The sequence below is a fragment of the Leuresthes tenuis genome, unplaced genomic scaffold, assembly GCF_036924035.1.
Source record: "Leuresthes tenuis unplaced genomic scaffold, fLeuTen1.0.hap1 SCAF_21, whole genome shotgun sequence".
Taxonomy (NCBI): domain Eukaryota; kingdom Metazoa; phylum Chordata; class Actinopteri; order Atheriniformes; family Atherinopsidae; genus Leuresthes; species Leuresthes tenuis.
The window spans coordinates 31,454,258-31,569,029 of NW_027325375.1; the positions used below are offsets into that span (position 1 = coordinate 31,454,258).

General features: G+C 44.6%; 11 protein-coding genes across 12 annotated transcripts; 3 read left to right on the forward strand and 8 right to left on the reverse strand.

The window, feature by feature from the left end:
- Positions 1-1,941: 1,941 nt before the first annotated feature.
- Positions 1,942-8,547, forward strand: or6at1 (odorant receptor, family 6, subfamily AT, member 1). Its single transcript, XM_072374451.1, has 9 exons — positions 1,942-1,948; positions 2,110-2,229; positions 2,436-2,617; positions 2,711-3,373; positions 4,356-4,484; positions 4,572-4,626; positions 4,719-4,774; positions 8,351-8,437; positions 8,482-8,547. Exons 1-9 carry the CDS (start codon positions 1,942-1,944, stop codon positions 8,545-8,547), a joined length of 1,365 nt encoding a protein of 454 aa, XP_072230552.1.
- A 2,242-nt stretch (positions 8,548-10,789) lies between these two features.
- LOC140279337 (olfactory receptor 4E1-like) lies at positions 10,790-11,731 on the reverse strand. The gene has a single exon (XM_072374453.1). The coding sequence runs from the start codon at positions 11,729-11,731 to the stop codon at positions 10,790-10,792; it is 942 nt and encodes a 313-aa protein (XP_072230554.1).
- Positions 11,732-19,082: 7,351 nt separating this feature from the next.
- LOC140279621 (olfactory receptor 52N5-like) lies at positions 19,083-20,520 on the reverse strand. The gene is made up of 2 exons (XM_072374776.1): positions 19,618-20,520; positions 19,083-19,109 (listed from the first exon to the last, which is right to left on the reverse strand). Exons 1-2 carry the CDS (start codon positions 20,518-20,520, stop codon positions 19,083-19,085), a joined length of 930 nt encoding a protein of 309 aa, XP_072230877.1.
- Positions 20,521-23,414: 2,894 nt separating this feature from the next.
- Positions 23,415-24,371, reverse strand: LOC140279339 (olfactory receptor 2F1-like). The gene has a single exon (XM_072374454.1). It carries the CDS (start codon positions 24,369-24,371, stop codon positions 23,415-23,417), a length of 957 nt encoding a protein of 318 aa, XP_072230555.1.
- Positions 24,372-27,247: 2,876 nt separating this feature from the next.
- Positions 27,248-28,195, reverse strand: LOC140279624 (olfactory receptor 52N2-like). Its single transcript, XM_072374779.1, has one exon. It carries the CDS (start codon positions 28,190-28,192, stop codon positions 27,248-27,250), a length of 945 nt encoding a protein of 314 aa, XP_072230880.1. The 5' UTR covers positions 28,193-28,195.
- Positions 28,196-34,578: 6,383 nt separating this feature from the next.
- Positions 34,579-35,526, reverse strand: LOC140279635 (olfactory receptor 8G17-like). The gene has a single exon (XM_072374791.1). The coding sequence runs from the start codon at positions 35,521-35,523 to the stop codon at positions 34,579-34,581; it is 945 nt and encodes a 314-aa protein (XP_072230892.1). The 5' UTR covers positions 35,524-35,526.
- A 3,211-nt stretch (positions 35,527-38,737) lies between these two features.
- On the forward strand, positions 38,738-39,682 carry LOC140279340 (olfactory receptor 8G17-like). The gene has a single exon (XM_072374455.1). The coding sequence runs from the start codon at positions 38,738-38,740 to the stop codon at positions 39,680-39,682; it is 945 nt and encodes a 314-aa protein (XP_072230556.1).
- A 4,647-nt stretch (positions 39,683-44,329) lies between these two features.
- Positions 44,330-45,274, reverse strand: LOC140279623 (olfactory receptor 8G17-like). Its single transcript, XM_072374778.1, has one exon. The coding sequence runs from the start codon at positions 45,269-45,271 to the stop codon at positions 44,330-44,332; it is 942 nt and encodes a 313-aa protein (XP_072230879.1). The 5' UTR covers positions 45,272-45,274.
- Positions 45,275-48,576: 3,302 nt separating this feature from the next.
- On the reverse strand, positions 48,577-52,547 carry LOC140279341 (V-set and immunoglobulin domain-containing protein 1-like). The gene is made up of 3 exons (XM_072374456.1): positions 52,496-52,547; positions 51,316-51,756; positions 48,577-49,279 (listed from the first exon to the last, which is right to left on the reverse strand). Exons 1-3 carry the CDS (start codon positions 52,545-52,547, stop codon positions 49,137-49,139), a joined length of 636 nt encoding a protein of 211 aa, XP_072230557.1. The 3' UTR covers positions 48,577-49,136.
- A 5,929-nt stretch (positions 52,548-58,476) lies between these two features.
- Positions 58,477-92,777, forward strand: slco2b1 (solute carrier organic anion transporter family, member 2B1). Its single transcript, XM_072374751.1, has 15 exons — positions 58,477-58,525; positions 64,402-64,526; positions 65,749-65,886; positions 66,965-67,127; positions 67,222-67,446; positions 71,822-71,920; positions 75,280-75,410; positions 79,732-79,822; positions 79,964-80,128; positions 80,214-80,403; positions 83,011-83,155; positions 84,668-84,837; positions 86,078-86,142; positions 87,265-87,385; positions 88,902-92,777. The coding sequence occupies exons 2-15, from the start codon at positions 64,437-64,439 to the stop codon at positions 89,095-89,097; spliced, it is 1,989 nt and encodes a 662-aa protein (XP_072230852.1). The 5' UTR covers positions 58,477-58,525; positions 64,402-64,436; the 3' UTR covers positions 89,098-92,777.
- Positions 92,778-98,307: 5,530 nt separating this feature from the next.
- On the reverse strand, positions 98,308-111,479 carry serpinf1 (serpin peptidase inhibitor, clade F (alpha-2 antiplasmin, pigment epithelium derived factor), member 1). Of its 2 annotated transcripts, none has more exons than XM_072374681.1 (8): positions 111,399-111,479; positions 107,276-107,336; positions 103,476-103,671; positions 103,039-103,194; positions 101,863-102,066; positions 100,917-101,056; positions 100,626-100,836; positions 98,308-98,789 (listed from the first exon to the last, which is right to left on the reverse strand). In XM_072374681.1, exons 2-8 carry the CDS (start codon positions 107,333-107,335, stop codon positions 98,539-98,541), a joined length of 1,218 nt encoding a protein of 405 aa, XP_072230782.1. In that variant the 5' UTR covers position 107,336; positions 111,399-111,479; the 3' UTR covers positions 98,308-98,538. The 2 variants fall into 2 exon arrangements, with proteins under 2 accessions (XP_072230782.1, XP_072230781.1); XM_072374680.1 differs by lacking the exon at positions 111,399-111,479 and adding an exon at positions 107,413-107,428.
- Between the last annotated feature and the right edge of the window lie 3,293 nt (positions 111,480-114,772).

Genomic DNA, 114,772 nt, shown 5'->3' on the forward strand with positions numbered 1-114,772 from the left:
TTAAAAGTTTGTCATGAAAACTAATGTTTCTGAGAGAAATCAGTCGGTTGTTCGTCTCCGGGCTTCTTCCATCGATGTTTGAACATATGACAGAGAAACGAAGCTGCCTGTACTCTGAGTGGAAAAGTGTTTTATACATATATAAATATGTATAAATGCAGTCCATGTGACGGCTGTTCGGTGAACTTTAATATTCATCCATCCTAAATAAAATAAAAGCTCCTGTTGTCGGCAGAGTTCTGGTGTAAAACTTCTCCGATTCACTCGGTGTGATTAATGAACAAAGCTGCAGTTTCCATAATTTTCAATTTAGTTAAAGATTTTAACTTTGACTGAATTTAATTAAATTTTAACTGAATTACACAAACATTGTTTTGAATTGTGAATAGACAGATGTATAGACAGATGTATAGATGTATAGACAGATGTATAGACAGATGTATAGACAGATGTATAGACAGATGTATAGACAGATGTATACACAGATGTATAGACAGATGTATAGACAGATGTATACACAGATGTATAGATAGATGTATAGATAGATGTATAGACAGATGTATAGATAGATGTATAGATAGATGTATAGACAGATGTATAGATAGATGTATAGATAGATGTATAGACAGATGTATAGACAGATGTATAGACAGATGTATAGACAGATGTATAGACAGATGTATAGACAGATGTATAGATAGATGTATAGATGTATACACAGATGTATACACAGATGTATACACAGATGTATACACAGATGTATAGATAGATGTATAGATAGATGTATAGACAGATGTATAGATAGATGTATAGATAGATGTATAGACAGATGTATAGACAGATGTATAGACAGATGTATAGACAGATGTATAGACAGATGTATAGACAGATGTATAGACAGATGTATAGACAGATGTATACACAGATGTATAGACAGATGTATAGACAGATGTATACACAGATGTATACACAGATGTATAGATAGATGTATAGACAGATGTATAGACAGATGTATAGACAGATGTATAGACAGATGTATAGACAGATGGATAGACAGATGTATAGATGTATAGACAGATGTATAGATAGATGTATAGATGTATACACAGATGTATAGACAGATGTATAGACAGATGTATAGATAGATGTATACACAGATGTATAGATAGATGTATAGATGTATACACAGATGTATAGACAGATGTATAGACAGATGTATAGATAGATGGATAGACAGATGGATAGACAGATGTATAGATAGATGTATACACAGATGTATAGACAGATGTATAGATGTATACACAGATGTATAGACAGATGTATAGATGTATACACAGATGTATAGACAGATGTATAGACAGATGTATAGATAGATGGATAGACAGATGGATAGACAGATGTATAGATAGATGTATACACAGATGTATACACAGATGTATAGACAGATGTATACACAGATGTATAGACAGATGTATAGACAGATGTATAGACAGATGTATAGACAGATGTATAGACAGATGTATAGATGTATACACAGATGTATACACAGATGTATAGACAGATGTATAGACAGATGGATAGACAGATGTATAGATGTATAGACAGATGTATAGACAGATGTATAGACAGATGTATAGACAGATGTATAGACAGATGTATAGACAGATGTATAGATAGATGTATAGATAGATGTATACACAGATGTATAGATGTATACACAGATGTATAGATAGATGTATAGATGTATACACAGATGTATAGACAGATGTATAGACAGATGTATAGACAGATGTATAGACAGATGTATAGACAGATGTATAGATAGATGTATAGATAGATGTATAGATAGATGTATAGACAGATGGATAGACAGATGTATAGATAGATAGATAGATAGATATATGTATAGATGTATAGACAGATGTATAGATAGATAGATAGATGCTCTGTGAGTGAAACTCTTTCATTGGAAGTGCGTTTTGTTTTGGTTCTGTTAATCATTTAGGCTCCTGAACCGGTTCCGTTAGGATTGTGGTTTTCTTCTTTGAAACTGTTCCTTTCTAAATAAATAACTCTTTAGCATCAGTTCTCCTTGTTGCATTTCCTCAGCCCGGGACACTTTATTCTTACCCCGTAACAGTGGAAATAAAGGGAAAAATCTGCAGTTCTGTGAGGGGAGGACGTTCTGCACCAGGAACAAAGGAAGGACCAAAGTTGAGCATCCTGTAGGTCGAACGCCGTTAATCAGAGTCTGATAACAAACAGGAACAGAGCCACAAGCTCCAGGGCCTCATTTATGCTGATTTGGAGAATAACAAACACTTCAAAATAAAACCGGAAGTGACAAACAACAGGCCAGCACCATTAGAAATCCTTGAACTGTCCAAGGTGATGCTCGTTGGATGATAATCGGCTTCTTTGCTTCTCTTCTCCAGAGTCGGACCTGCCCTTTTGGACCAATCACAGATCGAACAGCAGCTCCTTGGAGCCTGATGGCGTTACGTTCTTCATCATCCAGGGCCTGGCCAGCCTCGGTGAGAAGAGGATGATCCTGTTTGTCCTCCTGTTACTGATTTACATCGCCATCCTGGGAGGAAACAGCATGATCATTTTTGTGGTACAAAGCAGAGCCGACAGTTTTGTCTTCCTTTGGTCTCGGTGTGGGAAACATGTCATGACTGGTGTCTCTGTCTCTGTCTTCTTGGTGCAGACGCGCTCCGATCCAAAGCTCACGTCTCCCATGTACTTCTTCCTCCACAACCTGGCCTTCGTGGACATGGTCTACACCACCACCACCATCCCCAACATGCTGGCCGGCTTCCTCACAGACAGATTAACCATCTCCGTCCCAGGCTGCTTCCTCCAGATGCACTTCTTCATTCAGCTCTCTGTTACCGGCCGTGGGATCTTGACGGTGATGGCGTATGACCGCTACATGGCGATCTGCAACCCTCTGCGGTACACCGCCATCATGACCCGGCCCACCCGGATGCTCCTTGTTGCGGGAGCCTGGGCGTTCGGGGCGCTGTGCACCACGCCTGCCACCGTCATCGCCCTGCAGCGACCCTACTGTGGCCTGAACGTGGTCCGACACGGCTGGTGCGACCCATCGTCTGTAAGGCGGCTGGCGTGCGCCGACACCTCTGTGGATAACATCGTATCACTTTCCTTAGCTCTGGTGTCACTGCTGACCACAGGAGTCCTCATCCTCACCTCCTACGTCCTAATCGCTGTGTCCATTTCCAGGAAAAGTGTTGCTCAGAGGCTGAAGGCCTTCGGGACGTGTGCTGCTCATCTGACCGTGGTGTCCATCTCTTACAGCGCCGCTTCCTTCGTGTACATCTCCTACCGGGTGGGAAACTTTTCCCCAGAGGTATGTGAACCCAGTTTAGCATTAGTTAGCCTGAGGTTTATTGAACAGGTCCGAAGGTCCGCCTCGGTCAGAGTTTAGGTACTGAAATTAAAGTCTTGTGTGAAAGAAAGTGAAAAAGAAATCAATTAAAGATAATTACACCAGGTTTTATAATGAGCAAAGTATAACCGCAGTGTGTGAAAAATTAAGATTTTATCCAGAAAGATTCACTGCAGCAACGAAAAATCCCAAAAGTACCGAAAGATGCATAAAACTGTGAATATATGGTGTATTTTACATGAAAAATGACGTAACTGAGAGGCCAACAGAACAGTTAATTCTCTTAAACTGCTTAATCCAGTCCAAACACTTTTTCCACCATTTTAATAAATAAAGTTAGTGTGAAAAACTAAGTGAACCGAACTTTCAGACTGGATCTTTGGGTTTACTCAAAAATGATTGGATGGCAGAAGAATAAACCAACGACACGCATTAAGAAACGGAAAGTTTTTAAGTCTCTCTCTGTGGTGGTCCACAGGGATCAATCCTCGGCCCACTTCTGTTTCTGTCTGTGAAAAACTAAGTGAACCCTCACTGCTTCCACAGGAACTAAGAGGGTAAGTAGCAGCCAGGAGCTGCTGATCAATGCTCTGATTAACTGATCAATGCTCTGATTAACTGCTCATCAGTCAGTGTGAGCAGCTCTATAAAAGCAGGAGTTCTATCAGTTTAACAAGATGCCAAGGAGGAAAGACACCAGCAATGATCTCAGAGAAGCAGCTGCTGCTGCCCATCAGTCTGGGAAGGGTTATAAGGCCATTTCCAGACTATCTGGAGTCCATCATTCTACAGAGAGAAAGATTATTCACAAGAACTGCGAAGTGAGCTCAAACAGATCAAACAAAGGGGAAACTCATCCCTTCGCTTTGAGTCTCTTTCAGTCTTCTGTGGAGGAGAATATGAAGCTTCTTTATGAGTCTCTTTGACTCATTTCTGTTCCCAGGTGCGCATCATCGTGTCCGTGCTGTACTCCGCTCTGACTCCCTTTCTGAACCCGATGATCTACAGTCTGAGGAACAGGGAGCTGCAGGAGGCCATCAGCAGGACTTTGAGCAGGTTCAGACCTGCTGCCGTGAACTGACCGACTGTCCGACGCTCGAAATGACCTTTTTAAATCTGTGAATCTGCCTTTCATCTGTTTGTCCTGCTTTTCATAAAGGTGTATGAATTTTCCACAGCTGCACCCGAGTCCTCCCCCAAAGATGACCCCACGGGTTCATAATTACATCCAAGGAACACGGGTCATGGGTGAAGGTTTAAAATGGCGTCCGTTAAAGTTACCCCCGGAGAATTCTTTGCTCTGTAGCTCCCCCTGCAGCTGAGGGATGTAACAACACTGAGCTGCACCATGAGCAAAGTGATGTGACGCAGGAATGAAACTAAAGCTTCAGGCCCTGGAATGTGCTTTTTGGTTTGTTTAATGTGTTTCAGCCCAATCTAATCTAATAAAAGTCATTTTGTTGCCTCAACCCTGATGTGACAGAAGTGTTCCAAAAAGACGCCGTCAGATTATTGACTCTGCTTTTTGGTTTGTTTAATGCAATGTTTCTCAATAATGATCAGCTGGTCATTAAGCTCAGCAGTGGCCTGATAAGGAGCCATTCATTTGAATCAGGTGTGGTGGAGGAGGGAAACATCGGAAACATGCAGGGCGGTGGGTCATGAGGACTGGAATTGAGAAACACTGGTTTAATGTGTTTCAGCCCAATCATCATCATCATTTTCTGATCCAAGTCATTTTGTTGCCTCAACCCTGATGTGATGTTCCAAAAAGACGCCGTCAGATTATTGACTGAATGTACCCAGAAGTGAATAAACGGTTCTCATAGTGTGTGTTGAACTCAGGTGGCGTGACTGAAACTGTTGCACATAATCGAGTCATTCAGGAGTCACAGGCCTGGAGCTGGCAGCAGAAAACATTCAAAGTGGAGCTTCTAAAGCGCATGTTTCCCATAAAGGCTTCACTCCTGCTGAATGTAGCACCTCTGCAGCTTCAGTGGTTCTGAAAGTCGCTTCACTGTGTCACAGTTTATGTTTTAATAGTCTTGTTTTCAGGTTCTGTTCTGGTCATGTTTTGCCACCTAGTTTCACTCACTTCACCTGCTTCATTGTTCACAGCTGCACCGCATTCACTGATCACTCCTCCTCAGTATTTAGTCTCCTGGTTTCCTTTCATTCACTGCAGAATCCTCACCAACCTCAGTCACTGAAGATAAGGCTGTGTTCCTGCCTCATAGCCTTATTAATTTAATCATAGTCATAGTATTTATTCCATAGCCTTGTTTTTTTTCATGGTCTTGTTTTGTTTCACAATCTTGTTAATTCACCGTTTAAATATTTTTGAATCCGGCTCTGCCGCGCTTTTTGTTCTTGCTCCCTGTTTTGTGAATAAACCTTTTTATGAATCCGAAGAGCTGCATCTGGGTCCTCCCATGTTTCCCATAAAGGCTTCACACCTGCTGAATGTAGCACCTCTGCAGCTTCAGTGGTTCTGCAAGTCGCTTCACCAGCGGCTGTAATTCAGTCTTTAAGATTAACGTCATGTATACTTCATCTTTCTCCTCAAACACAGCTTTAAAGAAGAACCAGTTAGCTTCTGCAGCTAATTCTGCTAAAAAATCATCTCAAACACAAGTTTAAAAAAGAGCCAGTTAGCTTCTGCAGCTAATTCTGCTAAAAAATCATCTCAAACACAAGTTTAAAAAAGAGCCAGTTAGCTTCTGCAGCTAATTCTGCTAAAAAATCATCTCAAACACAAGTTTATAAAAGAGCCAGTTAGCTTCTGCAGCTAATTCTGCTGAAAAATCATCTCAAACACGGCTTTAAAGAAGAACCAGTTAGCTTCTGCAGCAAATTCTGCTGAAAAATCATCTCAAACACGGCTTTAAAAAAGAACCAGTTAGCTTCTGCAGCTAATTCTGCTAAAAAATCATCTCAAACACAAGTTTAAAAAAGAGCCAGTTAGCTTCTGCAGCTAATTCTGCTAAAAAATCATTTCAAATACAGCTTTAAAGAAGAACCAGTTAGCTTCTGCAGCTAATTCTGCTAAAAAATATTATCTCAAATACAGCTTTAAAGAAGAACCAGTTAGCTTCTGCAGCTAATTCTGCTAAAAAAACCATCTCTAGCACACTTTTTAAAAAGAACCAGTTAGCTTCTGCAGCTAATTCTGCTAAAAAATCATCTCAAACACAGCTTTAAAGAAGAGCCAGTTAGCTTCTGCAGCTAATTCTGCTGAAAAATCATCTCAAACACGGCTTTAAAAAAGAACCAGTTAGCTTCTGCAGCTAATTCTGCTAAAAAATCATCTCAAACACAGCTTTAAAGAAGAACCAGTTAGCTTCTGCAGCTAATTCTGCTAAAAAATCATCTCAAACACAAGTTTAAAAAAGAGCCAGTTAGCTTCTGCAGCTAATTCTGCTAAAAAATCATCTCAAACACAAGTTTAAAAAAGAGCCAGTTAGCTTCTGCAGCTAATTCTGCTAAAAAATCATCTCAAACACAAGTTTAAAAAAGAGCCAGTTAGCTTCTGCAGCTAATTCTGCTAAAAAATCATCTCAAACACAAGTTTATAAAAGAGCCAGTTAGCTTCTGCAGCTAATTCTGCTGAAAAATCATCTCAAACACGGCTTTAAAGAAGAACCAGTTAGCTTCTGCAGCAAATTCTGCTGAAAAATCATCTCAAACACGGCTTTAAAAAAGAACCAGTTAGCTTCTGCAGCTAATTCTGCTAAAAAATCATCTCAAACACAAGTTTAAAAAAGAGCCAGTTAGCTTCTGCAGCTAATTCTGCTAAAAAATCATTTCAAATACAGCTTTAAAGAAGAACCAGTTAGCTTCTGCAGCTAATTCTGCTAAAAAATATTATCTCAAATACAGCTTTAAAGAAGAACCAGTTAGCTTCTGCAGCTAATTCTGCTAAAAAAACCATCTCTAGCACACTTTTTAAAAAGAACCAGTTAGCTTCTGCAGCTAATTCTGCTAAAAAATCATCTCAAACACAGCTTTAAAGAAGAGCCAGTTAGCTTCTGCAGCTAATTCTGCTGAAAAATCATCTCAAACACGGCTTTAAAAAAGAACCAGTTAGCTTCTGCAGCTAATTCTGCTAAAAAATCATCTCAAACACAGCTTTAAAGAAGAACCAGTTAGCTTCTGCAGCTAATTCTGCTAAAAAATCATCTCAAACACAGCTTTAAAGAAGAACCAGTTAGCTTCTGCAGCTAATTCTGCTGAAAAATCATCTCAAACACGGCTTTAAAGAAGAACCAGTTAGCTTCTGCAGCTAATTCTGCTAAAAAATCATCTCAAACACAGCTGTAAAAAAGAATCAGTTAGCTTCTACAGCTTCATAATGAGTGATAATGACAATAATAAAATGAGTTGATGCATAAATATCTTTATTAAGAAGCACAGAGTTGACCTACGTTCAAGGGAGCAATCGGTCGACCGTGCATGTTTTTGGGTGGTGGGAGGAAGCCGAAGACTGTGATACTTTGGAATAAAAAGGCTTATTAATTAATTATCATCAGAACAAGTGAGTTTTTCAAATAGTAGTTTATAAAATACAGACAAAAGAAAATGAGTGATATCTGAGTAAAAAGCAGATACATTCATGATTAGAAGACTCTCAGATAACATGAGAAAGGTGCACGTATGAGACCTCACGTGCACATAAAGACCCTGTGCAAGATTAATGTGATGCCAAACCTTCAGCTGGGAGGACGATGTGCAGAGAAAAAGGATAAAACTGGATGTTATGTTTATTTTTTACAATAAAAAAGGGAAAAAAGAGATTAATAAAGTTGCATCATTTCATCATAAATAATGATAATAAGAAATATATTGGATTTTGAAGGAAATCGTTTATTTACGACCTACAAAACGTGGGTGTCAGAGAGAACCTGAGTGGCTTCTTGGTCATTTTCTCCTTGAAAACAGGGTGAGGACTTTTTCTCGGACCGCTTTGCAGTCCGCAGACAGCAGAGTTCAGAGAAGGAGGAACAAGATGGCCGCCATCTTGTTGTGGTCTGATCAGTGAGGGAACCTCTGCTGCTGGGCTCCTGCTGCAGTCCAACACCTTCGATGAGCTGCAGCAGCACACCCCTGAGAGCCTTCATCTCCTCGCCACCCACTGAAATGAGGCTTTATTCACCATGACTGAAAGCTAAACTCAGCTCACAGGACAGCTAATGAAGAAGTTTATTTCTCGGCTGCTTCTTTTCACAGCGAAACAAATCTTTTTACAAATCCCAGAACGGTTTCGGCCCAAAATACGTCTGTGATATGTTCAGAGAATATAAACCCAGCAGAGCTCTGAGATCCAAGGACTCGGGTCAGCTGGTCCGGTCCAGAGTCCAGATTAAACCTGGAGAAGCAGCATTTAGCTGAGATGCTAAATTAAGGAGATTAAACTGCCACCAAATGTTTTTAAATCCAGGTTAAAAACATTTCTTTTCTCATGTGTCTCTGCATGAAATCTGCAGGATATCTTTGAACTTATCCAGACTGTTGCTTGTTTTTATTCATTTTAATTGTTTTATTTGTTTCTCTTCATATATTTTTACATATTTTTAATGCTTTTTCTGCTCCCTTCTGCAACGCTTTTATTTTATATAAAGCACTTTGAATAGTTCTGTACATGAAATATACCACAAATAAACTTGACTTTCATAAGGATTGAATTCCATCTTTGAGATATGAACATGATATATATGAAATGTCACATTTAAGTGTATGAAAACAACAAATAGCCTTTTATTTGCTCGTATGAAACAAAGGACAAAAAAATCTTAGCTGCTCCTCAGCAGGTGTTAAAACTCCTCAGATAACACTACACACACTGAGTCATCATTTATGGAACAAAAACTGAGACAAAACACAGAAGCAGTGAGTGAGAAACTAAGTGAACCCCTGATCCTGCAGCCAGATCATCAGCCCTCCACCACCGTGCTTGACAGCTGGTATGAGGTGTTTGTGCTGATCTGCTGTGTTTGGTTTCCTCCAAACGTGCTGCTGTGCATTAGGACCAAACATCTCCACTTTGCTCTGGTCTGTCCAAAGGACATTGTTCCAGAAGTCTTGAGCTTTGTTCAGATGCAGCTTTGCAAACCTAAGCTGTGCTGCCATGTTCTTTTTAGAGAGAAGAGGCTTTCTCCTGCAGCCCTTCCAAACAAGCCATCCTTGTTCAGTCTTTTTCTAACTGTGCTGTCATGACCTTTAACCTTTAATATGCTAACTGAGGCCTGTAGAGTCTGAGATGTAGCTCTGGGCTTTTTCACCTTGGGGTGACCTTTAACCTTTAGCATGCTAACTGAGGCCTGGAGAGTCTGAGATGTAGCTCCGGGCTTTTTCACCTTGGGGTGACCTTTAATCTTTAACCTGCTAACTGAGGCCTGTAGAGTCTGAGATGTAGCTCTGGGCTTTTTCACCTTGGGGTGACCTTTAACCTTTAACATGCTAACTGAGGCCTGTAGAGTCTGAGATGTAGCTCTGGGCTTTTTCACCTTGGGGTGACCTTTAACCTTTAGCATGCTAACTGAGGCCTGGAGAGTCTGAGATGTAGCTCCGGGCTTTTTCACCTTGGGGTGACCTTTAATCTTTAACCTGCTAACTGAGGCCTGTAGAGTCTGAGATGTAGCTCTGGGCTTTTTCACCTTGGGGTGACCTTTAACCTTTAACATGCTAACTGAGGCCTGTAGAGTCTGAGATGTAGCTCTGGGCTTTTTCACCTTGGGGTGACCTTTAACCTTTAGCATGCTAACTGAGGCCTGTAGAGTCTGAGATGTAGCTCTGGGCTTTTTCACCTTGGGGTGACCTTTAACCTTTAACATGCTAACTGAGGCCTGTAGAGTCTGAGATGTAGCTCTGGGCTTTTTCACCTTGGGGTGACCTTTAACCTTTAACATGCTAACTGAGGCCTGTAGAGTCTGAGATGTAGCTCTGGGCCTTTTCACCTTGGGGTGACCTTTAACCTTTAGCATGCTAACTGAGGCCTGTAGAGTCTGAGATGTAGCTCTGGGCTTCTTCACCTTGGGGTGAACTTGCTGGGACGTCCACTCCTGGGAAGATTGACAGCTGTCCTGAATGTTTTCCACTTGTGAATAATCTTTCTCTCTGTAGAATGATGGACTCCAGATAGTTTGGAAATGGCCTTATAACCCTTCCCAGACTGATGGGCAGCAGCAACAGTTCAGTAAATAATGTCACAGTGTTGTGTGTCGTTGTTAATCTGAGGTTGGATTTACTGAATTTCTAAAACCTGATGAGGACCAGATGATTTTCTTAGAATTATTGTAATTTTCAGGTCATGATATATAAAATCTTGGACTTTAAAGAAGTTGTAGATGGTTTTTCACTTGCCTGTACATTTATATTTCATCACTTCACAACAGTCACAATATTCCTGGTAAAGATGATGAAAATTCTTTGTCTGACAGCTTTGATTTGCAGCCCGTAGATGATGGCGTTCAAAGCGGGAGGAACCACGTGGAACATGATGGAGGCTAACTTCCTGTGGTCTGATAAGGAAGGGAAGCGATGGAGGATGATGATGATGGCGCCTGACACAAACATGATGACGTACAGACTCAGGTGGGTGGCACAGGTCTGCAGAGCCCGGCTGTTCATCTTGCTCCGGCCGCTCAGACACACAATGGCGATCCTCAGATATGTGAGCGTTATGCTGCCGAGGGAGGAGCCCAGCAGCACCACCGTGTAGGCGAGGCCGTAGATGTTGTTGATGAGGACGCTCTCGCAGGACAGTTTGAATAACGAGGCGTTGTCGCAGAACGGGTTGAAGATGACCCCCCTGCAGCGCGACAGGCGGACGCTGAGGCCCACGAGGATCAGCACCAGCAGCAGAGAGACCGTCCAGGCCGACACCGACAGCTTCACCACCATCCTGTTGGTCATGATGGCGGAGTACTGGAGCGGTTTGCAGATGGCCACGTAGCGGTCAAAGGCCATGATCATCAGCACTGTGTGACAGGTACTCGCATGCATGTGGGCACAGAAAGCCTGGATGGCACAGCTGGTGTAGCGAATATAACGCTCTGAACTCGGAATGAAGACGTCGCTCAGCAAGCGGGGAATGATGGTCGTGGCTCCAAACGCATCGTTGACCGTCATGTTGCAGAACAGCAGATACATGGGCTGGTGGAGGCTCCTCTCCAAGGTGATCAGGATCACCAGACTGATGTTGGACAGCAGGGTGAAGGCGTAGATGACGAGGAGGAGCACGAAGGCAGGAATGGAGGACTGAGGGGTGACCTTTAACCCCTCCAGGAGCAGCATGCTTGTACCTGAAGTTGTGTTCATCATGCAGGAGGTTTGATGAAGCTTAGAGTGGAAAGAGAGAACACAAACGGGAGTTAATATCAGGTCCAAGTCCCTGATGTTAGCTACAAAGAGCTTAATGGAACGGCTCCATCTACTTGAATGCTCTTGCAAAGGCTTCTGTCCCAACTGGGTCCCTCCGTTGGTCCCAGGATTGTCGTCTAGCAGCTCCTACACCACGCCTAAGACAATCCAAACTCTGTTCATGTGTCGTCCCACGATGGTGGAATGACCTACCGAGCGCTACCAGAACAGGGGCGTCCCTGTCTATCTTCAAGAAGCTCCTGAAAACCCAGCTCTTCAGAGAGCATCTCCTATCCCAGCACTTACCTTGTACTTCCCTCCCCCCTCTATCTCTGCACTTTATCTTTCTGCACTTCCTTCTATGCCTGCACCCTATCTCTACTCTGTCCCCTCTGACAGAGTCGGACTCCTGGGTTCCTTCTATGTAGCTTATTGTTAGCTTTTTATATAGCTGTTATATCTTCATTTGTAAGTCGCTTTGGATAAAAGCGTCTGATAAATACAGAAACAGAAACATAACTCGGGTCTAAATTCTTTCATGCAGCTGTTTGCACTTGATCCTCCCCTCCGACTGTAGATTTGACCCTTAAATTATCATTCAATATCAATCTAATATCATTCAAACATCACAAGCTTTGAAGAATAACAGACAGATAGAGAGGGGGAGAAGCTTTAATTACGCTTTTAAAGACTGTATCACATCTGTAAAAGCTTCTGCTAAATACAGAAACAGAAACATATCAAACACAAAACCCTGTTTGAGAAGTTGACTGTTTCAAGATGGAAGTTGAACCTCAGCTGAAGTTTAAAGGAGCGCACGTTTCGTGGTGATGTCAGAACTTAATGGCAGACGGAGGGCCGTTTACAATCTGAAATATCTATTTTTATGTTCAGAAAAGTCAAACTTACACCTGAAATCAAAACCACACGCCTGATAGTTTTCTATTTCTTCTCAGTTAGAAAAACATCGTTCATCCTACTGAGTTTTCCTTTTTTAAAGTCACACCTGTTTTAGTTTCCACTGCTATTAATGTCACATTAGATCTGATTTAGATTCAAACTCGTTAAGTTTGAGAGTTCAGATCAGTGTATCAGTTGTGTTCTCTCCAGAACTCTTTTATTAATTTATTCACATCATTTTTTGTTGCTCTCTCATTTGTAGTTTACACGCTTTTCAATGAAAAGTTCTGCATTTCTATTTTCAAAAAGAATAAGAACAATAAAAGCATAAAACCATCCTTCCACCATCACTGTGGAAGAAGCACGTGAAAAAGGTTAAAGTGTTTCATGCAGAGCAGCGATCTCAACACCTAAAAGCAAGAGGGAGGACAGACTCAGGTCAAATCAGCACAAAAAGTTCCATCCATCCATTTTCTAACCAGCTTAATGTAATTCAGGATAGCAGTGGAGCCGGAGCCTATCCCAGCCGGAGCCTATCCCAGCCGGAGCCTATCCCAGCCGGAGCCTATCCCAGCCGGAGCCTATCCCAGCCGGAGCCTATCCCAGCCGGAGCCTATCCCAGCCGGAGCCTATCCCAGCCAGAGCCTATCCTATCCCAGCCAGAGCCTATCCTATCCCAGCCAGAGCCTATCCTATCCCAGCCAGAGCCTATCCTATCCCAGCCAGAGCCTATCCTATCCCAGCCGGAGCCTATCCTATCCCAGCCGGAGTCTATCCTATCCCAGCCGGAGTCTATCCTATCCCAGCCGGAGTCTATCCTATCCCAGCCGGAGTCTATCCTATCCCAGCCGGAGTCTATCCTATCCCAGCCGGAGTCTATCCTATCCCAGCCGGAGTCTATCCTATCCCAGCCGGAGTCTATCCTATCCCAGCCGGAGTCTATCCTATCCCAGCCGGAGTCTATCCTATCCCAGCCGGAGTCTATCCTATCCCAGCCGGAGTCTATCCTATCCCAGCCGGAGTCTATCCTATCCCAGCCGGAGTCTATCCTATCCCAGCCAGAGCCTATCCCATCCCAGCCAGAGCCTATCCTATCCCAGCCAGAGCCTATCCTATCCCAGCCAGAGTCTATCCTATCCCAGCCAGAGCCTATCCTATCCCAGCCAGAGTCTATCCTATCCCAGCCGGAGCCTATCCCAGCCGGAGACCACCCCAGCTGTCACTAGACGAGAGGCGATGCACACCAGACAACCATGCACATTCCAGAGTTCTTCCAGATTATCTGCTTTTTGACAGTGGAGAACATGCAAACTCCACACAGAAAGGCCCCAGCAAACCAGGAACCCTCTGCTGTGAGGAGCACCTGTTAATATCAAAACTGCTCAGCTGAGTCAATCCTGTAAGTCGAGTAAAATCATTCAACTTTCAAAGAAGTGTGTGTTAAACAGACATTTAAAGGATCATATTGATTCAGCCTTTCCCACAACTGAGAACATCAAGGAGACAGTCAACAGCTCATAAAAGTAAACTGGAACAGAAGCTAAACCTGTGAGCAGAAAAAGACAGAAAACAGACAATATTTCCAGCGCAATGACAGCAGAAACTGACAGGGTGCAGCCTGTGAGTGTCTCATACTCACTTCTGGTGACACAAGCCTCCTCCTCACCCTGCAGAGGTTGGCTGACATGTTTTATAATGTAGCTGATGAGCTTCTGCTGCTCTGGGGACGTTACGTCAGCGAACACAGACCAAGAACCTCTCAACACGCAAGTTTCCTTCTGATTTCCAATGAGATGACGTTCTTGTTCCTGACTTATTACATTCTGAGACTTTAGTGTCAGTTTCCAACACACTTCCCTTCACTTTGACAGACAGGGAGCTGCTGTAGAGCCAGTTATTCAGTTATTCTTCTGCAGCGGTAATCGATGCTGCGCTAATAAACAGGTATAGAAAAATGTCCCTTTATAGTTGTCCCATAAACACAAAGTATATAATATCTCTGATGTCGAGGAAAAGTTTCAATGCAATCTGTTGGTTTCCTCAGCTCGGCACGTTTTCTTATATGGCTTCTATAAATTGGACTAATTTGGAAGTTATGGATTTGACTGATTTATTTTTTATTTTTCCCTTGTCCTGTCCAGCTTTACTGCAGCAGAATTGTAATCTGAATATCTTTGATGCCAAACAGATTTGCTTTGCCAAGGAAAGCTTTATGAATGTAAAGTACCCGTTGATGCCCATCAACTGCCCATTTATTTATTTTTGTTACATGTAATAGAGCCGAACCGGACCGAGGGACAAGGAAAGAGGAAAAGCAAAGAAGAAGAAACAGACAAAAATAGAAAGAAAAACCAGCTTCTACACCTGTAAAAACAAAACACGACAATCCACTGCCTCTGTGGGGAATCCAGCCTTAGAGCCACCAGGAGCACCTGAAAGCAGACAAGCAGAGAAAAAACAAACAAAAACAAGCACAAGTAGTGGCAATCGCATACAACACAACTGTGGATAACAACCCCCCCCCCCAGCAATCAGACGCAGGCAGAGAGGGCCAGAAGACCCAGGTCACCAGCAGCCCCCACAGAGCACAGAACCCAGGAAGCCCACCGCAGGGACAACCAGGCATCCACCCAGAAGACTGCAGAGGAATTCCCCGAAAAGAGCCCCCATAAGCATAGGGCAGAGGCCCCCCGGGAGCCAGGGGCAACAGCCCACCGACCCCGCCAGGCCCCAGCTGCCCAGACATGGGCCGTGTACCAGACCCGGGCCCCAGGAGCCCGAGTGCCCCCAAACCCCCCGGCAGAGGCCCCACCCATTTGATTGACTTATAATTGTATTACAATGCATTGGACTGTATCTTTGGAGGTCCTTGAGATGACGTTTGTTTTGATTTGGCACTTTATGAATAACAAAAAAGCTGAATTGTTGGCTTCAAACTAATTTTTACACATGTTCCAGATCTAAAATGAATCTGCAGTTCAATCACTGACCAACAATCCCTATGTGTGAACCCTCGACTTGGTTTGAGTTGCTCATGGGGGCGACAGGGAGCTGGTTGGAGAAGTCCTGGGGAACTCCTGGAAAAGGACAAACATGATGGAGCACATGGTGAAGAAGATGCTGTCTGCTCAGGGGAGACTGAAGAGAGTTTGGTTAAACGTTGGTGAGAATCTTAAAGCCAAGTCTGTCAGACAGGGCTGTAGCAGAAGCTAGAATCTGTTTCATAAGAAGGCCAAAACACAAGAGAGAAGCACTGGAAGGAATCCCTGGACTGCTGGAGATGTACAGTGAGAGCAACTGGTCACTGGTGAGGGAATAAAGTACAGGTGAAGGTGGTCAGCACCTGGCTGAAAGCCTCAGGAGTCGGTCACATGAAATCCTTCCATGGTGATTCCTTCCTCTTGCCTGGTTTCAGCAGCCTGAGACACTTAACAGTTCTTCCTGATGAATTCCTCAATCTTTGTTGTTTCATCCTGGATTGTAGCTCTGAAGCTCACAAGCCCGGCCTCCCTCCTTCCTCTTAGAGTCTGTTGTTGCTGGACTTGGTGACTCTGTGAGGTGTTTCCTTGCCTTGAAACCAGTGGCTTCTATCTCTTCCTTTGCAGATTATCATACCAGCAGGATTTCTGATGACTGGCGTGTGTTGATGGCTCAGACTTTGTCCTCCCCTGTCGGCTGACCCTTCAGGACCTCCTTTACTTCTTGTAGGTTCTTGGTTGAGGCTGACTTCCTCGCAGCCTCATCATGGTTGCTTTCTGCCTGTGGGATCCCAGGGTGTTTGTAGCTTCCCTGAACATCAGCTCTGGTTCCCTCTGGTAGTTCAAACAGTTCATCTCTGATCACCCTGCCTGTCTGATATCATTTGGCCACATCTTTCTAGTCCATATGACATCCCGGTGTCCTTACTGTATATCCTGATGCGGTGTATCAGTGAGTCATTGTCTTGCTCATGTGGAGGTGGATGATGGTCGCTCCACTTGGGAACCGGTATCCATAGCCGCTCTTTGTGATGTTGCAGCTGAGGGGGTTCAGGCCTATGCAGAACAGGAGTGGGGACAGAGCATCTCCTCGGTACCTACCGCACACGATGGTAGCTTCTACAACTGGCTTGGAATTGGCCTCCAGGGTTGTCTTCCACAGTCCCATCGAGTTCTTGATGAAGGCTCTTAGTTTCCTGTTGATGTTGTAGAGTTAAAAGCTTTCCAATATGCATGAGAGTGGTATCCAGTTATAGGTTCCTGCACATTTACTTCCATTTTCCTTTGGTTCCCACTCATGTATTGAGCCATGTGATCCCGTTCTGCTATGGGATCTGCTGGGATCCCAACCAGTCTGTGTTGTAACCAAAGCTCATGACCTCGCATAGATATATACACATACATGCCGCCTCTGACGCTGCTGTCCATTGGAACAATACGTCAACGCAGCCGCCATCTTGGGGCAGGGGAAGCTGTGTCTACTTCCTGCATTAGTCAACCGAGCCAGAGGTCTATCAACCATTAAAGTCACCACAACTCAGACTTTTTAACCGATTTTCAAGCCGTTTGGTTTAATATAAACTTCAGTCAAATATTTGTGATACAACATAGATTAGTTTTCATAAATACATTAGAAATGTGATTATTTAGACAAAGATTTCAGGTATTTATGGATAACTCAATCATGCGTCGTTGTTTTAAAATAACAGAATGTCTTCTATGTTCATAGAATTGTGTATTTTAACATCAGGGAGGTGACACTGATGCTTTTAAAGGTTTTTATCAGGGTTAATTCAATAGGAACAACTTCTAATAGTGTATTTTATTATCATTTAGTGGGCACTGCGTTGTGTTAGTTCAGGAAAATTAAAAAGTGATGGTTTCCCTCCTTCCTTTAAACAGTTGAGTCCAGTCTTGTCAAAGTCTGGTTTAAACGGTGCTTTGGGATAAAACCTCTCCTCCTGAGTGCTGCTGACCATGCCAACTCTTCCAGTTATCTTTTATAAACCTACACAAAACAGCTCCGTCTGAGCTTATGGAGCTACAGTTCAGGTTCATAACTTCCGTTAGCAGTTCATGTTAGTGCTGTGAAACTGATTTAAATAGATAATTTAGGAATAACACGGCCTGCTGAGCACAGTTATATACTGTGGCTGATTGCCAAATGTCACTTTCATCATCTTACTGATGTCTTACTAATAAAAACATCTTCTGTTTTCTTGTCCTGACTTAAGTTAGTAATAAGCTAGTTTAATTTATCTTATCTTAAGAGATACATCAAATTAAACTCGTTCATAACAGTTAAATAATACAAAACAACTTCTTACTTGTGAAATGTTATTCCAAGTTTATTAGTTTCGGCTTTTCTTCCACGGGAACATCTGTAAGCGGCACAAAAGTCTGGCATTTTGCCAGATGCACAGCTGTCAGAAACCCTGTCCCAAGATGGCGGCCGTGTTGCCTGAAAAGTCCGAATGTGGCATCTACGTGTCTATATCTACGATCAGCCCATGACCTCAGCCCATGACCTCAGCCCATGACCTCAGCTCCTAATCTCAGCCTATGACCTCAGCTCCTGACCTCAGCTCCTGACCTCAGCCTATGACCTCAGCCTATGACCTCAGCCCATGACCTCAGCCCATGACCTCAGCTCCTGACCTCAGCCCATGACCTCAGCCCATGACCTCAGCCCATGACCTCAGCCCATGACCTCAGCTCCTAACCTCAGCTCCTAACCTCAGCCCATGACCTCAGCCCATGACCTCAGCCCATGACCTCAGCTCATGACCTCAGCCCATGACCTCAGCTCCTAATCTCAGCCTATGACCTCAGCTCATGACCTCAGCCTATGACCTCAGCCTATGACCTCAGCCTATGACCTCAGCCCATGACCTCAGCCCATGACCTCAGCCCCTGACCTCAGCTCCTAATCTCAGCCTATGACCTCAGCTCATGACCTCAGCCTATGACCTCAGCCCATGACCTCAGCTCATGACCTCAGCCCCTAATCTCAGCCTATGACCTCAGCTCATGACCTCAGCCTATGACCTCAGCCTATGACCTCAGCCTATGACCTCAGCCCATGACCTCAGCTCATGACCTCAGCTCATGACCTCAGCTCATGACCTCAGCTCACGACCTCAGGTGAAGACTGGAACTTTGATCAACTCGTTTATTGAGTTAATTACTCGCCTTTCATGGTGACTGAGACTGATGACAGCCGTTCATCACTTCCAAAAGTTATTAACTTCACATGAAAGATGAGTTTTCACGTTTTTACACACTACAAAGTTTAAGATCTGTCAGTAAGGTCTGATGGTTCCTGGACATTATTTCCATATGTTTATTATCTTTATGAAAACACCAAATTCATATTTAAAGTGTAAACGTTTTATAACAATTTTGTCCTTTTTTGTTTCATATTTAATTTCCTTTCAGAGCTTTTGAACACATTTTTTAACCTATTCACATTGATTTAATAAGACAGAACTAACAGACTGTGTTGATTATAGTAATAACACATTATACCGAAGCACAGAGAACCATCTTTCTTCAATAACTTTATTTATATTCATTCTTTATTCTGCAGTGATGAGGGTTCCTTCAGGTTGGGCTTCAGACTCAAAGCTTCAACCAAATATTCAGGCTCAAATGACAAAATAATATCTGGTTGCATGATGGGAAATGAAGTAAACTCTTGGATATTTGAGAGGAAAATCAGTCTATCTCAGACTGTTTTTACTTTGGAGTTTCTAAACACAACAAATGAGCCAGATTTGAATTCTCCTCGTCAAGTGATTGCAATCAAACCTTTTTCTCATATTAAAGCTAATTCACTTGCCACAGAGTTGGAGACAATCTGTATTCTACCCTTCTGGCACAATCTGAATAATCTAAACTGAACATCCATATCATCACGTGTCATTTTACATTCATTGAGGCAACTTTATTGCCGAGGAACGCGGCTGCAACTTTCTGCCTGACCTCTTTCATCTGCAGCCCGTAGATGACTGCATTGAGGGCAGGCAGCGCGACGTGGCCTAAGACTGCGGCCACCTTCCTGTGGCTGGACAGCTGAGGGAAACGGTGCAGGATAACGATGATGAAGCCAGACACCAGCAGGATGAGGTACACCGTCATGTGGGTGGTGCAGGTCTGCAGCGCTTTGCTGTTCAGGGCCTTGTTTTTGCTGCTCAGACACACCACAGCGATCTTCAGGTAGGTGAGGGCGACGCTGCAGATGGAGGAGCCCAGCAGCACCACCGTGTAGGTGAGGCCGTAGATGTTGTTGATGAGGAGGCTCTCGCAGGAGAGGCTGAACAGCGACGCATTGTCACAGAACAAGTTGAATACAACCTGCCTGCAGCGCGACAGCCGGACGCTGAGGCCCACGAGGATCAGCACCAGCAGGCAGGCCGATCCCCAGGCTGCCCACGACAGACTCACCACGGTCCTGTGGGTCATGATGGTGGCGTATCGCAGCGGGTTGCAGATGGCCATGTAGCGATCGAAAGCCATGATCATGAGCACTGTGTGGGAGACGCTCGCATGGAGGTGAACACAAAAGGCCTGAGCTGCACAGGCGATGTAATGAATGTAGCGCTCGGAGTTTGATTTGAGCAGATCTCTGAGGACATGAGGCACAATTATCGTGGCCCCGAAAACATCATTAATACTCATGTTGCAGAAGAGTAGATACATGGGCTGGTGAAGACTCCTGCTGTTTAAAATCACCACCACCAGGCCGAGGTTGGACACCACGATGAAGACGTAGATGAGGAGGAGGAGGATGAAGGCAGGGAGGGAGGACTGAGGGGTCACCTTCAGAGCCTCCAGGACCAAGCTGTCCATACTGAATGTCCAGTTGCCCATATTTTACCTGTCATATAACGAAGAAGAAGCCGGATGTGCGGCTGAGAACTGCTCTGACCAGACTCTCTCTGTTTTAGCAGCTTGTTTAAATGTATGATTCAGTTCTGGGCTGTTCAGAGGACCCTTTTCAGGGTTTATTTACTCAAATTACAAAAAGATATATTCAGATCACACAGCTTTCAGTGGCATTAATGTCCTCAGCACACAGCACCCTCTGCTTTTAAAATTCAATGAAAAGGGAGAAAAACCTCTTTGAAGCCTTAACGATCCCTCCTCAGAAGCATCCCGGTGCTGCTGTAAGTGACACAAGCACAAATACAGTCATTACCGTGTTATTAAAGTGAAGGTAGACACGAAAGCATCCACAAATACAACTGAATCTGTCAGGTTTGGGAGCGTGACCCTTTCAGAGAAACAACATTTCTCCAGCCTAACACATTCTGTGAAGAGGGAGGCAGCTGCTGGGTGTCTGAGGATCACACTCTGACACACAAACCTCCACCCCAAACCACAAGTTAAACCACGGAGACTTTTATTTGGACCATCGATTGCTGTCAGCAGCAGCCTCCCGTGCTACCGTGGTAACCGTTGCATGGTAACCACTGATAACTGCGCCCAACAACACCTCATCTCTTGAGGGTTTATTCGAGAAAGGGTGGACAAAGACAATGGACAGAACAACTTTACAACTTTAGGTTGATTTGAGAAGCATTTCCAAATGTACTGAAACTGTCTCTAAAGCACTGGGAGGCTTTGCTTTTACTCTGAAGGATAAAACGACCGATAGTAACACCAGAGGAACATGCATCTGCATGTGAAGTGTGTGAAAGAACGTCTTTAACCCGAACCGGGATGAGTTTCCTGAACCTAACAAAGTGGTTTTACTGCTAAGTTAAACCGAGGGACATTGCATTGAGGTGTTTTTGGTGAACTTACATCACTAAACATGGCTTAGAAGCGTCTTTTGTTGGTACTGAACACCCAGTTAGATTCCAAGGTACAAACAAACCATCAATGTGCTCGACATTGGACTGGAGGTGCTCATTTATTTGTTTTATTTAACCCATTCAGGGGTTGGTGATAACCCTCGTGTCAGCTCAAACTGGTTTGGAGACTCATTTGATGCATCACATCTATAGATATATGTATAGCTCAGACAAATATGGGTTATACTGGTTTTATAACTGCAGTGTCAACTGGAAAAGTCACCATTAAAGTACCTTGAACACAACGTCTGTTCAGCTATACTATCATGAACCATGATCTCCTACACAGGAAGCTCCAGATTTGTCATTTGATGCATCACATCTATAGATATATGTATAGTTCAGACAAATATAGGTTATACTGGTTTTATAACTGCAGTGTCAACTGGAAAAGTCACCTTTTAAATTATCTTCTGTTCAGCTATACTATCATGAACCATGATCTCCTACACAGGAAGCTCCAGATTTGTCATTTGATGCATCACATCTATAGATATATGTATAGTTCAGACAAATATAGGTTATACTGGTTTTATAACTGCAGTGTCAACTGGAAAAGTCACCTTTTAAATTATCTTCTGTTCAGCTATACTATCATGAACCATGATCTCCTACACAGGAAGCTCCAGATTTGTCATTTGATGCATCACATCTATAGGTGTAGCTCAGACAAATGTAGGTTACACTGGTTTTTAATCTAAATAAGATGAATATCTTTGTCTCCTACAAAGCTTCAGCTTAATAAGAAACTCTTCGTGTCCATGTTCACATACAGAATGGAGTCATTGTCAGGGATCGTGGTGAAGGTAGGACCCAGATGCAGTTCTTTCAAAATCAAAAAGGTTTATTTAAAAAAAACTGGGAGCAAGAACAAAAAGTGCGGCTGAGCCGGATAATCAGAAATACTTCAACATGAAAAAACAAGACTATGGACTAAATAACTTTAACAAAGACTATGAGGCAGGAAACCAGACTTAACTTCTGTGGCATGACATGAAGGGTTGAAACAGGAGACTAAATGCTGTGGATTAGTGACTGATGTGCAGCTGATGGCAGGGGAGAAACCTGACAAGAACAGAATCTAAAAACATGACAAAGAACCTGAAAACATAATCATCTAAACTTAAACTGTGACAGAAAAACATGAACTGTAACAGTCATGTGAAAAGGAAAAGATGCTAAAGTTCCAGAAAGTAAGAATGAGCTTCTTTATCATATCATAGCTGATATTATTGGGTCTTTCTGAGTTTTATGTTCTTACAGTCCAAACACATGCATGTGGGGTTATTTAGGCTCTGAGCTGTGTCCACAGCTGTTTGTCTCCATGTTGGCTCAGTGATGGTGGCCTCCACCCTCCTTACAACCATCGATACTGAGCAAAAAAGTGTGTTTTTTAAGTTTCTGATACTCTCAGAAGCACAGTTAGACAGACTGAATATTCAGTCATCTGTCAGCTCACTTCTAAAGGAAGTTATGCACAAAAAGCATGAGATAAGAAAGGCATCAGCACTGAGTTCTGTCATGTTGGAGGTTCTGAATACAAGAAACTGAATGAATGTTGGTTATAATATGATTATTACAGGAATATGTTCCTTTTTCACATGAATAAAGAAAAGATTCACCAGACTTCATAAGATGTGCACTTTCTTTCTTTAATGAACATAATGGATTGTGTGGTGGTAAGATTGCCACCTTTCATGTAGGTGACCCTGGGTTCAAATCCACTGCCTGAAAGGTATTACCTCCAGTAGGGGTCCTTAGGCAGGACCCCCTCACCCTGCCTGTAAGTTTCTTTGGATAAAACCATCTGCCAAATGCATAAACAACAATTAAGGCTTTGAATCAAAGTTATTTTCATTTCATGGAGAGAATAAATAAAAGAAATTAAAAGGCTGTCTCCGTAGTATTTCACTGTCCAGGCCCCACTCTGCAGAGTTTTCCTTTCCTCTGAAACAAAGCCACAACCCTCTGCCTGATCTCTTTAATCTGCAGCCCATAGATTGTAGCGCTGAGCGCCGGCAGAGTCACTTCACCCACCACTGAGACCACGTTTCTGTACTCTGTCAGCTGAGGGAACCGGTGCAGGGCTGTGATGATGAAGGCCGACCCCAGCAGCAGGAGGTACACCGTCAGGTGGGTGGCGCAGGTCTGCAGCGCTTTGCTGTTCAGGGCCTTGTTTTTGCTGCGCAAACACACCGCAGCGATCTTCAGGTAGGTGAGCGCGATGCTGCAGAAGGAGGAGCCCAGCAGCACCACCGTGTATCCGAGGCCGTAGATTTGGTTGATCAGAACGCTCTCGCAAGAAAGCTTGAACAAGGAGGCGTTGTCACAGTACAGGTTCATTATAACTCTCCTGCAGCGCGTTAATCGGATGGTGAGGCTCAGGAGGATCGTCACCGCGACAAACGTGGATCCCCAGGCCGCCAGCGACAGCTTCACCACCATCCTGTGGGTCATGGTGGTGGAGTATCTGAGTGGGTCGCAGATGGCCACGTAGCGATCAAAAGCCATGATGATGAGCACGGTGTGGGAAGTGCTTCCATAGAGGTTCACACAGAAGGCCTGAACTACACAGTTAATGTAGTGAATGTAACGCTCTGAGCCTGATCTGAACAGATCTCTGAGTATCTGAAGGATCTTTATCGTTGCCCCAAAAACATCATTCAGACACATGTTGCAGAAGAGCAGATACATGGGCTGATGGAAGCGGCTGGAACTGAAGATGACCACCACAAGACCGATGTTGGACACCATGATGAAGATGTAGGCGAGGAGGAGGAGGACAAAGACCGGGACGGAGGACTGAGGGGTGACCTTGAAGCCCTCTACGATCAGGATGTCTCCGACTGAAGTCTCGTTATCCATAAGTGGCTGCACACATCTGTCATGGTACAAATGAAGGCTGAAAACAGCTGCACACATCTGTCATGGTACAAATGAAGGCTGAAAACAGCTGCACACATCTGTCATGGTACAAATGAAGGCTGAAAACAGCTGCACACATCTGTCATGGTACAAATGAAGGCTGAAAACAGCTGCACACATCTGTCATGGTACAAATGAAGGCTGTAACACAGTAACAGTAACCTCTCCTAACAGCTGCAGGCTGGGCAGATCGAGGCAATTCTACGGTAAAGTCCAAAGAAGTCAGTCAAGTCACAAAGTCAGAAGATTTTAAAACATTTTCAGACATCATAATCAGTCCATTGCATCGTGTTCAGACCCTCTGTTTTCTGAGGATTCTCACTGAGGACGAAGCCAGCCTTCTGCGCTCTGCCGAGCTGAAACAGAAACCACCCTCCACCCCAGAGCAGGAGATGAATCAGCACTTTTATGTGTTTCATCTGCAGCTGTTGGCTGCTGCATCCTCCTGCTGCCTGGTCAGCTGTTGCTGGGAAACTTCCCAGCTCATTATACGATGATAGTGATGTAAACCCTGTACAAAACTGGGTACAACACCTAAAATTAGAAGGAGAAAATAAATCACAAGTTGTTCTGTTGCAGTTCTTCTGCATTGACTTCATATAAAACATAATCTTGTCTTCAAATGAAGTGCAATTCTAAATAAATGCAGGTTTCACCTCAATATTAGCCTGGTTTCAAATAAAGAACAAAGCTGCAGTTTAATTAATTCAAGAACCGAGATGCCAGCACAGCTCTCTTAAGGTCCCACCACAGCATTTCAGTCAGGCTGAGGTCTGGACTCTGACTGGACCGTTGCAACACCTCGATTCTTTTCTTTTTCCCACATTCTGCTGTAGATCTGCTGCTGTGTTTGGGATCTTTGTCCTGTTGATGAGCCAGTTTCAGCCCAGCTTTAGCTGTGGGACAGATGGCCTCACATCTGACTCTAGAATACTTTGGTATCCAGAGGAGTTCATGGTGGACTCAATGACTGCAAGGTGCCCAGGTCCTGTGGCTGCAGAACCAGCCCAGATCATCAGCCCTCCACCACCGTGCTTGACAGCTGGTATGAGGTGTTTGTGCTGATATGCTGTGTTTGGTTTCCTCCAAACGTGCTGCTGTGCATTAGGACCAAACATCTCCACTTTGCTCTGGTCTGTCCAAAGGACATTGTTCCAGAAGTCTTGAGCTTTGTTCAGATGCAGCTTTGCAAACCTAAGCTGTGCTGCCATGTTCTTTTTAGAGAGAAGAGGCTTTCTCCTGCAGCCCTTCCAAACAAGCCATCCTTGTTCAGTCTTTTTCTAACTGTGCTGCCATGACCTTTAACCTTTAACATGCTAACTGGGGCCTGTAGAGTCTGAGATGTATGACCTTTAACCTTTAACATGCTAACTGAGGCCTGTAGAGTCTGAGATGTATGACCTTTAACCTTTAACATGCTAACTGAGGCCTGTAGAGTCTGAGATGTAGCTCTGGGCTTTTTCACCTTGGGGTGACCTTTAACCTTTAACATGCTAACTGAGGCCTGTAGAGTCTGAGATGTAGCTTTGGGCTTCTTCACCTTGGGGTGACCTTTGACCTTTAACATGCTAACTGAGGCCTGTAGAGTCTGAGATGTAGCTCTGGGCTTTTTCACCTTGGGGTGACCTTTAACCTTTAGCATGCTAACTGAGGCCTGTAGAGTCTGAGATGTAGCTCTGGGCTTTTTCACCTTGGGGTGACCTTTAACCTTTAGCATGCTAACTGAGGCCTGTAGAGTCTGAGATGTAGCTCTGGGCTTTTTCACCTTGGGGTGACCTTTAACCTTTAGCATGCTAACTGAGGCCTGTAGAGTCTGGGATGTAGCTCTGGGCTTCTTCACCTTGGGGTGACCTTTAACCTTTAGCATGCTAACTGAGGCCTGTAGAGTCTGAGATGTAGCTCTGGGCTTTTTCACCTTGGGGTGACCTTTAACCTTTAGCATGCTAACTGAGGCCTGTAGAGTCTGAGATGTAGCTCTGGGCTTCTTCACCTTGGGGTGACCTTTAACCTTTAACATGCTAGCTGAGGCCTGTAGAGTCTGAGATGTAGCTCTGGGCTTCTTCACCTTGGGGTGACCTTGCTGGGACGTCCACTCCTGGGAAGATTGACAGCTGTCCTGAATGTTTTCCACTTGTGAATAATCTTTCTCTCTGTAGAATGAAGTGGCCTCATGTGTTTAATTTCACACCTTCATGAATATATAGAAATTATCAGTAAATCTGGGAGAAAAGTGTCTCGGTGTGAGTGTTTTGCCTTGTTTTTGGTTTCTTGATTTCTTTTTGCACTTTATTGCCCTGCTTTCTCTTTTATTTTGCAGTATCCACCCTGATGTGTATTTTTGTGTGTTTACTTCCTGTCTCACCTGCTGTGCACCTGTACTTTACTCCTCAGTGTACATCCTCCAGGTTTCAGTTCAGTTCTCGTCTCTCTTCTGAATTCCTTGTTTTTTCGTAAAAAACACTCAGTTCTTTTCTTCCCTGTTTCCATTTCCTTGGCATCACCTTTAGTTAGTTACCTGTAAAGCCTTTTTTTATCACCTCTACAGTCCAAGCTTATAAAGTGCATCCATCATGAGGAGCAATACAACACAGTTTATATGTTTTAAATCAATGAACTTTTATGGGAATATCTTCAGACTGAATGGAAAAATGAAGCCTGAAGACACACAGGATGCCAGACGAACCCTTTAATACAACAGTTATACATGGAAAGTGTTTCAGAAGTCACACTTTTGGAAAATATTTGTATTTTCTTATATTATAAGAAAACATTTAGCATGAATCAAACAAGTTCTGCATCGTGCTTTTAAAAGAACATCATTTAGAGGACAAAACCTTTCTGGACCGGAACAACTTCAACATGAATTTCTGTATCTCTTTGGACTGAACCCCGTAAATGATGGGGTTCAGGCTGCCGGGGATGATGTGGAACAAAATGGCACAAAGTTTCCTGTAGTCTGAGTACTGAGGGAAGCGATGAAGGGCTATGACGAGAATTCCACAAAAAAGCATGACCATATACACAAAGAGGTGAGTGCTGCAGGTCTGCAGGGCTTTACTGTTCAAAGACTTGTTCTTATTGGTCAGACAGACGACTGTAATCTGAGTGTAGGTGAGCACCATGCTGCCTATAGAGGCTGTGAACAGCACCACAGTGAAAGTGAGGCCGTAGATATTGTTAATGATGACGCTCTCACAGGAGAGCTTGAACAGCGAGGCGTTGTCACAGAAAGGGTTAGTGATCAGAGTCCTGCATCGGTTCAGTCGGACGGTCAAACCGAGCAGAATCCCGACCAAAACAAAGGCCACCCCCCAGGCAGAGACCGTCAGCTTCATCACCATCTTATTGGTCATTATGGCAGCGTAACGCAGAGGATTACAGATGGCAACATATCTATCAAAGGCCATGATCATCAGCACTGTGTGGGACGTGGTCCCAAACATATGTGTGGTGAAAGCCTGAACCACACACTCATAATAACTGATGAGGCGCTCAGATGGGGGCAACAAGATGTCTGAGAGCAGCCGAGGAAGCATGATAGAGTTCCCAATGACATCATTAACCGGCAGGTTGCAAAACAGGAGATACATGGGCTGATGGAGGCTTTTGTCAATGCAAACCAGGACCACGATGCCTATATTGAACGTCATAATACACACATAAGAGAAAAGAAAAGAGAAGAAGACGGGGAACATGGAAGCCTGTGTGACCTTTAACCCCTCCAGCTGGAGGGTAAAGCTGTTGAAGGTGTAGTTTTCCATCAGCCTGAAACAACACATTTGTAAAGTTATTCCAGAAGAAATGCATCTGATTATCCAGACACTGTGAATGTAAGTGAGGGCAACAGTCCCTGATGCCATAGTTAGATAAAGTGAGGCATAACGCAGTTAATTCATAACCAGAATACAAGTTAATGTCTAAATCTATTTAAATGAATGAAGAATTATATGTTATACCTGCTGTCTTTTATTCGTCTTCAGTCTGCAGTCACACACCGGCCAAATGAACCTCCAACCTCCTTCTTATCTTTATAAAGACGTGAATTCATCTGAGAGAGGAACGCAGCCTCCGGGTTGCCATAGAGACGGACCACAGCGATTCGCTGTTTATGACACTCACAATGAGACGGGTACAGCTGATGGTTAAAGAAACAGAATCTTTAACATAAATTTAAGGTAATTAATAAAAGGCAACGGGAAAATAAAGACCTGGTTTGTAGCAATTTTTGTCCCAATTCATAGAGCCTTTGAATAGAAACTTTCTTTTTCTCACTGTGATACTTACATAGACTTTTGGTTACTGTTGGTCTTTAGGTTTTTCCATGTCAAAGACTTCATATTTAACTAAATAACCTTGAAATAACCAGTCAGAAGCATTTTTTTGGTCCATATTCTTGTAATTGGGCGACTGGCTCCTCTGGTATGCCTCTGCCTGCTCTGATAAAGTGTTCTTTACGTTGGCTCTCTTGTTGGGGTATGACACCAGGAAGCGTACTTTGGCAGATTGTTGCCACCTTCGTCCCCTGCAGCAGGCAACTAAAAGCTGACTGAACCAGCTCAGAAAGAAGCAGCAGCAGCTGGTGGCCTCACAGCAGAGGGTTCCTGGTTCCTTCTGGGCTCATTCTGTGCAGAGTTTGCATGTTCTAGGCGTGCACGTGTAGGTTTATCTCCGGGTACTCCGGCTTCCTCCCACCGAACACCACGTCAGGTTAACTGTTGATCCTAAAATTGACCCGAGGAGTGAGTGTGGATGGCCCTGTGATGGACTGGTGACTTATCCAGGGTGTACCCCGCATGGCCCGATGACTGCTGGGATAATAGGCTCCAGCTCCGCTATGACCCTGAATTAGATTAAGTGGGTGTAGATGGATGGATGGATGGATGGATGGATGGATGGATGGATGATGGATGGATGGATGATGGATGGATGGATGGGTATCCACCCATGGATGGATGTAGATGGATGGATGGGTGGGTGGATGGGTATCCACCCATCGATGGATGGATGGATGGGTGGATGGGTGTAGATGGATGGATGGATGGATGGATGGGTGTAGATGGATGGATGGATGGGTGTAGATGGATGTAGATGGATGATGGATGGATGGATGGATGGATGATGGATGGATGGATGGGTATCCACCCATCGATGGATGGATGGATGGATGGATGGATGGATGGATGGATGGATGGGTGTAGATGGATGGATGGATGGGTATCCACCCATGGATGGATGGGTGTAGATGGATGGATGGATGGGTGCCAACAACAAAGTCTTTTGTTGTCTGATGTTTGGCTGAAAGCAGCTTTTTGGTGATATCTGCCTTAAATCTTTTTTAGTGCCTCAGGAACTGTAAACCTGCACATCTGGAAAGGCTCCATCAAAGCTGAAAGGAATAAACGGGTTTTAGAGCAACATCTTCTTCAGGGAAGGCCTGAAATATCTCAGCAGGACAGAGTTAAACCACATCCTGCATCTGTTCCAGCAGCAGAAGAGTCCACAGGACAGCATTCCTCTCCCAAAGGCCCAGCAGCTGGTCTCCACACTTCCAGATGTTTACAGATGTTCTTAAAAGAATAGGAGACGCTGCACAGTGGGAAACATGGACCAATCCCAACTTTTATGAGACATTTAAACTCAAGATGAGCTGATATCTTCAATGAAACCTTCCACCTGTTTTCTGTATTTTAAATATCTTAGTTTACATTTAGTTTTCATGACATTTTACCGCTAACTTTTTAAATTGGGGACATACTTCCAGAGTGTGTTCTGAGCCATGTTGAGTAACGTGATGTAAGCCTGACGCCGGGCTGGTTTCTGTTGTTTCAGCAACCGTTTGTTAATGAGCGCCGCGAGGCAGCAGGAACTCTGCAGGGAGACGGCTCGCAGCTTCCTGACACAACACCAGCTCAGCTGCGGCAGAAAGTTTCTCTTCAAACTTTAAAAGTAAATTACATGAAGTCATCTGCTGGTTTTGGTCACCAGGAAAGTTTAAAACCCTAAAACACCTTCCTGTAGTGGCAAAACTCGAAGGATTTTCAGTATCTCAGACTTGCATCATGTTTGGACTTCACTGAGAAGGAAGTTCTGCACAGAGGCTCTATTTTTCAGCGCTGGACCAGGAAGGTTCTGAGCTTTTGTGGAGCTGTTGTAACGAGCCTGAAGCTGCTCTGTTGCAGTGCTGTTATTTGGGCTTTAAAGGGTTGTAATGAGCACCCTGAAGGCCTCACAGATCCCAGGTGTCTCACTGACCAGCGAGCTAATTAAATTAAAGGCCACAGTGATGCATTCAGGGGACCATGGACAGAAAACTCTGCCTCTGAAGACACTTCAACCCGTCACACATGTTGTGTTTAACTGGGCTGCTTCCAGTCTTTTTCCCACAGATACATTTTAAAGGTTACTTTTTAATATTCAGGTCTGCTTTGGATCCTTGGAAAGGGATCTATGCAGATGTTGCACATCTTAAACACCTGATTTCCACATTCTGTCTGATATAACGGCCGATATTCAGCGTTGGAAATGCATTTATTTACAGATGGATGAAAGCTTCACCACAGCAATGCGAAAGAGTCATTTAGGCAGTTTTATTGAATTAATGCTCTGCCTATAAGAGGTTGATCTGCCTGGTGGTGAAAGACAAACTGGTGTCTTCCCATTATTTCAGTGCCATTGTTGGCTCGTGACATTTACCCTTGAATGTGTTTAAGAGTCTTTAAGAGAGTTTGCTTTGGTTCCTCTCTGAAATGTACAATAAAACACAGAAGAGGTGAAGTCACACAGCTTCTGGATTCATATGGGAGTGACTGGACTGCTGCTTCGCTCACATAGAAACACAAAGTTCCAACATGGCTGCAAACCAGAGGAAACTTCACAGATCAGAGTCCCAATCTAATCATTAACCGATCCATCAGACAGGTAGTTTGCCTTATCATCCAACAGAGGGCGCTCTGTTGGCAGCTTCATGTCAGTTCTGCTCTGGTAAACTCTCAGAAAAATAAGCTTCTGTTGAAGCAAAGCAAGACTGAAACACAGCAAAGAAGATGCATTATTCAAGCTTTTTTTATGGAAAAAGTGACAAAATAATGTGTTTGATTCTAACGGGAAAGATGTCGACATGTTTCTGCACCAGCCTCATGTACAACTTTGTCCTCTGGCTGTTTTAAAGTTAACTTCTGTGTTAGTTTCACCTTCTAAAAGTCTGAGAGTCCCAGAAGCTTTGATGTAACCAGCGTTATCCTCCGAGCTCTGATAAACATTATTAATTGGCCTCCGTCAGCTCCTCACGGGACTGATTACCATCAGAAACTGTTGATAAGTGTTTGTTAGGGTACGGCTCACAGAGGAGCTCATTAATGATCAGCTGTGTTTAAGAAACATTAACACTCATTAGAGGCTGCTGTGGCAACGCAGTGATGAAACCTGGCGACCACTAGGGGGCAGCGTGCTCCCCTGAGCTGAATGCAGCTGAGACGAAGTTTGACCCTCGAACAGCAACAGAACGTCAGTCTAAACTTTTCACAGGTTACACTCAGCGTTTCATGAGTAATTATCTTAAAATGTACGATGAATAAATAATAAAACCTCTGCTCTGAGTCCACAGACATGAACTGGACCAGGAACCCTAAAATCATGTAAACAACACACAGTTTCCTGTTAAAGGAGGGCCCCACAAGCTCCTTTCACAGGAAAAGGTCCGGAACATGTGTTTCTTTGCCTTTAGTATCTCTGTGGCCATTTTAGCTCCATTTTGTATTGTTGTATCACTCTCTATGCACTCATGGTTACATGGAAACAACGTGGCCGGCGCTCTTTGCATGTATTTAAGTGTCTCTTTTTGGCTTTTTTCAATCAAATTTGTTGTCATTGTACAGAGGATACAAAGCTCCCCACTCATTACATACAACAATAAAGACTTTTTCACACAAATAAATGAATAAAAACCTCATTTCGACCCATGTGTAAATTGTATATCATAGAAGAGGTGCAGAACATGACATTTGACATGTTCAATGTTTGGATGGCTTCTGGGATGAAGCTGTTCAACAGTTTGTCCTTGTTTTTACGGGCCTCTATCGCCCCCCTGAGGCCAGGAGGTCAAACAGGCGATGCCTGGATGGTGACTGGCTCTGGTCAGGTATCGTGACGCTGCGATGTCCTCGAGGGAAGGGCTGCCGATGCTTTCTGACCCTCTGCAGGACCTTCCTGTTGGCCACTGAACAGGCAGCGAACCACTGTCCGTATGTCAGGATACAATCAGGTAAAACTCAGCCGTGAGCTTGGTGCTGAGCTCTTTGCTTCGAAGCACACGGAGGAAGTGAAGTCGTGCCTTTTTTGTGCCAATGTTAGGTCTTTTTAGGGTACTTTGAGAGTTATCTATGATGACTTCCCCTTCAGTGACACCAGCAGAATCCACCTGCATACTGTGGCTTTTATCCAACTACCAACTACCAACAGTCTGCTGTGGTGAAGACGGCCTTCTTTCACCTTGGTAATATTATCAAAATCAGGAAGAAAACTGCCTGAATTCTTTATTTTTGGGCTGTCCCAAAAATAAAAGTTTTGGTGCCAACTTTTTCTTCAGCTTTGGCTTTGAATGAATTGGACTAATTTGGAATTGAGTTCATTGGATTTTATTGGATTATGATTGTATTACTTGGCACTATATAAATAAAACTGGGTGAGATTTAGCTGATGAAGAGCTGATGAGGACGGCCTTCTTTCACCTTAGTAATATTATCAAAATCAGGAAGAAAACTGCTTGAATTCTTTATTTTTGGGCTGTCCCAAAAAAACAAGGGATTGGGTCGGATAGAAGCTTTGGTGCCAACTTTTTCTTCAGCTTTGAATGAATCTATATAAATAAAACTGGGTGAGATTTAGCTGATGATTGCTTGTAGTTTCCTTTGTTTAATGCAGTGATCAGACGCCCCTTCCCCCTTATAAATGGTCCATCTCAGCTGTAAGGCTGAGTGTTAGAGCCCAAACATTTAAATGATATTGTCCAGCAGCCTTTTTATGACTCATAGTTTTGTTTTATTAATTCCACAGATACAGCAGCATGTTCATGATCCTACGCAGGAGTTAGCGTGGCGTCCCTTTACAGTTTTAAATGGACCAAACTCCAGCTTGCTGTTCTCAGACCCTGATCTTTATCTGAATGAAACTGAACCCAATTTTCTCTGAAGCACCAACACAGCTGTTTAACATCTGTATTTTCACTAAATCTTGTGAAACATGAGACTCAACCACATGTTCATCCTTAACATTGTGGAATTAGCATCGCTAATTAGCATCGCTGCTAATCTGTCATCATGTCAGTTGAATGTCTTCAGTTATTTCACAGATGTGCAGAAAATGTCAGAAAATGTCAGAAAATGTCAGGATTATTTGACAGGACGAGGCGCCATCTGCTGGCTGAGCGGCTTCACTCCCAGTTTGATGAAGAAGCAACATTATAATCATCTGCTGTGTGATCCAGCTTTCATCAGGCTTTGGACTAATGACAATAACATCTGTGCAGGTTTGAAAGTGTCATTAAAAACTGATTTAAACCACTTTTCACTCCTGTCATGTGTCTGAATTTATAATTCCATCATTAATTGACCCAAAGAGGATTAGTGAGCAGCTCTACTTTTCACATTAAATCAAGATATTCAGGACAAATAAAGAAGAACTTTTAGACATCATATTATTCTGTAGGAAAATACAACCGACTTTATTGTCTTTTTTGCTGATATATTGGAAATCGTTTAAGATTTACAGCTTTAATTGACATTACAGTGACAAACACCTTGATGTTCTATTTAATTACACATCTCATAATGTTTGACTAAACATTTTAAAAATATGAAGATGCACATTTAGTTTACTTCAGATTTTTTATATTCTTTTCTTTGCAGACATAGTTCTTAGTTTAAGTGCCTAAAATCTAATATGACAGAAGAAAAAAACGTTTTTTATAGTGTTAAAATGACTCATTACTGCGATAGATCAAAGTAAAGGACATTAAAGCACCTGCGTGATGAAAAATGAAAGTTTTCTTCCATTTTAAACTAAATCATTAGTAAACATAAACTGACAGCCTATTATCAGAAAACATTTAGCATGAATCAAACAAGTTCTGCATCGTGCTTTTAAAAGAACATCATTTAGAGGACAAAACCTTTCTGGACCGGAACAACTTCAACATGAATTTCTGTATCTCTTTGGACTGAACCCCATAAATTATGGGGTTCAGGCTGCCGGGGATGATGTGGAACAGGATGGCAGACATTTTTCTCTCGTTAGAGTACTGAGGGAAGCGATGAAGGGCTATGACAAGCATTCCACAAAAAAGCATGACCATATACATGACCAGGTGAGTGCTGCAGGTCTGCAGGGCTTTACTGTTCAAAGACTGGTTCTTACTGGTCAGACAGACGACTGTAATCTGAGTGTAGGTGAGCACCATGCTGCCTATAGAGGCTGTGAACAGAACCACAGTGAAAGTGAGGCCGTAGATGTTATTAATGAAAACACTCTCACAGGAGAGCTTGAACAGGGAGGGATTGTCACAGTAAGGGTTAGTGATCAGAGTCCTGCATCGGTTCAATCGGATGGTCAAACCGAGCAGAATCCCGACCAAAACAAAGGCCACCCCCCAGGCAGAGACCGTCAGCTTCATCACCATCTTATTGGTCATTATGGCAGCGTAACGCAGAGGATTACAGATGGCAACATATCTGTCAAAGGCCATGATCATCAGCACTGTGTGGGACGTGGTCCCAAACATATGTGTGGTGAAAGCCTGAACCACACACTCATAATAAGCGATCAGCAGCTTCGAAGGAGGCTTCAGGATGTCTGAGAGCAGCCGAGGCAACAGGATAGAGTTCCCAATGACATCATTAACCGGCAGGTTGCAGAACAGGAGATACATGGGCTGATGGAGGCTTTTGTCAATGAAAATAAGGACAACGATGCCGACATTAGCTATCATGATAAACAGGTAGGAGAAAAGAAAAAAGAAGAAGACGGGGTACATGGAAGCCTCTTTGACCTTTAACCCCTCCAGCTGGAGGGTAAAGCTGTTGAAGGTGTAGTTTTCCATCAGCCTGAAACAACAACATTTGGTAGTTTGGATAAAGAAACAGAGAAACTTTACACGATGTTTAGCACTGAAAATAAACCAGACATTACCTGTTCGTTCTGTTTTTTCAGTTAGCAAATACCCACCAGCTGACGGTCTGGCAGGAGAACCCAGCTCCATCGTATCTTTATAAAGAGATGTATTCATCTGAGAATGCGCGATGCAACGCCGAGCTGGTAGCCATAGAGACTGTCACCAGACAATTAGACAACACCAGCAAACCTTTGGCTCTAATCATTGATCAGCCTGAGGAAGGTCGGGAACCGAATCCTGCAAACATGCAACATAAAGACTATAAATCTGAAAATCCTCTCTAGTTTATGTCCTCACGGGTTTCACTGTTAGTCTAATCATTCAAGGTCACTCTTTGGAGCATTGACCGAACATTTGTTTCATCATTTGAACTCAATTCGTAGAGATGTGATGGAAAATTAGTTCTTAAATGCTTGTATTGAGTGTTTCTGTGTATAAACTGCAACTGACCGAGCTGCACGGTACCAACCTGCCCTGTTTTCTTAATTCTTCTTTACAATGATGGGCTTGTTATGGTGAGATAGCTGCACTTTAAGGGGGCTGAAGCTGGTTTCTACAACTCTGGGTAAATTCAACTGTGGTTTTGGAGGGAAGGCAGACCAGATAAAAACAACCAACTATACCAAGTGGGTCAGAGCAACTCTGTATTTTCTACTGTGTTGTTCTCTCTTGCAAGATATTATTATAAAAGCCTCTTATCTCCTCAGAAGAACAGAAGTGACTCTAGTGCATCACTAAAGTTTCCACCACAGAGGGGAATGAGGTCCATCCATCCATCCATCCATGTTGGACCACTGAAATGTAATTCTGAGAATGGAGTAAGAGAACATAGAGCAAAAAATAATACAGGAACTTATTGGATTGGAATATCAAGGTCAAATCCTTTAAGGCTAAGTTTCAGAGCTGGCGGGGATGCTGAGACCCTTTAATCAAGCTGCTCAAGGCCGAGACTACTGGAGAACCTCCAATGGTGCGCTGAGCTTCCCTCTTTAAAGAGCTTTTTAAAGAGTAAGTTGTGTCAAAGATCCTGGAGAAAGCTGTGGCTAAAGCTGAGGCATTCAACAGAAACAGCTGTTCTTAGGGTATCTAACGACATCATGATGGCGTCTGACACCGGTAGCTGTACTGTTCTTATGCTGCTCGACCTCAGCGCAGCATTTGGATCCTTACTGCCAGGCTTAGGGACCATGATGGTATCTCAGGCAGGTTTGGCCCTTGGCTGGTTTGCCTCATACCCCTGGCAAAACCTTCTCAGTAGCTGTTGGCCCGTTTATTTCTATCATGTGGAGTGCCCCAGGGCTCGGTTTTAGGTCCTTTTTTATTTGTTTTGTACATGTTGCCTCTTGGTGAAATCATAAGTCAGTTCCAGGGCGTCTCTTATCACATGTACGCTGATGACATTCAGCTATAGTTTTCTCTTAACCCCAACAGAATCGATGCTGAATGACTGTTTGTCAGCTGTTAAGTTCTGGCTGTCCAACAATTTCCTTCAGTTAAATACCAGAAAAACTGAGGTTCTCATTATTGGGCCAGACAGTTGCATTTCTGCTGTGAAGGACTACGTTGGGTCTATATATATATACCAATGTACATAAAATACATAATAAATTTGGGCATTATCTTTGACCAGCATAGCTTTGACAAACACTTTCTTTGTCTCGCATTTGTTTCTTCCAACTCAGAATTTTGAGAGAATTTTTCTGACTTCTTCGCCCTCATGTTCCCAGCAGGTCTCTCAGGTCTGCCAACCCGGGTCTTCTGGTTGTGCCTCGAACCCGAGGAGATGGAGCCTCCCAGGTTGTGGCACCCAGGCTGTGGAATAGTCTTCCTCAGGCTGTGGAATAGTCTTCCTCAGGCTGTGGAATAGTCCTCCTCAGGACCTGAGAGACTTAGCTACCGTGGACATTTTTAAAAACATCTAAAAACATACCTGTTCAGGATGGCTTTTCATGAGTCGTAGTGTTATTTTGACTGTTTCTGTCCGTTGGTTTTATCTTTGTATTTTTATTTTATTTGTGTACCTGTTTCATCATTTTAACTTGATACCTTGACGGTGCTACATGAAGAGTTTTTTCCTCTGCGAAAAGTGCTCTATAAATAAATTTTACTTACTTACTCTTTACATATCTCTCTCCATTTTCTGCTCATGCCTTTAGTTTTTTATGTTGTGTTTATGAATTCGTGACTTTGGACACTTTTGTCCAAATCATGCTATCATGCTAACGTCAAAGCTAACAATAAGCTACATCGAAGGAAAACCACGAGTCCGAGTTCAGCCGCTTTACTTCCGGACGCACCAGCAACTCTTTGCAAGGAGCGTCTCCTCCTTTGAGAGGTCGTAGTTTCTTACAGAAAACAGGCTCTGTCAGGGGTGACAGAGTAGAAATAGAGTGCAGGCATAGAGGGAAGTACAGGGTAGGAGATGCTCTCTGGAGCATCTTAAAGAAAGACAGAGCGCCCCTGTTCTGGTAGCGCTCCAGCACTACAACTCTACCTGCTGTGGAAACCCTGCAGCTGACTGTGAATAAAATAATGTTGTAAAAGCTGCTGAACAGATTGGACAACACTGCACACCTTCTACTTCTGAACAACATACTGATTAAACAACGGAGTTCAGTCCGAGTTCAGCCGCTTTACTTCCATACGCACCAGTCTTTGCAAGGAGCGTCTCCTCCTTTGAGAGGTCGTAGTTCCTTACAGAAAACAGTCCTATTAGGACTAATAAGACCATATTTATGACATTATTCTTTGTATAATTGTGTTTTTCTCTTTTACACACACAGATATTGTCACCATGCATCGATCCAGAAAGACAGATATGATAAAAGTGACGTTCCTAATTGGATGAACAAAGTTCAGTGGCTTTGCATGTTTAGTAACTGTTTCTATGGCCACCAGCCTGACGTCGGGTCATGCATCCCCTCTCAGATGAGTTCATGCTTTTATAAAGACAGAAAGCTGTCTGTGGCCTCACTGCTGTTCAAAGCAGAGAAACTGGAGAAGCTGCAGGTAAGGTCTGTCTAATTCTGTCATCATTCAATCCCTGAAGAGGTGTCAGAACTTCAGTTCTGTTTCTAAACTGCAGTAAAAGCTGTCAGTGTGTGTGATTGATCCACAGATTGATTTCTTCTGTTTCAGGCTGATGGAAAACTACACCTTCAACAGCTTTACCCTCCAGCTGGAGGGGCTGAATGTAAAAAAGGCTTCCATGTACCCCGTCTTCTTCTTCTTACTCTTCTCCTACCTGTTTATCATCTTAGCTAATGTCGGCATCGTGGTCCTTATTTTCATTGACAGCAGCCTCCATCAGCCCATGTATCTCCTGTTTTGCAACATGGTATTTAATGATATTCTTGGGAATTCTGTCATGCTTCCTCGTGTGCTTTCAGACATCTTATCACCGCCCTCTGAGCGCCTCATCAGTTATTATGAGTGTGTGATTCAGGCTTTCTTCTCACACATGTTTGGCACTGCTGCCCACACAGTTCTGATGATCATGGCCTTTGACAGATATGTTGCCATCTGTAATCCTCTGCGTTACACAGCGATAATGACCAATAAGATGCTGATAAAGCTGACGGTTTCTGCCTGGGGAGCAACTTTGATTTTAGTCGGGATTCTGCTCGGTTTGACCGTCCGATTGAACCGATGCAGGACTCTGATCAGAAATACCTACTGTGACAACGCCTCGCTGTTCAAGCTCTCCTGTGAGAGCGTCGTCATTAACAACATCTACGGCCTCACTTTCACTGTGGTGCTTCTAACAGCCTCCATCGGCAGCATCATCATCACTTATTCTAAGATTACAGTCGTCTGTCTGACCAGTAAGAGCCAGTCTTTGAACAAGAAAGCCCTGAAGACCTGCAGCACTCACCTCTTTGTGTATACCATCATGTTCATCTGTGGGAAGGTGAACATCGTGCTGCACCGCTTCCCTCAGTACGCAGAGTACAGGAAAGTGTGCGTCATCCTGTTCCACATCATCCCCGGCAGCCTGAACCCCATCATTTACGGGGTTCAGTCCAAGGAGATCAAAAGATTCCTCTCAAAGCTGTTCAAGTCCAGAAAGGTTTTGTCAGCATTGTGACTTATTGTGATTTATGGGATATATTTACTGTCTTTGTCCTCATCCTATAACCGATAAGATCACATAAACAGACTTTTATTAACTTCAACCATTTTAACCCTATAAAAGTTAGATATAAAGAGGAATATTTATTCCAAAGTAAACAGAGTTTTCTTAAACTTTTCATGATTATCTGATTTATTTAGTACAAAACTAACAGGTTCACTTTACTTAGACTCTGCAGGAGTCAATAAATGGCATTTTGTTCTTAATTAACTAACTACAGATATATATATATATATATATATATATAACCTTCACCCCTTAAAAGCTAAAATCTTATTCATATTTTTACTTCTCCTGGATTATTGAAACAAGCAGATTGAAATATAATAACTGGTTTTGAACAGGAAGTTTCAGGAATCAGAGGCTCCAGGTTTTGTGAGACGTGACATTAAAGGAAAAGTATTGATAAGCTCGTCTCACATTAGTGTTTTACAGTCCGGTGATCAGACTGATAAACATCTTTTAATCCCGGGATCATTAAGAAGAGTTTCAGGTTTAATTTAAAATGATCATTAAACATATTAAAACTTCTAAGATCTGCGCCGTATTTGCTGTTATCTTGAGTTTCAGAGGCAAATGAAATCAATCCACGATGTGAAGGAGGGGATCTACGGAAGGCCCTAAAGGTCTGAATGCACCATGATGAGAGTTGTTTGAGTCGGTATCACCTCTGAATTTATTTACCTGCATGAATAAACATGCTTTGGTGCTGAGATCTAAGGTAACCAGAGCTGTGAAGCTGGAGAGAGTCAGTGTTTCACCTGAGAGCTCATCCTCTGTTCAGCTTCTTTAAATCTGCTCTCAAACCGTCTGTCTGATCGCTTCCTGAAGCCAAACTGGCAGCTGGTTCCACAGAGAGGGGCCTGATGACTGAAGGCTCTGCCTCCCATTCTGCTTTTAGGGGCCTGATAACTGAAGGCTCTGCCTCCCATTCTGCTTTTAGGGGCCTGATAACTGAAGGCTCTGCCTCCCATTCTGCTTTTAGGGGCCTGATAACTGAAGGCTCTGCCTCCCATTCTGCTTTTAGGGGCCTGATAACTGAAGGCTCTGCCTCCCATTCTGCTTTTAGGGGCCTGATAACTGAAGGCTCTGCCTCCCATTCTGCTTTTAGGGGCCTGATAACTGAAGGCTCTGCCTCCCATTCTGCTTTTAGGGGCCTGATAACTGAAGGCTCTGCCTCCCATTCTGCTTTTAGGGGCCTGATAACTGAAGGCTCTGCCTCCCATTCTGCTTTTAGGGGCCTGATAACTGAAGGCTCTGCCTCCCATTCTGCTTTTAGGGGCCTGATAACTGAAGGCTCTGCCTCCCAGTCTGCTTTTAGAAACTCTGGGAACCACAAGGAAACCTGCAGCCTGAGAGCAAAGTGCTCTGTTGGGGAAATATCCAACTGTGAGATCTTTAAGATGTGATGGAGCTCGGTCATTAAGAGCTTTATATGTGAGAAGAAGAATCTTAAATTCTATTCTGAATTTAACAGGGAGCCAATGAAGAGAAGCTAAAACTGGAGAAACATGATCTCTGCTGTTAGATCTCAGCAGAACTCTGGCTGCAGGGTTTTGGATCAGCTGGAGGCTTTTCAGAGAAACTGTGGGACAGAACAATAATAAGGAATTACAGTTTTTCTGCATCACCCTGAGACAGGATGTTCCTGATTTTAACAATATTACGAAGGTGAAAGAAGACAGAAACCTGTCAAATGACACATCCTGGTCAGAAATAACTCCAAGGTTCCTCACTGTAGGACTAGAATCCAAGGAAATACCATCTAGAGTAACTATATAACAATTAACTCAGGTCAGAAGACTTTTTTGTTAGATCTCGAATCAGAACATTCAGAACAATCTATAATAATATTCTATGATGCAACACTGTAGAAAATGGTGAACCGTGAAACTATGTGCTCTGACCTGTTTGAAGTACATTTTATGCACATTTCTGGGCCTGTAACTTCACCCTTGGACTGATATAAAGCACTTTGCATCACTGCTTTCCAGCCCCGCACCACAACAACATGATTCACTGTCACTTTACCTTTTTGTGGGCTTTTAATGGTGTTTTTATGACCTCTTCAACATGACAACAAATTGAGGTGTACGGCTGTGCATATGCAGGGCTCACATGGAGATTTATTGTTATGGCAGGCGTGTGAGCGACAGAGCAAAGAATTCTCTGTATTAACTCCATGCCTTACTCTGGTGTGTGAGGAAGATTCTTCATTTACAAGAACAAACTGGAATATATCAGATAAATAGGACTTAAACCAGCCTTTAATCCCATTAACATGTTCAAGTCTCTGTAACAGAATGCTGTGATCGATCGTATCAAATGCAGCTCTGAGATCCAACAGGACAAGAAACAAGTCCGCTATCAGAGGCTAAGAGGAGACCATTGGTAACTTTCACCAGTGCTGTTTCTGTGCTATGATGCACTCTGAATCCTGACTGAAACTGAAAAGATTATTTCTGTGGAAATGATCACAACTATTCTTAGAAACATCTTTAGACAGAAAAGGGAGATTGGATATAGGCCGATAATTAGCCAACACTTCTGGATCTATAGGAGGTTTTAAAGTAAAGGTTTGTGAAACATGGATTGATGGTTTTTTTCTCGATTTCTTGGTCGATTTGAGGCTCAGTTAGTGTAACTGATTATAAGTCTTTAGCAGCTTATAAGCCTGAGACTCTCCATCAGCCAGTTAGACGAGGTGAAACACCTCCAAGAATCAACAGGAGAAGTTCAGTTGCCTTTATTCAAGCTCCTGGGAGTCCCATGACCATAACCTTACACAAGGCCACAGCACTGTTCCAGTAGCTTTGACTGTCTTGGAGTTTATGTTTCTTTTATCCAAAGTCACTTACAGATGAGGCTAAAACATCACAGCTAACGTCAAAGCTAACAATAAGCTACGTCCAAGGAAACCAGGTCTTTCCACCAATGTGGACCAAAAGTCTGGATTGTCTTCAGCCTGGTGTAGGAGCTGCTAGACGACAATCCTGCAATGACCCGAGTTACTGAGTCATGCCTTTATGAGAGCATTCAAGTGGATGGGAGCCGTTCCATTAAGCTAACATCAGTGACCTTAACTTGATGCTAAGGGCAGCCAGTGGAGTTCAATGAACAGATGTGCTCTTTTAGGCTGGTTCTGGACCATCTGCAGAGGTTTCACAGCACAGGCTGGTTCGGAGGGCGATGCAGGAGTCAAGATGACCACAGACTGCACCAGGAGCTGGGCGGCGTGTTGGGTTAGCAACGGCCTGATCTTACCCAACCAAACACAGTTATTTGTGTGAAAAAGTGCAGCTGAATGTGTTCTATTAAAGAGAAATCTGTGCAAACATGAAGGCTTTTTAGATCATTTGCATGATGTGAAACACAGTAGAGTAAACCTGGTTTTTGCACGCCGGATTGTTTGACTCACCTACATAAATATGAGCTCAAAAGCTGCAAGAATCAGCTGAATCAGCTGTGCTGCATGTGGTATGAGCAGCACAGAAAGTCTGAAATACCTCACAGACGGATGCATGTGGCTGCAGAATCATCTTTTTATCTCTGACTTTCAGGATTTTGAGTTCAGCACAAATTTTACATGAAGCATTGAAAACATTTGCTCTACAGTTGGATTCTATGGGAGACCAGTTTAAAAATGTGGCTGCAGCTGATGGAAAATACTCAGAAAAATTCTTAAAATTGAACTTCCTGTTGCTCAAACTATGAAATGAATGAACTGAATATCCCACAACACGTCTGGAAGGATTCTGTGGAGCTTTTATTGATAACAGCTCATTATTTAACAGCCTTCTCCCATAAATCTGATGACAGTCCTGCAGCTGTATCGCAGTTCATATCCCAGGAGTTTTATCTTTAGAAAAGAGATGCTGCTGACCCCTCAGTGAGAGGTCAGGGAGAGAAACGATCCGGATGGTTTCAGACTGGGTTCAATGTTCTCGTGTTAATTAATTTTCTTCTCATTGGTTAAGTTTCTTCTGTCAACAAAAGTTCTCCAGAACGTCTGAAATGTTCCAAAGTCGACGCAGTTACTGATTCAATGTAATCTAAGCTGATGAAGGAACACAGATTATTGGGACTGTGCCTTTAATTTGTTGTGATTCTGCACCATATGAATAAAACTGAACTGAACTGCCGGCTCAGGTTCAAAATGAAGACTTATTTCAAACACTTGAACTCCAGCTGATGTGGAAATCTGTGCTAGTTCGTGTCTGAGGAACTACCAGAACGATTATAAAGCACAAATGTCAGCTTTACCTGGAATATTATTATTATTATCCAGAGAGAACAAAATAATCTGGAAGCAGTGACTCTTTACAAACCATTAATGCAGAAAAAGGTTCATCTTTTATTAATTTTACAGGAGAAAAAGGTAGAAAAACAGTCATTTCAGCAGGGAAAATGGTGTAAAGTAAAGTAAAGATGTTTGCAGACTGGATATTTTTGGAATAAATCAGTTAAAAAAAGCAAACAAAACAATGAACTCATTGATTATAATGGGAATAATATCTATAATAAGCAAATATTCTTATATTTGTGTATAAACGTGACATTCTGGTGCTTTTCCATGTTAAAGCCGAGTTTCTGTTCCCATCACTAAGATGAAATCCTCTTTCTGGACTTGAACAGCTTTGAGAGGAATCTTTTAATCTCCTTGGACTGAACCCCATAAATGATGGGGTTCAGGCTGCCGGGGATGATGTGAAAAGAAATCGCAGCCCAGTTTCTGTATTCTAAGTACTGAGGGAAGCGGTGCAGCAGGATGTGGACTTTCCCACAAATGAACATGATCATATACACAAAGAGGTGAGTGCTGCAGGTCTTCAGGGCTTTACTGTTCAAAGACTGGTTCTTACTGGTCAGACAGACGACTGTAATCTTAGAATAAGTGATGATGATGCTGCCGATGGAGGCTGTTAGAAGCACCACAGTGAAAGTGAGGCCGTAGATGTTGTTAATGACGACGCTCTCACAGGAGAGCTTGAACAGCGAGGCGTTGTCACAGTAAGGGTTTGAGATCAGAGTCCTGCATCGGTTCAGTCGGATGGTCAGACCGAGCAGAATCCCGACCAAAACAAAGGCCACCCCCCAGGCAGAGACCGTCAGCTTCATCACCATCTTATTGGTCATTATGGCAGCGTAACGCAGAGGATTACAGATGGCAACATATCTGTCAAAGGCCATGATCATCAGTATCGTATGTGAGGTGGTGCCAAACAAATGTGAGCAGAAAGCCTGAACCACACACTCATAATAACTGATGAGGCGCTCAGAGGGAGGCGATAAGATGTCTGAGAGCAGCCGAGGCAGCATGTACGTGTTGCCAATGACATCATTAACCGGCAGGTTGCAGAACAGGAAGTACATGGGCTGATGGAGGCTGCGGTCGATGAGAATCAGGACCACGATCCCCACATTGGAAATCAGGATGAACAGATAGCAGAGGAGGAAAAAGAAAAAGAAAGGATACATGGAAGCTCTGGTGACCTTTAACCCCTTCATTTGGAGGGTAAAGCTGTTGAAGGTGTAGTTTTCCATCAGCCTGAAACAACAGCGTTGATCATTCATGCAGTGAACAGGTTAACAGAGAGGAACAAACTCAGCACAGCAGGCCAGCAGATGGCCTCATGGCACCTTTTAAACTCACTTACAGGATATTACCAGTGGCTGTAAATCTCATTTTAATTCAAATCACATAACATAACCTTGATCACCTGCTTTTTCTCTTGTTCTTCTTCATTTACCAAACACCCACCAGCCAGTGATCTGGCAAAGCACAGCGACCGCTCTTATTTCCATGAAGGCATGTTCTCATCTGAGAGGAGACTGTTGCTATAGAAACAGTCAACACAAAGTTAGGCCACACCACTCCATATCAAACATGTAAACTGTGCTCCTCACCAGGTTTCCATACTGCCTACAGAGACATCCCAGGAGTGGTGATAAATGGTTCAGAACAGAACTCGTGTTCTTGTTGGAAACGATTGAGGTTAAACTCAGAATTAGCATGTTCTGATAAAGGTGTTCTTTGTATCAGTTAAAGTTTACATCCTCCCAAAAAGACCTTCTGTCTTTTAACGGTTACATTTCTGCTAAACTCATTAAGACGGAACAACTCTATCAAGTTGAGAGTCGAGTGTTGACTGTTTCTATGGCAACAAGCTTGATGTTCTCTCCAGTGAAGCGATATAAAAATAACACGTGTGGTTGGATGCTGGTTGGCACTGGGCAGATGTATATTCTTCTTCTTCTATTCATCCGCTCTGCAGGGATATTAATAAAGTAAACTAGAAAATTTCTGAAGAAATTTTGATGGGTGCCAAGCTGCTGCCCGTCCACACAGAGACATATGAGTTAATGTGCTGAGAGTTGAAGGTCAAATTAAAGGTCCACCATTATATGATCATAATCCAGTCTGAAATATGAGATTCTGGCTTGTTCTGGTGAAATCTGCCTGCTTTAGACACATAAGGCCCGGTTGATCTGTTCAGAATAATGAAAAACTGCCTCTTTTAGGCCTTCTCCATTCATTTTCCCATTGACAATTTGCCCGCTTTTTCCCATTTATCCGCTATTCCTTTCGAGTAATGAGAGAGAAAAGTAATAGCACACTTCTGCCCATCGGCGCGCACGCAGCCATGTGTTTTTTATTTTAGTCGGACCTTTGCTGCGGGAGGAGTAGCGCGCCGAAAAACGTGACGGAAGCGGGAGAATCATAAGTATGAGCAATAGTAATATGTGTAAAATTTCTGCCGCCTTCTTTTTTCATGTTTTTTCAGGCGTGTTTTTTTTTTGAGGATTTTTTTTAAATATTTATATCCAGATATAGCGGGCTTTTTACGACTTTAGCTTGTTAGCAAAATGCTAGCTAAAGTAGCCGAATTTTACATGTAATTTTACATTCTCATTTTTTTTCTCGTTTTTTTTTTTTCTTAATTTTGTTTCAGGGAAGTTCTTGGCATGCATCCACTGCTCCGTAAAGGGTGTTTACTTTTTTTACCTAGTGAAAGGCTGAATTACAAAAATGCCCGAAACCAAATCAAGATATTGGCCGAACAAACAGGTTTTTTTTTAAATTTCTTCAGACATTATTTTTTATTCAAAGCGCCATATGGGCCTAACATATTGGTTTTTCCGAATTTTATCGTACGTTTTGCACAATTGCAATATGTATATATATATATATATATAATAAATATATAAAGTTTATCTGTTTTGTACAGATTACATGCATGGGATAAATCTGCATTAAATCACTTCATTTCTGTAGTTTCAGGGTGATGGAGAACTACACCTACAGCAGCTTTACGCTTCAACTGGAGGGGTTAAAGGTCACAGAGGATTTCATGTACCCCGTTTTTCTTTTTCTCCTCCCTCTTTATCATCACAGCAAACGGTGGCATCATAGTCCTGATTTTCATGGAGAGAAACCTCCATCAGCCCGTGTATCTCCTGCTTTGTAACCTGGCATTTTACGGTCTTCTTGGTAAGTTTATCATGGCGCCTCGTCAGTTTTCATCATGTTTGGCACAGACAGTGCTCATGATTATGGCCTTTTTATCACGAAAAGCTCAGAGATGATAGAGAACAACTTAACTCTCGGTGCACAAAGGAATAAAGCTTGTTGTTCAGCTTTTAGACAACTTTTGAACTCTTTCCTTGTCAGATACAGAACCTGTTTAACGTCCATCAAACAGTCCCATCCTCTGGATTCAGATGATCAGTGCCTCTGACTGCCCCCCCCCCCCAATCCACAAAGAGAACATTCATCAACACTTCATAACTTCCTGTAATTACAGGTTTATTACCAAAAGAAAACAGACTCGTAACATTTGTAGAAATGTGGATTTTATTAAATGACATGGCTTAAATATTTACAGAAGTCCTTCATATACAACATGTGAGCTGCTGCTTGTGCTCATGTCTCCTTTAAAGAGTGTTAGAGCGCCACCTGCTGCTCATCACCCAGACAGACCTGCAGCAGTCCGGCTGCTGCTGCTCCACCATGTTCAGGTTCAACGTGTTGAAGCACTGAGATTCAAACAGAAAACAACAGCATGAATCCTGCTCAGCATCCACACTCCGTCATGTTGGGTGGTGCGGCTGAAGGACGGTGGCAGATATTTCAAAGGAGAACTTGATTTATTCAAACAATCAAAGTAAAAAGCGCAGCTGAGCAAAAAAAAAAAATAACAATGACTCAACAAAACCTGACTGAAAGAAACGAGGACAAACCTGGTTTGACTTCATCAGTTACGGTGAGGATCTGACATGAGAAAACCTGGAGACTAAATACTGAGGAGGGTGATGAGTGATGGGGTGCAGCTGAGGGGAGAAGCAAGCGAGGAAAAACTAAACAGGAACATAAAACATGATAAACTTCTAGACATGATACATTCAGACTGAAACTGAAATAAAGACACATTTGATTTGAGCCAGGATGGAGGGATTGTGGAGGAGAGAAAGGCCCAGCTTTACAGGTGAGGGGCCAAGTTTCCTGGTGTTTTCAGTCTTTGATCAACTCCTAAATATTCTCCATAACAGGAGCTGATCCCCAGCAGTCCTCCTCAGGGTTCAGTGAGTCTGAGGTTAGAGGACACCACGACTCCGATGAGAAAACTTTCAGGGATCAGAAAAGGTTTGGGCTGAACGATCAGACATTTCCACAGACTGTGGTTCAGCTGCTGGTTCTGCTGGAGACTGATGTGGATTCAACCCCAGGCAGGCAGGGTTTTTTTTATAGATAAAACATATAATACATATCGGGGCTCATATTCCTTTATGGATCAAAACAACAACAACAACAACAACAACAACACCAAGAAATGTGAATAAAACAATCCAACAGATCCACCCTTGTCTCCTCCACCCTTCCCTCCTCCACCCTTGTCTCCTCCATCCTTCCCTCCTCTTTCCTTCTCTCCTCCTTCCTTCTCTCCTCCTTCCTTCCCTCCTCCTTCCTTCTCTCCTCCTTCCTTCTCTCCTCCTTCCTTCTCTCCTCCTTCCTTCCCTCCATCCTTCCTTCCCTCCTCCTTCTTTCTCTCCTCCATCCTTCCCTCCTCCATCCTTCTCTCCTCCTTCCTTCTCTCCTCCATCCTTCCCTCCTCCTTCCTTCTCTCCTCCTTCCTTCTCTCCTCCTTCCTTCTCTCCTCCTTCCTTCTCTCCTCCTTCCTTCCCTCCATCCTTCCGTCCTCCTTACTTCTCTCCTCCTTCCTTCCCTCCATCCTTCCTTCCCTCCTCCTTCTTTCTCTCCTCCATCCTTCCCTCCTCCATCCTTCTCTCCTCCTTCCTTCTCTCCTCCATCCTTCCCTCCTCCTTCCTTCTCTCCTCCTTCCTTCTCTCCTCCTTCCTTCTCTCCTCCTTCCTTCTCTCCTCCTTCCTTCCCTCCATCCTTCCGTCCTCCTTACTTCTCTCCTCCTTCCTTCCCTCCTCCTTCCTTCCCTCCTCCTTCCTTCCCTCCTCCACCTTTCCCTCCTCCATCCTTCCCTCCTCCTTCCTCGTCTCCATCCTTCTCTCCTCCATCCTCTCTCCTTCCAGCCTGGTTCCCTGCAGGTGAGAAGCAGGTGTGAGTATCAGCTGTCAGGGAGGTGATGACTGAAGAACATTTCCTCTTCAAACTGCTGTCACACATTATCTACTGCACTCTGATCACTGTACTCAGACCAGCTGCTTTCTACAGAGTCTCATCAACAACATCTTTAGAAAACATCTGATCTGAGATGTTTCACTCTCACATCAACAAGCAGGAAGCTGCTTCAGCTCTGATCCAGAGACACACTCAGACTCACCTGCTGGAGGAACTGAGAGGATGATGAAGGTCACGTTTGTGTCCCAGCTTCCATCTTCTCTCTGGACTCGACACTCATATCTTCCTCCATCATCAGTCGTCACATTCTTCAGAATCAGAGACACGTCTCCATCCTTCATCTTTCTGTCCTGCAGATCCACCCGGTCCTTAAAGGATGGATGCTGCTCTTGTGGTACAGGCTGACCGTCACGGAAGATAAGAACATATTCTTCACCCAGATCAGTTCTGCTCCACTGTACAACTATGATGTTCTTGTTGTTGGGAACTCGACATCTCAGAGTAACATCCTGTCCAGCTACAGCTGGGATGATTCTCAGTTCTGCAGGAGAGGAAACAACACAGAGCAGAGAGGTTAAAGAGGTCAAAGTGGAACTCTTCCCTTCCACAGCAGCATCAGAGTGAGGAGACACCAGAGAGACCACACTGCTCTGAACTGGACCTCAGGAGGTCTGATGAAGCAAAGCAGCTGAAACTGGTTCTGAATCATCAGCTGATTTCCCTCTAACAGCTAAATAAGTGAACCCCAGAGAATCCACAAAGAAAACTTCCCTTTTCACTGGATGATGGACAGATAAACAGCTGATATTCACATGATAAAGATTAATAAGGATGAGCAGCAGAAAGCCAAAAGGACTCATTAAACAGAAGCTGAACTCATTTCTCTGCTTCTAATGAGCACTTTTCACTTTTCTGTCATTTCTCATGTTTGTCTTTGAGTTGAACAGGAAACATCTTCCTGATCATTGGGATTCAAAGCAGATATTTGCTGTTTGTCCTGCTGTGAAGGCTGAGCATCATGTGAACAGTGTCAGGATCTAAAGAAGTTCCTTTGTGATCCTGCTTCAGGATCTAAACTGCAGGCAGCTCTGTGGCTGATGATCAACATGCAGACATGTAGCAAGCAGCTGGAAAGGCAATGGAAACACTTTCAGCTTCACTCCTAAACTAACTGGCACAGCTTTCTCTGCAGCATTGAACCATGAACAGCATCAGCTCAGTGTGTTGAACTGCTTTAAAGCACAGCTGCATGTTTCAGCAGCTGAAGAAAAGCTGCTCATGTCCTTTTATTTCTCCATCCTCACAGTCTGGGCCCAAAATGTCCAAGTGCTCATGTTCTCCTCTGAGGGCTTTTTCTGCTCTGCTGCTGTTTTAGGACAGAAAATAAAAAGTGGACCACAGTCGGCTGCTTTCTCTCTGCTGGAGATGATGGGGGGGGGGCTCAACAGGACTCAGAACACTGACTGGTTCATGATAATAAAATCCAGGATCTGTTTAACATGTTCAGCTTCTGTCTTTGTTCAGCTCTTCTGTGGTTCTACATGTTGAAATGATCTCTAAGAACCACAAACAGCAGCAGGACACTCACAGCTCAGCTGTTCACACACATCACATCTTACCAGCTGCTGCTGGTTCTGCTGGAGGCAGAAACGACTTCAAACAGGCAGGTTTTCTTTTATAGAGCCAAAGAACAGCAACAGCAACAAGAGATATGACAGCAACGATCAGTCCAACGGTCAGTCCATTAGATCCTCCTGCAGGTGAGAAGCAGGTGTGAGGATCAGCTGTCAGGGAGGTGATGACTGAAGAACATTTCCTCTTCAAACTGCTGTCACACATTATCTACTGCACTCTGATCACTGCACTCAGACCAGCTGCTTTCTACAGAGTCTCACCAACAACATCTTTAGAAAACATCTGATCTGAGATGTTTCACTCTCACATCAACAAGCAGGAAGCTGCTTCAGATCTGATCCAGAGACAGACTCGGACTCACCTGCTGGAGAAACTGAGAGGATGATGCTGAAGGTCTTTAATCCTTTCTCTCCTTTGTGGGCGACTCGACACTCATATGTTCCTGTGTCGTTAGTCATCACATTCTTCAGAATCAGAGACACGTTTCCATCCTTCATCTGCAGATCCACCCGGTCCTTAAAGGATGGATGCTGGTTATCTGGATCAAACTGACCATCTCTGTAGAAAAGAACATATTCTTCACCCAGATCAGTTCTGCTCCACTGTACAACCATGATGTTCTTGTTGTTGGGAACTCGATATGTCAGAGTAACATCCTGTCCAGCTACAGCTGTGATGATTCTCTGTTCTGCAGGAGAGGAAACAACACAGAGCAGAGAGGTTAAAGAGGTCAAAGTGGAACTCTTCCCTTCCACAGCAGCATCAGAGGGAGGAGACACCAGAGAGACCACACTGCTCTGAACTGGACCTCAGAACCTGCTCTGAGCTGCTCTCTAAAAGCTGCCAGGATCAGCTTTTATCAGAGGATTAAAGGGACATTACAAAGCTGGAAGCAGGTGGAACCAGTTCTCTGCTTATAGAGAGAACAATGATCCGATTATTCTGTAAAAACTGTCAATAATCAGCAGAAAGTGGCTCCACACAGAATATGTGAAGCAGCTGTGATACATGTAGGTCAGTGAGGGTGGAAGTCAGGAAGAAGACTCAAATAAGACGATAATTACACCCCCCCCACACTCTGAAAGGGTTCAGCTGTAAACTGACATCATGATAAAAACAGAAGCTCATTGGCTGCAACTTAAAATGAAGACTGACAGAATGTAACAATCACTGAAAAGTTCATTCATTCATTTCAACTGAAGACGCTGCTAAAACACGCCGAAGCCTCCGTATGACTCAGCTTAAAAAGACAGAATACCTCCAGCATTCCCACATGAACCGAAGCTTTGTAAACATTGGTATCTTATGGTATCTTCATGTTATCTACATCAGATTTCATGTGTCTTCTTCTTCTTCACACGACAGAACCCGGTTTAGCTTGACAGCTAACGCTCACCTGATGGAGCCGACAACACGAGGCCGACAGCCAGAGTCAGAACCAGCCGAGATATTACAGTAAAAAACATTTTGTGATCTAAAACTGGAGCTTTACTAAAAGTTAAATTGATATAAAACTCTAAATGAGGACGAAACGTTCCAACGTTCCAACGCTATCTCGTGATAAACGAGAAACACGTGGAAGATCTTCCGCATTGTCACGTGCTGAAATGACGTAAACTACTGTAGCAGTTTATTAATTAAACTAATTATTTATTCTATATGTCCAGTAACCAGGGGTTACGTCTGCTTTACTGCAACATCTTTGTCTTTGAAATGAAATTTGCTGTAGAAATGGAAGTTGAACCTACCACATATAAATGGGACTGATGTGTCCTTTGAATGGACACATGACAGCTTGTTGCTCAGCTTTTAGATCTCTGTTGAAGTCTTTCCTCATCAGATACAGAACCTGTGTTTAACTTGTTCACAGATAACTTACATCGCCTATCAAGATGTCTTTAAATACGATTTATTTGCTTTATTGAGCTTCCTCTTTAATTCCAGACAGTAGTTTAGGGTCATAACCTTTGGCACTGCCCCTTTAAATGTGGGCTGATAAAACTCTAACGTCTGCTTTACAATAACATGCATCTTCAGTTATTATTTACTCATTTAAATCATGCAACCTAAATATAAATCAAGTAATGTGAATAAAATCATTATTTATTCCATATGTCCAGTAACCAGGGGTTACGGCTGCTTTAAAACAACACGAATCTTTGTCTTTGAAATAAAATTTGCTGTGAAACTTCCCTGAAGTTGATCAAAAAATATATATATATATCAAAGAGTCTTTGTTTTCCTTTTTGTTTTAATTTGTTTTAAAGTTTCTCATCATTTTTTTAAAGCAAATCCGATAAAAAACGAATTAAAGTGGATTATTTTCATCATTAATAATTCAATTTGTATAAATCTGCTTTAATTAAAGGTCCATAAATGCAGAAATTGGATTTATTTGGGTCTTTTAATAACAGAATGCAAACAGATTAAAAAACACAAATAAAACTGAAATATTGTATAAATTTGATCCAACGTTAGAGAAAAGAAGCAGCTTTAGTGTCTCTGTGGGCATTTATGGAAACTCTCTCTGTGTTTAACTGTTTAAATGTGAAGATAAAGATGATTATAAAGGATAAGTGAAATTTATTGTACTGACAGCTTTGACCGAAAGGTGGAGCCAAAGTACATTTTAATGTTTCTGCATCGCTGTGAAGTTTTCCTTTTTATGAGTGAATATCCTGATTATTGCTGCTGAAAATATTCATGTTTCCACATTATATGGAAACATTTTATTATTCACTAGTGAGACATTCTCTCACAGACTGGTGTGTCTCTCTGGATAAATCTGATGCTTCCTGCTATTCTTTTGCACTTTAACACCTGGTGTGGAATCTGGTAAAGATAATTATTGATAATTATATGTAAAAATATCAATTAAATATGTAAAAATACGATTTAAATATGTAAAATTCCATTTAAATATGTAAAAATGTCATTTAGATATGTAAAAATGCCATTTAAATATGTAGAAATATAATTTAAATATGTAAAAATACTATTTAAATATGTAAAATATATAATTTAAATATGTAAAAAAAATCCATTTAAATATATAGAAATATCATTTAAATATGTAGAAATATCATTTAAATATGTAAAAATTTCATTTAAATATGTAGAAATATCATTTAAATATGTAAAAAATATAATTTAAATATGTAAAAATACGATTTAAATATGACTAAGAACTAAGAGTTTAGCTTTGAATCATAAATTCACAGAATTAAAAGACGAATTTCCAACACTGAGCCATTAAATCGCACTTGTCTGGCGTCCCACCGAGGGGCACGACCTTCCTGTTCAGGGTCATTCACATCATTAGCTGTTAGCAGCTGTTAGCAGCTGTTAGCAGATGTTAGCAGCTGTTAGCAGATGTTAGCAGCGGTTAGCAGCGGTTAGCAGCTGTTAAAGCTGTTAGCTACTGTTAGCTGCTGTTAGCTACTGTTAGCTGCTGTTAGAAGCGGTTAGCTGCTGTTAGAGCTGCTGTTAAAGCTGTTGTTAGCAGCTGTTAGCAGCGGTTAGCTGCTGTTAGCAGCTGTTAGAAGCGGTTAGCTGCTGTTAAAGCTGTTGTTAGCAGCGGTTAGCAGCTGTTAGAGCTGTTAGCAGCCGTGGCTCCTCCCAGCTGCTTGCACAACCGCTCACACCTTCAGTCTTTTCTGTAAACACTCTCAGGTGATGATGACAATGACACACATACCGATGGGTGAGTCAGTGACTGAAATGTGAGCTCATCGACTGTCATTATGTCCCAACAACAGCTGAAAGTCTCACCTGCTGATTAGAACTGAAAGGAGGGGAAAAAACCCATTTAACAGACAAGAAAAGGAGGTCCGGTTGACTTTATTCAGGCTCTCAGGTGCAAACATTATCCACTCCTTCATCGCTGGGTTCGGCCGGGAGGCAAAAACAGCGATAAGGAGGGAGAATTACAGCTACCTGAGAAACAAAGTGCAGGGCTTTGATAAACAGAAGAATCTGAAGTTCTGAGCAGCTTCTGATGGAAATTAAACGTCAGCAGATTAAACCCTCAGCATGCTGGGAGGAGCTGATAGGGAGACAAACACAAACAGGAAGTCAACCAGCAGCAGATAAGGCAAGAATGCAGCAACAAACCCAACAGCAGGATGGTCTTACAGGAAAGGACAAGCTGCTGGAGGTCAGAGGTCACTCACAGTTAAACTCTGTTAAAGATGAGTTAAAGTGACTCTGATCAGAGACAAATAAGATTAAAACATACGCAGAACAGAGAGCTCAGTCTGAGTTTTAGGGTCGGAGGCACAAAGACATGAACCGGGAGCATGATGCATGATGGGAAAAGCTTCTCAACGCTGGTGGAGGCTGGAGCAGGTGGAGTTGGTGAAGGAGGAGTGAGGTTGTAGAAGAAAGGAGACGGGGAAAGGAAGATAATCAGGAGGAGAGAAAGAGCTCATATCACTGAACTTTGACCAAAGCTTCATTAAAGTATCTTTTGGTTTAGAAACTACAGAAAATGAAATTCTTCTTTGTTTCTGTCATGGAGCCTCAAAGCATCTGTTCCCAGCAGAGCCTGAAGCTGCAGGACGAATCTTCTGCGGTTGGACTTCAGCACATGATGTTCAGAGTCCTCTGAGTTTCCTTCAGCGTCTCTGAGCGAAGCAGCGACACACTGAGTCATTATCTATGGAACAAAAACTGAAACAAAACACAGCAGCAGGGTCTGAGAAACTAAGTGAACCCCTGATCCAGCAGGCGTTCACTTAGGTCCCACCACAGCATTTCAGTCAGGCTGAGGTCTGGACTCTGACTGGACCGTTGCAACACCTTGATTCTTTTCTTTTTCCCACATTCTGCTGTAGATCTGCTGCTGTGTTTGGGATCTTTGTCCTGTTGATGAGCCAGTTTCAGCCCAGCTTTAGCTGTGGGACAGATGGCCTCACATCTGACTCTAGAATACTTTGGTATCCAGAGGAGTTCATGGTGGACTCAATGCCTGCAAGGTGCCCAGGTCCTGTGGCTGCAGAACCAGCCCAGATCATCAGCCCTCCACCACCGTGCTTGACAGCTGGTATGAGGTGTTTGTGCTGATATGCTGTGTTTGGTTTCCTCCAAACGTGCTGCTGTGCATTAGGACCAAACATCTCCACTTTGCTCTGGTCTGTCCAAAGGACATTGTTCCAGAAGTCTTGAGCTTTGTTCAGATGCAGCTTTGCAAACCTAAGCTGTGCTGCCATGTTCTTTTTAGAGAGAAGAGGCTTTCTCCTGCAGCCCTTCCAAACAAGCCATCCTTGTTCAGTCTTTTTCTAACTGTGCTGTCATGACCTTTGACCTTTAACATGCTAACTGAGGCCTGTAGAGTCTGAGATGTATGACCTTTAACCTTTAACATGCTAACTGAGGCCTGTAGAGTCTGAGATGTAGCTCTGGGCTTTTTCACCTTGGGGTGACCTTTAACCTTTAGCATGCTAACTGAGGCCTGTAGAGTCTGAGATGTAGCTCTGGGCTTCTTCACCTTGGGGTGACCTTTAACCTTTAACATGCTAACTGAGGCCTGTAGAGTCTGAGATGTAGCTCTGGGCTTTTTCACCTTGGAGTGACCTTTAACCTTTAACATGCTAACTGAGGCCTGTAGAGTCTGAGATGTAGCTCTGAGCTTTTTCACCTTGGGGTGACCTTTAACCTTTAACATGCTAACTGAGGCCTGTAGAGTCTGAGATGTAGCTCTGGGCTTTTTCACCTTGGGGTGACCTTTAACCTTTAGCATGCTAACTGAGGCCTGTAGAGTCTGAGATGTAGCTCTGGGCTTCTTCACCTTGGGGTGACCTTTAACCTTTAACATGCTAACTGAGGCCTGTAGAGTCTGAGATGTAGCTCTGGGCTTCTTCACCTTGGGGTGACCTTTAACCTTTAACATGCTAACTGAGGCCTGTAGAGTCTGAGATGTAGCTCTGGGCTTTTTCACCTTGGGGTGACCTTTAACCTTTAGCATGCTAACTGAGGCCTGTAGAGTCTGAGATGTAGCTCTGGGCTTCTTCACCTTGGGGTGACCTTTAACCTTTAACATGCTAACTGAGGCCTGTAGAGTCTGAGATGTAGCTCTGGGCTTCTTCACCTTGGGGTGACCTTTAACCTTTAACATGCTAACTGAGGCCTGTAGAGTCTGAGATGTAGCTCTGGGCTTTTTCACCTTGGGGTGACCTTTAACCTTTAACATGCTAACTGAGGCCTGTAGAGTCTGAGATGTAGCTCTGGGCTTTTTCACCTTGGGGTGACCTTTAACCTTTAACATGCTAACTGAGGCCTGTAGAGTCTGAGATGTAGCTCTGGGCTTCTTCACCTTGGGGTGACCTTTAACCTTTAACATGCTAACTGAGGCCTGTAGAGTCTGAGATGTAGCTCTGGGCTTCTTCACCTTGGGGTGACCTTTAACCTTTAACATGCTAACTGAGGCCTGTAGAGTCTGAGATGTAGCTCTGGGCTTCTTCACCTTGGGGTGACCTTTAACCTTTAACATGCTAACTGAGGCCTGTAGAGTCTGAGATGTAGCTCTGGGCTTCTTCACCTTGGGGTGACCTTTAACCTTTAGCATGCTAACTGAGGCCTGTAGAGTCTGAGATGTAGCTCTGGGCTTCTTCACCTTGGGGTGAACTTGCTGGGACGTCCACTCCTGGGAAGATTGACAGCTGTCCTGAATGTTTTCCACTTGTGAATAATCTTTCTCTCTGTAGAATGATGGACTCCAGATAGTCTGGAAATGGCCTTATAACCCTTCCCAGACTGATGGGCAGCAGCAGCTGCTTCTCTAAGATCATTGCTGGTGTCTTTCCTCCTTGGCATCGTGTTAAACTGACAGAACTCCTGCTTTTATGGAGCTGCTCACACCGACTGAGGATCAGTTAATCAGAGCATTGATCAGTTAATCAGAGCATTGATCAGCAGCTGCTGGCTGCTTCTTACCCTCTTAGTTCCTGTGGAAGCAGTGAGGGTTCACTTAGTTTTAAGGCCTGGAAATGATCAGATCATAGTTTAAGTCCTTGGATTTTAAAGACTCTCTTTTTTCACATGTCATGTTCAGCATCACTGACAGTTTTTTCTGGATCGGTTCCACTAATGTAGAACATATGTCACAGACCTCATCTCTCTGAGGCTCTAAGTGGAAATCTGCAGATTCAAGACAAACATGAAAGAAAAATCACCTCATGGACATGTGAACAATGTGATTTTAAGCCGAGGAGGAGCAGTTTCAGGCCTCATTTAAAGATTTACGGAGGGTTTTTCTCTAAGATTATACGTCTGCAGTGGCTCCGTCTTCATGCCTCCGTCTTCATGCCTTCCTTATTTGTCTGCTTGTGACACCAAGGGTTCAAATTCCAACGCCTCCTCCCTCCTCCCTCCTCCCTCCTCCCTCCTCCCTCCTCCCTCCTCCCTCCTCCCTCCTCCCTCCTCCCTCCTCCCTCCTCCCTCCTCCCTCCTCCTCCCTCGCTGGTCTATCAGCAGCCGAACAGCAGCAGGTTTTCTCAGAGCACTGAGAGGAGAAAGCCAGAACAGAGTGAGACGGGGACCCTGGTGGATCTGAGACCAGCTGCTGCTCCACAGTGAGTCTGAATGAATCCCTTCTGTCTCTTCTCTCTGGGACCTTTCAGGCTTTTTTCTGCTGGGACTCTCTGCCTCATTGAGCTGCTTTGTAGTGGGAAAGAGTTTGTTATTTCTGTCACGCTGCAGAGTAAAACAGAGCTGCAGAATATGAGCCATGAAAGAAAGCTGCTGCTGGGTCTGAACACTGTCAGAATGGATTCAGCCTCAAACCGAAGCTTTTCACTCCTTCAACATTCATTGAACCACAGCCGAGCTTCTGGATGCTTTTACCCACAGAGAGACATCCAGTTGTTGCTGTTACATCACAGCTTTATACTGTGGAGGGTTGAGGAGCTCCACTCTGTAGTTTAAATGCAGATTTCTGTTCAGTTCAGTCTGATTTTTAACATCAGGTGGAGGAACTTGACCTTTGAACCCTTCAGGCAGAAAAAAGGCTCCTAACTCAAGGGATGAACCAGTGTTGTGTCGACACAGAACAGACAACTTAGCAAAGAAGCCATTTTAAACTGGATCTTTAGGCACTTTGTTACCAGCAGCCTGTCACAAAGACACATCATTTGTTCCCATTTCTTTAGCTGCATCTATGAAAAACAGCAAAGAAAACACAGTTTGACAGACAGAAAATAGGATTTCTGCAGCAACAAGGTGATTCCAAAGAGCTATTAGCTGAAAACTTGGCATATCTCAGCATGGTGTGCAGTGTGTCCTTAAAACATTTGAGGAAACTGGACAAGTGGAGGACAAAAGAAGAAGTGTCAGGCCTAAAAAACTATCTCCAGCAGATGAACAGGATCTGAAAGTGATGTCCTTAAGAAAGAGGAAAAAATCCAGCTGTGACCTGACAGGACCTGAGAGATGCATCTGGACCTTCAGCTGATCCATCTACTGTTGGCCCAAGCCTCATCAGAAATGGGCTCCATGGAAGGGTGGCTGTCAAGAAGCCGTTCTTAAGGAAGGGAAACAGGGAGAAAAGGCTGAGCTGTGCCAAATGACACAAGAAGTGGACTGAAAATCAGTGGCAACAGGTCTTATGGAGGGATGAATCCTCCCCAGAGCCCGGACCTCAACATTATTGAAGCAGTGTGGGATCATCTGACAGAGAACGGAACAAAAGGCAGCCCACATCCAAAGAAGAGCTTTGGGATGTCCTTCAAGAAGCCTGGAGAACTATTCCTGAAGACTCCTTAAAGAAATGACAGAAAGCTTGTCTCAGAGGGTTCAGGCTGTGTTGGAGAATAAAGGAGCTCAGACCAGAGATTCACTTTAAAGCTGCTGAGAACTGATAAAAAACTCTCAAGAAGCCTGGAGAACTATTCCTGAAGACTCCTTAAAGAAATGATGCCTGAAACTGTTTCAGCTCACAGTTCACAGCTGAAGGAATATGTGATTTTGAAACGCCGGCCTTCCCACCAGCCACAGGAATTCACAGCCTCTCTGTGTAAATTCCTCTGAGTGACACTCATCACTGAGTCAGAAACCCCACGATGCTAAAAGCCATGAAGGGACGCCGATAACTGAGTTAGAAATATAACGATGAAATAAAGCCGATAACTGAGTTAGAAATATAACGATGAAATAAAGCTGATAACTGAGTTAGAAATATAACGATGAAATAAAGCCGATAACTGAGTTAGAAATATAACGATGAAATAAACACGCCATGCAATCCTAACAGATAGCATTAAAAGCAGCCAGTGCTGTGCCTGTTACGGACACCTCAGCCGACCTGTTGCACGAGGAAAGAAGCTTTTCTGGCTGATTTAATGGGGATGTTTTTCAGGTTATCTGTCAGCAGCTTTTTTGGCCATGATCCAGGTGCTGCTTACAAAGCTGAGATTCTGCAGTTAAGTCCTCTGACCAGGAACTGATTTTCAGTCTTACTGCATCTCAACGTTGCTCTGAACCGAAAACAGAGCAGGAAAGTGTCCCAGGTGTGGGCAGGAAGCTGCTTTATGAGCGTCTTTTATGTTTCTGTAACTGATCCAACGTGTTTGCTCCTCTGGTTGGAAAGTGGACATAATGGTGTGATAAACAAGTCTAAAGTTTGCATGAATGAAATATCCAGGAACCGGAGTTTGTTGCATTGTGGGGTTTTGCTTCATTGTGGGGTTTTGCTTCATTGTGGGGTTTTGCTTCATTGTGGGGTTTTGCTTCATTGTGGGGTTTTGCATCATTGTGGGGTTTGTTGCATTGTGGGGTTTTGCTTCATTGTGGGGTTTTGCTTCATTGTGGGGTTTTGCTTCATTGTGGGGTTTTGCTTCATTGTGGGGTTTTGCATCATTGTGGGGTTTGTTGCATTGTGGGGTTTTGCTTCATTGTGGGGTTTTGCTTCATTGTGGGGTTTTGCTTCATTGTGGGGTTTTGCTTCATTGTGGGGTTTTGCTTCATTGTGGGGTTTTGCATCATTGTGGGGTTTGTTGCATTGTGGGGTTTTGCTTCATTGTGGGGTTTTGCTTCATTGTGGGGTTTTGCTGCATTGTGGGGTTTTGCTTCATTGTGGGGTTTTGCTTCATTGTGGGGTTTTGCTTCATTGTGGAGTTTAGCAGCATTGTGGGGTTTTGTTGCATTGTGGGGTTTTGCAGCATTGTGGGGTTTTGCAGCATTGTGGGGTTTTGCAGCATTGTGGGGTTTTGCAGCATTTGGGGGGTTTGCAGCATTGTGGGGTTTTGCAGCATTGTGGGGTTTGCTTCATTGTAGAATTTGTTGCATTGTGGGGTTTTGCAGCATTGTGGGGTTTTGCTTCATTGTGGGGTTTTGCTTCATTGTGGGGTTTTGCTTCATTGTGGGGTTTTGCTTCATTGTGGGGTTTTGCTTCATTGTGGGGTTTGCAGCATTGTGGGGTTTTGCTTCATTGTGGGGTTTGCAGCATTGTGGGGTTTTGCTTCATTGTGGGGTTTTGCTTCATTGTGGGGTTTTGCTTCATTGTGGAGTTTAGCAGCATTGTGGGGTTTTGTTGCATTGTGGGGTTTTGCAGCATTGTGGGGTTTTGCAGCATTGTGGGGTTTTGCAGCATTGTGGGGTTTTGCAGCATTTGGGGGGTTTGCAGCATTGTGGGGTTTTGCAGCATTGTGGGGTTTGCTTCATTGTAGAATTTGTTGCATTGTGGGGTTTTGCAGCATTGTGGGGTTTTGCTTCATTGTGGGGTTTTGCTTCATTGTGGGGTTTTGCTTCATTGTGGGGTTTTGCTTCATTGTGGGGTTTTGCTTCATTGTGGGGTTTTGCAGCATTGTGGGGTTTTGCTTCATTGTGGGGTTTTGCAGCATTGTGGGGTTTTGCAGCATTGTGGGGTTTTGCAGCATTGTGGGGTTTTGCAGCATTTTGGGGGTTTGCAGCATTGTGGGGTTTTGCAGCATTGTGGGGTTTGCTTCATTGTAGAGTTTGTTGCATTGTGGGGTTTTGCAGCATTGTGGGGTTTAGCAGCATTGTGGGGTTTTGCTTCATTGTGGAGTTTGTTGCATTGTGGGGTTTTGCAGCATTGTGGGGTTTGCAGCATTGTGGGGTTTTGCGGCATTGTGGAGTTTTGCAGCATTGTGGAGTTTTGCTTCATTGTGGGGTTTTGCAGCAATTTGGAGTTTTGCTTCATTGTGGATTTTTGCAGCATTGTGGGGTTTTGCTTCATTGTGGGGTTTTGCAGCATTGTGGGGTTTTGCTTCATTGTGGGGTTTTGCAGCATTGTGGGGTTTTGCAGCATTGTGGGGTTTTGCAGCATTGTGGGGTTTGCTTCATTGTAGAGTTTGTTGCATTGTGGGGTTTTGCAGCATTGTGGGGTTTAGCAGCATTGTGGGGTTTTGCTTCATTGTGGAGTTTGTTGCATTGTGGGGTTTTGCAGCATTGTGGGGTTTAGCAGCATTGTGGGGTTTTGCTTCATTGTGGGGTTTTGCAGCATTGTGGGGTTTTGCTTCATTGTGGGGTTTTGCAGCATTGTGGGGTTTTGCTTCATTGTGGGGTTTGCAGCATTGTGGGGTTTGCAGCATTGTGGGGTTTTGCTTCATTGTGGGGTTTTGCAGCATTGTGGGGTTTTGCTTCATTGTGGGGTTTTGCAGCATTGTGGGGTTTTGCAGCATTGTGGGGTTTTGCTTCATTGTGGGGTTTGCAGCATTGTGGGGTTTGCAGCATTGTGGGGTTTTGCAGCATTGTGGGGTTTAGCTGCATTGTGGGGGTTTGCAGCATTGTGGGGTTTTGCAGCATTGTGGGGTTTAGCTGCATTGTGGGGGTTTGCAGCATTGTGGGGTTTTGCTTCATTGTGGGGTTTTGCTTCATTGTGGGGTTTTGCAGCATTGTGGGGTTTTGCAGCATTGTGGGGTTTTGCTTCATTGTGGGGTTTAGCTGCATTGTGGGGGTTTGCAGCATTGTGGGGTTTTGCAGCATTGTGGGGTTTTGCAGCATTGTGGGGTTTTGCAGCATTGTGGGGTTTTGCAGCATTGTGGGGTTTAGCTGCATTGTGGGGGTTTGCAGCATTGTGGGGTTTTGCAGCATTGTGGGGTTTTGCAGCATTGTGGGGTTTTGCAGCATTGTGGGGGTTTGCAGCATTGTGGGGTTTTGCAGCATTGTGGGGTTTTGCAGCATTGTGGAGTTTTGCTTCATTGTGGATTTTTGCAGCATTGTGGAGTTTTGCTTCATTGTAGATTTTTGCAGCATTGTGGGGTTTTGCTTCATTGTGGGGTTTTGCTTCATTGTGGGGTTTTGCAGCATTGTGGGGGTTTGCTTCATTGTAGATTTTTGCAGCATTGTGGAGTTTTGCTTCATTGTAGATTTTTGCAGCATTGTGGGGTTTTGCTTCATTGTGGGGTTTTGCTTCATTGTGGGGTTTTGCAGCATTGTGGGGGTTTGCTTCATTGTAGATTTTTGCAGCATTGTGGAGTTTTGCAGCATTGTGGATTTTTGCAGCATTGTGGGGTTTTGCAGCATTGTGGGGTTTTGCTTCATTGTGGGGTTTAGCTGCATTGTGGGGGTTTGCAGCATTGTGGGGTTTTGCAGCATTGTGGGGTTTTGCAGCATTGTGGGGTTTTGCAGTATTGTGGGGTTTTGCAGCATTGTGGGGTTTAGCTGCATTGTGGGGGTTTGCAGCATTGTGGGGTTTTGCAGCATTGTGGGGTTTTGCAGCATTGTGGGGTTTTGCAGCATTGTGGGGGTTTGCAGCATTGTGGGGTTTTGCAGCATTGTGGGGTTTTGCAGCATTGTGGAGTTTTGCTTCATTGTAGATTTTTGCAGCATTGTGGAGTTTTGCAGCATTGTGGATTTTTGCAGCATTGTGGGGTTTTGCTTCATTGTGGAGTTTGTAGCATTGTGGGGTTTTGCAGCATTGTGGGGTTTTGCTAATAATTCTTTTGCACGGTATGGTACCACGGTGACGTAAATGGTTAAAACATTTCCTTTGTGAGGCTGGAAACTCCAGTTTCAGGCTTGCCTGACCTGTTTACTTGTGTGGGTTTTAGGTCAACACCCCTCAGCAGGATTCAGTGTGTTTGCTTTTTAACCAGATATGTGAGGTTTTGCTGTTGATACCCAAGAATCAAAGAGAAATCTGATCTGCGTCCCTACTGACAAATTTCCACATCTTTTGATGTTTTCTTTAGTTTTGGCTTCCATCCAAACCCCTGGACCTACTCATTTTAGCCTCTGCCTCCCTTTGTTTAACACACAGCACATGTGCTTGTTGTTTTGTGCACTCAGTGGTTCTGGAAATCTGCAGTGTTTGCAACACCAGTGTTTAAAATGAGCTGAACACTGTGTTCTGGGCTGGATTACCGGTCTTTTTTTATCAAAAAGAAAGTGTGTTGCAAGAGCAGAGGCTGAGCAGCAATGAGGAGGGAGTGGATGCTGACTTCTGCGTTCTGCTCCTCATCAGTTCCACATGTGTGTTTGTGCTGTACAGGTTCAGCTCTTCACTCTGTGTGGGCTACAAGGTAAATGATGGGGGCCAACGACGTCAACATGAACTCCGGGTTGGTGGGGTCACCGGCTCCTCCTCGGCCCCGAAGCTTCTTCAACAGCATCAAGGTCTGTTCTGCCTTCACAGACAGTGTTTCATGCTTTTTGACACTGACACTCAACAAAAATCCACTGCAGATAAATTCATTTTTATGTAGCAGCAAAGAAATCTCTTCAGTTTGTTTAAGAAGTCATACAAATCATTTTATTTTGGGCTTGTTAATGCACTTTATACTGGTTTAATAAGTCCAGCACGGGTTAAAACTCAGTAAATCCAGCCTCAGATCTCTATATCACACTGAGTCGTTATTTATGGAACAAAAACTGAGACGAAACACAGAAGCAGTGTGTGAAAAACTAAGTGAACCCTCACTGCTTCCACAGGAACTAAGAGAAGCAGCCAGGAGCTGCTGATCAATGCTCTGATTAATTGATCATCAGTCAGTGTGAGCAGCTCTATAAAAGCAGGAGTTCTGTCAGTTTAACACGATGCCAAGGAGGAAAGACACCAGCAATGATCTCAGAGAAGCAGCTGCTGCTGCCCATCAGTCTGGGAAGGGTTATAAGGCCATTTCCAGACTATCTGGAGTCCATCATTCTACAGAGAGAAAGATTATTCACAAGTGGAAAACATTCAGGACAGCTGTCAATCTTCCCAGGAGTGGACGTCCCAGCAAGGTCACCCCAAGGTGAAGAAGCCCAGAGCTACATCTCAGACTCTACGGGCCTCAGTTAGCATGCTAAAGGTTAAAGGTCACCCCAAGGTGAAGAAGCCCAGAGCTACATCTCAGACTCTACAGGCCTCAGTTAGCATGTTAAAGGTTAAAGGTCACCCCAAGGTGAAGAAGCCCAGAGCTACATCTCAGACTCTACAGGCCTCAGTTAGCATGCTAAAGGTTAAAGGTCACCCCAAGGTGAAGAAGCCCAGAGCTACATCTCAGACTCTACAGGCCTCAGTTAGCATGTTAAAGGTTAAAGGTCACCCCAAGGTGAAAAAGCCCAGAGCTACATCTCAGACTCTACGGGCCTCAGTTAGCATGTTAAAGGTTAAAGTTCATGACAGCACAGTTAGAAAAAGACTGAACAAGGATGGCTTGTTTGGAAGGGCTGCAGGAGAAAGCCTCTTCTCTCTAAAAAGAACATGGCAGCACAGCTTAGGTTTGCAAAGCTGCATCTGAACAAAGCACCTCACTGCTGCTGAAGCTGCTGGATCAGGGGTTCACTTAGTTCACTTAGTTTTTCCACGCTGATTCTTCTTCTTTTCACCCACTTTTTCTCCCTCTTTCTGCAGTTCTTCGTGTTCTGCCACAGTTTGCTGCAGCTGGCGCAGCTGCTGGTGTCGGGTTATATGAAGAGCTCCATTTCCACCATCGAGAGACGTTACGGCCTCTCCAGCCAGAAGTCGGGCTTCCTGGCGGCCTTCAACGAGGTCAGTTTAGTTGCTCTGAAACAAAGTGTTTGCAGTGAAGTCATCTTCATTCGCTGCTCTTCTCCAGATTGTTTCATTCCCTCACTTTCACTCTTTAGATCTTTATGATTATGAAAACAGGAACGCTGTGGTCCTGTCATCCTTCCCAAGTCTGACCAAGTCTGAAAGTGGAAAAGAAAAGCACAAAGCAGACAGATTGTATCATAAATCAGTGGGTTTCAGTCATTTCTTATATAAAGTGAAACAAACAGGAATTTCCCAGTTCTTAACTCCCTGGAATGCCTTTTTGTTGCCAGATGAATTCTGGAAAATCACGATGTTGACACAAAAAACAGACCTTGAAAATGTTTGTAACGCACTGAGGGTACGAGACATTAGAAGGTAAAAAGAACAATACAGCAGAGTCCCTGCAGGGTCTTAAATTCTGCAGATGTTTTCCAGCTTTTAAAGAATGAAACCTAGAATGAAACCTACTCATCAGTAGTTCCCTGTCATTGTTATAATATAATAATGATATATACAATATATAATGTCCTCCTCCTGAAGATGATCTTCATTTTGAGAGCAATAACCTGATCATGCTCGAGGAACATTTTGAAATGCAAAGATGCAAAAATTGAATGATTTGATCACAGTTTCCTCCAGTATAGCATTAGCTCATCAACACCGTCCCCACAGTCAAACATGGTGATGTTTCACTGACTCAAAGTGGCATTTCAGGCAGGAAAGAGAGGCAGCAAAGGGAAACCCTGAGATGAAACAGGACTGGCTTCAAGAAAACTCTGAAAGCAGAGCTGTAACCCTGAAAAAAAGTCTGGATCTGATCCCAGAACAGCATTTCTCTTGGGCCTTTTAAGCATCTACATGTGCCTCCCTCGTTAGATCATTTCCAAGACGGTTCCTTCAACAAAAAGCGTTAAAACTGTGGGAAAGTGTGTGGGGATTAATGAGAAGAAAGACCATGTGGAGCAGACGTTGTTTACATGTCAACCTAAGATGTAGAAACCAGAAAAAAGGGACTTTTCTTCAAAGAGGGCAAGAAGGACTCACACCCAGATGCTTGGATGTGTTTGCCTAGGTTGGGAACACCATCCTCATTGTGTTCGTGAGCTTCTTCGGAAGTCGTGTCCACCGCCCACGGTTTATCGGAGGCGGAGCTCTGCTTTCCTGCCTGGCCTCGCTGATGATGGCGATGCCGCACTTCCTCAGTGGAGCGTACGAATACACTGACCACCACAGCTGTGAGACTACACAAAGACACAAACACCTCCACTGAAAAGCTTATGTAACAAACACTAATATAAGCGTGTTTGTTGCCCTCTTCCTCCCCAACAGCCTCTGGTGGTATGAACTCAAGCCTTTGCGAGTCACTGGGCACCTCTGTCACCTCCTCCTCCAACCAGACGTGCCAGAAGCAGGAGAGCCCCGCCCAGCAGGTGGTCTACCCTCTGCTGCTTCTGGGTCAGCTGCTGCTGGGTATCGGGGCCGTTCCCATCCAGCCGTTCGGCATCTCATACATCGATGACTATGCCAGCAAGAAGAACTCGCCGCTGTACCTCGGTAGGAGGCAGGAAACCATGTTTTATTCACACACTTCATACCTGATGTGCAAAGTTTAAAGGTTTAAGATTAAAATTGAGATCAGATTTATTGTTATGTTCAGGGAATACAGGTTGGTACCTGTTGAACACACACAGGGTCACACGCTCATAGAGACAGATACCATTCACTGGAGCGGTGGTCAGCCAATCACAGCGCCCATAGGAGCCTTTAGGTGCCCAGAGCAGCCTTTAGGTGCCCATAGGAGTCTTCAGGTGCCGGTAGGTGCCTTTAGGTGCCTGTAGTTGCCCATAGGAGCCTTTAGGTGCCGGTTAATGCCTTTAGGTGCTGGTAGGTGCCCATAGGGGCCTTTAGGTGTCTTTAGGTGCCCGTTGGTGCCCATAGGAGCCTTTTGGTGCCCATAGGGGCCTTTAGGTGTCTTTAGGTGCCCGTTGGTGCCCATAGGAGCCTTTAGGTGCCGGTAGATGCCTTTAGGTGCCCATAGGAGCCTTTAGGTGCCGGTTAATGCCTTTAGGTGCTGGTAGGTGCCCATAGGGGCCTTTAGGTGTCTTTAGGTGCCCGTTGGTGCCCATAGGAGCCTTTTGGTGCCCATAGGTGCCTTTTGGTGCCCATAGGTGCCTTTAGGTGCTGGTAGGTGCCCATAGGAGCCATCAGAAGAGCGACTGCATGTGCAGTGTGAAAATGGTGTCCATTAGGGTGAGGATGGTGGTTCAATGAAGATGTAAAAGGTGTTTTGTAAAGTTTTTTCATATCTGGGTCTCGAACATAAACACTTAAAAGCAGTGAATGTGAACAACTTCCATCCCGACTCCATCTCCCTGAACATTTTTTAGCATTTTAACATAAACACTTGAGAATGATGTTTGCTTTGATGCTGAACTGATATTAGTTGTATTTCCTTTCTGCTGCTTGTAGAGGTGATAGTTTTGGGTCATTTGGCCACAGTCGCATTCAAGGCTGTGAAAAAACAACCTGTTTGGTCATTTTGACTGAAGGACGTGTTGAGAAATTCATGTCCTTTCAGCCTGGCTCTAAGATATGAGGCAACAGGTGTGACTGACCTCCCCAACAGGAAATACTGATAGTATGTATGTTATGTCAGTACACAGAGAAACAATAAAAAACTGTTTGGCTGCAGGGAGTGTCGGGCAGGGACAGGCAGTAAAATAAATTGTTGCTGTTGGTGAACCACTCAAAACTAATCTCACTGCCTGTTTTTGGCTGCAACAATTGAGCAAATCTGATACATTTCTGAAAGATTTTGCAGAATTATCCACATTATCTCTGTCCTCTGATGCACCAGCTTCAGTTTGATCTGTTAGACCAACGTTTCCAAAAACTTTATTTCTGCTATTTTAGATGTCCCATTTTCAGCCCTCAATTCTTTCTATATTTCCAGTAAAAGAGGAAGCAGCTGCAGTGATTTACTGAAACATGGCCATGAAGGCATGAAGATAAATACAGTAAATGAGGCAAAAACAATTCTAAGGTGCTTGGAAGTGAATATTTGGTCTGAGCTCCTTTGTTCTCTGAGGTTTGAATGGGTCAACAAGAGGAAATCTCCAGGAGAAGTAACCCCAGGAAGGGTCTGTCTCAACCGGTGAAGGGTGAAGGGACAGGAAGTGAGTCAGAAACATGAACAAACAAACTCTGTTGCACTAGTGACGGCCTTAGATTTCTGCAGAAAGACGGAGGGAAACACGAGAGACAGAATGATAGTGACGTGCAGCAACTGTCTAAATATAAAAGTCAGACAAGGAGAGTCGAGGGGAGGTGCCCAGTGAATATGAATAAAAGGAGGATAAAGCATTACAGTAGATTAGCCTCGAAAAGACATGCATTGACCAGTTTTTCTGCATCACTCTTGGACAGAAGAGTCCTAGTTTTGGTGATATTTTAAGTTGAAATAACTCAAAGGCTTCTCACAGTATTCCCAGAATGCTGCGTTATGAGAATTTATGGAAAGTGAACAGTATTCCTCCAAATATAGAACCATGACTGAGTCTAGTGTGAGAAGAGGAGTCATGTGACAGAAGTTGGTCTCAGACTGGTGTTACGGAGAAAGTCTGTTCATCACGATGCTATTCCACATGATGGTGTCAAAAGCAGCCCAAGAATAGTATTTTAAAGAGGTAGAAACACCATAACATTACGACTATCAGCCTAATATCATGTGCTCATGTTTTCTAAAAGACCAGTCAGGGCATCTGAAGGTTTCTGGTACCTGGAGTGTCTGATGTTTACCACCTGGGCAAAGTTGCCTTGGGAAAAATGATAAGAAGTCTGTTAATTGCCATCTGTGTAAGGGACTCGTGGGTATAAATCAGGACATTTTGAGAATAACATACTTCCCAGTAAGTTTGTCCAAGAATAGGCTCAAAGTTACACACATACCATGTCTGGGCTTTGTGCTCAGTGATGGGAACATGCAACATCTTCAAGGTCACTAAGAACAGGCAGATTCTACTTAACGAAGACCGTTAAGTACCCTGAGTAAGGCAGAGATTTTGGGGAATCCGGGCTTGATACATCTCTCCAGACTTGATGCATCATTCTGTAATTCTGATACGGACCTGGTTGACAATAAAGGTTTCTGTGTTCGACCAAGTCTGTGTCAGCAGAGTTCTTCCTGCATCAGAGGCTGTTTGAAGCCGACCACAAACCCTATACACCGCAAACTACAGCATCAGGATCTTTTGGGTCCTGTGGTTTGTGGGGTGATGTGTCTCCTGGATTGGGCTTATGTCCTAATCCTAACCCTCCCTAGCCCTAACCCTCCCTAACCCTACCCTTACCCTAACCCTGGCCCCACCTAGGGATGGACTCCAATCGGAGTAGGGATAGAGTTCCTTTTCCTAACCCTAACCCTCCCTAACCCTAACCCTCCCTAACCCTAAACCCTTCTAACCCTAAACCCTTCTAACCCTATCCCTCCCTAACCCTAACCCTCCCTAACCCTAAACCCTTCTAACCCTAAACCCTTCTAACGCTAACCTTCCCTAACCCTAACAATCCATAACCATAACCCTTCCTAACCCTAACCCTCCATAACCCTAACTCTGTCCCCGCCTAGGGATGGACTCCAATCGGAGTAGGGATAGAATTCTTTTTCCTAACCCTAACCTTCCCTAACCCTAACCCTCCCTAACCCTAAACACTTCGAACCCTAACCCAACCTAGCCCTAACGCTCCCTAACCCTAACGCTCCCTAACCCTACCCTTACCCTAACCCTGGCCCCGCCTAGGGTTGGACTCCAGTCGGAGTATGGACAGAGTTCCTTTTCCTAACCCTAACCCTCCCTAACCCTAACCCTCCCTAACCCTAACCCTCCCTAACCCTCCCTAACCCTAAACCCTTCTAACCCTAAACCCTTCTAACCCTAACCCTCCCTAACCCTAACAATCCATAACCATAACCCTTCCTAACCCTAACCCTCCATAACCCTAACTCTGTCCCCGCCTAGGGATGGACTCCAATCGGAGTGGGGATAGAGTTCCTTTTCCTAACCCTAACCTTCCCTAACCCTAACCCTCCCTAACCCTAAACACTTCTAACCCTAACCCACCCTAGCCCTAACCCTCCCATCAGATTAGGATGTAGGAAGTCCCTTCCTGAGCAGCTCACACTTCTCAGGTTGCTCCTGTGAGCCACTCATGTTGCCATTTGGGCCTCATAAATGTGGAGGTTGGTGACAAAAGTGACATCCGTTTGTGGCTTGTCTCTGCAATGATGGGGAGAAATACTTTTGATATTTTACAATGAGAGAAAAAGAACTGCTGAAACACCACAGAAGAAGAGCTGCGTAGTATTTTTTCCAGGAGCAGCGATGCTTAGAAAGAGGACAAAGTAGCGTTGGTGTGAAACTTGATGTGATCAGATTTACTATGTGAAGCAAGTCACTCATTAACTAAACTGATCAACTGAGATAAAATGTGCAATTTAAAGTTCATAAGAGCTCTGACTGTTTCAGTCAGTATCTCTGAATGCTTCTTTCATCGTTACACCAACAACTGCTGCTGCTTCTACGTTTATATTTCTATGTACATACATGAAGAAGAAGTGGTTTTCTTATTAGATTATGCAGAATTTAATGGGTTTATCTGCAGAAACACTTGGAAATAACATGAAAAATAGCATTTGTGTTACAAGTTAACAAATAAAAGGTCCATTCATTTAATTCTGTCATCTCATCTTAGTTCTCCAGTAAAAGCCAGTAAATGTTGTTTTATCAGAAGTTATTGATCATTAATTAGAATAAATTAGCTGAAAGGGAAATTTAAGGGACATTTAAAGGGTAAAGTTGAGATTCCAGCTGTTATAGTTAACCTTGAAAATGTAATTTCTGTTTCCACGTGTTTCACCGTCGTGTTCCAGGCATCCTGCTCGCCGTGACCTCCATCGGCCCAGCCTTCGGCTTCGTCACCGGCTCCCTCATGTTGCGTTTCTACGTCGACTTCGACAAGTTGCCCAAAGGTGAGGACGATGGTTTACAGCTGGACTGGGTCACTGTATGCTTACAGCAGCACATTTTCACACATTTAAAAAGAAAACGGAGGATTCTCTGATGTTTATGGAGGATTTGCACCAACATCACAGCAGTCACAAGCCTTTGGGTGGAGAAAGCATCAAATATGGCATCAAACGAGTTAAATTAAAGCTCACAAGGATCTTTGCAACCTGGTTTGGTTGGTTCAAAAGCTCAAACTAATTACAGATTAAAGTTTTTAGAACATGGGGTTCATGCCTCATCGATTTACTGGTGAAAATGCAGCTTGCTGTGCTTCATTTACCTTTTAAAGCTTTCTCATAAGGCTTTTATTCACACTTCAGCTGCTGCCGCAGCGGCTCAGTTGATGATTTTCAACATTCCCGAGGTGTCTGTGACAGTTGGTGTTGGTTGAGTCTTGTTGTGGCTGTTTTCTGACATCCAGCCAGTTGCTCCACCTGTTTATCACTCCAGCATCCAGCTTCTTTGCAGACTTGTTCAAACACAGACCTGTTCTGTAATAAAAAGGTGTTTGTGTGAAACTGGAAGGCCATTGTGTAAGCTATACAATCTATTGTGTATCTAATGAGTTGATTTATGAGCTGCATCTGGGAGAAACCATCTGCACATGCAGGGCTGAAGTGGTTCTCACTGTCAGACTGTCCCATTAATATGATCAGTTGTCCTTTGGCTTCGGTGGTCTGGCAAACGCGCTGCAGCTAATGTCATTCTGCTGTTTACCTTTAAACAAACAGATTCGGTTTCATTAGCTGCCTCACATGCTGTTTAAGATGGGCACACGACTTTAAAGTTGTAGACAGAGTGAAATCGGGAAGAGTTTCACCCTGATATTCATTCTCCCCAGATGTGGCGTCTTAAAGGCTGTAAAGGCTCTGCTTTTTATTCTCATGCCGTTGTCATAGTGACCTCTAAAACACCAACATGGTCCAGCTTGCTAACCTTCTTCAGGGAGTCAAACAGATGGACGTCCGAGGTCCTTTTCCACCAATAAGAATTCTCCACCTGGACTGAATTTTCCATCAGAGGAACTCCTTTTATTGGAAACTTACTGAAGCGAATCCATTCATAACACAGGAGATGGTTTCATTTGGCCCACAAAGGAAGAACCTGATCATCAAAGAGACCAATGTGATACCAAACCTTTGGTATCACCCTATCTTTGGGTGAGTTGGACTTCGATCCGTCTGCTCTGACTCCCTGAAGCAGTCACCATGACTACAGCATGGAAATCATTTTAAATCACTCTGTTAAAGGATGGAGCTGCTCTGATATTCAAGCCTTTCTCATATCTCATGGTTATGTTTAACATTTTTCTGACTCTTTACTCGTGTTTCGTCCAATTTCTGTCGTTCGGTGCAGCTTTCAGCGTCTTTACTGTGAAAATAAAAGCGTTCGGTTCAGTTGGACCGAACAGAAGGAGGAGAAACTAACTGCTTTATGGAAACAGCACGAAAGTCTCTGTGACCTTTCATCTGAACTGAAAAACGCAGCTGTGGCTGAAAGCTGCTTATCGCTCGACTTCATTGTTGCTGACACATTCCCACCAGGTGCATGATGGGAAATAATCTCAGAAAAATCAAGTTGCAGTCTTAGAAATAGTGACCCTGTAAGATCTTTACTCTGTGACTTAAAACTTTGTCTTTATGTGAGAGAAGGAGTCAGGAGTTAGTCCATGTTGGGGAGGGAATATTTAGATGCAGGACTCTGCTTCATGAAGTTAATCCTGTTCATGCTTCATGAAAAACATCCGACTTCTGGCTTGTGACATCATGCGTGATGTTTGAGAACCTGAACTTTGACCTTCAAAGTGAGGACACTTTGGGTAATGAGGACATCATCTTCAGGTCCTTAAACATCTGCCTGAGGTCTGGGATTAAAGGCTTCGTGCTCAAAGTAATTTTCTTTAACTTTGATCTTATTTGATACTTTGATATAGAAGCTATAAAAGTTACTTTGATACTTTAAAATGCAGGAATAGGAACAAGCCAAGATACCACAAGTACTGCATCATAAGCCCTCGTTTGTGCCTTTGTGGGGCTGTTAAAGATTATCCTGAGATCGTCTTTATTGTCCATATAAACCTGTATTTATGGCTCATTTTATGGCATCTTTATTTGCTGATGTTGAAATCTAGTTTTTCAGTCAGAAGTTGATTTAATTTACTGATAATTATTTTGTCACGTTTGAATATCTGTAAGCTTTTAGTTTAATAGCGTAACATATTTTAAACAATTCTGGAAACTTCCTGCAGTTTCCAGGGGGCTCTTATTTTTAAAATCTGGCTTACGAGTACTTCCTGTGAGTTTTTACGGGATCTCGGACTTCAGATTAGACTTGAATTCCACAGAATTCATGGTTTTATTCCCCCTGAGATCAGAGATGACACAGCATGCATCATGCAGGATGCAGCCAGGATGGAAAATGGTGGCAAGCAGCATCACTGCTGAGCAGGCGAGAATCAGAGCCTCAAACAGAAGAATCTTCTTCTGGATTCTCATTTATCTGCCGTGTGTTTGACAGTTTTTACGGCAGATTAAAGAGACCCTTCACCTCCAAATCAGAGGGAATTATCAGTCTCAGAGAAAACACTGAAGACGCTTTGGTCCGATGTATAAACTGAGCATCAAAGTGGTTCAAAACAAGAAAACAAATCCTGGAACTTGAGATAGTGTAGAAACCACTAAAGTTATAAAAGTACGGCGGTTTTTAATGTTGGTGCCTTAAACACTGAGTTTCTCACTTGTTTCAGCTACATTTTGATGCTGTTTTTGGGAAGTTTCTGCAGTTGTTTTGCTGTAAGATGCTCTGCCACCACAGGGTTGTTGATCTGTTCTTACGCTGCTGAATGAAAGGCCTTCATCCTTAATGAGCTGGTGTTTTTCCACTGCTGTGCGTGGAAGTGTTTCGTTGTTCCTTCTTTCATCAGAAGGGCCTCTGGTTGGAGACAACATCCCAGCCCCTGACTTCAGCTGCTCTTATTTACGCTGAGTCAGTTCTGCAGCTGTCAGAAAGCAAAGAACTGGGTTTTATTAGCCTGATAAGTGGCTTCGACCACAAAAACAACAAGAGTCCTGATCTCCACATCAGAAGTTACATGAAGAGACATGAAGAGATTATGTAATCACTCGTGAAATCTCCTCCATGTTCCCAACAAGCTCCGACAGGTTCAGGTTTTGGAGGCTTAAAGTTTCCAGAGGAGTTTGTCTCAGGGATGAAGGATGTTTCCGTGCATGTGATGCTTCCAGGAGGCCATAAGGAGGCGCTGTTTCCTCCACAATAGCTTCATTGTGATATCAGACTAATATCGTCCATGTTGTGTTTCCAGAACAGATCAAGCTGGGCCCCAAAGACCTGCGCTGGGTGGGAGCCTGGTGGCTCGGCTTCCTGGTGGCCTCCTGCCTCCTCTTCCTCGCTGCTCTGCCGTACCTCTTCTTCCCCAGAGAGATGCCCAAAGAGGTGAGGCTCAGGAGTCGGTGTGTTTCAGGTAAAACGGGCCAAGGACAGCGGCGGAGAATGAATTTGAACCCATCTCAGACGGGTTTGGACGGGTCTCACTTGCTTTAAGCCCTCACTGAGCGTTCAGGAACTGATGTCGTCAGAAATCAGCTGACCAACAGCTTCTTGTTGTGGGCTGTTCTCATGACGCTGAATGGCAGCTCTGAACCGCAGGTTCTGCTACAGAACCAAACAGAACCTGGAACCTGCAGGATGTGGTTTGTGTTGCTGAAAGAGTGTTTTCTGGAAGGCAGAACCTGTGGTTCTGCTTTACTGGAGCATCGTTTCACCTCCAAACCACCTCCCAGAAGCTGGTTTCTGAGCTGAGAACAAGTTGCATGGGTCTGGTCCTCGTGTCTCGGGTCCAGTGGAGGGATCTCCGCTTTAGTGTTGGAAAAGACTTCTCAGCTTCAACCTTTGACTCTCTTTTCCATCTCAATCAGTGTTCCGATTCAATGTACTGAACCAAAAAACCTTTGAGCCTTAAAGGTTTAAAGCCAAGGAAATCATCCTTAAAGTTTAAGGGTAGGTGCCCATAGGAGCCTTTAGGTGCTGGTAGGTGCCCATAGGAGGTGCCGGTAGGTGCCCATAGGAGCCTTTAGGTGCTGGTAGGTGCCCATAGGAGCCTTTAGGTGCCGGTAGGTGCCCATAGGAGGTGCCGGTAGGTGCCCATAGGGGCCTTTAGGTGCTGGTAGGTGCCCATAGGAGGTGCCGGTAGGTGCCCATAGGAGCCTTTAGGTGCTGGTAGGTGCCCATAGGAGCCTTTAGGTGCCGGTAGGTGCCCATAGGAGCCCTTAGGTGCCGGTAGGTGCCCATAGGAGCCTTTAGGTGCACGCCAGGTGCCCATAGGAGCCTTTAGGTGCCGGTAGGTGCCCATAGGAGGTGCCGGTTGGTGCCCATAGGAGCCTTTAGGTGCTGGTAGGTGCCCATAGGAGGGGCCGGTTGGTGCCCATAGGAGGGGCCGGTTGGTGCCGGCAGGTGCCTTAGATTTCTGCAGGGAATTTGATTTGAAACCACAGAACAGTTTTGATGTGGTTGAGATGGAAAAAGGAGGCGGGAGCAGGAATGAGGCATCAGTTAGTCGGGGTAACTGGTATGTGGCCGACGTGTCGAGGCAGATTTCACTGACTTGGTGGCCTGAGTGACAAAGACTTTCCTGACTAACCTACTTAATCTGGTGTGAACATACAGGCCGTGAACTCCAGAGGAGGCAGAGGCAGACCGGCTGACCGATCTGTTTTCAGATAAAAGTGACAGAAAGTGATCAGATCCATGAAAAAAATGATCAGATCCATGAAAAAAATGATCAGATCCATGAAAAAAATGATCAGATCCATGAAAAAAATGATCAGATCCATGAAAAAGACTTTGACCTCGTTGCTGTTATCGTGTCACAGCTGGTTGAGTTCAAATGGCTTCGTTTGCTTTGGCTCCGTTCCAGAAACAAAGAGAAAGTTCAGCTGCGTTCGTGTTTGTTCGGTTCAATGAGACGCAGCGATTGCTCAACAGCGTTTCTTCTGAGCCAGAAACCAATGGGAGTCAAAGCCCCCCCCCCCATGAAATATCACGTTGTGAAACGAGCACTTGACATAGTTTGTGAAAAGTTTGAGCCAGAAGCTGGGATGTTTCAGGGCTGTTGTTTTTACAGGAGTTCATCAGGAGTTCTGACTCTTATTGGATTATTTTCTCTTTATGTAACATGAGTTTTTATAAGATACCAGAAGCAGAGATTAGAAAAGGCCTGTTTCACATCTTCTGCATGAACTAATCTGGTGTGACGTTCAGAGGCCTTTTTCTAACTGTGCTGCCGTGAACTTTAACATTTAACACGCTAACTGGGGTTTTTCACTCACTGCTTCTGCGTTTTCTCTCAGTTTTTGTTCAGTAAATAATGTGAAAACGTGTTGCTGTTGATGTTCTTCGTCCATCTGAACTTCTGCTACTAAATCTAGGCTAAAAACATATTTATTTCAGATGGCCTTTAATACCCAGTAGAATGGTGACACTTTTATATTATCTTATTCAATTTGGCTGTATTTTATTGCGTTTTACTGTTATTTTATTGTTTTTTTTACTTATTCTTTTCTTTATTTATTATCTGCTGTAAAGCACTTTGGTACCGAAATGGATTGTTGTAAAGGGCTGTAGAAATAAATTACATTTATTTACATTTACAGACCGTAAAGACGAGTTTTTATCTGCTGTTTGCTTTAAGGTGATCTGTAAAAGAAGAGAGTTCAGGCTAAAACCAGCTCATGTAACAGACTCATCCCAGAAATGTGTTCATGCCTGATTTTGAGCACTCATCTGTGCTCACAGATCCCAATCAAAGTGATTTGAGGCTTTCATTTTGAGTTTTTGGTGTGTTTGTCTGCATCGTGTCAGGAAATAAATGTTTGCAGCTGTGGATTTTGAACGTTAAGTTGAGCTCGGCTTCCTGCAGCAGGGAAATAAAGCTTATTGGGAAACTCTTTGGCTTCCTTCATCTGCAGTGAAAGCCTTCTGAGGCTGACTCAACATTCTTCTGAGTCATCTGCAGTGATTTAAACTTCCAGGGAAAGACAGCAGATAATCTAATAAACAGAACATCGTGCACATAAAGCAGCTTGTTTAATATTTATCTCCTTTAAGGATCCAAAAGTGAGGCGTTTAAACAGAGATGAAGTGAAGCTTAAACTAAATGAACCCCACAGACGACTTCTCCATGTTTACGGCTGCTTAGTTTTAAAAGTGTCGACTTTCCTTTCTTTATTTGGAAAATAGCTGAGTTTATTTCTGAGGAACACTTTCCAGTTGGTGAAGAAGCAGCTTCTCAGGTCGCTGCGATGCGTGCACAGTTTAAGGTTCATGAGCGTGCACAGTACGATGGAGCAAGACTCAGTGCACGAGCCTGTTCACTGGAGGGAAAACTCATTCATAAAGAAGGGCTCAGGAGGGTCACATCTGTGGGGGGGTGGATGTTATTCACGTTGGGTTTTCCTTCAGGTAACAGCACCTGGTGCCAGGTTCGTTTTACTGGGCCGAGTCGAGCCGAACATGAGCCGTCTGCAGACTGCAGGCCGCTGATTGGCCGGGGAGTGACATCACCGGATGAGTCATGAATTAAAACAGCAACTGTGCGAGTTTATTGTTCCTGTGATCATCATCCAGGTAAACGGCTGCAGAGCCGCAGGCAATGACGTCACAGTGTAGTAAAGTGAGAGATGCCCAAAAGCATCCCGCTGGTCAGGAGGTGTACAGAGAACAAGTTGACTTTTATTAACTAGACAAACGTAGCCTTTTAACAAAGGGAAAATGGGGTGTTGCTCTTCCCATAGCTCATAAAAACATACCCCCTTCCAACCCGACTGAACAAATCCCAACAGACATATATATTCTGATAGGCCTCCTCTCCAGTTCAAATGAGCCTATCAGAGCAGATCTGGGGATAAGAGGATCGATCATTAACAATGAAATCATACAGATCTTAATTTGTTTGTGCCAACAAATACAAATTAACTCCTGCAAAATAAAGAAAGAAAATATAGTGCATTCAAGACTAATCCACAAAATGTACAACATAAATAATCCAACTTAATTAACTGAAAATATTTCCACCCATTTTGTCCACCAATCACAACAATCCCCGCCTCTTTCTGGTCTCCATAAAGGGAGACCTATAAAGGCGAGCTCCCTCTTTGAGCCCAGATGCACACAGGACTGGAGAGACCAAGTGACAAATCACATTGTTTCACATTTACAATCTGACCCAGCATACAGTGAGAAGGTTAGCACTTCCTCACACACAGCCTGTCCTGTCCAGGTGTAACTGTGCTCCAGACCACGGAGCTGGAAGCTTCAGGTGTGACCCCAAAGCTCCTCTTTCCCTCTTTTCTTTAACATATAAAGTGTTTTCACTCTGGTTAAGTTCGCAGAATTTTAGATACTGTGAAAGAATCACGTCTCACTGTCTTTGGCCCTAAAATATCACGGAAACGGCACCTTTACCTGATGTTTGAAGCCCTGAACGCTGCATCACAGATCATTTTATCTGGGAGCTCATAGTGCTGCTGTTACACAGTCCAGCTTTAGCCTCCTGCTGGAATGCAGATGAAGGGATGGATCCAAATCTCCGCCTCCTGTTTGCCTTCAATGCTTTTAATTGCTTTGGATTAAAGTCTCTGTTGCATCTCTCAGATACGTCACCAACACCGTGAACATTATCTAAGGTTTGTGAACGTCTCCGGCATGAAGGAGCCTCCCTGAAGCCCGCAGCTGATGTTTTCTCTCCATCTTTGTGCAGGACGGCGCAGACGATGCGGAGTCCGCAGCAGACAGAAAGCAGCAGGAAGCCGATCCGCTGCAGGAACTCTCCGTGCTTCAGTTCCTCAAAAGTAAGTCTCCCTTCTGCCTGCTTCCTGCCAGCCGGAACATCTTAACCTGGACCGGGTTATGGTTCTGCCGCTGCCCTTCGGCGTCCTTGGGCTGGATGCATGTATAAGGTGTGCATCAGACTGACCGGCGCTGTGCCTCAGGTTTTCCGCGCATCGTGCTGCGGACGCTGCGGAGTCCAGTCTTCCTGCTGGTGGTTCTGGCGCAGGTGAACCTGGCGGCGCTGCTGTCCGGCCTCGCCACCTTCATGGCCAAGTTCATCGAGAGACAGTTCAACCAGACGGTGTCCTTCTCCACGATGATGATAGGTGAGACGGACCTGCCTCTGGCGGTGATGCTGCATCATATCAAAGTGTCGGTGAGGGTCAGACTGAAGTGTTGCTGCCCCTTCAGGCGGAGTCGGGATCCCGCTGGCGGTGCTGGGAATCGTCCTGGGTGGAGCCATGATGCGGAGGTTTAATCTGTCGGTGCGCGGTGCCAGCAAGCTGTGTGCAGGCGCCATCCTGCTCTGCCTGTTCTCCGCCCTGCCTCTGGTGTTCATTGGCTGCCCCACCCAGAAGGTGGATGGGGTCTTCCCCCCCAGGTAGGAGCCTAATGTGAGCCCATCCGACCGCTGTCAGGGAGAATATTCTCCACCTGGTGTTTCACTAAGCAGCCACCTCTAAACATGACCCCCACTGGGAGCTAAGAGCCTGATGTAGAAAAACGCAGAAGGTTCAGCTTATTTCATGTTGAGGTTCTGGATGAAAGGTTTCAGTAAACTGTTCCAGAAACCTTCAGGCTTCAGAAGAATCATTTATAAAAGCCAGAGTTCAATGAAGAGCAACAGAGGAGCCTTTAGCCCAGAGATGAACTGAAGAGGATTTCACCAGTGACAGGAAACTCATTTCAGGAGAGTAAGAGCTGAATGTACAGAAGAAGAAGGGAAACTAAAGTCCCGCTGACAGAGAACTTCTGTAACCAGAAACATCTCAGAATGATGTGATGGTGCAGTCAGATCCAACAGTTCTGCAGCTTTCTGTAACCTTTAAAGTGTCCTGATCAATAGTTCTGCAGCTTTCTGAAACCTTTAAAGTGTCCTGATCAATAGTTCTGCAGCTTTCTGAAACCTTTAAAGTGTCCTGATCAACAGTTCTGCAGCTTTCTGAAACCTTTAAAGTGTCCTGATCAACAGTTCTGCAGCTTTCTGAAACCTTTAAAGTGTCCTGATCAATAGTTCTGCAGCTTTCTGAAACCTTTAAAGTGTCCTGATCAATAGTTCTGCAGCTTTCTGAAACCTTTAAAGTGTCCTGATCAACAGTTCTGCAGCTTTCTGAAACCTTTAAAGTGTCCTGATCAATAGTTCTGCAGCTTTCTGAAACCTTTAAAGTGTCCTGATCAATAGTTCTGCAGCTTTCTGAAACCTTTAAAGTGTCCTGATCAATAGTTCTGGAGCTTTCTGTAACCTTTAAAGTGTCCTGATCAACAGTTCTGCAGCTTTCTGAAACCTTTAAAGTGTCCTGATCAACAGTTCTGCAGCTTTCTGAAACCTTTAAAGTGTCCTGATCAACAGTTCTGCAGCTTTCTGAAACCTTTAAAGTGTCCTGATCAACAGTTCTGCAGCTTTCTGTAACCTTTAAAGTGTCCTGATCAACAGTTCTGCAGCTTTCTGAAACCTTTAAAGTGTCCTGATCAATAGTTCTGCAGCTTTCTGAAACCTTTAAAGTGTCCTGATCAACAGTTCTGCAGCTTTCTGAAACCTTTAAAGTGTCCTGATCAATAGTTCTGCAGCTTTCTGTAACCTTTAAAGTGTCCTGATCAACAGTTCTGCAGCTTTCTGAAACCTTTAAAGTGTCCTGATCAACAGTTCTGCAGCTTTCTGAAACCTTTAAAGTGTCCTGATCAACAGTTCTGCAGCTTTCTGTAACCTTTAAAGTGTCCTGATCAATAGTTCTGCAGCTTTCTGAAACCTTTAAAGTGTCCTGATCAATAGTTCTGCAGCTTTCTGAAACCTTTAAAGTGTCCTGATCAATAGTTCTGCAGCTTTCTGAAACCTTTAAAGTGTCCTGATCAATAGTTCTGCAGCTTTCTGGAACCTTTAAAGTGTCCTGATCAACAGTTCTGCAGCTTTCTGGAACCTTTAAAGTGTCCTGATCAATAGTTCTACAGCTTTCTGAAACCTTTAAAGTGTCCTGATCAATAGTTCTGCAGCTTTCTGGAACCTTTAAAGTGTCCTGATCAACAGTTCTGCAGCTTTCTGGAACCTTTAAAGTGTCCTGATCAATAGTTCTACAGCTTTCTGAAACCTTTAAAGTGTCCTGATCAACAGTTCTGCAGCTTTCTGAAACCTTTAAAGTGTCCTGATCAATAGTTCTGCAGCTTTCTGAAACCTTTAAAGTGTCCTGATCAATAGTTCTGCAGCTTTCTGAAACCTTTAAAGTGTCCTGATCAATAGTTCTGCAGCTTTCTGAAACCTTTAAAGTGTCCTGATCAACAGTTCTGCAGCTTTCTGTAACCTTTAAAGTGTCCTGATCAATAGTTCTGCAGCTTTCTGAAACCTTTAAAGTGTCCTGATCAATAGTTCTGCAGCTTTCTGAAACCTTTAAAGTGTCCTGATCAATAGTTCTGCAGCTTTCTGAAACCTTTAAAGTGTCCTGATCAACAGTTCTGCAGCTTTCTGAAACCTTTAAAGTGTCCTGATCAACAGTTCTGTAGCTTTCTGAAACCTTTAAAGTGTCCTGATCAACAGTTCTGCAGCTTTCTGAAACCTTTAAAGTGTCCTGATCAATAGTTCTGCAGCTTTCTGAAACCTTTAAAGTGTCCTGATCAACAGTTCTGCAGCTTTCTGAAACCTTTAAAGTGTCCTGATCAATAGTTCTGCAGCTTTCTGAAACCTTTAAAGTGTCCTGATCAACAGTTTTGCAGCTTTCTGAAGCTCTTTCAGTTTTTCTTTGGACATTTTCTGCTTTTTCCCTCATCTTCAGTCCTTGTTCCTGAGCATTTTCAGAGTTTTTTTCTTTGTTCAGCCACTTAACTCTGACCTTTGACCCATTCAGGCAGGAAAAAGGCTCCTAACTCAAGGGATGAACCAGTGTTGTGTCTTTTCTGTTGGATCAGGAAATGTTCTCAACACATTCAGGCGGTCAGAGGCTGGCGTCACTGTCCCTTTAAGCGTAGAAACCTTTCAGGATGTCTGTGTGTCTGTTTTCAGTGATGATGCCACATCGTGCGGCGTTGACTGTCGGTGTTCTCAGGAGGCGTTTAACCCGGTCTGCGGTGCAAACGGCGTGGAGTTCAGGTCTCCCTGCCACGCCGGCTGTGTCTCTATGAACATGGACTTCATCACCAAAGTCACAGTAAGATTCATGATGTTGGTTTACTGAGCTTTTCACTTTCTGTGTTCCCACCGCTCCGTGTGAAGAGGATGATGTCATCTCCGGTGGTTAATGAACGCCACATTGTGTCGGTTCAAGCTGTTGGCAGCACTGATCTGCTCCAGCAGTACAATCTGTTGTCTTTTCCTCTGAAAGAGAACAGAAAGCATGAACATGCAGTGAAACAGAGATAACCTTCAGTTAGAGCAGAGACTTCAGGTTTACTCCATGACATCATGATCCTCGGTCAGTTTCAGTCCAGACACAAGTCCTCGTGTATTTCTGCAGCAGTCAGACAAACAGTTGATTCAAAGAGCTTCACATAAAACATTAAACTGTGCAAAAAATAATGAATAAAACAGCAGGAGTACAGGGAAGGTTATAAACCAAACAGGAAAGTCTTCAGGTTTGATTTAAGAGGAGAAGAGTTGAGGCAGACCTGCAGTTTTCTGGAGTTTGTTCCTCATAAACACTGAGAGCAGATTCTCCATGTGTGGTTCTAACTAACAGAAAGCAGACCTGAAGGTTCAGAAACCAGCAGAAGATTTGAGGGAAACCAGTTAAAGTTTAATAAACCAGCAGAAGATCTGAGAGAAACCAGTTAAAACTTTATAAACCAGCAGAAGATGAGAGAAACCAGTTTGTATATATTAATACTGGATTAACTCTGGATTAACTCTAGATTAATACTAGATTATTACTGGATTAACTCTAGATTAATACTAGATTAATGCTGGATTAACTCTGGATTAATACTAGATTAACTCTGGATTAATACTAGATTAATACTGGATTAACTCTGGATTAATACTAGATTAACTCTGGATTAATACTAGATTAAGTCTGGATTAACTCTGGATTAACTGGATTAATACCAGATTAATACTGAATTAATACTAGATTAACTCTGGATTAATACTGAATTAATACTAGATTAACTCTGGATTAATACTAGATTAATACTAGATTAACTCAGGATTAATACCTGATTAATACTGAATTAATACTAGATTAACTCTGGATTAACTCTGGATTAATACTAGATTAACTCAGGATTAATACCTGATTAATACTGGATTAATACCTGATTAATATTGGATTAACTCTGGATTAATACTGGATAAACTCTGGATTGACACTCATTTTGACCTCTTCCATCTTTTGCTGCTTATTGAACACATTTTGCCACATCTGAAAGTGTTTTTCCTTTTAAAAGAAGCTCATTTTTAGAAACTCTGGACTGAAAACCCATTTATCGGCTTCTTATTTCTGTCCCGTCCTGACTTTCAGCGTCTTGTTGAACACATGAAGGTTAACGCCACAGGGTCAGGGTCAGGGTCAGGGTCAGGGGTCGGGGTCAGGGGTCGGGGTCAGGGGTCAGGGTCAGGGGTCAGGGTCAGGGTCAGGGTCAGGGGTCGGGGTCAGGGTCAGGGGTCGGGGGTCAGGGTCAGGGGTCAGGGTTCCTCAGCCCTGACAGTGTGTCTGTTTCTGCAGAACTACACCGAGTGTCGGTGTATCGCCGGTCCCGGCGGTCCCGGCTTCGCTCTTCACGGGACCTGCGGCAGCGGCTGTTCTCACCTCCTGAAGCCCTTCATGGTCCTGCTGGGTCTCACCAGCTTCATCGCCGCCTTCTCCCAGACTCCGTCGTACATGATGATACTCAGGTAAGAACAGGTGGATGGAAACATGTCTCAGCTCCCACCCGACTCCTCCATCCTTTCAGGAGCTCTCTGCTTGGCTCTGATTGGTCAGTTCCAGGAAGGACAACCACAACCTGAGAAGTTCTCTGTGGAATATAGAAAAATTAAACCCAATTAGACCAATATTTGAAAGAAAGCACATCAGTGATATGATTGGTTATTAAACTGACATGTTGAGCACTTACAGTTACAGTATTTATGCTTTTAGGATGAATTTTCAGTCATTCTTGGTTCCACCAGAGCTGGTCTCAGGCTCCATGTCTGGAAAACATCGCCTGAGGAGCCAAGTTTATCTGCTATCTCTGCTCTCTCCATCAGCCTTATCACAGGGACCTACATTCCTCTGTGGAAGATAAGAGGAAATGAATTCACACCCTGCTCCCAGCTGCATTTATGGGTTCTGACTGATTTTAAAACCTCACTTTTGATTTTACAGCAGCTTCAAACATAGAAGAACCGATTCTTTTTACTTCTATGTTCTATGATCCATGTGAATCTGAGCCTTTTACCCTCATTAGAGCAGATCCAGAGGAGCTCCAGCATTTAAACATGTTAGTCTCAGCAAAATTACACAAGATAAAGCTTCTGAAACTGGATTAAAACACCCAGATAAGACATCAACTCCTCCCAGCTGCTCTGATCATGCTCTACATTTCAGTCTTATTAGTAAAAACAGAAAAGTGTAGATGAATCCAGCTGAATTCCTCATAAAACTGCTCTCATTCACATATTTGTTTTGTCAGAAACTGGGAGTGAAAATCAGCCCATTAAAGCGTTTCCAGACTGTCGCTCTGCTCTAATAAAACCCTGATTTTATAACCACGGCCTCCTCTGACAGAATCACCGTTAAAGCAGCTCCAGAATTAGCTGGATTATGGACCGGGACCCCCCATAGAGGAGGTTGGAGGCAGCAGGAGGTCTGGAAGGTCTTCAGCCTCAGACAGACTTCAGTCAGTACCTGGATCAGAACATAAAAAACAGTCAGAACTCCATATGAAACAGTTCTGATTCGCCCTTTTAATTGGAAATAAAGATGGAAAACAACTGTTTTTGGGTCTCTGACGCTGAGATGTATTCAGAAAGGGTTGAATCAGACCGGTTTGCTGCTTCCTTCTCCTTCATCTTACGGCTGAATATGTTTGAATGTTATATTATGTTGAACATTTGCTGCTCTGCTCTTCCACATCATGTGTTTCTGCTGCAGGACGGTGCCCACAGAGGACAAATCTTTTGCAGTTGGAGTTCAGTACATGCTGTTCAGAGTCCTCGGTGAGTCATCTGAGTTTCTTTCAGCGGTTAAAGTCCTGCTGAAGGCTGTTTTCTGCCATAAATATGCTTCATGTGATGTTTTAGGATGGAAGCTGACATAAAAACTCAGATAACACGACACGTCACACTGAGTCATTATTTATGGAACAAAAACTGAAACAAAACACAGCAGCAGGGTGTGAGAAACTAAGTGAACCCCTGATCCAGCAGCTTTTATTTAGCTATTTATCAGACGCTTTTATCCAACTTACAAATGAAGATATAACAGCTTTATAAAAGCTAACAATAAGCTCCATAGAAGGAACCCAGGAGTCCGACTCTGTCAGAGGGGACAGAGTAGAGATAGGGTGCAGGCATAGAAAGAAGAGCAGAAAGATAAAGTGCAGAGATAGAGGGGGGAGGGAAGTACAAGGTAAGTGCTGGGATAGGAGATGCTCTCTGAAGAGCTGGGTTTTCAGGAGCTTCTTGAAGATAGACAGGGACGCCCCTGTTCTGGTAGCGCTCGGTAGGTCATTCCACCATCGTGGGACGACACATGAACAGAGTTTGGATTGTCTTAGGCGTGGTGTAGGAGCTGCTAGACGACAATCCTGGGACCAACGGAGGGACCCAGTTGGGACAGAAGCCTTTGCAAGAGCATTCAAGGAGATGGAGCCGTTCCATTAAGCTCTTTGTAGCTAACATCAGGGACTTGGATCTGATGCAGGCGGCTAAGGGCAGCCAGAGGAGCTCAATGAATGAGGGGGGACGTGTTCTTTTAGGCTGATCCAAGACCAGACGCACCGCCGCGTTCTGGACCATCTGCAAAGGTTTCACAGGCTGGAGACCAGTTAGGAAACCAGTTAGGAGAGCAGTTAGGAGACCAGTTAGGAGACCAGTTAGGAGACCAGTTAGGAAACCAGTTAGGAGACCAGTTAGGAGACCAGTTAGGAGACCAGTTAGGAAACCAGTTAGGAAACCAGTTAGGAGATCAGATAGGAGACCAGTTAGGAAACCAGTTAGGAAACCAGTTAGGAGATCAGATAGGAGAGCAGTTACGAGAGCATAGCCTGCACCAGGAGCTGGGGGGCACGTTGGGTCAGGTATGGTCTGATCTTTCTGTGACTTCCTGTCTCTGTGCAGCATTCATGCCCGGCCCGGTTCTGTATGGCAGCGTCATCGACACCACCTGCATCCTATGGGGCAAAAAGTGTGGCAAACAGACCTCGTGTCTCTACTACAACTTGGATCACTTCAGAAAAAGGTAACCGCTAACTGTCACTTCCTGTTTGGCTTCAGGTAATATCAGTATTTGGTCAGGGCTAAGAAAATAATGTCACAATAAGTAGAAAAATAAGGAAATATGATAATAACATATTCTTTGTGCAACACTTCCCTCAAACTAATGGACGACACTTCACCTGTAGTTTCTCTCATGACCACTAGAGGTCATATCCTTTGAATTAAATGGTTGTTATTCAATACATGAACACTGAACGACCGATTTCAGACCACAGCCCCCCCACGAAGGCGCAGGAATGTGTTTTGTATGAGTCGCTTTATGCTCTTCGGTTTCTGTGTCAGAAGAGCCTTTAGGTGCCCATAGGAGCCTTTAGGTGCTGGTAGATGCCTTTAGGTGCTGGTAGGTGCCCATAGGAGCCTTTAGTTGCCCGAAGGTGCCTTCAGGTGCCGGTAGATGCCCATAGGAGCCTTCAGGTGCCGGTAGATGCCCATAGGAGCCTTCAGGTGCCGGTAGCTGCCCATAGGAGCCTTCAGGTGCCCATAGGAGCCTTCAGGTGCCCATAGGAGCCTTTAGGTGCCCATAGGTGCCTTCAGGTGCCCATAGGTGCCTTCAGGTGCCGGTAAATGCCCATAGGAGCCTTCAGGTGCCGGTAGGTGCCTTTAGGTGCTGGTAGGTGCCCATAGGTGCCTTCAGGTGCCGGTAGGTGCCTTTAGGTGCTGGTAAATGCCCATAGGTGCCTTCAGGTGCCGGTAGGTGCCTTTAGGTGCTGGTAGGTGCCCATAGGTGCCTTCAGGTGCCGGTAGGTGCCTTTAGGTGCTGGTAGGTGCCCATAGGTGCCTTCAGGTGCCCATAGGTGCCTTCAGGTGCCGGTAGGAGCCTTTAGGTGCTGGTAAATGCCCATAGGAGCCTTTAGGTGCTGGTAGGTGCCCATAGGTGCCTTCAGGTGCCGGTAGGTGCCTTTAGGTGCTGGTAAATGCCCATAGGTGCCTTCAGGTGCCGGTAGGTGCCTTTAGGTGCTGGTAGGTGCCCATAGGTGCCTTCAGGTGCCGGTAGGTGCCTTTAGGTGCTGGTAGGTGCTGGTAGGTGCCTTCAGGTGCCCATAGGTGCCTTCAGGTGCCGGTAGGAGCCTTTAGGTGCTGGTAAATGCCCATAGGAGCCTTTAGGTGCTGGTAGGTGCCCATAGGTGCCTTCAGGTGCCGGTAGGTGCCTTTAGGTGCTGGTAGGTGCCCATAGGTGCCTTCAGGTGCCGGTAGATGCCTTTAGGTGCTGGTAGGTGCCCATAGGAGCCTTCAGGTGCCGGTAGGTGCCCAACAATTCTGCTTCTTAAAGTCAGCTAAATGTCCTCTTGTAGAAGTCTATTCAGACTAAATTCTGCAGAGCGTTTTTTATCTGGTCGGTTAAATTCTTTTACAGGACAGCAGCTGTATGACCCTGATGGTGTGTGGAGGATGTTGTGGTTCGTCTGTCTGTCAAAAACACTGAAAACTGAACTCATCTCTCGGTTCAGAGTCGATAACCAGCCTCTCTGTGTGTTCAGGTTTCTGGGTCTGCAGGTGGTCTTTGTCTGTGGCAGCCTGCTCTGCTTCCTGCTGACGGCCATCGTCCTGCGCAGGATGGGCCGCCGCCAGGAGCCCCAGCCGGAGACTAAAGGAGGATACGAGCTGGTTGGAGAGCAGAAAGCATCCGAGGGTGTTTCCTCCATACAAAATACAGCGAATGGTGTCAAGACCTGAAGTGACGGTTGGAGGAGATGCACGGAGACAATATAAGAACTATGAAGATGTTCCGAAGGGGAACATGGAAGCGACCACAAAAACTGCCTCCATACAGGGCAAAGATTCATGTTTTGTTTGTATATCTGCTGTCTATGTTTTCAGCTCACATCACATGTGAAACCACTTCTTTGAGCACGGAACAATCCTCATACTGTGACAAATATGATAGGTAGCACTGTGCAAAAGCTCCACTTCAGCTTTAGCACAACAAAGACATATTTTTAGGGGTTTATTGACTTTTTTTTTCTCTTTTAATGCAACAAAAACAAAGAGTTTCTAAAACATTTTGGAGGAAACAGTCGATAAGGTCACATTAAATCAAAAGAGCCTAACCTTTCACAACCTCATGATGAGCTACATCAATAAGAGCCTCGTCCAAAGCCCGAAACACAGGCTAAACTTCTCCATCCTAACATGAAGCTCGTCTGAACATGGTTTGCAGAAGCAGCTTCTGAACTAGCCACAGCTGCAGTGGTGAAACCAATCCACATATCCACCATGTAAATGTTCAGCCCAGAGTCCTGTGATGGCCAAAGCTGGCGCCCCACGTAGATCAGCTTCCAATTCGAAAGCTAGCACCAAAGCAAACCAGTCAAAGAAGACGATTAGAGCATGCAGACACACAGATGCTCGTTTTGTGGAGATAATGCAGGAGATTCACAGAGATCCACCTTTAGCAGAACAGTAACGGTACATGTCTGCTGCAAACGAATGAATGGACCCGTGTCACGTTGGCACACAGAATTCACTTTAGCTTGCATGGAAACACACTCCTACACATCCTGTTGGCATCGTCCAGTAGAACAGCTGAAACTCTAACAGAACTCTGTGATTGGGTTTAATCACCTGTGCAGAACACTGAGACAGACCTGCTGTTCTCCAAATTATTTAAATTCCACTTAATTTTACTTCTCGTGTTTAAGCTTTACACAGTTTGATGTTTTATACAGTCCCGACCCAGAGTCCCGACCCAGAGTCCCGACCCAGAGTCCCAACCCAGAGTTCCAACCCAGAGTCCCGATCCTGGGTCCTAACCCAGAGTCCCAACCCAGAGTCCCGACCTACAGTCCCGATCCTGGGTCTCGATCCTGGGTCTCGATCCTGGGTCCCAACCCAGAGTCCCGACCCAGAGTCCCAACCCAGAGTCCCGACCCAGAGTCCCGATCCTGGGTCCTAACCCAGAGTCCCAACCCAGAGTCCCGATCCTGGGTCTCGATCCTGGGTCCCAACCCAGAGTCCCGACCCAGAGTCCCAACCCAGAGTCTCGATCCTGGGTCCCAACCCAGAGTCCCGACCCAGAGTCCCAACCCAGAGTCTCGATCCTGGGTCCCAACCCAGAGTCCCGACCCAGAGTCTCGATCCTGGGTCTCGATCCTGGGTCCCAACCCAGAGTCCCGACCCAGAGTCCCAACCCAGAGTCTCGATCCTGGGTCCCAACCCAGAGTCCCGACCCAGAGTCCCGATCCTGGGTCCTAACCCAGAGTCCCGACCCATAGTCCCGATCCTGGGTCTCGATCCTGGGTCCCAACCCAGAGTCCCGACCCAGAGTCCCAACCCAGAGTTCCAACCCAGAGTCCCGATCCTGGGTCCTAACCCAGAGTCCCAACCCAGAGTCCCGACCTACAGTCCCGATCCTGGGTCTCGATCCTGGGTCTCGATCCTGGGTCCCAACCCAGAGTCCCGACCCAGAGTCCCAACCCAGAGTCTCGATCCTGGGTCCCAACCCAGAGTCCCGACCCAGAGTCCCGATCCTGGGTCCTAACCCAGAGTCCCAACCCAGAGTCCCGATCCTGGGTCTCGATCCTGGGTCCCAACCCAGAGTCCCAACCCAGAGTCCCGATCCTGGGTCCTAACCCAGAGTCCCAACCCAGAGTCCCGATCCTGGGTCTCGATCCTGGGTCCCAACCCAGAGTCCCGACCCAGAGTCCCGACCCAGAGTCCCGACCCAGAGTCCCGATCCTGGGTCCCAACCCAGAGTCCCAACCCAGAGTCCCGACCCAGAGTCCCGATCCTGGGTCCTAACCCAGAGTCCCAACCCAGAGTCCCAACCCAGAGTCCCGATCCTGGGTCCCGATCCTGGGTCTCGATCCTGGGTCCCAACCCAGAGACCCGATCCTGGGTCTTGATCCTGGGTCCCAACCCAGAGTCCCAACCCAGAGTCCCAACCCAGAGTCCCAACCCAGAGTCCCAACCCAGAGTCCCGACCTAGAGTCCCGATCCTGGGTCTCGATCCTGGGTCCCAACCCAGAGTCCCAACCCAGAGTCCCGATCCTGGGTCTTGATCCTGGGACCCAACCCAGAGTCCCGATCCTGGTTCTCGATCCTGGGACCCAACCCAGAGTCCCAACCAAGAGTCCCGATCCTGGGTTCCAACCCAGAGTCCTTATCCAGAGTACCGATACCTGAGCATTTTCAGAGGAATGTGTTTTTTATTTGTTCAGCCACTTAACTCTGAGCTATGAACCCTTCAGGCAGAAAAAAGGCTCCTAACTCAAGGGATGAACCAGTGTTGTGTCGACACAGAACAGACAACTTAGCAAAGAAGCCATTTTAAAAGGCAGCCCACATCCAAAGAAGAGCTTTGGGATGTCCTTCAAGAAGCCTGGAGAACTATTCCTGAAGACTCCTTAAAGAAATGACAGAAAGCTTGTCTCAGAGGGTTCAGGCTGTGTTGGAGAATAAAGGAGCTCAGACCAGATATTCACTTTAAAGCTGCTGAGAACTGATAAAAAAACTCTGTTTCTGCTTCATAAAGTGTAGCTACTTTTATGTTCAGTCACGTTTTATCAAACCACTGCACCTATTCCTTTTCATGGAAACAAATAAAGAAATGAGGGGGGGGGGCTTCAGACTTTTGCACAGTTTTCTGCTCTATATGATGGATTGAGCCAAACAACCACCACCTCTTTCGCTGTTTGGTGCTGATGTTCAATAAGCTGTAGTTCCTCTAATTTTCACGATGCTGCTCAAATAAACTCTGGGACAAAGCTTTGAGGAACACTGAACAGGCTCAGGGGCCCCGGGCCCCGGCAGAACAACACAGACTTAAACAAAGAATTACTATTACAAAGAACTACTGTGAGAAACAGATTCCTACAAAGAGACGAAACTCAAACACACCTTGTGTGTTGGGGTGGGGTGGGGGGGCTTTTTCATGCTGGTGCCCAGGGCCCCGCTGTCTGATGATCCGTCCATGTTTTAGCCGTGAAGCCTTAGAGTCACTAGAGTTCACCATTTTACCCTCATGATTGCATGAATTTAAACAAACATTCACATTAAAACAGCTTCCAAACACCACAGCAGAGCTTTTACTTATTTTTATACAAAGAAAGGGAATGTGAGTTTATTTTTGATAGTGTTTGACTGTTTTTTTTAAATGGTTTTGTAGTTGAGCTCAAAGCTCAACCAGGTGAAACAACAGTGAATAAAACGAGTTAACATCTGTTCAACGTCACGTTTCATCTTGTTTTAAACTGTTTTGATGTTTTCTAAACGTGTAATTCCTGTTTATTTTTTTGTCTGGCACCTAAACTCACAAATAAAAATCATATTTTGGGGATATTTGAATGTTTCGAACTGTGAGCTGAGAAACTCTGAGCCAATTTGAGTCATTTTCAATAAAACTGACTGTAAAACAACGGAAATTTCTGTCTGAAGCCTTTAGTTGTAAAACTCAGAAGATTTAAAGCCAGTTTCCAGTGAGCTGACCTTTGAACTGCTGTTTAATTTTCTATGATAATCAGAAGTTAAAACATTTTGGTTGTACAAAGGCGGTGTCTTTGCTTTCATTGTTTAGTTTGCCTTCTGTTTTTGTGGCATTAAACTATCTGATCATGTGTCTCTTGCTCTTCACGGTTGGTTCTGGCTGCTATAAAACCGTCCTCACTGACAGGCGTACGCAGTATTTCATTTCAGTTCAGTTAAAACATTCCTGAGCTTGTCAGTTGTCGTCACTATCAGCTATCCAACGAGTCCAGGCAGCAGCTCTCGGTTGTAATTGTCAGAAAAAGTTTCAGTTTGTGTTGCAGGTTCAGACATGTGAGCTGCTTCCCTTCTGTCTGGCTGCTAATTACAGATGATGGAGTGAGAAATCAGCTCAGAGAAAGCATGGACTCTGTTTTATACGTATTGATTGTAATTTTCCTCACTTTTACAAGCACATGCCTGAATAATCGTCTCACTTTAATGCACTATCCATGGTGCTGAACCGGTAAAAACAGCATTTAAAACTGATCCTGAGGGTTTAAACCAGACGAGCTGCTGGAACATTTCAGCCACAGCGGGACTTTTATAAATAACCAGACTTAAACCTTTCTGTAAACCAGAAGTGTTGCAAACACACAGGAAGCAGGGATTTAGCCTAAAGGTCCACTTCTTAATGAAGACAGGCTGCGGCAATAAGAGGAAGCGAGTTTTTCTGCTGCAGGCGTCTCGGTGTCGGATCAAAACAGGGTGAAAACTGCAGAGGGGCCTCTGAAGCTTGGGCCTCTGAAGCTTGGGATTCCTCAGGTGGCCTTTGGATTCCAGCAGTTTGATTAGCTGCACGGTAACTTAAACCATCCATCATCCATCCATCCATCATCCATCCATCCATCCATCCATCATCCATCCATCTATCATCCATCCATCCATCCATCATCCATCCATCCATCTATCATCCATCCATCCATCCATCATCCATCCATCCATCTATCATCCATCCATCCATCCATCATCCATCCATCCATCTATCATCCATCCATCCATCATCCATCATCCATCCATCTGTCCATCATCCATCCATCATCCATCCATCCATCCATCATCCATCCATCCATCATCCATCCATCCATCATCCATCCATCCATCCATCCATCCATCCATCCATCTATCATCCATCTATCATCCATCCATCCATCATCCATCCATCCATCATCCATCCATCCATCATCCATCCATCCATCATCCATCCATCCATCCATCCATCCATCCATCATCCATCCATCCATCCATCCATCATCCATCCATCCATCCATCATCCATCCATCCATCCATCATCCATCATCCATCATCCATCCATCATCCATCATCCATCATCCATCATCCATCATCCATCCATCCATCATCCATCCATCATCCATCCATCATCCATCATCCATCCATCTATCCATCCATCATCCATCCATCCATCCATCATCCATCATCCATCCATCATCCATCATCCATCCATCCATCATCCATCATCCATCCATCCATCCATCATCCATCCATCCATCCATCATCCATCCATCATCCATCCATCATCCATCATCCATCCATCCATCATCCATCCATCCATCCATCCATCATCCATCCATCTGTCCATCATCCATCCATCCATCCATCATCCATCCATCATCCATCCATCATCCATCATCCATCCATCCATCATCCATCCATCCATCCATCCATCCATCCATCATCTGCTCCTTGTCCGGGGGTCGGGGGGGCAGCAGCTTTAACAGAAACCCAGGCGTCCCTGTCCCCGGCCACCTCCTCCAGCTCTTCCGGGGGGACCCCGAGGCGTTCCCAGGCCAGCCGAGAGACAAAGTCTCTCCAACGTGTCCTGGGTCTCCTCCCAATGGGACGTTTATGTTAAGTTTATGTTTCTGTATTTATCAGACGCTTTTATCCAAAGTGACTTACAAATGAAGATATAACAGCTTTATAAAAAGCTAACAATAAGCTCCATAGAAGGAACCCAGGAGTCCGACTCTGTCAGAGGGGACAGAGTAGAGATAGGGTGCAGGCATAGAAAGAAGTGCAGAAAGATAAAGTGCAGAGATAGAGGGGGGAGGGAAGTACAAGGTAAGTGCTGGGATAGGAGATGCTCTCTGAAGAGCTGGGTTTTCAGGAGCTTCTTGAAGATAGACAGGGACGCCCCTGTTCTGGTAGCGCTCGGTAGGTCATTCCACCATCGTGGGACGACACATGAACAGAGTTTGGATTGTCTTAGGCGTGGTGTAGGAGCTGCTAGACGACAATCCTGGGACCAACGGAGATTCCAGGTTAATATTCTAAGAATTCGACCAGATCCTATTCTGGCTGCTATTTCTGGCTTACAACCCCCAGTAGGACTGTACTGTGCTTTCATTACGCTTCTCCTCTGGAGCTCCAGATCATTTTAGCTGCTTCTCAGGTGGCCAATTAACACAGATTTCACTTCATGTCCAAGTTCACGCTTCAAGAACGAGTTCAAATTTCAGTTTAGAATCAAAATGAACTAGTTCATAGTTAATTTCTACATTGTGTTATGGAGCGCTATGAAGCTCCGCCCCCATCGGATCTCGGCAAATATCTATTCTAATAACTAAACAAAAAATCTAACGGTTGTAAGAAATATTTTTAGTTCATGGCCGACTTAATCTGATCAAAAGTAACTTCAACAGTGTGTGAAAAATATGCAGCTTAAGAAAACAACCCATAAAAAAGACAAGGTAAGAAAACACGATCCGATGTGATGTGGGAGCTGCTCATCAGGTAAATCCCACCTGTGCACGAAATGAGGCTGTGAACATGTAGCTATCTGCATCAAGGCCAAAACAAAAGTTCAGCTAACATTACAGGTGCTCCGCTGGCTTCCTGAGATGAAAAGTTGTCTCATAAACATTCAGACCTTTTTATTCCTTTACAGCCTCCCTCTGAAACCTCATTTTGTTCACATATAACACAGTTTGTCAGAGTTTTTCTTGCTGTGAGTGTTGCTGCGTAATTCTACATGTCTATAAACACACATTAAACCAGTGTTTCTCAATTCCAGTCCTCATGACCCACCGCCCTGCATGTTTTAGATGGTTCCCTCCTCCACCGCCCTGCATGTTTTAGATGGTTCCCTCCTCCACCGCCCTGCATGTTTTAGATGGTTCCCTCCTCCACCGCCCTGCATGTTTTAGATGGTTCCCTCCTCCACCGCCCTGCATGTTTTAGATGGTTCCCTCCTCCACCGCCCTGCATGTTTTAGATGGTTCCCTCCTCCACCGCCCTGCATGTTTTAGATGGTTCCCTCCTCCACCACACCTGATTCAAATGATCGGCTCGTCACCAAGCTCTGCAGTGGCCTGATAAGGAGCCATTCATTTGAATCAGGTGGAGGAGGGAAACATCACAAACATGCAGGGCAGTGGGTCATGAGGACCGGAATTGAGAAACACTGCATTAACCTCTCTGCAAATGTCCAAATGCAGGAGAATTAGTTGTTTTTACAGTGTGTGTTATAGTATGGGCACCGTTTAGCTTCCTGCCAAAAATAATATGGATAAGAATGTCAGTGTGAGAAAGCTACGCTAACTTCACATTTACCAGTTTAAAGTTGCCTCATCGAGTTCTTTCAGGCACAAGATATGAACACCACACATAAACGATCTCACTGAAACCCATTCATGCAACACTGATGCACCTTTGTTGAGTTTCTATGAACTGAAATGTATATATTTTCATCAAATTCATGATGTCGGGTCACTCGTTTGCTCCACTGATGTCATAACTGAATGTTTTCAGATGTAAATGTTTGTGTTCAGCTTGTTCTTCTGGCCCCTGACCTCTGACCTCAGCAGCTTTACTTCCAGCTGCTTTTTTCATGTCGTCAAAGACATTTCCTGTGGAATTTCTGCAGGATTGACTTGAGCTCAGTTCAGGTCTTTGAACTCTGGTGGATGATAAGTAAACACTATGAATTATTCTGAAGACAACATTCAGAGGGGTTCGTAATCATTGGGGCAGTTTCCTGTAACTGAGGCACCGAAGGGAGTGATGTCAAACCGGAGGGCAGCTTGTGTTTAACCAACTCAGGCATCAAAGAGAAGCTCCCATCTCAGCTACTTCCTGTCTCACATCCTCTCATTCTGCTTTAATTTATCTCATTCTGTCAGCCAACAGCTGCTTTAGTGTTTAATCAGAGCTTCGGCAGCTTTGCTTTCACAGGTCCTGTTCGATCAACTGACACCTGGCACACATCTGCCCCCATCAGCTAATCAGCCCTCAGTATCTGCACCTGCTCAGCTGCTCGGCTGCTTTGCCAGATCTTCTGTTGATGAAGGTGAGTGTCGGCTGAATTCTTTCATGTGAAAACATCACAAAGACAAACAAAAGGAGGCATGGATATGGGTGACCTGTTGTCACATGGGCCTAGTCCCAATTCCTCCCCTCGTCCTCCCAACTGTTTCCCAGAGCTGAGGCCCCCTCCCTCAGGGAGTAGTGGTCATCCAGAACTTTAACTTTAATGTAGGGAGCCATTTGGCCGACTAGATGACCTCTGCTATTTGATGCCTTCGCTTTGCATAGCGGAGAACTGGGCTCGGCCTCACTGTCAGGTCGGTGCTGCTGGTTTCTGTGGCCTGAGTTTACAGCACATATGTCAAAGTCCGGTCCTGGGGGGCCGCTGTCCTGCAGGTTTTAAATGTTTCCCTGCTTCAACGCACCTGATTCAGATTAAATGGAGCTCTTCGAAAGATTGTTAAGTTCTGCACAAGTCTGCTAATGAGGCATTGATCTGATTCAGGTGTGTTGAAGCAGTGAAACATCTGGTTTACAGGGTGTTTGCTGCCCCCTGGTGGAGAATAAATGGTGTTTGGTGGTGGCTGCTGCATGCTGGTTGGTAATCAGCAGTTAGAAACATGGAGGAAAAAATACAACCTGTGACTAAAAGGTGCCTGAAGGTATTTTACGAACCAAAACCAAAACATAAATCTGATCTTTTTACTGATGAGTTTTAGTCCAAAGCATCCGCTGCTCTGCAGGAATATCAGCGACTCAATAGTTTCTCACGAAAACTTCACAAAGAGGGAAGATGTTCCATCATCCATCCATCCTTCCTCTCATCCATCCATCTTCCATCATCCCTTTCTTATCCTTCCACCTAATCCCATCCCTCACTTCATCCCTTTTCATATCCCTTCATCCACTCTTTCCTGCTTCCACCCTCTTTTTCATTCATCATTTGGGGGTCTGCAGCCTTCTCAGACCAGAACCCCCACAACGAGTCTCCTCCGTCAGAGGACCTCCCAGATGTTCCCACCCGTACCCTCAGGTTCCCTCTTGTGCTGCCGAATACTTTAAATCCTCAGTCGGACCCCCACTGAGAGGGTAGTTTTATGTCTCTGTAGCTGCCAGGACACACAACCCCTCTAAGAACAAAAAAACACGAGAAACATCTTTGATTTCATTGTCGTATTTATTATTTTGAGCACAAATGATTAAAACAATCGTATGAGTCAGAGTGTCATAAGTGTGTTTTAAATGTGTCCTGTCAGATTAACTTGATCACACAAACGTGTTTCAACATGAAAAGTAACAATCAAATATCCTCGCAAACATCTGGCGTCACAAACGTGAACACCTGAAATCCCTCCTAGGACCTGCTAAGAGTGTCTGTGCATGTGTGCGTTATATTGTCAGGCCTTTGGGGTTGACCACCTTGCCGATGAACAGCAGCGCCCCAGATGCTTCGTCTCTGATCAGGTACAGGAAGGGCCGGTCCACGCGGTACGTCAGGTGGCTGGGTGTAGAAGAAGCCGAGGGGTACTGGTTCCCCTCAGGCGCCATCTCCATGACGACCTTGTGATTGATGCTGCTGAGCTTAGCGGCCTGAGACGAGATCTTCTCCAGGTCCTGGTTCTCCAGCCATTCGGTCAGACCTGCAGACAGGGAGGATAAAACCGTTAGTGACCTCCACAGAGAAGGTCCAACAGCGTTAAGTCCTCATGACATCAGAGATTGGGTTTAAGAGAGGTGCATTATGGGTCGATTGTAGCTTTGTGTGAGTTTTGTAGTCCGTCTTCGTTTGTTGGTTGGCACCAGAAGAGTCAGTGGAGCAGGAGTAATGTGTTCGTTATCTAACCTCCAGCAACGTCTCCAACAGTTTTCAAAGTGTTCGCCACCTTCAAAGAGCGATGGAAGAAAATGGGAGTCAACACCGAAAATTAGGTTTTAAGGTGTTTTCCAAGCAAAACCTTCAAATATTTCAATATATCTGATTCTGGCTTTAAAAATGAATAAAGATCTGTTGCTGTTTCCCATTGATTCCCACTGCATCTCCTGCTTAACCTCTAAGGAATTGCAACAGACCCCTACTCTGGACCTTAGGGGTGCTGGACTGAGTACCAACTGGGTTCTGTGGGCTTCCCATCCAGCTGGTGCTTGCTGGAGACCTCTCGGCCCGGGTCTGGCTACAGCCATAGGTCCTGGATTCCCTGTCCTGGTCAGGGTAGAGATTTTTCTCTTCCCTAAAACATAAAGTTGTGATTGTACCAGGTTGTCAAATCTGCACCAGGATCTATCTAACGAGGAGGAATTAAAGTATCCTGGGTCATCTTCATGAGGTGGGGAACAGATTCTATCCTGATAACGATGCCTTCTGTGCACCTTCCTTTAAAGGTTTACCAGACACGATCCCTGTGGTACATCCAGCATCCAGGTGTGTTTTAACATGATGCCAAGGAGGAAAGACATCAGCAATGATCTCAGAGAAGCAGCTGCTGCTGCCCATCAATCTGGGAAGGGTTATAAGGCCATTTCCAAACTATCTGGAGTCCATCATTCTACAGAGAGAAAGATTATTCACAAGTGGAAAACATTCAGGACAGCTGTCAATCTTCCCAGGAGTGGACGTCCCAGCAAGTTCACCCCAAGGTGAAGAAGCCCAGAGCTACATCTCAGACTCTACAGGCCTCAGTTAGCATGTTAAAGGTTAAAGGTCACCCCAAGGTGAAAAAGCCCAGAGCTACATCTCAGACTCTACAGGCCTCAGTTAGCATGTTAAAGGTTAAAGGTCACCCCAAGGTGAAAAAGCCCAGAGCTACATCTCAGACTCTACAGGCCTCAGTTAGCATGTTAAAGGTTAAAGGTCACCCCAAGGTGAAAAAGCCCAGAGCTACATCTCAGACTCTACAGGCCTCAGTTAGCATGTTAAAGGTTAAAGGTCACCCCAAGGTGAAAAAGCCCAGAGCTACATCTCAGACTCTACAGGCCTCAGTTAGCATGTTAAAGGTTAAAGGTCACCCCAAGGTGAAGAAGCCCAGAGCTACATCTCAGACTCTACAGGCCTCAGTTAGCATGTTAAAGGTTAAAGGTCACCCCAAGGTGAAAAAGCCCAGAGCTACATCTCAGACTCTACAGGCCTCAGTTAGCATGTTAAAGGTTAAAGGTCACCCCAAGGTGAAGAAGCCCAGAGCTACATCTCAGACTCTACAGGCCTCAGTTAGCATGTTAAAGGTTAAAGTTCACCCCAAGGTGAAAAAGCCCAGAGCTACATCTCAGACTCTACAGGCCTCAGTTAGCATGCTAAAGGTTAAAGTTCACCCCAAGGTGAAAAAGCCCAGAGCTACATCTCAGACTCTACAGGCCTCAGTTAGCATGCTAAAGGTTAAAGTTCACCCCAAGGTGAAAAAGCCCAGAGCTACATCTCAGACTCTACAGGCCTCAGTTAGCATGTTAAAGCATAAGGTTAAAGGTTAAAGGTTCATCAGACTCACCAAGGTCTCCGAGCAGCGACAGCAGGTCTTTGGAGTAGCTGAGCCTCAGGACAGGCAGAGTGAGGTGCACCTTGGCAGGTAAGAGCGTCATGGAGAGGTCCTGGACGAACTCAGCAGTCAGACTTTCCTCCAACAGGGTCATGTTGGATGTGACCTCATCAGGTACGAAGACGAACATGCTGACGTCGTCCTGCATCTGGATCTGAGCAATCTGCATGAGGAGAAGCCCCCCCCCTTCACAAGGTGTCCGTACAGCGATCTGTTGTAGTTTGTTGGTTTGTTGGCACTCACCATGCAGCTCAAGTCTGAGTCGGCTCCCATCTTCACAGGGTAGTTATCCTGTTGCATCATGGGAACCTGAGCAGGTGCTCCACCGTCCACCTGGAAATTCTCCATAGCTCCACTCTGACTGAAGCGAGTCGCCCACTTCCCTGTTCACACAGACCCGAACCGTTACCAACATCCACAGTTACCCTGAGAGCAGCAGGTCTCATAACATCTCATAGCCACTGAATTACTGGACTTAAACTGAGTTTTTCACCATATCATTACTGACCTTTTGCCTTTTACACATTTTGTTTGTGAGATTTTCTCCATTTGGCACTAAACCACTTCTCAAAACCTTTCGTTTGCAAATGTTTTGAAACACATCAAATTCAAACTGAGCATAAAGAACAAGTCAAATGTTGTCTTTGTCCCATTTTCTAAGGTCTAAATTATGCTTTTTCTTCTGTTTTGTTGTGTTTTTACAACCAACTTAGTTTCCAAATGACCTGAAAGGCTTCAGTTAACGGGGAACTCCGGTATTTTTAAACCTTATTTCTGGCATGAAATACGTTCATCTGCTCACTGAGAACAGTTTGGTGAAAGTCGGCGTCCTTCGGAAGATATTTAGATAACTGGAGATCCATATAACGGAGTGAACGGGGCTTAGAGGATGCAGCCTCTAAATAAGGCATTATCTGTCTTTATTTCACCAATACTTTAAGAAGAATGAATGAATGAACGTGTGCTATAGCTCTGTTAGCTCATAGCTCTGTTAGCTCATAGCTCTGTTAGCTCATAGCTGCTGTTATGTGGCTACTTGCAGCTATAGGAGAGCTAACGGAGGGATTTCTACACAGGCACTCTACTGGGCCCACTTCATTTATGATATTAATCCAAAGGCAGCGCTCCGTGGAGTCCGAACCACAGAGAACCGAGCTCTACTTTCACATCAAACGATTTGAAGACCTACCTTTGAAATAACCAGCGCTCACGGCGTTGATGCCAGCGACTCGGGGGAGGGGCTGAGTCAGGAACTGCTGAACCTTCCTTTCCGTCTGCTGAGACACCCAGTCATTGACGTCTTTTACATCTTTTGACCCTCCCAGTAGCGCTTTAGGTCGGACTCCATACTGCTGCTCCACCAGCGAGAAGAAGTCCTGCTTCAGGCGAAGTCCTGAGAACAAATGGTTGCTCAAACAGCTCAGAACAGAGATTCGATTCAATTCTCCTCTATTCAGTTGAGTTTTATTTATATGGAACCAAACCACAACAAAAGTCATCTGAAGGCACCTCAAAGGTACAGTCTAATTCCAGCCAGTTCATTGTCAAGCAATCATAATCCAATCAGATCACAGTAAATAAAATCCAAATGAGTCCAATTCATTCGGAGCCAATAAAAGAAAAGGTGCGTCGCTAAGGAAACCAACATCCCCATCCTGAGCCCGCACAAGGAGAAAGAAAACTCCCTTTACAGAGATTATATATGTAAAAATGGAGAGCAGCGGGCCTTTAATGATTAATCTGGAGATTATATCATCAGTGAGACACTGTTTTACAGGATGTTTGAGTGGGAAGGTACCAAAGAGGGTCTAAAAAACGTTTTATTACATTTAGACCACAGGAACAAACCATTTTCTAAAGCTCACAACGACATGCAGGGACCTTAAACAGCACATGCTCCCATGGTTATGCATCTCCATTCTCTCATTCTGGACTGGATAGTGTAGTGGTATGATTGCCACCTTCCATGGGGGAGACCTGGGTTCAAATCCCCTGCATGAAAGGTATTACCTCCAGTAGGGGTCCTTAGGCAAGGCCCCCTTACCCTATCTGCCTACCTGTAAGTTGCTTTGGATAAAAGCGTCTGCTAAATGCATAAACAACATAAACTGGGAACACTTGAGAAAGACGTTTGCTGTGATGTGGGAACTCGTGTGAGTGGTTCTTCCCTCCGGACCGTACTGTTTAGGGTCGTATTTCAGGGACTGTGTAATCTGTTTGGTCACTGATTGGAGGACTTGCACTTGGTCTTGTTTTGTAGAGTGTGATTCTACGTCATGTCCCCTCTCTTAACATTTCCCTTTAGGTTTGTGGTTCTAGTTCAGTGTGGGTGAGGAGATCCCTGAGGTTCACAGTGTAAACTCACGTCGTGCCATGTAGAGGCGAGCAGCGGTGCGGAGGCCCTTCCCCGGCGCCTTCACTGAGGCCAGAAGGTCTTTCAGGGTGCTGTGGAGCTGAGGGTCCTGCAGGGTGTGATACCTCAGGGCTCTGTGCAGCTGCCTCTGGGCATGCTCAGAGCCTCCTGCAGGAGAAAAGATGAAGCGTTAGCCAACTTCTTCTGGTGTAACTTATCACCATCAGGCAGCAGATTTCCTCTCCTTCTACATTATAAGACAGCTCTACCATCTTAGACTGGTACTGGACCTGATTATGAGGTTAAAACCAGTCAGATCTGGGTAAAGAAATGAAGATTAACTCCGAATGTCTGCCGGACACCTGAAGTAAACAGATTCCGATCGCTTTGAGGTGTTGGTGGTCAAAGCCAAAGTTTGGATTAAGCTGGTTGTGTGTTTGTGTCATCACCCAAGGACAGCTGAGTCAGCACCGCAGACACGCTGATGGGGGACAGGAAGATGTTGGCCGAAGAGTCACGACTCGCCAGAGCTCGGAAAAGATTGTAGCCAAAGTCAGAGGTGGCGGCGCCCATCTTTGTCTTCGGTGTTGTGAAGAGCTCCACATGTTCCTCCTCGGCACCTTCCTCCGGACCTTCTGTTTCCATCTGTGATGAACCAGAGAGACAACGGTCACAACAGCCGGCGTACAGAGAGAGTCGATCCACTCCCACTCTGGGTAAAAGCTAAGCTCATCTCTCAGATACCTGGATGGTGTTTCTTTACTCTTTCTCTCAGCATAAAATGTCACAGATCCTGATGAAGTCTGACCAGCTGTACGTTTCCCAAAGAAGGAATTAGAAAACATTCAAATTTCACTTTAGTAAAACTTTTTTTCTTGGAAAGTGTGACAGATATGATATAACTGGACCCCTACAGATGGTCCAGAGCACAGCGAAGCATCTGGTCTTCCATCCACCAAAAAAAGTGCCGTCACTCAGCTGCTCACTGACCTCCACTGGCTGATGGGCTGCCTGGGTCAGATTCAAGTCCATAAGGCTGCCCATGGCTGCCTGGGTCAGATTCAAGTCCATAAGGCTGCCCATGGCTGCCTGGGTCAGATTCAAGTCCATAAGGCTGCCCATGGCTGCCCGGGTCAGATTCAAGTCCCTAAGGCTGCCCATGGCTGCCCGGGTCAGATTCAAGTCCCTAAGGCTGCCCATGGCTGCCAGGGTCAGATTCAAGTCGCTAAGGCTGCCCATGGCTGCCCGGGTCAGATTCAAGTCGCTAAGGCTGCCCATGGCTGCCCGGGTCAGATTCAAGTCCCTAAGGCTGCCCATGGCTGCCCGGGTCAGATTCAAGTCCCTAAGGCTGCCCATGGCTGCCCGGGTCAGATTCAAGTCCCTAAGGCTGCCCATGGCTGCCCAGGTCATATTCAAGTCCCTAAGGCTGCCCATGGCTGCCAGGGTCAGATTCAAGTCCCTAAGGCTGCCCATGGCTGCCAGGGTCAGATTCAAGTCCCTAAGGCTGCCCATGGCTGCCTGGGTCAGATTCAAGTCCCTAAGGCTGCCCATGGCTGCCCGGGTCAGATTCAGGTCCATAAGGCTGCCCATGGCTGCCAGGGTCAGATTCAAGTCCCTAAGGCTGCCCATGGCTGCCAGGGTCAGATTCAAGTCCATAAGGCTGCCCATGGCTGCCTGGGTCAGATTCAAGTCCATAAGGCTGCCCATGGCTGCCTGGGTCAGATTCAAGTCCATAAGGCTGCCCATGGCTGCCTGGGTCAGATTCAAGTCCATAAGGCTGCCCATGGCTGCCTGGGTCAGATTCAAGTCCATAAGGCTGCCCATGGCTGCCCGGGTCAGATTCAGGTCCATAAGGCTGCCCATGGCTGCCTGGGTCAGATTCAAGTCCCTAAGGCTGCCCATGGCTGCCAGGGTCAGATTCAAGTCCCTAAGGCTGCCCATGGCTGCCAGGGTCAGATTCAAGTCCCTAAGGCTGCCCATGGCTGCCTGGGTCAGATTCAAGTCCCTAAGGCTGCCCATGGCTGCCTGGGTCAGATTCAAGTCCCTAAGGCTGCCCATGGCTGCCCGGGTCAGATTCAGGTCCCTAAGGCTGCCCATGGCTGCCAGGGTCAGATTCAAGTCCCTAAGGCTGCCCATGGCTGCCAGGGTCAGATTCAAGTCCCTAAGGCTGCCCATGGCTGCCTGGGTCAGATTCAAGTCCATAAGGCTGCCCATGGCTGCCTGGGTCAGATTCAAGTCCATAAGGCTGCCCATGGCTGCCTGGGTCAGATTCAAGTCCATAAGGCTGCCCATGGCTGCCCGGGTCAGATTCAGGTCCATAAGGCTGCCCATGGCTGCCTGGGTCAGATTCAAGTCCCTAAGGCTGCCCATGGCTGCCTGGGTCAGATTCAAGTCCATAAGGCTGCCCATGGCTGCCTGGGTCAGATTCAAGTCCATAAGGCTGCCCATGGCTGCCCGGGTCAGATTCAAGTCCATAAGGCTGCCCATGGCTGCCCGGGTCAGATTCAGGTCCATAAGGCTGCCCATGGCTGCCTGGGTCAGATTCAAGTCCCTAAGGCTGCCCATGGCTGCCAGGGTCAGATTCAAGTCCCTAAGGCTGCCCATGGCTGCCTGGGTCAGATTCAAGTCCCTAAGGCTGCCCATGGCTGCCTGGGTCAGATTCAAGTCCCTAAGGCTGCCCATGGCTGCCAGGGTCAGATTCAAGTCCCTAAGGCTGCCCATGGCTGCCCGGGTCAGATTCAAGTCCCTAAGGCTGCCCATGGCTGCCTGGGTCAGATTCAAGTCCCTAAGGCTGCCCATGGCTGCCTGGGTCAGATTCAAGTCCCTAAGGCTGCCCATGGCTGCCCGGGTCAGATTCAAGTCCCTAAGGCTGCCCATGGCTGCCAGGGTCAGATTCAAGTCCCTAAGGCTGCCCATGGCTGCCCGGGTCAGATTCAAGTCCCTAAGGCTGCCGACAGGCCGGGTCTCAACTGTGGTTCAACGATGGTGGAACCAGCTACCAAATGCTATCGGATCAGGAGCGTCCCTCTGTCTCCAGCACCTACAGGCAGCTAAACGTCAATCTAAAAGGCTAATGACCCGGATGTGACCTCATGATGGATGCAAGCAGACAGTGTGATGGTTATACCCTCTGAATCATGGTAGGGTTAGGGTCAGGGTTAGGGTTAAGCACTGCTCTATGACGTCTGTTACTCACCTGGGAGCCGGAGGACGTATCATACAGAAACGACTCCTGCTGCCACAACCCAACCGGGTTTGCTTCTTTGTTTAGTTGCGTTCATCTCATCTGGCTTCCATCTACAGTGTTCAGCTTTGTTTTGGGTTCAGTCAACAGTGCCAACAGCTCATTGGTTGGTGACTGTAGGCTGTAGCAGCAGCTGCTCTGCAGGATGCTAAATATCTGAACTATCTTTGATCACGATTCGCTGTTTTAGCTACGATCAAAGACGGATATCCCTGCAGTTCCTTCATTTCAGTCGCCTGTCGTCAGCTGAAGATCGAACAGTGTTTGCTCTCTTTAGCTTCCTCACCTGTTCCACATGAACGCTGCCCTTAGCTTTCACTGCACTGCAGCTTCATTTAGGACTTTAAGAAGCAACAGATGAAGGAATGGCTGCGGCTGCCTCATATTTAATGCTGGCATCACCTGCCCTGTTTGTGCTTTTATTAATACTTTTTACAGATACCTACAAATTTGCCAGGTGTTTATATCGTATCCTGCCTTTTACTTCATACTACTCCTGAAATTCAGCTCTCTCAGGGCCATTTTAAAAGAAATCTTCTTGCCAAAGACAAAGCGTAATTAAGCTAAAGTGGCTGTTTAAAGCTCAGGAATGCTTTGCTTTAGACACTTTAGACGTCCCTTCAGCTGTAGCTGCTTAAAGTTAAACATAGTTCCTTATTTGTAAGAGACATTGAATGAACATTTTAAACCCAAGTACAGCTTTAGGACTTCACAAAGTCCAGTGACCCTGACAGGCTCTCAGGTTAATGTCAGATATGTTCCCTGCATATATTCTACTCTGTTAGTTCCTCATAAGCTGCTTCATGTTTAATTAGTTGGTGCATTATTCCAGAATGATCCTGAAAATAATAAGAGCAGACCCAGTTTTAACATAATTAGAGGCTTTTTTTTTCCCTTTTTCCTGCTCTTAACAGCACAGATCTGAGGTCTGAGAACCTTAAACCATGAAAGGTTTGGGAGCCTATAACCCGTCCTTCGCTGTGGACAGACAGGTGATGTGCCTACCTGAGCCTGGCAGAAGCCCAGAATGACTGCAAACACCAGCAGGAAAGTTGTTCTCTTCATGCTGAAACAAAAACAGAAGAAATCAGCTGAAACTGCCCTGAAACAGCAGACAGGCAGCGGCAGTGGCGTCTCTGAACCTCCAAACAGATGTTCTGTGCCTGGAGATGGACTTTAAACCCTGTTTGATAAGTTCTGGTCAGATGATCTGAGATCATAAAGGCCCGGTGGGGGCAGCAGAATCCCAGATGTGCTGCTATCCATCTGCTGTGGAGCTCAGACGTACTGGGCATGCTCAGATTGGTCCTCTCCTGGTTCTAGGCGTGTTGTTACTGGCCCGGCAGGATCCAGCGTTTGTAGGAATTCTGCTTTCTCGTCTGAACTTGAGTTTTTTTCCAAATGAAACCTAAATGTGTGACATCATCGAGGTCTAACCTGAACCCTCTGTGGAAAAAACATCCTCAAAATGGACCCGTGATCGTGTAGAAGCCACAGAAGATGATCCAATCGAGCTGCCTGTTTCCCCAAAGCCGTGAGATGAGTTTTAGCAGAACATTAAATGTGCTCGGTGCTTTTGAACTGGCAGCCTTCACGGTTCTGGTGTCAGAGAGGTTGTGAAAGGGGTCATTTAGTTTGTTTTTCACATTCAAGATAATGATGATGTCAGAGCCACATAATGTCCAAGCAGCATAAGAAAATTACACGCCGTGGGAAGAAAATCCACCTCCCTGATGGTCTTCGGGGGGATTTCTGACCTCGGTTATGTGCAGAGGTGAATATTTTACTGCACACATCTGAGTCTGAGTCTGGTTTGAATGGAAAAATACACTCAATGTGAAACTGTGAGGAGCACAACGTGTCTTTTGTTCTCCACACATCTGGACCCTGTTGTGGTTTCACAGAAAAAAGCTGCCGTTTAAGTCTCAGACCACACACGTCTGATGGGAAACTCAGGCTGGGCTGTTCACTCTTTCTTTCAAAGCTGCAGCTGGAGTTGCATGAAGTCATGAAAAAAGACTCTGAAGGGGACATGTTGTTCTTCCAACCTGAGAACACCTGAGAGTTGGTCTGCACCGGACTTCTTCTTCGACATGCAGCAGATCCAGTTTCTCTGCAGAAACTTGAACAAACTGCAATGACCTCTCATTGGTTGTACTTTAACGTGCTGATATCACATTTTAAAGTCCAGGTCACCACCCTGAAATAATCCCACTGTGAAATGTTGGTTTTGGCAAGACTTTGCAGGCAAAATAACCTCAATGTAAACTGATTTTATTCATTTTATTCAACTTAGCTCGAGTTCAGTCCCGACCCAGAGTCCTGATCCAGTCCTCATTTCTTTATGACCTTCCTGTAACTTTAAAGTGTCCTGATCAATAGTTCTGCAGCTTTCTGAAACCTTTAAAGTGTCCTGATCAACAGTTCTGCAGCTTTCTGAAACCTTTAAAGTGTCCTGATCAACAGTTCTGCAGCTTTCTGTAACCTTTAAAGTGTCCTGATCAACAGTTCTGCAGCTTTCTGTAACCTTTAAAGTGTCCTGATCAATAGTTCTGCAGCTTTCTGTAACCTTTAAAGTGTCCTGATCAACAGTTCTGCAGCTTTCTGTGACCTTTAAAGTGTCCTGATCAACAGTTCTGCAGCTTTCTGAAACCTTTAAAGTGTCCTGATCAACAGTTCTGCAGCTTTCTGAAACCTTTAAAGTGTCCTGATCAACAGTTCTGCAGCTTTCTGAAACCTTTAAAGTGTCCTGATCAACAGTTCTGCAGCTTTCTGTAACCTTTAAAGTGTCCTGATCAACAGTTCTGCAGCTTTCTGAAACCTTTAAAGTGTCCTGATCAATAGTTCTGCAGCTTTCTGTAACCTTTAAAGTGTCCTGATCAATAGTTCTGCAGCTTTCTGAAACCTTTAAAGTGTCCTGATCAATAGTTCTGCAGCTTTCTGAGACCTTTAAAGTGTCCTGATCAACAGTTCTGCAGCTTTCTGAAACCTTTAAAGTGTCCTGATCAATAGTTCTGCAGCTTTCTGAAACCTTTAAAGTGTCCTGATCAACAGTTCTGCAGCTTTCTGAAACCTTTAAAGTGTCCTGATCAATAGTTCTGCAGCTTTAAACCTTTAAAGTGTCCTGATCAGCAGTTCTGCAGCTTTCTGAAACCTTTAAAGTGTCCTGATCAACAGTTCTGCAGCTTTCTGTAACCTTTAAAGTGTCCTGATCAATAGTTCTGCAGCTTTCTGAAACCTTTAAAGTGTCCTGATCAACAGTTCTGCAGCTTTCTGTAACCTTTAAAGTGTCCTGATCAATAGTTCTGCAGCTTTCTGAAACCTTTAAAGTGTCCTGATCAACAGTTCTGCAGCTTTCTGAAACCTTTAAAGTGTCCTGATCAATAGTTCTGCAGCTTTCTGAAACCTTTAAAGTGTCCTGATCAACAGTTCTGCAGCTTTAAACCTTTAAAGTGTCCTGATCAACAGTTCTGCAGCTTTCTGTAACCTTTAAAGTGTCCTGATCAATAGTTCTGCAGCTTTCTGAAACCTTTAAAGTGTCCTGATCAACAGTTCTGCAGCTTTCTGAAGCTCTTTCACAGTTTTTCTTTGGACATTTTCTGCTTTTTCCCTCATCTTCAGTCCTTGTTCCTGAGCATTTTCAGAGGAATGTGTTTTTTCTTTGTTCAGCCGCTTAACTCTGAGCTATGAAGCATTCAGGCAGGAAAAAGGCTCCTAACTCAAGGGATGAACCAGTGTTGTGTCGACACAGAACAGACAACTTAGCAAAGAAGCCATTTTAAACTGGATCTTTAGGCTCTTTGTTACCAGCAGCCTGTCACAAAGACACATCATTTGTTCCCATTTCTTTAGCTGCATCTATGAAAAACAGCAAAGAAAACACAGTTTGACAGACAGAAAATAGGATTTCTGCAGCAACAAGGTGATTCCCAAAGAGCTATTAGCTGAAAACTTGGCATATCTCAGCATGGTGTGCAGTGTGTCCTTAAAACATTTGAGGAAACTGGACAAGTGGAGGACAAAAGAAGAAGTGTCAGGCCTAAAAAACTATCTCCAGCAGATGAACAGGATCTGAAAGTGATGTCCTTAAGAAAGAGGAAAAAATCCAGCTGTGACCTGACAGGACCTGAGAGATGCATCTGGACCTTCAGCTGATCCATCTACTGTTGGCCCAAGCCTCATCAGAAATGGTCTCCATGGAAGGGTGGCTGTCAAGAAGCCGTTCTTAAGGAAGGGAAACAGGGAGAAAAGGCTGAGCTGTGCCAAATGACACAAGAAGTGGACTGAAAATCAGTGGCAACAGGTCTTATGGAGGGATGAATCCTCCCCAGAGCCCGGACCTCAACATTATTGAAGCAGTGTGGGATCATCTGACAGAGAACGGAACAAAAGGCAGCCCACATCCAAAGAAGAGCTTTGGGATGTCCTTCAAGAAGCCTGGAGAACTATTCCTGAAGACTCCTTAAAGAAATGACAGAAAGCTTGTCTCAGAGGGTTCAGGCTGTGTTGGAGAATAAAGGAGCTCAGACCAGATATTCACTTTAAAGCTGCTGAGAACTGATAAAAACTCTGTTTCTGCCTCAGATTCTGGGTTTAGGTTCATGTTTGAACATGTTTCAGTGAATCTCTGCAATTATTCCCTCTTTTCCTGGAGATATATTGAAGGAAATTCGCGCTGGATCAGGACTTTAGCTTCGAATTTCTGCTAAATATAAAGATAGAAATATTCCATATGTCAGAATGTATTGATTAAAGTTGGTTTGATTTGCGCAAATTCGTGTTGAAACAGAAGAGTGACCGAGCTGCTGTTCCACTCAGATCTATTACATAAACTCCTCAGTGGAAAAGCTGAGGTCTTTTGGCACAGCTGAGATGGAAAAGTTGAACTGCTGGAAAAGTGCAGACAAAATGACAAAATAATAAAGAAACAACGTTAGAATCCTCCACCTCAGAGAATGTGATGGTTTCTCCTTAAAGCTGAAAGCTGCAGCTCGGATTCTCGGTGTGACTCCTCCGAACTGCAGCTCTGCTCCAACATCATGACAATTAACTTAAACCGTTTTCCAAAAACTGCAGCAGGTTGATCAAAAGCTAAAATGACAAAGAAAGCGCGCGACAGCTCACTCACCTCTCTGCTCGCGGACGGTCCACGTTGCTCGGAATCTGCCTCGCTGCAGATGAGGAGAGTCTTCGCCCCGCTGACGCCTCCCGTGAGCCCACAGCCGCGCGCAAAGAGCCGCTGCCAGCAGGGCGCGGGGACGCGCGGGGCGCACAGAAGCTGCCAGGTGCAGCTCAGAGGAATCCCAAAGGTTTCAATCAATGTTGGTTATTACATTTTGAACTGAGATGGGGGTTTTTCTGAGTCATTTTCAGCATCTTTACTGAAAAACTTTATATTCAGAAAACGGAAATAAATCCAAAATCACTCAGTAAAAGCTGTTCCAGACTCATGTTTCCATCCTTCAGCTTCCTTTAATGACTCTTTTTACTGAGTTTTTCACAGGAATCTGAGTCCATTCCTGCTGAATCCCAGATTCCAGCTGCTCAGCAGTCCCTGGTTGTCTGGTTCTCCTCTTCATGATGCTCCAACATCTGCAGCAGGAGACAGATGTGGACTGCAGGCAGGCAGCCGAGCTCACACACTCTGTGTGTCTGAAGCTGCTGGAAGTCCTGCAGAATGAGGTCTGGCATCGTCCTGCTGAAATAACCACGGACCTCCCGGGAAAAGACGGCACCTTGATGGCAGCATCTGTCTCTGCAGAACTCCAACATCCAGCTGTGCATCAGTGGTACCTTCACCCAGATGAAGCCCTCCATGCCCTGGACTCTGCTGCAGCCCCAGACCATCACAGACGCTGCTTTAAACCTTCCTCTGAGAACAGCTGGATGCTCTTTCTCAGCAGTTTCTCCCAGAAGCAGCTGAAACGTGGACTCATCTGCCCACAGAACACGTGTCCACTGTCTTTCTGTCCCTCTGAGATGAGCTGGAGTCCAGAGAACTGGGCCGTGGTTCTGCTCAGAGCTGATATATGGCTTCCTCCTGGTGTGATGCAGCTTCAGCTCACATTTCTGGATGCAGCCGTGGACTGTGTTGAGTGGAAATGCTTTTCCCAGCTCCTCCTGAGCCCATGTGGCTGTATGGATCATGGTGGCCTGACGGTTTCTCCTGCAGTGCTGCCTGAGGGCTCCGAGCTCATCCAACAGGGCTTTCTGTCCTTGGCCTTTCCACACTGAGACTTCCCCAGACTCCCTGAATCTGTTCCCAATATTCTGCTCTGTAGATGCTGAAAGACCAAAGTTCTTTACAGTCTGACTCTGAGGAATATTTCCTGAACTTATTGATGATTCTCTGATGGAGTTTGGCACAAAGCGGTGAGCCACGACCCATCCTTGTTGGAGAGGCTGAACCTTTGGTGGAAGCTGCTTTTATACCCAATCCTGACACCCTCACCTGTCAGCAGGTAACCTGCTGGTTGGAGAAGCTCCAGAAGCTGTTTCTGTAGATTCTATAAACTTTCTGTCTTTCTCTGGCTCCAGAACAGCTTTCACTGAGTGTTGATGTTTCCTCAGAGGCCCTCTGTGCTCTCAGCTCAGCGAGGTTTCACTGAAGGGTGAAAATAGTTGAACTTCAACCCGAGCTGACCTGAAAGAGGAGCTGCAGCTCTATAAAACCCTTTTAACCTCCACAGATTACTTTACAGTGTGTTTCTGTCTCACCCTGACGACCCTGACCTACGCCGCCTGAAACTGTTGCTGCAGCACAAACTGAACTGTGTCCATTTATAGCCAGGAGGTACATATTTATACCATTTCCAGGACATTCCTATCAAAGCTAAAGTCTCTTACTTTGTTCTCTGTTTCATATCATAAAGCTTTACTGCTTTGGTAAATTTAACATTTGAAGTCGTAAACGATGGAGAACTGAAATGCATAAAACATTTATTACAGGCTCAAAGAATGAAGTAATATGCAAATTATTCTAATTTAAAGCAAAAGAACTCAGTAAAAAAGGACGAGGATGGATCATCAGTCCACCCAGAGGTGAGTCCACAGACTTGTTAAAGCAGCATCATGAACTCATCTGTTTCCACATGATGTCCATCCAAGCCTTGAAAGGCCTCGAGCTTCTCCTGGCTGTCCCTGCTGTATTCCATGACTGGAGTTTCATGGAAGTTTCCACCAGGATCTCCTGAACCTGCTCATTAGAATTGGTCCAGAGGTAAAAGCCTGAGATTCGCTGTCTGTGCATCATTTCCATTGCGTCTGAGTGGAAACTGATCTTCTTGGAAAGGATGGACAGGATCATGATACCAAGAAGGTAATTCAACTCAGAGAGAGGCGAGAGCTGTGCTATGGAGTATATACTCCATATATAGAGAGTATATACTCCATATATAGAGAGTATATACTCCATATATAGAGAGTATATACTCCATATATAGAGAGTATATACTCTATAGCTCTGGGCAAGAGATGTTGGCTGTTTCCAGTCAGCTGTGTCTAAAATGTGGATCAGCTTCAAACACAATGGGAAGGATGGGAAAGGGATACAGGTTGACCCAGAAAGACGTCAAAGACTCAGGACAGAAAACTCAAAGCAACATGTTGAATAGGGAAACCAAACATGTTTAACAAATAAATGAAGAACAAATGTGCAGAAACCACCTGAAGAGGAGAAAAGCAGCTCAGAGCGGATGAAGAGAAGCAGCCGTGGACTGTGGATGGAAGTGAGCACATTTCCACCATCACTGATGATATGGGCTGATGTAAAGGACCAGAGGAGGTGTTCAGGTGGACTCACCATGCTGAGATATGCCAAGTTTTCAGCTAATAGCTCTTTGGGAATCACCTTGTTGCTGCAGAAATCCTATTTTCTGTCTGTCAAACTGTGTTTTCTTTGCTGTTTTTCATAGATGCAGCTAAAGAAATGGGAACAAATGATGTGTCTTTGTGACAAAGTGCCTAAAGATCCAGTTTAAAACGGCTTCTTTGCTAAGTTGTCTGTTCTGTGTCGACACAACACTGGTTCATCCCTTGAGTTAGGAGCCTTTTTTCTGCCTGAAGGATCTTCAGAAAGCTGGAGAACTATTGATTAGAACCACTTTAAAGATTACAGAAGGTCTGGCTGCCTGGAAGGAAATATGTCAGGTGATAAATGGCTAACGAGTTATTAGTTAATTTAATAGTTAACTTGTAGCTAACTTGTTAGCTAACAACTTTTATGTCTCCAGTTTATCTAAAAGATATAAAATTGGCGTCAGTGCTCAGATTTCAAAAGGTTTCTTTCTCAAAATGTCCCAGTTTGGCAACAAACCTTTATAAATGAGGGCAGGATCACAGCTTAGAAACAGGACCGACACGAATCAAGATCAACAAAAAACAAACACAACTTGTTGAAAAACGCTTGTTTTTTTATGAAATGGTCTGAATTGTGTGTTCACATCATCAGTCAGTGGACACATTTTACATTTTATCACATCTGAGTCTGAATGTTTGAAAATG

Coding starts and splice junctions, on each gene's coding strand:
- slco2b1 (XM_072374751.1), top strand. CDS start 64,437: ATGATGGGGGCCAACGACGTCAACATGAACTCCGGGTTGGTGGGGTCA. Junction 79,823..79,963: donor CGTGCTTCAGTTCCTCAAAA/GTAAGTCTCCCT, acceptor GCTGTGCCTCAG/GTTTTCCGCGCATCGTGCTG. Junction 84,838..86,077: donor TCGTACATGATGATACTCAG/GTAAGAACAGGT, acceptor TTTCTGCTGCAG/GACGGTGCCCACAGAGGACA.
- LOC140279621 (XM_072374776.1), bottom strand. CDS start 20,520: ATGGGCAACTGGACATTCAGTATGGACAGCTTGGTCCTGGAGGCTCTG. Junction 19,110..19,617: donor AAGAGGTCAGGCAGAAAGTT/GCAGCCGCGTTC, acceptor CAATGTGAATAG/GTTAAAAAATGTGTTCAAAA.
- LOC140279339 (XM_072374454.1), bottom strand. CDS start 24,371: ATGGATAACGAGACTTCAGTCGGAGACATCCTGATCGTAGAGGGCTTC.
- LOC140279623 (XM_072374778.1), bottom strand. CDS start 45,271: ATGGAAAACTACACCTTCAACAGCTTTACCCTCCAAATGAAGGGGTTA.
- LOC140279624 (XM_072374779.1), bottom strand. CDS start 28,192: ATGGAAAACTACACCTTCAACAGCTTTACCCTCCAGCTGGAGGGGTTA.
- LOC140279340 (XM_072374455.1), top strand. CDS start 38,738: ATGGAAAACTACACCTTCAACAGCTTTACCCTCCAGCTGGAGGGGCTG.
- LOC140279635 (XM_072374791.1), bottom strand. CDS start 35,523: ATGGAAAACTACACCTTCAACAGCTTTACCCTCCAGCTGGAGGGGTTA.
- serpinf1 (XM_072374681.1), bottom strand. CDS start 107,335: ATGAAGAGAACAACTTTCCTGCTGGTGTTTGCAGTCATTCTGGGCTTC. Junction 101,057..101,862: donor GAGCGCTGGTTATTTCAAAG/GTAGGTCTTCAA, acceptor CTGTGTGAACAG/GGAAGTGGGCGACTCGCTTC. Junction 100,837..100,916: donor ACTCAGACTTGAGCTGCATG/GTGAGTGCCAAC, acceptor CTCCTCATGCAG/ATTGCTCAGATCCAGATGCA.
- or6at1 (XM_072374451.1), top strand. Junction 2,230..2,435: donor CAAAGTTGAGCATCCTGTAG/GTCGAACGCCGT, acceptor TCTCTTCTCCAG/AGTCGGACCTGCCCTTTTGG. Junction 4,627..4,718: donor CCCCAAAGATGACCCCACGG/GTTCATAATTAC, acceptor TTTGCTCTGTAG/CTCCCCCTGCAGCTGAGGGA.
- LOC140279341 (XM_072374456.1), bottom strand. CDS start 52,547: ATGCGGAAGATCTTCCACGTGTTTCTCGTTTATCACGAGATAGCGTTG. Junction 51,757..52,495: donor TCACGAGATAGCGTTGGAAC/GTTGGAACGTTT, acceptor TCTGAGGTCCAG/TTCAGAGCAGTGTGGTCTCT. Junction 49,280..51,315: donor CCTCTCAGTTTCTCCAGCAG/GTGAGTCCGAGT, acceptor TCTCACCTGCAG/GGAACCAGGCTGGAAGGAGA.
- LOC140279337 (XM_072374453.1), bottom strand. CDS start 11,731: ATGATGAACACAACTTCAGGTACAAGCATGCTGCTCCTGGAGGGGTTA.